Raw genomic sequence first — 144,179 nt, 5'->3', positions numbered from 1 at the left:
ATTGTTCCATCAAAACTAAAAAAACCAAAATATCCTGGAGAACCTTGAAACGAAGTTGGACCATTTACAAGTTTCACAAAAACAACAGATGAGAGAATTAATTTTAAAATTTAAAAATCTGTTCCCAGATGTTCCAAACAGAACATCGATAATTACCCATGATGTTGATGTTGGGGATGCAAAACCAATCAGACAACACCCATATCGAATGAATGTAGAAAAAAGTAAACTTGTTGATCAGGAGATAAAATACATGTTGGAAAATGATATTATTAGACATTCTACTTCAAATTGGAGTTCGCCCTGTGTTATTGTACCTAAACCTGATGGAACTGTTAGATTTTGCACAGATTACAGGAAAGTGAATGCTGTAACAAAGTCAGATGCTTACCCTATTCCTAGGGTGGATGATTGCATAGATAGAGTGGGAAAGGCAAAATTTCTTACAAAGATTGACCTATTAAAAGGGTACTGGTGTGTTCCATTAACAGATAGAGGAAGGGAAATTTCAGCCTTTGTAACCCCTTCTAGATTGTATGAATACAATGTTTTGCCATTTGGAATGAAAAATGCTCCGGCAACATTTCAAAGAATGATTAATTCAGTGATTCATGGGTTAAAACATACAGATGCCTACATTGACGACTTAGTGACTGGGAATGATACTTGGGAAGATCACATCTCTGCGTTAGAAAGGTTGTTTGAAAGACTTCCAAGGCTAACCTTACAGTTAACTTGGCTAAAAGTGAATTTGGCCATGCCACTGTGACGTATCTTGGTTATGTTGTAGGTCAAGGCAAGCAAGCTCCTGTTCAGGCAAAAGTTCAAGCGATATCTGAGTTCCCTATTCCCACAGGTACGAGGACTGTTAGAAGATTTTTGGGAATGGTTGGATATTATCGAAAATTTTGTAAAAATTTTGCTGATATTGCTCTTCCCCTAACTAATCTTCTGAAGAAGGGAGTAAAGTTTGTTTGGACAGATTCTTGTCAAGAAGCATTTGAGAAGCTGAAAGCCATTTTATGCTACCATCCTGTGCTCAAAACACCTGACTTTGAAAAGCCATTTTCATTAGCAGTAGATGCCAGTGATGAAGCTGCAGGAGCTGTGTTGTTGCAGAAGGGTGACCTTGATGATATTGACCATCCTGTAGCTTACTTTTCAAAGAAATTTAATGAGCATCAAAAGAATTATTCCACCATAGAGAAAGAATTACTGTCGCTTGTTTTAGCCTTGCAACATTTCAGTGTATATGTTTGCACCGCTCAGAAACCATTGACTGTGTATACAGATCATAACCCATTGGTGTTTCTGAGCCGAGTCAAAAACAAGAACAGAAGGCTGTTAAACTGGAGTTTAATTTTGCAAGAGTTTGATCTCATGATAACTCACATTAAAGGCAAAGATAATGTGATTGCTGATTGTCTTTCCCGATGTTAAATGGGAAACATGTATCTGTACTAATCTGATAGTCTGTAGTTGTGTAGCATGATAATTATTAACATTACTAACTGTATGCGCGGTTAAATTTTTCTTGGGAAAAATTTTTTTTTAGGTGGGAGGTGTTACGGACTCAGTGAAAGTCCCTTTAAGATAGAGAGTGTGTGTGTATGTGTGTGTGGGGCGTGCTTACGTCAATAGAAGATAAAGGACGTAATGATGTTGTTGAAGAAGAAGAAGAAGGAGAGAGTGAAAGAGAAGGGAGAGAGACACCAGCCTGCTTGTTTTCTCTATCAATGGATGAGAAACAATAACTGTGTCTGCCACTGAAATCCATGTATGGAAGTTGGAAGTAATCCGGTGGAGTTCACTTTGTTGCTGACCTGTAGAGGGAAACAGGTATTTGTGTGTGGACGACCACGGTTCGGATGCTTTTCGGGGTGAGGAAGTCACTACCGAGTAAACACTGGAGTGTCGTTTGGGTTCCATCGTGGAACATTTGGATTTCGTATGTACTCTCTCTATGTTTTTCTACATCTACATCTTATCTTCAGACAACGGTGGTTGTTGAAGAAGCCCTTGCTCATGTTTCACCTTATGGCTGGCGGAACTGAACTTTAAGAACCATTCCGGAACTGGGAGTTTTGGACTTTGTCACACACACACACGAAGAGTTTAGTTTTGGGGTTAACGTTCGAGGTTTAACATTTTTGAATTCTAACATACTAACATTTTTACTTTTATTTTACGTATTATCATAAGTAGTGATTAATAAAATAGTTTTTAAGACTAAATCATGCTCAGTGTGTTTCTTTTGTTGCTGGTTTGTGACAGGTTATTTAAATCAGCTGAGTACAGCAAATAAAAGGAGATAAGGAGAATTGTCAACGTTGTTGATATCCCTCAAGGCACCAAACCTGCTCTTCTTTCTGATACGTAATTTATTTTATTATAGGAACTTTGTAAAGACTGTTGACTGACCTGAAGCATGTCGATGGTTGCTCTGACTGATACATAACCTATGCCAAGATTTTCCTGTCTCAGTGCCCCATAGAACAATCAGCTTTGTGCACTGATTATCAGAAGATGCAATAAATTCACTTACAATTATCTTATCTGGCCAATCTAATTTTCTAATATTTGTTGCATTTTGGCAATGCAGTTCACCTGAGTAAAAACCCAGGATAATCTCTCGATAGGATAAAGCAATTGCTAACCTTCTCATGTTCTTTGGATTGGGGTGCGGGTGGCTTCCAGCAGGGAAATAGTCAAAACAAATTAAAACAAGTTTCCAAGCTTTCCAGTTATCCATAGTAATTTATTCACTAACAGGGTGTGGCTGTCACTATTCAGGCCAACATTTGTTGTCTCTCCTGAACTGCCTTGCTTAGGTCACCATCTTGTGGTTCTAGACTCCCTTATTGTCCAGAGTGGAAAGGACAGTAGATTTACTTCCCTGAAGGACATTTGGGTTCTATTATCCAGAGGTTTCATGACCAACATTACCGACACTAGATTTTTAAAATATATTCCAAGTACAGATCCTCCCCACGTTACGGGAGGGTTCCATTCCTGTGAACTGTTTGTAACCTGGAACCTTCAGCCCACTGAGTTCCCAGGTGGCAGAAGATGCCTGTAGCCCCGCAGCAGTCAGCAAATCCATCCCGTCAGTCTCCCAGACACTCGTTCTAATGTATGGGCTGTACATAAGTCAGCTGTTCATTCTATGTTAATTTACATTTAACCAATGAAATGAGCCAAAAGCCAATGTTATACTTCAGTTATAAACATATTCTTCAATGCCATTGGTGAATCACATCCAAAAGGATAAGCTAAGACCTGAAACCTACAATGCCCTTTTTGAATGATTTGATATTCTTTGTGCCTGTCAGGCAAGACAAACTAATTTTGTTGTTCTGGATGGTGCCATGATTGAGTCCATCCAGCAATAAATATTACACAGAATTACAAAGCAAAATAATCAGCACAATTGGAAGTGTGTAAGGGTGATATGATGCTCCACATGTGCCAACGAAAGTTTCATATCTGTCTGATGAATGTTTTAGGATTTCGGTGGGGATACTATCTGTTTCAGAGTCCTTGTTATTTTAGAGTTGGGATCTGGCCTTGACTTCTTGCTGGTCAGGAAAGGCAACAAGGCTGGCTCAAACAGTTTGCTTTAGGACGGAGACAAAGGTGCTCTTGTTCAGGACTGAGCCGCAGTTGAGGAGGGCTTTGAATATTCAGCCATTGAGTGAATATTTTTGTTTATTCGTTGGTGATATGAATCCTAGTTTAATCTACAATGAGAAAAAGTGAGTCAACATAACTTTCTTGTCAATGATCTGGTTTGGAACATTTCTTCCTTCAAAACTTAAAACCAGAAAGAGCCAAAAATTCTCATGTCATTCAGAATCAGAGAATAGTCCCTGCTAACCAAAGAGGATTAGAGTGAATGGAGGCTAACAACAGTTTTAAGAAATTTAATTTCATATTTCAGTTTTTTCATTTGTCCTTTATTATTTGTGATCAAATTATTTGTGATAGGAAAAAGGCAGCATGCACATTTTTTCCCTATTGTTAGAACTTTGTACCTCCCCTATTGATTATTCATAAAAAATTCAGAAAACAGTGCATATTTTAGTTGAGAAACCTCTCTCTTGTATTGAATGCAAATATAAAGAAAGAATTTTTATCTCATGATAGTCTAAAACACTAATATTGAGATAACGGCACTTTTGGCTGTTTATTGTGTAATATTGCAGCTAAACTTCACATAGAACACTACAGCACAGTACAGGCCCTTCGGCCCACAATGTTGTGCCAACATTTTATCCTGCTCTAAGATCTATCTAACGAAGCTTTCACAAGCAGTTCTGTGGCAATGCCCTCTTTATAGCTATGTACCAGGATATCAAGAATACCCTTATTTGTTGCCGAAATAATGTCAAGGTATCTTTAGTCAACCTGCATAGGTGGATCAGCCCTTGGTAAAATATTTCATTTGAGAATAAGCATCTTTATCGAGATCATGAAGACGAAAGAGACGCAGATGCTGGAATCTGGTACAAAAAAACAGAACCCTGGAAGAACTCAATGGGTCAAGCAACATCTGTAGAGATAAAAGTCGATGATTCAGTTCGAGGTCCTGATGCAGGGTCTTGACCTGAAGTGTCGACTTATGGTTTTTGCCTTCACATTCTTTTTTTAAAATCGAGATCATTTTCTGTACTGGAAGAAAGCTTGCCCTGCGAATGACCTGACTCACGGATGAATGCTACCAAATGTCCTGCAAATGAGGCCCATAATTTGTGTTAGAAGTTAAATTAATTTAATTGGTTTAATGTTATTTCACTGCACTGTTGGAGGAAGAGTATGAATTAGTTATAAGAAACAGAGTAATGATTGAAACGACACACTACAAAGAAATTAAGGCAAAGTACAAAATAAACAGGCCAGCCAATGAACCAATCAAGGGCGGAAAAGATGCTAAAATGATAAATAAAACCACAACAGTTTGAAAATTTGGAATAATAATTAAAAGCACAAAAAAAGAAAGAGGTGACCAAGACGGGAGGAACAAATAACCTCCTGCTTGCTTTGCAATGAAATAACAACGTTGCTCTTTCTTTTGCAGACTGTGTTTCATTCACGTTCCCTGTGGTTTTGGAATTGGCGCCAGTGCTGGTGACGTAAGGGGGGGGCCGGTTCAGTGACGTAAGGCGGGGAGCGGGGAGCGGGGCACGGTTCTGCGACGCAGCCGCGCACGCGCGGACCGACGATCTCTGGGTCACCGCCATTGTTCGGGCGCTGCCGCCGCTTAAAGGGACGTCAACATGTCGCACGGGAGTCCGGCCTCGGCTGCTGAGGGCAGCGAACGCCTCAGGTATGGGCTGCAACCCGGCCACGGCGAGGGGAGCGGGGGAGGAAGGAACAAACGGGGAATGATAGAGCATTAAGGCCGAGGGTGGGGGGACAGTGAAGGTGGCGGGCGGAGGGCGGAGCTGGGCCGTTTCTTGGCGCTGGTTTGAATAGATGGCGCGGAGCCGGGGCGGGAAAGTGCTGGGGCCGGGACCGGGGCTGGGGCTGCCCACCGCCCCTCCACTGCGGCCCGGGTCCCCTCCAACCCAACCCAGCGCTGCGGCTGCGGGCCGAGGCACCTTATCAGAATTATCTGTCACCTTCAATGGCTTTGCATTTGGAGTCAGAATCAGCTTAATTATCGCTGACGGATGTCGTGAAACTTGTGTTGCGGCAGCAGCGCAGTGAAATGCAAAGAGATAAAAACTGCTATAAGTTTAAAAAAAAGGAAAAAATAGTACAGTAGAGGAATAACGAGGTAGTGTTCATGGACCTCAGAAATTTGATGGCGGAGGGGAAGAAGCTGTTCCTGAAACGTTGAGTCAACGTTGGAGTTCATATGCAACTGAATACACTCTGTGTTGTGTATATGTGTGTGTGTGCATATAATCTTATGTATTGCATCAGATCATAATTTTGAGTAAATATATATGTAGAGAAATGTCTGCACCAGAGGTATTTGTTTCTTTTGCTAAATAAGGCTTTGGTTAAGAAATACAGTGCTTCAAATATTTTGTCAGGAGAACTTGTTTGGAGTTAGCTTTCCCTACTCCCTTATCTTGTTACAAGATCACAAGACAAAGGAGCAGAAGTTGGCCATTTGGCCCATCGAGTCTGCTCTGCCACTTTATCATGAGCTAAACTATTCTCCCATTAGCCCCAATTCCCAGCCTTTTCCCCATATCCCTTGATACCCTGACTAATTAGATACCTATCAATCTCTGCATTAAACACTCCCAATGATCGGGCCTCCACAGCTGTACGTGGCAACAAATTCCATAAATCCACGACCCTCTGGCTAAAGAAATTTCTCTGCATCTCTGTTCTAAATGGGTACCCTCTAATTCTAAGACACTGCCCTCTTGTCCTGGGCTCACCCACCATGGGAAACAACTTAGCTGCGTCTACTCTGTCCAGTCCTTTCAACATTCAAAATGTTTCTGAGGTCCCCTCTCATTCTTCTCTACTGCAATGAATACAGTCCAAGAGCCGATAAATGCTCCTCACATGTCAGCCCTTTCATTCTGGGAATCATCTTCGTAAATCTTTGAACCCTCTCCAACATCAGTACATCCTTTCTAAGATAAGAGGCCCAGAACCTCTCTCAGTACTCCAAATGCGGTCTCACCAGTGCCCCATAGAGCCTCATCAACATATCCTTACTTTTATACACTATTCCTCTTGAAATGAATGCCAACAATGCATTTGCTTTCTTTTAGCCATAGAACAATACAGCACAATACAGGCCCTTTGGCCCACCATGTTGTGCTGCCCTTCAAACCACACCTAAGACTATCTAACCCCTTCCTCCCATGTATCCCTCTATCTTAAATTCCTCCATATGCTTATCTAATAATCTTTTGAACTTGTCCAATGTATCAGCCTCCACCACCAGCCCAGGCAGCGCATTCCATGCACCAACCACTCTCTGGGTGAAAAATCTCCCTTGAACTTCCCACCCATTACCTTAAAGCCATGTCCTCTTATTTTGAGCATTGGTGTCCTGGGAAAGAGGCGCTGGCTGTCCACTCTATCTATTCCTCTCAATATTTTGTATACCTCTATCATGTCTCCCCTCATCCTCCTCCTCTCCAATGAGAACAGCCTTAGCTCCTTTAGTCTCTCCTCATAATCCATACTCTCTAATCCAGGCAGCATCCTGGTAAAGCGATCCATCCTGGAGGTTAACCTTTAGGGTATCCTGCACGAGGACCCCCAAGTCACTTTGCACTTCCGAATTTTGAATTCTCTCCCCATCTAGATAATAATCTGCCCATTTATTCTTACAAAGTGTATAACTGCACATTTTTCAACATTGTATTTCATCTGCCATTTTCTTGCCCATTCTCCTAAACTGTCCAAGTTTCTCTGCAACCTTTCTGTTTCTTCAACACTTCCTGCTCCTCCACCTGTCTTGGTGTCATCTACAAACTTAGCCACAAAACCATTTATTCCATAATCTAAATCATCGATATACAGTGTAAAAAGAAGCAGCCCCAACACCGACCCCTGCAGAACACCACTAGTAACCGGCAGCCAACTAGAACAGGATCCCTTTATTCCCACCCTTTGCTTTCTGCCTATCAGGCAATGCTCTACCCATTCTAATATCTTTCCTGTAATTCCATGGGCACTCATCTTATTAAGCAGCCTCTTGTGCGGCACCTTATCAAAGGCCTTTTGAAAATCCAGATACACAACATCCACTGCTTCTTCCTTGTCCATCCTACAAAAAATTCCAATAGGTTGGTCAGGCAGGATCTTCCCTTAAGGAAACCATGCTGACTTGGACCTATCTTGTCATGCACCTCTAGGTATTCCATAACCTAGTCCTTGAGGATCGACTCCATTAACTTTCTGACCACCGATGTCAGACTAATAGGCCTGTAATTTTCCTTTTGCTGCCTCCCTCCTTTCTTAAACAGCGGAACTACATTTGTGATCTTCCAGTCCTCCGGAACCACGCCAGAGTCTATTGATTCCTGGAAAATCATCTCCAATGCCTCCACAATCTCTAAAGCCATCTCCTTCAGAACCCGAGGGTGCACTTCATCTGGTCCGGGAGACTTGTCTGTCCTTAGTCCATGCAGCTTCCCGAGCACCTTCTCTCTAGTAATTGTCACGAACCAGCAACAAAAGAAACACACTGAGCATGATTTAGTGTTAAAAACTATTTTATTAATCACTACTTATGATAATACGTAAAATAAAAGTAAAAATGTTAGTATGTTAGAATTCAAAAATGTTAAACCTCGAACGTTAACCCCAAAACTAAACTCTTCGTGTGTGTGTGTGACAAAGTCCAAAACTCCCAGTTCCGGAATGGTTCTTAAAGTTCAGTTCCGCAAGCCATAAGGTGAAACATGAGCAAGGGCTTCTTCAACAACCACCGTTGTCTGAAGATAAGATGTAGATGTAGAAAAACATAGAGAGAGTACATACGAAATCCAAATGTTCCACGATGGAACCCAAACGACACTCCAGTGTTTACTCGGTAGTGACTTCCTCACCCCGAAAAGCATCCGAACCGTGGTCGGCCACACACAAATACCTGTTTCCTTCTACAGGTCAGCAACAAAGTGAACTCCACCGGATTACTTCCAACTTCCATACATGGATTTCAGTGGCAAACACAGTTATTGTTTCTCATCCATCGATAGAGAAAACAAGCAGGCTGGTGTCTCTCTCCCTTCTCTCTCTCTCTCTCCTTCTTCTTCAACAACGTCATTACGTCCTTTATCTTCTATTGACGTAAGCACGCCCCACACACACATACATACACACACTCTCTATCTTAAAGGGACTTTCACTGAGTCCGTAACACCTCCCACCTAAAAAAAATTTTCCCCAAGAAAAATTTAACCGTGCATACAGTTAGTAATGTTAATGATTATCATGCTACACAACTACAGATTAGTACAGATACATGTTTCCCATTTAACATCGGGAAAGACAATCAGCAATCACATTATCTTTGCCTTTAATGTGAGTTATCATGAGATCAAACTCTTGCAAAATTAAACTCCAGTTTAACAGCCTTCTGTTCTTGTTTTTGACTCGGCTCAGAAACACCAATGGGTTATGATCTGTATACACAGTCAATGGTTTCTGAGCGGTGCAAACATATACACTGAAATGTTGCAAGGCTAAAACAAGCGACAGTAATTCTTTCTCTATGGTGGAATAATTCTTTTGATGCTCATTAAATTTCTTTGAAAAGTAAGCTACAGGATGGTCAATATCATCAAGGTCACCCTTCTGCAACAACACAGCTCCTGCAGCTTCATCACTGGCATCTACTGCTAATGAAAATGGCTTTTCAAAGTCAGGTGTTTTGAGCACAGGATGGTAGCATAAAATGGCTTTCAGCTTCTCAAATGCGTCTTGACAAGAATCTGTCCAAACAAACTTTACTCCCTTCTTCAGAAGATTAGTTAGGGGAAGAGCAATATCAGCAAAGTTTTTACAAAATTTTCGGTAATATCCAACCATTCCCAAAAATCTTCTAACAGTCCTCGTACCTGTGGGAATAGGGAACTCAGATATTGCTTGAACTTTTGCCTGAACAGGAGCTTGCTTGCCTTGACCTACAACATAACCAAAATACGTCACAGTGGCATGGCCAAATTCACTTTTAGCCAAGTTAACTGTAAGGTTAGCCTTGGAAAGTCTTTCAAACAACCTTTCTCATGCAGATATGTGATCTTCCCAAGTATCATTCCCAGTCACTAAGTCGTCAATGTAGGCATCTGTATGTTTTAACCCATGAATCACTGAATTAATCATTCTTTGAAATGTTGCCGGAGCATTTTTCATTCCAAATGGCAAAACATTGTATTCATACAATCCAGAAGGGGTTACAAAGGCTGAAATCTCCCTTCCTCTATCTGTTAATGGAACACACCAGCACCCTTTTAATAGGTCAATCTTTGTAAGAAATTTTGCCTTTCCCACTCTGTCTATGCAATCATCCACCCTAGGAATAGGGTAAGCATCTGACTTTGTTACAGCATTCACTTTCCTGTAATCTGTGCAAAATCTAACAGTTCCATCAGGTTTAGGTACAATAACACAGGGCGAACTCCAATTTGAAGTAGAATGTCTAATAATATCATTTTCCAACATGTATTTTATCTCCTGATCAACAAGTTTACTTTTTTCTACATTCATTCGATATGGGTGTTGTCTGATTGGTTTTGCATCCCCAACATCAACATCATGGGTAATTATCGATGTTCTGTTTGGAACATCTGGGAACAGATTTTTAAATTTTAAAATTAGTTCTCTCATCTGATGTTTTTGTGAAACTTGTAAATGGTCCAACTTCGTTTCAAGGTTCTCCAGGATATTTTGGTTTTTTAGTTTCGATGGAACAATATTTGGTCTAAATTGGCCTTCCTCAACATCAACATCAGGCATTCTAGAAACAACCTTTACACCATCCACCAAGGCCACAACTGAATCCCTCTCATAATAAGGCTTTAGCATATTTACATGACAGAGTTGAGTTTTCTGGCGTCTATCTGGTGTTTTGATTATATATGTTAAATCAGTCACTCGAGATTCAATAACATAGGGTCCAGAAAAACGAGATTGCAAGGGATTATTTTGGCTAGGGAAAAATACCAACACCTTTTGCCCCACTGCGAATGTCCTAGGCCGAGCACGTCTATCAAAATATGTCTTCATTCTTATCTGGCTTGTTTGCAAATTCTCTCTCGCTAGCTGGCAGACTCTCTCCAACCGAGTTTTAAATTTTTGGACATAGTCCAACAGACTCAAGTGAACTTCCTCATTAACCCATTGCTCTCTTAACAACTCCAAAGGTCCTCTCACCCTATGTCCAAATACAAGCTCAAACGGACTAAATCCTATTGACTCCTGGATTGATTCTCTAACGGCAAACAAAAGTAATTGGATACCTTCGTCCCAATCCTTGGTGTTTTCAAAGCAATAAGTCTTCAGCATATTTTTGAGAGTAGAATGAAATCTCTCCAGAGCTCCTTGAGATTCTGGGTGATATGCAGATGATACAATCTGCTTTGCTCCCAGCTCATAGACTATTTGTTGAAAAATTTTTGACATAAAATTACTACCTTGATCAGATTGGATTTCTTTTGGCAAACCAAACAAGGTAAAAAATTTTACAAGAGCCTTTGACACCGTCTTGGCCTTAATATTTCTAAGGGGTATTGTCTCTGGAAATCTAGAAGTGGCACACATGATGGTTAACAAATACTGATTTCCAGTCTTAGACTTTGGTAATGGACCAACACAGTCCACAATCACCTTCGAAAAGGGCTCCCCAAAAGCAGGAATTGGCTTCAAAGGAGCCACAGGGGGTTTTTGATTTGGTTTACCTACCATCTGACATGTGTGACAGGTTCGATAAAGCATCACCACATCTTTTCTCAAACCAGGCCAATAGAATTGTTTCAAGATCTTCCCTACAGTTTTATTCACACCAAAATGACCACCCAAAGGCATACTATGGGCCAGGTTTAAAATCTCATCCCTATAAACTTTTGGAACAACAACCTGATGAATAACTTCCCATTCCTCAGTAACAGGAACATGAGGAGGTCTCCATTTCCTCATTAACACTCCATTTTTGACATAGTATCCAATTGGCACTTTTTCAATCTCCTCACATGAGAGTGCTTTTTCTTTCAATTTTGTCAACTCAGGGTCCTTTGTCTGTTCCACCATAAAATCCTTCCTCGACAAAGACAAATCTTTAAATTCAGGCTCCCTACAAGGATGTTGATCCTCCAGTGAAGACAGAAAAGTCCCAGATAAGGCATCATAATTTTCTTCCTGTTTAGGACTGTCACAAGGAACCACATCAGACTGCATCGGACTGTCTGTCTTGGCTAATTCTCTAGCTCGAGTCACCGCACATGATGGGTAAACATCTGGATCATTCTCAGACTCATCAATCCTTGGTTTGGTCGTTAACCGTACCACAGGAACAATTTCTCCATCCGCAAGGTCATTTCCCAATAACAAAGAAACTCCTTCCACTGGCAAACTAGGTCTTATCCCTATCTCGACTGGTCCTTCTACGAACTTTGACTTTAAAATCACCCTGTGAAAAGGGACAGACATGGTCTCACCTGTAACGCCTCGTACTAGATTTACTTCACCAGTATCACTTTCTTCACCAAAATTTAAAACACTGTCCAGCAAGAGAGATTGACTAGCCCCAGTATCTCTAAGAATTTTCACTGGCACCTGGGGTGACTCATCATTCAGAGAAACAAAACCCTCTGATACATACGAACAGAATTTTTTTCTCACCTCCTCCAACTTTTCTGCTTTTCCCTCTTGCAAGGACTGGTCTTTAACAGCATCTCCTAAACCTTTTTGATTTTTAATTGCCTGAAAGCAAGCCTTGGGCACAGCTTCCTTCTTTTTCTTCAAAAGGGCACAATTAGATATCACATGGCCAGGTTTCCTACAGTAATAACAAGTACGCTCAACAGGTTTCTCCAGCCCTGGCTTCTTTTCATCTTTTCCTTTTTGATTACCTCCCAATTTAATCTCCGGTTTACCTGGATTGTCCTTGTAACTCTTTTGAAAGGTTTTAGGTTGTCCCCATTTGGATTTATGGGTTAAAGCATAATCATCTGCCAACCTAGCAGTTTCTTGTAAAGTTTCCACTGCCTTTTCATTTAAATATGTTGTTAATTCAGCTGGAACACATCTTTTAAAGTCTTCCACTAGTATCAATTCTTTCAATTTATCATAATCCCCATCTACATTTTTAGCCATGTACCATCGTTCAAAACATATTCTCTTTCCATTGGCAAATTCCATATAAGTCTGATCTGCAGATTTCCTCAAATCTCTGAATTTTTGTCTATAAGCCTCAGGAACCAATTCATAGGCCTTCAAAATAGCTTGTTTTACCTTGGTATAATCAGCTGCATCCTCAGCAGACAAAGCAGAATAAGCTTTCTGAGCTTTACCTTTAATCACACTCTGTACCATAAGAGCCCATCCTTACCTTGGCCAGTTTGAACTCTCAGCAACCTTTTCAAAATGTTGGAAATACTGATCAACCTGATCTTCCTCAAAAGGAGGGACTAATCGAACCTCCCTGCTGGCTGAAAAACCATCTTCAGAATCAGATTCCAAACTCCTACGCTTCATTTGTAACTCATGCTGCCTCTGTTTCTCCTTCTCCTCTGCCTCAAACTTTAACCGAATTAGTTCCTGTTCCCGTTCAGCCTCTAACTTCATCCGAGTTATCTCTTGTTCAGTCTCTAATTTCTTTTGTTCGGCCTCTAATCTCTTTTCCTCTCGTTCGGCCTCTAATCTCTCTTGTTCTCGTTCAGCCTCTATCTTTAACTGCGAGAGGTCCCGGGTTCAAATCCCGGACGAGCCCCCAATTTTGTCACGAACCAGCAACAAAAGAAACACACTGAGCATGATTTAGTGTTTAAAAACTATTTTATTAATCACTACTTATGATAATACGTAAAATAAAAGTAAAAATGTTAGTATGTTAGAATTCAAAAATGTTAAACCTCGAACGTTAACCCCAAAACTAAACTCTTCGTGTGTGTGTGTGACAAAGTCCCAAACTCCCAGTTCCGGAATGGTTCTTAAAGTTCAGTTCCGCAAGCCATAAGGTGAAACATGAGCAAGGGCTTCTTCAACAACCACAGTTGTCTGAAGATAAGATGTAGATGTAGAAAAACATAGAGAGAGTACATACGAAATCCAAATGTTCCACGATGGAACCCAAACGACACTCCAGTGTTTACTCGGTAGTGACTTCCTCACCCCGAAAAGCATCCGAACCGTGGTCGTCCACACACAAATACCTGTTTCCTTCTACAGGTCAGCAACAAAGTGAACTCCACCGGATTACTTCCAACTTCCATACATGGATTTCAGTGGCAAACACAGTTATTGTTTCTCATCCATCGATAGAGAAAACAAGCAGGCTGGTGTCTCTCTCCCTTCTCTCTCTCTCTCCTTCTTCTTCAACAACGTCATTACGTCCTTTATCTTCTATTGACGTAAGCACGCCCCACACACACATACACACACTCTCTCTATCTTAAAGGGACTTTCACTGAGTCCGTAACATAATCTTGACTGTACTCAGTTCTATTCCCTGAGACCCCTGACTATACAATATATTGCTGATGTCTTCCACAGTGAAGACTGATGCAAAATACTCATTTAGTTCCTCTGCCATCTCTTTGTTACCCATTATAATTTCTCCAGCATCATTTTCAATCGGTCCTATATCTACCCGTGTCTCTCTTTTACTCTTCATATATTTAAAAAAAACTTAGTATCCTTTTGTACGTTATTTGCCAACTTCCTTTCATAATTCATCTTTTCCTTCCTAATGACTTTCTTAGTTTCTTCCTGTAAGTTTTTAAAAGCTTCCCAGTCTTCTCTTTTCCCACTAATTTTTGCTTCCTTGTATGCCCTCCCTTTTGCTTTTATTTTAGCCTTAACCTCTCTCGTTAGCCACATTTGTGCCATTTTGCCATTCATAATTTTCTTCTTTCTTGAAATATACCTATCCTGCACTTTCCTCATTTCTTGTAGAAATTTCATCCATTTCTGCTCTGCCGTCCCTCCATCTAGCTTACTTTTCCAGTCAATTTGGGCCAGTTCCTCTCTCTTGCCACTGTAATTTCCTTTGTCCCACTGAAATATTGACACCTGATATCAGCTTCTCCTTTTAAAATTTGAAACTGAACTCAATCATATTATGATCACTACTTCCTTTACCTTTAGTTTCCTAATCACCTCAGGTTCATTACACAGCACTCAATCCAAAACAGCTAATCCCCTGGTGGGCTCATCAACAAGCTGCTCCAAAAAGCCATCCTGTAGGCATTCCACAAACTCTCCTTCCTGAGATCCAGTATCTTCCTGACTTTCCCAATCCACTTTCGTGTTAAAATACCCCGTAATTACCTTGACATTGTCTCTCTGACACGCTTTTTCTATTTCCAGCTGTAATTTGTAGTCCACATCCCGGCTGCGGTTTGGGGGCCTGTATATAACTGCTATTAAGGTCCTTTTACCCTTGCCATTTCTTAACTCAACCCATAAGGATTTCCAGAGAACATGAGAAGTAAAAGCAGGTGTAAGTTACTTGGCTCCTCATGCTGGCTGTTCAACAAAATTGACTTTTTTTTTACCTCTATGCCACTTTCCTCCATGAACTCTCCAAAAATGCCTTGATTTGTCTTGAAACTAGTAACTGAGGCTACACAGTTCCTTGGGTAGGAATTCCAAAGGTTTGCTATCCTCTGGGTGAAGAATTTTTTTTTCTCATCTGTCCTAGCTGGTTTTATCTTGAAATTCTTGCCCCCATTTCTAGACGTCCCTGTCAAGTGGTGTATGAATTTTGTAGGTATCAATGGGATATATTCTCATAACCCAGTCTGTTTAAATCCTTCCTTGAAGGACCAACCACCATCCCAAGAATCATCTGGCAAATCTTCAGTGCAGTCCCTCTATTCTGAAAATGTAATTCCAAGGAATATTCTGTAGAGGATTGGACCTCCTAGGTAGGGAGACCAGTCCTCCACTGATTAAGCCAGAGACGGAAGAGATTGCAGATGCTGGAATCTGGAGCAAAAACACAAGCTGCTGGAAGAGCTCGGTGGGTTAAGCAGCCTGCAAAAGGATGGCTGACATTTCAGGTTTCGCTGAAATCCTTCAGTTTGTTTTTTGTTCCTGAAAATTCCAGATGTGGTCTCACCAAGGCTGTATATAATTGGATGTCTCAACCCTCATACTGAAATCCTATTGCATACTGTTTGTCTTCCCTATGGTATGTTGGGCTTCATTGCAATGGGAATGGGAACAAGGATGTCTTGCTGTGGCTCTGGAGGGAGGAAGGATTGGGTCAATAATCAATGAAAATTCATAGAAACCTTTAACATCCTAACACGACTAGACAGACTAGGAGATATGTTCCTAATGGCAGGGAAGTCCAGATCCAGAAGACAGGTTCAGGATTTGAGGTGTGCCATTTAGAAACGATATTGTGAGAAAGTTCACCACTGATGGTGATGCACCTGTAAAACTCTCCCCACAAAAGACAGTGGAGGCCAAATGTTTAAATATGTTTTGGTAAGGAGGTAGATATATTTCTTAATGTTAAAAGAATATGGGGGAGAAAGCAGAAACGGGGTACTGAAATGGATGATCAAGCATGAACGTATTGAATGGTGGAATAGACCTGAAAGACTGAATAGACTACTGCTATTTTTGATGTTAATTGCTTACAAAATGTACATGCCATCAAGAATTTGGATATCAGGTCCCAGTGAACACAAATATCTTTTAATCTTTCACTAATTAAATGGGTATACTATCTGTTAACTAATCTTCAATTTACCCCAGATTATTATCCCCAATACCATGTGCTCTAATCTTAATCTTGTGTTGCATTTTATCAAGGGCCTTGTTCTGCTAATTACAGTGGTACAAAACAACAGATCCGTCCAGTGTCATTTCTTTCATTAATTTACATTGATTCATCTTCTAAAACTCAATAAATTTTCTTGAGTATTGTTGGTGCTATACCCATCCAGCAGTTGGAGAGTATTTTCTGTCACACTGCTGAATTCTGCCATGTAAAGGCAAAAAAGCTTTGAAAATCAGAAGGTGAGTTACTTGCTGCATGCACCTAGTCTTTAACCTGCTCTTGTAGCCACAGTATGTATGTGGCTCATCCAGCTGAGTTTTGACAGTTAGTGACATGTGGCCCCTCGGATATTGATAGTGAGCGATTTGTTGATGGTTGTACTATTGCACATCAAAGCTTGAATCCTCCCTGGATTTTCTCCCTCCGGTCTGCATAAAACTTGTTGTAAAGCTGAGAGTTTGTGAAGACTTGACAGGTCCATTTTTCCAATTGTAGAAATGTGTAATGAGTATTTTCTGTGGCAGATGGCCTTTGTTCTCCACTCTTGCTTCCTGCCTGATTTCTTTCCCCTCCACTAACCTATCATCCCTTCCCTAGGAAAAAGCTGCCACCATGCCGCTGGTCCGTTGGGAGAAAGCGCAGTGCAGATGGCAAACTACGCAGGGTGGATGATTTGGATTCCACTCTGTTTGATGATGAGCTCAAGGAATGCACTGCAAACGCTCCTGGTTGGCTGGACGGTCGGATCTCCAGGTTAGCTTCCCAATTCTTTTAAGCTCTTGGAAGAGGGCTGCGATGTAAGACTTTCACTTGTATAGCACCCTTTACAACCCTAGGAAATTCCATTGTATTTTGCAGCCAACAAACTACTTTTGAAGTGTAGTCTGCTGTGGTGCAGATAAAGTAAAAACCAGTTTGTACGCAGCAAGTCCTTGTAATAACAAGATAATCTGGGTTTAGCTGTTGATTGACTAATGAATTTTGTCCATGTTACCAGAGGCAGCTCCTTGCCTATTAAAGGATTCAGTGGGACTATAATAAAGTCTGTGTTGGAGGACAGTTTGGGTCGTTTAGCTGCTTGAGCCTGTTCTGACATCCTTGATTGGCTTATCTGTCTTTATGCACTCATTTCCCACAATGTTTTTATTTTTAAAAAAATGCTTAGAGGAACTTGACAGTTGATCTAATGTTAATTACTGCTTGAATGTTTGAAACTTCCATCACTGCATTCAGGAGTGGAGCTGGAAGGCCTTGCTTAATTTAGACTACCTGACTCTTGTTCTGACAAACAGAAATGGGGTAGATGTCTCTGCCAACTTCAGAATGCCTAAATAACCTTGTCAAGACCATGTGTTTTTCCTCAGGTGCATAAATACTGATACAAAGTAATTATATGACATGTTCACTACATTAGTCTTTTGGTTTAATGTTTTTTTTTCCTTAAGAGGCTCTCATTGATTCTGAAGTTTTGTAAAAATGACCTTACTGGCTTTCATCTACACTGCAGGCTTTTTATAAATTCCATTGTAAGACTTGTTGGATGTTTGTCATCTGCTGTGCTGTGAATATTTGCTGGTCACCATAATTTACATTTAGTTTTAGCCATTTGCATATTTATTTTTCTGTCCATTGGTATATGTTGTTTCTGGCTGTATTTACAATTGCAACTCTTGTCCTTGGAGGGAAAAACTTTCTACTACATTAATTTTTATTTGAACACTTCCCTCTGCTCCATTGTGACTACCCAGATTACAATGGATAGTTTTGCTTGTTGCAATGAAATAATCCTTAATCTTGGTGGAGGTTTCATACTTTAAAGAAAGAAATATTAAATTGAATCTGATCCTTTGTTACATAAATGTTCATACACTAAGTTCTGAACTAAATTTGGATGAACACTAAATCCAATATAGTCTGTTCTCTTGGTTCTGGGTCAAATTGTTGATCTAGAAATTTTCAGAGCTTACTAAACTGTTTAAGTAAATAAATGTGCAAGATAAAATTCTTCATTTAAAACATTAAATCATAGAGTAGTACTGCATTATAAATGGGCCCTTTGGCCCACCATGTCTATGCTGACTATTGAGTAACCATCTATACTAATCCCATTTTCCAGCACTTGGCCTGGGCCTTCTGTGCCTTTAGCAATTCAGACAGCTTTGTCTGGATATTTAAATGTGAGCTTCTACCTCCACCGCCTGCTTGGGCATAATCATACAGCACAGAAATGGGCCTTTGACCCACTGTGTCCATGCCGATCTTTTTGCCCATCTACATTAATCCCATTTGCCTGTATTCTTGGTTTTATTCAACTCTTGCACAGGATGCTGCCCATTAAGACATGAGGCCTTCATTCTTGGTCAGATTTGTGGCTTCCTTTGTCCTCCAAGTCCCAGAGTCAGAGACTCTCCTTGGAGTATTGGTCGTAGCAGCTGTCTGTGATGCCAGTTTCCTGTGCCGTTAAAATCCTGTTTCCAAGACCCGTCACCATCTTCCTTCTCCTCTAGTGAGATAGTGCCATATTGATGGTCCAGTCCAATCTGACCCATTTTGTCTATTTTTGTCCTGTTGCAGCCAGACAATTGGATACTGAGTGAATCAAGTACAGAGGAACATGGAATTGATTGCTCATGACAGTTCATGCAAGACCTCTTTTTCCACACATGAGTCTCTTGACCAAGTCTCATCACTTGAGTAATTTGCTGTCTTAACCTAAGCCTCTGGTTATCTCAATTCCATAGTAACAGCCAGCTCTTCTGCTTGCTGTTGAGAACTTGGATGCCATTTTGTCCTAGAGTGGAGCCATTTGTTCTTTACTCACAACAACCAGGTGGCCAGATGATAATTTGGCCTTGGAGATCTTAAGCCTCAGTAAAGCAAGCTAACTTACTAATTTATTGAAGCTGAGAGAATGTTGCATCGGGGTATTGTCACTCGTCTCACACCAGACTAGTTCATTCTGAGAGCAATCAATCCTGGAGGGTTATTCACAGACAATATTTAAGAGAACTTCAGACTATTAACCATTCTTCCAAATGTTGATTCAAACACATCAGTTTTTCAATCCTGGGATGGCTGTCATTAATCGCTCTCAATAACACCAATTTTTGTTATCTGTGAACTTGCTAATCATGCCTGCTACATTTGCATGTAAATTGTTAATATACTGTACATAACAGGAAGGGTCCAACACAGATCACATGGTACACTATCCAGATGGAATCACAAAAAACAATCCTGCACTGCCACCTTCTGCCTGAATGAAAATAAGAATATGATATTCTAATACTAAATAAGTTTCACAGGTGATGGTTTTGTTTTTGTAGGTACAGATCACATCTCTGCATAGCAATTCAGGTTAATAAGGCTAATTTAAAAAGCAAAATGAACATTGAGATTCATTTTTATTTAGAATGGAGGAACAGGAAGGTTAAATTAAACTTGTACTGATCTTTGGTTTAAGCATTTTTTTCATAGTATGTGGGTGTTGCTGGTGAGGATTGCATTTATAACCCATCCTTGAAGATCATATTGAGCTCATAAACACTACAGATGCCTGGTTGAAGGTATTTGGGGTAAGGAAGGTTATTGACGAAGCAACTGAAGACTTGGGCTTGGGACTCTGCCCTGTTGAACAACTTTGTGGGGAGCTGTCCTGGTCTGAGGTGTTTGGCCTCAAAACCAAATGATCTTTCTTTTCTGCTGATTATGATTCCAGCAGTGGAGTTTATCCACTGGTTCTCGATATCTTCATTTTTATTAGGGCTGCTTGATGCCGCATTTATATATCATGTCACCTCAACTTGTTCTGTTGTTTAGTAAAAAAAAGACATTTAGTTTACTTCTCCAAATTCTAAAATATTCTGCAGCAAATAAATTACTTTTTGAAATATTATAATGTTAGAAATGAGGTAGCTAAAATGCAATAGGCAGGCCCTCATTAAAAAGCAGTATGATAATGACCAAATTATTTGGTTTTTTTTTGAGGTACAAGTATTAACTGGAGCACCATAGTGCTATTGGAACCATCATACTCAGCTGGGATCAGAGTGGCACCTCCAACTGGAATGTTGTTATGGATGTGTGTTTTTATATCCCTGGAATGGGCCTGAACTTGCAACTTTCTGATCTGGAGTTGAGTGCTCTTGGAGTCACCCAAGATGAATGTGGGGTATATAGGTTTTTCGTTTGATGGCTGCTGCTAGTCCCAGCATTGGCCTATTCACACCGTGCTGACCAGGGTGTATATGGAGTCTTGCACCTCTACTTTGCTCATTCCCAGCCTCATGGTTGGCCTCTGTGCTTGTTGTAGTAGTTGATTCCACACCGGGCTGTGCAGCAGTCAGATCACATATTTCTAGCAAGAGTCCAGTGGTTCCTGGCCTAGCAGCAAGCAGCCCAGGTACTTTTTATAAATTGGGGTAATGTCAGTCTTTGAAAGATTATTTCAGCAAGGGTGAATATCGTTAAAGAAAACTACCACCAACTTTAACAGCAGGAGGAGGAGCGCTAGCAGCAGTGATCCCTGTGCTCTGTAATGTGTATTAAGAGATGTTGACAACTTTCAGTAGACATCTCAAAGCAATAAGTAGTACCACAAATGTTGCCACCAGTTGGATAGGCAAATCACTTCATTGGGGATGCTGGTCTGAGGGAAAAGCAATGTAGAAGCTGAAATCGCAATAAGCCAGCCCCATTCAGAGGGCCATGTTGTCCAGGTGCCTGAAGTAAACTTGATCAAGGCAAGAGGTTTCCAGAATGGAGAACACCTCAAGAATGCTCGTGAAACCCAAATGAAATGTGACATCCTCGCTGATACATAGGAATCCCATGGGTCCAAGACATTCAAACTGGTGAAGTACCTGGGCGGGTCCTTTCACTCAATCTCGCCGATTAGCATGTGGACATCAAGCCCAGACGTTGGGAGGAGTGTACAATAATCCAAACAACCCAGCCATCCGTGTTGGATAGGGAGTTCTAGAATTTTAGATCCAGCAACTGAAGGACAGGTGATATATTTTCAAATTGGGATGGTGAGTAACTTGGACAGGAACAGGCAGGTGGTTGTTTTCCCCATGTACTTGCTGCCCTTGGCTTTTCATAGGTTTATAAAGTGCTGTTGGGGTAGCTTGGGTGAGTGACTGCAGTGTCAGTGGTGGAAGGAATAAATGTTAAGCGTGGTGGAAGGGGAGGTAATTGATTTGAGCTTGTTGCTACAGCTGCACTCATTCAGGCAACTTGAAGCTATTCCATCACATGCCCAGTAAATGGTGGAAAGGAAGTTAGAGACTTGGTGCAAAATACCAAACCTCCTCTTATAGCAGTTGTATTTGTGGCTGGTTGAGTTAATGGTCAGTGGTGACCTCTGGGATATTAAATGTGGGGAATTTGTTGATGCCATTTAAATATTTTGCTGAAAATAAAAGTATAAACAAAGTACAGTATTTCAGTATCGTTCTGTAATGATATTAAGCTAACTGCTTGTAGTCTTGAATTGGGGCACATGGGACAACTTAAACAACAGTGGTGCCAGCTGATGCTTCAGTTTGCAATAGAATCAAGCTGAGAATTGGGTAAAATACATTACAAAATGTGCAGGATGGTGTATGATAACAGGGTTTGTAAATTCTTTTGGAATGCAAGAAGGCAACATACAGAGATCTGGAAAAAGGGATGGTCTCCAATAATTAGCATTATGATTAATGCAAACTGCTCTTGCAGTCAATATTTACAAATCTGTGTAATGTTAGTCTGTTGGTATGGACAGCTACAGTGAAGCACCTTGGTATTTGTCATTACTTCCAATTTAGGAAAATAGCCAAGCAGTAATGATAGAAATGTAAGATTATGGGTAAGAATAAAGGCTAAGTTCTGAAAGAAAACCTTTCTTCTAGATTACTGAAACAAAACTTGTCTATGGAAAATATAGTAAATCAAAACAAAATGATGCTTTACATGTACAAACACTGGAATTTAGCTATTTTGAACTAATTGTCCACTCTTTGAGCAATTCTGCTGTGAGTGACTTGACTCCACTCCAGTTCAATGACCGAGTTAGCTAATTAGGGTAAAGTGGAATTTGTAGGCTCTGCAACAGGTTGGGTGGGGGGTTCTTGCTGTTAGATATGTGAATAATTTAGTCTCCTTGTGGTAACCAACTGTGTAATTAGATCTTGGTTTTAACCTGAGGGGAGACTGAGACATTCTGTCTGTGGATTTGAATGATTCTGCTTTGAGGTGCCTCCTGTAGCAAGTGCATGTATCAAATATACAGGAGAGTGGGATTCATTGCTGCATGATAGACCTTGAACTTTGTCCAGCCTTGCTGCCATGCCAGCAGAATGACAAGTCAGAGGCAATTTGCCAACTAGAAAAACAAGATCTTAGGAGCAGATAATATCCCTGCTGAAGTTCTAAAGCTTGATAAAGGGCTTCAGTTAAAGTATAACCTGTTGCTTCAAGCAGTAGTTCAGAGTATGGATCAACGGGACATTTTCGAATTGGCAAATGAGTGAGGTGCCACAGGGAACTTGGATATTTGAAATTTGTTTTAATGACTTAAATGTATGGATTGGTATTGCATCAAAGTTTGAAGTAGTGATGCAGGAACCTTTGTGTAAAATGATATAAATGGTATTGGTTTATTATTGTCAATTGTACAGAGGTACAGTGGAAAAATTTGTCTTGCATACCGTTTCTGCAGGTCAATTCATTACACAGTGCACTGAGGTAGTACAGAGTAAAAACAATAACAGAGTACAGGGTAAAGTGCCACAGCTACAGAGGAAGTGCAGTGCAGATTAGCAAGGTCATAACAAGGTGGTCAAGAGTCCATCTCATCGTAAAAGGGAACCATTCAATAATCTTATAACAGTGGGAAAGAAGCTGTCCTTGACCCTAGTGGTATGTGCCCTCGGGCTGCTATATCTTCTGCCTGATGGGAGAGGGGAGGAGAGAGAATGATCCGGGTGGGTGGGGTCTTTGATTATGCTGGCTGCTTCACCAAGACAGAGTCCAAGGAGGGGAGGCTGGTTTCCATGACGCGCTGGGCTGTGTCCACAACTCTCTGCAGTTTCTTGCGGTCCTGGGCAGAGCAGTTGCCATACCAAGCTGTATGCATCCAGATCAGATGCTTTCTATGGTGCATCGGTAAAAGTTGGTGAGTGTCAAAGGGGACATGCCAAATTTCTTTAGCTTCCTGGGGAATAGAGATGCTAGTGAGCTTTCTTTGCTGTGGCATTTGTGGTTGGACCAGGACAGGCTATTGGTGATGTCCACTCCCAGGAACTTGAAGCTCTCAACCTTCTTGACCTCGGCACCATTGATGTAGACAGGTGCATGTACACAGCCCCCTTTCTTGAAGTCAATGACCAGCCCTTTTGTTTTGCTGACATTGCGGAAAGGTTGTAGTCCTGTCATGACACCATGTCACTAAACTCTCTATTTCCTTCCTGTACTCCGACTCATCATTATTTGAGATACGGCCCACTGTGTAGATGGAGTTAGAGCAGAATCTGGCCACACCGTCGTGAGTATATAAATGGGCAAGATGAGGGGGACAGAAGAACAGCAGATGGAATATAATGTGGAGGTAATCCACTTGGTAGGAAGAACAAAAAACAGATGGTTTGCGTGGAGAGATAGAAGGCAAATAGGATGTTGGTCTTTGATGTAAGGGTGATGAAGCATAGAGGTAGGGAGGTTTTGCTGCACCTTTATTTACATAAAATGTCTTGGGAAGAAAGATACAAGTAGATTTTGAAACAAACAAGTCCTGTGATGCATCGACTGGTCAGACGTGAAAGGGATGTTTCCATTAGTGGGGGAAATCTAAAACTAGAAAGCATAGTCACAGGACCAAGTGTTGACAATTGAAGACCTGGGACAAAGGGTATTTTTTCATGAGGGTTGTGAATCTAGGGATACTGAGTCATTGGTTTTGTCGGAGGCTGGGAGAATCTTGGACTCTGGGGAATCCAGCATTATGGGGTAGGGAAATGGACCTGAGGCCAAAGTAAAGTCAGCCATCATCTTATTAAATGGCAAAGTGGGATTGAAGGGTCAGATGATTGGCTCTTATTTTTTTGTGTTATGATGGCTGCCCCTTATATTCCTGTAACTGATTTATTAGGCACCTGTCATCTTTTTTTTAAAAAGTGCTGCCTTCAGTCCCAGTTGACTTGGTACAAGGATTGCTATGGTACTGCAACCAATGAAAGAATACAAGTGTCTGAATCACTTCACACTGCTTTCAAACATGGCTGATTTAGTTGGAATCTGAGCTGGAATAGACACCTACTAATAGGAAATGGATGAGTTGCCGTAAAGATTCACAGTGCAAAAGTTATTGTCTGTGCAGGTGTAGTCAGTGATGAAACTAACAGCATTGTCGCTACCACCACCTAATACCATGTCTTTCACTGCTTCAGATCTTCATCCACTTTTCTTATACAAGTTTAAATCACTTATAGTAAAATCAAGAAAAGTTGCTTACCCAAGCTTAAAAAATAATTAATTATCTGATGGGACTCCTGAAAGAAGATGTAGGAGCTTAAAATCCTGGATGTCCAGACTTAAAAACAGCTTCTTCCCCACTGCTATCAGACTTCTGAACCAATCACCTCTTCCACACCCCTTTCCCAGTGGTGCTGCCACATTCCTGGACTCTTAAACCTACCTCTCTTGGTTATTCTGTTATTGTCACCTTTGCATTTCTTTATGCACTATTTCAGATTGCACTACTCTTGGTACATTTCTGCTGTTTTGCACTCATTGTTGCACTTGTTATATTTTATTATTATACTAGTGAGCAAGGAATTTCATTGCATCTTTGTGTATGTGACAAACTAATTTGTAATCTGTGGAGAAGACAATGAACAGCAAAACTTAATTCAAAACTTAAATTTCATTTCAGTCTTCCTGATACTATACCAGAAATTGATCTCCAGTATTTGCATAATCCTGTTCCTAGGCTGGGATGAAATTCTCTACATGGTTAACTTAAAATGTGTATTTCTACTGTTTCTGCAAAAGTAAGATCCTGTAGAAGCAAGGAATCTACTACAGATGTGGCATAATACTGATTTCTTTTTTTCCTCCTCAATTTGGAAATTTCCCATGTACTTCTTGGGCCAGTTTTGAAGCTGAGCTGATTTTTTTTTCCAGTGGAATTTTGCCTGATTGCCCAAATGCTCTACTGGATAAGCTGGATAATTAATGAATTTGAAGGCAGGATCATGTTACAAAAACACTATTATTAAAATAGACCATAATAATATTTACCTTTTGCAGTTTCACAACACCAGACAGTGATGGACCAGTCCCCCGATGTGCTTCTGCAGATTGGGGCACAGCAGTAGAAGATGAGGAGACAAGGCAAACTGTTTATCGGGATTTGAAGAGGTTTGTGTGCTAACTTGACTTTCCATTCTGGAGGGAGTGTCACACATGCGCCATTCAAAATTTATTTTCATTGTATTTTTTTAGAAGGAAGCTGTTAATCATTGCTTTTGGAGCCTTCCTGGGCATTTTGCAATAATGTCCTTGTAACACATTTCTATACAACAGGCAAAATTGTAGATGATGCATTTCTCAATGTATAGTAGGAACTCAAATGCAGAAATGAATCTCATTTGCATTCCAGGACTGCTTGAAGATGTTTCATGATATCTGGTTCCCTTGCTTAATTTGCTCTTGTATGATTGGACAATAATTATTTTATTTTTGAATTTGTTGGCCTACTGCAAAATGGCTGGTTTTCTTACTGGTGCTGTTTTTATTGGTCTACTTTTATATTTAAAAAAAATGCTTTGTAGCCAGACTACTTTCTTCCCAGTATTAAAAACAAAACGCTGGAACTTTTCCATTGTGCTACCTGACTTGCTGAGTGTTTGGTACTTCGTTTTCAGACTTCCAGCATCTGTAGTTTTAAAGTTTTCTTGTGCTTTATCACTTCAAACTTTTCATACCGTGTTCACTTCAAATTTATTCAAAATGTTTCCTAGCCCCAAAGTCCATAACAAAATCTTGATCAGGTGTTGAAAAATTTTGGGGGGTGGGGGGGGTTGGTGGAGAGAGGGGTGTGGAGGTGTCATGACTTTCGGTCTGCCTGTAAACTTGCGCTGTTGATCACTTTAAAGATTCCTTTGTCATTCTAATGCTGCCATTTATTAGTTAAACACTTTCTTTTCTCCAATTCCTGACAGCAAAAAAAATACCCAGCAGTTAAAAGATATGAGACCTACAAATGTTGAGCTCTTTCCTGTTTTATGGGTTAGCTGTAATGTTTAGAATCATCCAAGTTTTCATTATCAATGTATATTTTCCCTTCCAGATATAAAAGACGACTCTTGCTAAATGACTTTAACGACCATGAGAGAGATTATTCATCTGAAAGGTATAGCTAATGTTTCCAAGGATTCTGAAATAAATGGATGCTAGTAAAATGCTGCGCTATTGACCTGTCCCACTATGCAACTTCCCTGTGTTACATTACCAGACTAGATATTTCTTTGCATGAAAATGTGTTGGATGGGTGGTATTTGTAGAGACAGATTGGATGGCCATCAATACTATGGTTCCTTTTTAATTTGGGGATATGAATGCCTCCACTTTACTGCAGCCCTGCAATATAGTGTAGATGTATACATTGTTCCCATGTGTGGGTGGTGCGAGTATCTGGTTGGCTTGATTACTCTCTAGTACTTTCATCTCCATCTATGATGGTTGTCAAAGAGCAGTTGATTTTTATTCAAATAAGTCAATTTAAACATGACAGTTTTTAGTCAATTAACAGGTGGTTTATATTGGCAAATTAAGTGAGTAGTTTATCCGTAAGATTTTTTTCAACCATAAGCCAAAGGTTTCTGAGCAGAGAGGAAAATAATTGTCTAATTCTTAAAGTGATTTAATTTCAGTTCCAGTGGCTCCAGAGAATCATTAGCACCATCTGAACTTGAAACAGATGAAGTGGTATTGATGAGAAGACAAAAGCAAATCAACTATGGAAAAAACACCATTGCATATGATCGATTCATTCGAGAAGTTCCTAAGTAAGTGCACAAGAAATATCTTTTGTCTGGTCTTGCTGTTGGCAGTCATCTCTTGTACTTGCTCCCAGAGTTAAGTCTGAATCAATACAAGTGAGTTAGAACTATTTGGGGCTCAGCCGTATAGCTCAGACCTCCACAAGAAACTACTTCAGATTACATGATGTAAAGTATTACCAAATAATATGCACTAATTTAAACTCTGTACATCTGTGTCATTTTGGCTTTAACCCTTAACTATAACTTCAACTTGAGTGTACTTTTCTCTATCTCTCGAATGTGAATGCGACTTGCTCCAGCAATCACTCAGAGGAGCTAGTTCCCATATGTACCATCAGCAGGTCCCTTGCAAGCTAATGTTATCACATTATAGTTAGATAACTTTGAGCATGACTTGTCCCAGCTATCAGTTGAAGGATTCTTTTCCATTATGCACATTCTTGGAGTTTGCCAGTTTGTTTTGAACCTTTCTAATTTTATAGAATAAATCATATCTGTGAAAATTTGAATAACACAACCGTTTCCCCCCCCCCCCCCACCTTTCTCCCCTGCCATCTTGTATGCACCATCTTTGTCTTAATGATATCCATTTCCTTTTAAGTCTATGAAAACTGTTTGTTCTGTGATGTTTTGACCATTGTCACAAGTAGGTGTTTGGATGAGAAGTTTGGGGATTTGCTGGCATCTTAAAGCTAACAAATGGGTTCGACAGCCATGATATGAGCATAAAAATTTCCAAAGGAGAGATGAGACAGTCTATCATTCCTTGTTCCTCCTTGGTCCACCTATGACCTACTGGCCCCAGTCTTGTTCCTCTTCATCTTTATACCAGCTATCTTCCCTCTCCACTCTCAGTCCTGATGCAGGATTTTGACCTGAAATAGCAATTTCTTCCCGCACAAATGCTGCTTTACCTGCTGAGTTCTTCCAACAGTTTTTTTGTTTCAAAATTTCCAGAGGCTTCAGATGTGAATCCATTCCTGTCGGAACCATGGTTCCTACATTGTGAATTTGTAGGTCTTGTGGACAGCTACACCATGAGTTTAGAGAAGGAAACAGAGCAAAATAAATGTGTAATCAATTTGTATAAGATATCTAAGAGAAGGTACAGCATGGTTCACTATGGTGAAATGTTTGATTTTTAGCTGGATTGGATTTTGATTAGATGCATGCAGAACTAGTCATTGAATCAAATGAACACTGTAAATTCTTTGTTTCAGACATCTTCGAAAGCCAGGTGTTCACCCCCGGACTCCAAACAAATTTAAGAAGTTCAGTCGTAGATCCTGGGATCAGCAAATTAGGTTATGGAGAATTGCACTTCATGCCTGGGATCCACCTGCAGAAGAAGGCAGTGATTTACAAGCAGTGTATGTACAAATTAACTGGATTATCAGCAGACTTGAGTTGAAAGCATTTTTGTTATTTTCCAATTTGGAAATGGATTGTGCATTTCTAATGGAAGTAAAATAAATTCATGTAAAATAAGGAGGAATTAAAATTGGGTTTTAATTTTTAAATAGTGGTATGTAGTAATATTTTTGAAACACGTACTATTTAAATTACGTCTTGCAGGACAGAATTTGATTTTGACATGGAAACAGAATCTGTTAACAGCTCAAATGGAAGTCGGACAAGTTTTCATGACGAGAGAGGATGTACACCCAGCAACACACGAGCACCATCTCCTCAGGTGTGTATCTTCTAACCAAAGAATGAATTGCAAAGTGATGAGCTGTATATTTTTTTTTAACCAATGGACAACATTAAAGTTTGGACTGATGGGACAAACTAACACATTTATGATAACTTTAATTAATGTGGTACCCTTTTAATTTTGAAATAAATCCTGGCTCTTCATGGGGTAATTGGACAAGGTGGCATTGGAACAGGTGGCCAATAGCATGGTCAGAGAGATGGGTAACGGTGATCCGCAGTTTGCTTTTCACTGTACAGGCACTATGGAATAGACCAACAAGTTTAAATAAAGTTATTGTAGTATCGATTTGAATAATTTGTATCTCACACTCCTTAACTTGACTTGGGGTTTTGTGACTTAAGCTGATCAAACCACTAGAAAAGAGTAACTGCATAAGTTTTTGGGGTGTCTTTTTTTGTATCTTTTCAACATTGTGGCCTTGTCATTATTCCTTCTGGAATGGTTAGTGTTGGCTCAAAATAGTGTACTCTTGCTGGAATTTGGCAGCTGGGGGGAGGAAGTTGAGGCCAGCTGTTGCCTAATTCGTATCCCCCTTGGATTGTTGACTTGACCTACCAGTCACCTGTTTCCAGGGTGCAAAATTTCCTGCCTTTCCACAAAGGGTGAGTTGCACCGGAGCACCTTAAGCCTAAATACCCATTGATTTTTTTTGGTACAAAATGGCTGACATTTACTCTGCAGATTTTTGCATCCACTTTGGATGGGTTACTTTCTTGGTCAGTTTTTCAATTATGATATGCTTTTGTGAACCTATCGTGTTCTTTGGATATCCTTGTATTTAAAAACAAAACCTGGAAGCCGGTGTAGGTAATACTGTTTCTGTGGCTGTTAGGCTGCAATTTGGTCCACTGTTCAGTGAAGGTCTGTTTTGACTTAAAGATGCTATACCTGAATATTTTTAATTTCACTTAATGTTTCAATTTTAATTTAGGTATCTGGCTCTACTTCAATGACCAGAGAATTTGTGTCTCATACGGGCAAAGAATTTGATTTGCAAGCTTGTTTGGCTGAAACCGATGAAGCTAATTCTTGGTTAAACTAATGGCTACTCTACTGAGAAACTTCGAACAATTCTACAGATAGTGTGGTGATCTCATGAACATAACGTTTTTTTCCATAATAAATACCACATTATGTAGACTTGTTGATAATGTCTAGTCCAGCAAATTCATTCCATGTTGCTGCTTTTCAGCTACCAACAAAACAGTACCTGCTGTGAACAAAGCAGTTGGTATCATTTGCTCATACTACAGTTCATTCTTAAATTTTGTGTTACTTGAGTTGATTTGACTGTCTCACCTAAGTGCAGATTTATGGTGAGGGAATTGCAGCACCGGATAGTCAGTTGAACATTCTGAAAGGCTTAATAAACAACAATGCTTTGCAACAAAGCTTGGTTGTTTCTGAATCGCTCTCCTGTATAGGGAAGAAGTGGTTGTGAAGGTTCAGCTGCATGGGATTATGGACTCTTATGCCTTAACTTAAGAATGACAGTGGATTTCTTAAGTGTTGAAGTTACTTTGTCTCTTGTTGTTAGATTCCTCAATTTAATGTTTTCAGTGTTTAATCTTAGAGCTATCAATCAGCTTGCTCAATCAAACTTGATTGCTGATTACTTTTTACCATTTTGAGATTGTATAGTTAATACTTGGCAATGTTTTGACTGATGTCAATTTATACTGTTAAATAGTGTTTCCACAGACCTGATTTTGCCGTTTGGAACACTATCAAAAACTCAATCTTGTCTTTTTATTTTGTGTTTTTAGCTATTTGCTGTGCATGTGGTAAAACTCCAATTAAATATTCTTTTGATTATAAATTGTTGAATTCAGCATTATTTTTGTCCAGATTTTTTAAATCTGCAATAAAACTTGGCTTATTTGAAATAGCAAGAGTCTCATTCTATGTTTATTGCATGACTTCATTTGGTGGTCTTAAATATATCACATCAGTTTGAAATCGATAACAATTAATAGGCTAAAAATGCATTTTGCATTTGTGGTGTAATAGAGAAAGCACTGGTGTCATCTATGTGTAATGGACAGCTACCTTATTTAAATGTCTTATTTCTGGTATTTGGGGATTGAACTGCAAATGTGACTTTTTGATGGAATTATTAGACAACTGCACGTTAGTAGACTGCAATCATGTTTTGTCTTTAAACAATACAGCCACGAAGTGCTTGGCCACGTGGAACTGAGACAAACTACAGTCCCGAAGTGAAGCTAAGAAATTTCATTATGACACATGCAATGAAATAGTTATAATGGCAACTGTAGTTACTAGTTCGAACACTAAGTGCATATTGTGTCTATTTTCATCTCTCATAATGTGATGAGCAGAATTTCAGAAATGCATGCACACTCCAGGTAGCTGTTAGCTTAATGAACAAAGTGCAGTTCCCTCTTTTTTGATCTCAGGAAAGTTGTAATATTTTCCCCGCAGATGTGAAATTATCATGCCTGCATCAACTGAGCAGCAAAATGTTTTGCGCAGTAATGGGGTTGGAGTTTATTTAGGATGGACTGGAGGGGGAATGGATTATGGAAACTGACTTTTGATAGCTGTTAATGTTTGTTCAGCAAGACTGCTTGTGTTTTCAGAACTTGGAGCTATTTTTTTAAATGAAGTTAATCTTTTGGCAGTTGAAGGAAAATCTCTGCCAGTAACAGGAGAAAATTTAAGGCATCTTGGAGCAGATCAAGGCTTTGTATGAAGGTGACATGCTTAGCAGCAACAGTAACATGAGACATCCCAAAGTGTTTTATGGAAGTGCTGTCAAATTGAATTTGACACTGAGCCAAGTAAGAAAATGCTGTTGAAGGCGCAGGATTTGGGCTCCAGTCTCTGAGAGGACATGGGTTTGGATCCCTCCACTGCCAAGCTTCGCATACTCTCACCTGTGCTTTTATTTTGGAGGGCAGGCATGGTAGTGTAGCGGTTAGCGTTATGCTATTACAGCGCCAGCGACCCGGGTTCAATTCTGGCCACTGTCTGTAAGGAGTTTGTAGGTTCTCCCTGTGTCTGCATGGGTTTCCTCTGGGTGCTCCGGTTTCATCCCACATTCCAAAGACGTACAGCTTAGGAAGTCGTGGGCGTGCTATGTTGGTGCTGGAAGTGTGGCAACACTTGCGGGCCGCCCCCAGAACACTCTACGCAAAAGGTGCATTTCGCTGTGTTTTGATGTATGTGTGACTAATAAAGATATCTTATTGTTGAAGTAATAATGGAGAACTTAAAGCATTACATGATTAGGCTGTGTCAACATGATTGTATGTAAAAGAAATTGGGTTCAATATCTATTTTTCCATTCTTTGAATGATGTAATTGATACTCGTGTGTCTTCAAACAGATAACATGCAACTATAGCAAGTAATTGGGGGAAAATAGAATGTTGGCCTTTAATGTAAAGGGGATAAAGTCTTCCTACATCTAAACAGGGTCATGGTGAAACCACATCCTGTACCATAGTTTTAAGGAAAAAGTGTATTTGCCTTGGAGGAAATGTGGAGAAGATCCCCTGGATTGTTTGCTGAAATGGTTGTTTGAAGAATTATTGCACAGAATGGGCCTGTACTTGAATTGAAAAGAATAACAGCCTGTTGTCTCTTCAGTTACAAAGTAAATGATATATAAGAGGCAGAGATCTGAATGTTCTGGGATTGAAGAAGGTTAATCTTATCCAAGGGCTTGGGCTTTGGGGATTGGGATTGGGGAATGTGGATGAAATTTATAAAACTGTCATTGTAAGTCAGTAAGCCTGCTGTGATAAATAAATGTCATCTGGTATAAATTAGAATATGAGAAAAAATTTTTTGCTTGAACTAGAGTTTACAAATGGTGTAATGCAGGAGGCTGGCAAGCAGGACACTAGATTGTCAGAGGTGACCAACATGGATGAAGTGGAACAGAGATGCATGAGTTTCAATAATAGATTTGCATAGTCTTGTGAAGAAAGGGTGGAGGATTGTACATTTAGATCATATTTCAATAACATTGGTTCAGTTTCAGAACGTGTATAATGGCTTTCCAATGTTTAGCTCTGTTCCATTGTGGAAAACTGGGGGAATAAAGAAGATGAGGGAAAAGAGAAAATTGCTTTGTGCTTTGCTTTACTCCACCTTCTCTGCTACCTAGCCTACCTTATTTCCCTCAGTTCCGATGAAGGGATTCATAGCTGAAATGTTAATTGTTTCTCTTTTCACAGTTGCTGCCTGTTCTGCTGAGATTTTCCAGCATTTTCTACTTTTATTTTTAACTTTTCAGTTTTGTGGACAAATTCCCAGGTGTTACTGCATCTTTAAAATTGGATCATTTGGTTTGTATTGCCATTTCTTCATTCCTTTTTGCTTCTGAAGTCTTGCTATTCCCCATTGTTTATAACATTTCCAAGTTTGTGTCATCTAGACTTTTAAATCATCCCCTTATCAAAAACAGTAATGGTCTGAACATTGATCTTGGCTAAGGTAAACTTCCCTTCCTGTTAAACTTGCCTTTCATTCTCCTCCTCTGTGCCCCCCCCCACCCCACCAAAAAAAGACTTTTGATTCTGAAAACATCAACCTGAAGCATTCTCAGTTTCTATGTTGGAGCAAAAAAACCAGCTGGAGGAACTTGTATGAGGTTCCTTCATCTGGAGTCTCGACCTGTAATGTTGACTGTTCATTTCCCTCTACAGAGCAGGTCCTGCCTGACCCGGTCAGTTCCGCCAGCAGCTCTGTTTTTGCTCCAGATTGCAGCATCTGCATTCTCTTGTCTTCTCTCTACGTTGACTCTGCTTCCCTGGGGTGGCAACATTTCACTGCTAGTAGAGCTGCTACGTCACAGCTCCAGTGATCTCCAGTACTATTTTTGTGGAGACTGCATGTGCTGCCTGTGACCATGTAGGTTTCCTCCAGGAGTTCCAGTTTGCTTCCCACGTCCCAAAGGCTAATAGGTGAATTAAACACTATATTACCCCCACTGTGTAGGTTAGTGATAGGATATAGGAGGAAATGATGGGAAAGGAATTAGTGTATGATTAGTATATCTGGTTGCTTGATGGCTGGCATGGAATCTATGGGCTATAAGTATCTATGCTCTATGATGATTCTATTCTCTTCTGTTCATATGACTCCTGGTCTACTCTTCCATCTCCATTCGTCACTCCACTCTCCCACACAACCACAGGAGATGTACCATCTGTCCTTTTACCTGTTCCCTTCACCATCCATAGACCCAAACAGTCCTTCCAGGTGAAGCAGCAACTCCCTTCCACTTCCCATCCAGTGTATTGCATTCAGTGCTCACGATGTGATCACTTGGAGAAATGAAGTTTAGACCAGATAACTGCTGTGCAGAACACCTCTATTGAGGTCACCCTGAGCTTCCAGTCAACTGCCCTGTTTCCAGTCTCGCCTGTCTTTAGACTCTTGCATTGCTCCAACAATGTCCAACATAAGATAGAGGGATAGAACCTCATCTTCCAGTCTAGGCACAATGCAACCCTAGCGACTTAATATTGCCTTTAACATTTTCAAGTTACCACTCCTGTTTTCCAGCATTTTCTGTTTTTATTTCCGTGATTTAACATGTCTGTTTTCTCACTTTTCAAGTCAAAGTCGAGTTTATGTACAAGTACGTGTATGCACAGGTGCAATGAAAATCTTGCAGCAGCATCACAGGCAGATAGCATCAGATACACAATACTTAAAGAAAAACACAAATTAATAACATAAATTACACAAGAAAGAATACAATTAGAACAAAAAAAACAAAGTCCACCGGAGTGGTTAGAGAAGGGGTCTTTGGCACAGAGCTTCGACTTCCCCCTTTAATGCTCCCCGACCCACCGAGTGCTTTCTGCATTCTCTGTAGTTGTTGCGGATTTCCAGCATCTGGAAGGTGTTGAATCTGACCTGATCCACCGCACCTCCCCGGCCGCAGGCGCGCCATCGCCCCCCGCACCGCCGCCTCCTCCTCCAATCGCAGCCTTACTTGGTAACTGCGGCCGAGTGCGGTTGCTAAGGCGAGGCCGCCCAATAGGATTGCTCGTTGCTGCGCCGTGCCTAGGGTCCTGGTCTCCGCACCTCGCCTTCTGTCAGCGGTTGCCCGGGGTGGGCGATGGCGGCGCGTACCTGAGCCGCTCTTGACGGGCACAGGTCAGCCATGTGTGCTTTAGTTCTTCGTGAGTATGTAAAAAAAGCAACGCTGTGAGGGGTGGGGATGCGCTGCGGGCCCTCGGGCAGGTAGCAGCATAGACTGGTTTTGGGAAGAGAGCCTCCCGGCCCATCGCGTCCTCGCCGGCTTCTGTCGGGGGCTCCTGCCACCCCCCCCCCCCCCCGCTCTCTCTCCAGAGCCTGCAGGTTATTACCCCTCGTACAGACTACTATCGTTGCTCATCCCTTAATTTGTTTGATTCTGTTTGCACCACCCTGACGGGCAACAATTTGCAAATCATAGACCTCTTTCTGCTTAAAAGTAGAACATTTCCTCACAGTGCCCTCCTCTGTTTTGGGAAGCAGACTTTAAATCTTTGTCTTTGAACCATCTGCTGATGGAAATCGCTTTTCACTGATCGTTCCATCAGTATAGAAACCTATTACGGTCTTCTATACTTCAATAAAATTTCCTCTCGCCTTATTTGCTCCAAACTGGAGTGTTTGCATTGTGAGATCTGGGCTGGTGGATGAAAGTAAATAATAATTTGTTAAATATATATTGTTTTTGATGAACTTGACTTTTTTGACTTTATGGTTGTATGGGCCTTGCTGGCAAAGTCTGTATTTATCGCCTTGGAAAAGGTGATAGCAGCTACTTTCAACTACTGCAATCCTTCTGATTGCGTTACTCCAATGATGATGTATGAACAAAGTACCAGGACTTTGACCAATGACTATGAAGGGATGCTTACTGATAGCACAGGCAATGAGATTTTCTACGACTTTGTTGATGGGGCTGAATTGAAAATATTCTTTCTTGTGGACAGGAAATATCGGGACAGTCTTCCACTTTGTTTAGTGGATCAAGTGTTCTTGCTGAAGTGGGACTGCTTGGCTAGAGATACAGCTAGTTCTGGAACATATTTTCAGCATGAAAGTTGTGATTATAGTTAGGGTTTAAAGGCTTTGTTGATTCACTTGTTTCTTGATCCCAGATGGACTGAATTTTGTACGTTTGTTATCAGAATCAGATTTATTATCACTGACTTATAAGATATGAAATTTGTTGTTTTGCAGCAGCAGTACAGTGCAAAGGCATAAAATCACTATAAATAGTGCAAAAGACAGGAATAATGAGGTAGTGTTCATGGGTTTCATGGACCATTCAGAAATCTGACAGTGGAGTGGAAGAAGCTATTCCTGAATCATTGAGTGTGAGTAGTCAGGCTCCTGTGCCTCCACCCCATTGGTAGTAATGAGAAGAGGACAATTCCAGATGGTGAGGGTCCTTAGGGATGGATGCCACCTTCTTGAGGCACTGCCTCTTGAAGATGTCCTCGATGGCGGGGAGGGTTGTGCCCGTGATGGAGCCGGCTGATTCCATAACCCTCTGCGATTCTGTGCATTGGAACCTCTATACCAGGTTGTGATGCAACCAGTCAGAATGCTCTCCACTATACATCTATAGAAATCGGTAAGAGTCTTTCATGACATTTCAAATCTCCTTAAACTCCTAACAAAGTAGAGCCACTGGCATGCCTTCTTCATGATTGCATCAATGTGTTGGGTCCAGGATAGATCCTCTGAGATGTTGACACCTAGGAACTTGAAGCTGGTCACCCTTCCCACCGCTGATCCCTCAATGAGGACCAGTGTGTGTTCTCCAGATTTCCTCTTCCTGAAGTCCACAATCAACTCCTTGGTCTTGCTGATGTTGAGTGCGAGGTTGTTGTTGCCACACACTCAACCAGCCGGTCTATCTCACTTCTGTACTCCTCTGTTGCTATCTGAGATTCTACCAACAACAGTGGTTTCATTGGCGAATTTAAAGATGGCATTTGAGCTGTGCTTAGCCACACAGTCATGAGTGTACAGAGAGTAGAGCAGTGGGTCATGAGACCATGATGGGTTGCAAATAGTTGCAGATCCTTTAGCCTTTTTGACTCATCCTTGGCTTTGTTATTGTTCAATTGGCTGCCCTCATTCCTGACTGAATGTGGTAGAAACAGATAACCTTGATTTGATTTGTAGGTTGTGAGATTGCTTAGCTCTTAGCAATATATAACTTCCACTGTTTAGAGTCATTAAAAAAAAATGATAACACACACTACAACATTTTGCTTTTGCCATTGTTCATGCACACTAGCTTCAGGTTGGCATCTCATTTTTAATGCCCCTGATGCTGCCTCATGGCATGTTTTTATTACACTGCTTGAATGAGGGGTTAAACTTGGCTTGATGATGATACTAGAATGAGGAATATGGCCAGCCACAGGCTTACAGATTATGGTGCAATACAACTGTACTTCTGGTACACAATGCCTCATGGATTCCCACTTTTGAGCTGCCTGAACTTATTGCATTTAGCACAGTGAGTGTCCTCATTTGTGAAGCTCAGATATTGCCTCTGTAAGGATTAACCAATAATGTCATCATCGGATGCATCTGCAGCAAGTGAAATGGTAAGGACGAGGTCAAGTAGGCTCTTCTCTTAGAGAAACAAAGGACTGAAGATGCTGGAATCTAGGTGAAAAACACTATGATGCTGGAGGAACTCAGCAGGTCAGGCAGCATTCATGGAGAAAAGCAGGTGGTCAACGTTTCGGGTCAGGACCCTTCTTCAAGACTGAAGATAGGAAAAGGGAAAGCCCAATATATGGGAGGGAAAAGCAGAGCAGTGATAGGTGGACAAAAGAGGGGAAGTGGGATGGGCAGAAGGTGGTGAGAGGTTGATGCAGGTAAGAGATAGTGATAGGTGTGGGGGAGGAGGTGAGAGCAGATCCATCGGGGCATGGGTCAAAGGGAAGGAGAAGGAGGAAAAAAGGGGTTAAAAAGAGAGAGAGAGGCTAGGAAAGGGAAGAAAAGAGATACCCCTCCGCCCCCAACAATGCCTCTTCTTTTCTTCCCTTTCCTAGCCTCTCTTTCTCTTTTTACTAACCCCCTTCTTTTTCCTCTCTCTCCTTACCTTTGACCCATCCTCTGGTGGATCTGTTCTCCCCTCCTCCCCTTCATCTGCCTATCACTAGCTCTTACCCGCAACTACCTATCACCATGTTCTGCCCATCCCACCTCCCCTCTTCTGTCCACCTATCACTGCTCTGTTTTTCCCTCCTATATATTGGGCTTCCCCTTTTCCTATCTTCAGTCCTAAAGAAGGGTCCTGACCCGAAATGTTGACCACCTGCTTTTCTCCACGGATACTGCCTGGCCTGCTGAGTTCCTTCAGCATCATTGTGTTTTTCAGGCTCTCTTATGTTCATTCTTTGCAACTCTGGTCTGCAAGCCATGACATTCAGGACTTGCCTAGTTTCATCAGTGGTGGTACTATCTAGCTTTTTGGGGATGGACATTTAAATCTCCCATCCAGCCTGTATTATGTGTCCTAGTGGTTCTCCAAATAATATTCAACTTGGAGGCGTACTGAGTTAGCTGAAAGAGGGTGATGGACAGTCATCAGCAGTAGCTTTCCTTGCCTGTGGTTCACCTGACGCCATGAGATTTAATGGGGTTTGGAGTCAATCTTAAGGACTCCCAGTAACACTCCCTTCTGACTCTGTACTGCTCTACTGTAATCTCTGGTGGATTAGGATATAGTTAGAGAAGATGATGATGCAGGTTGAAATGTATGTCTCATATAATTGTCAGAATGTTAGTTGACTTATTTGTGGCACAGATTATTAGGTGAACAATGTCAAGCAAATTCTATCCATAGAGATGATTGATCCTATTAAGTCTATTTTTAAGCACTCTAAATAATTCTGTTGGCTTACTGATAGCATTTGTTCAATGCAGACAAATATTCTGTCCTATGCAAATATTTATTTCTTCCATTATAATTTATTCCTTATAATGGAAGGAATAATTATCCTGTATAGGACTGGGAAGATAATAGTAAGATGACAAAAAAGTTTTAACTGTGTAGGTATTTATAATGAAGTAGATGTATAAATAATTAAAATCAATTTGTTTCTTTTTCAAAACCTCACCTTAGTTTGAACAATACTTGAGGAAATGACTAATGTTGTAGTTATGAACAGATAACAGTTTAATATGCTAGTGTGACTTTTCATGGCCCAAAATCAGATAATACTTGCATTCTAATATCAGACAAAGGAATACCATGTGAATATATAAGTGTCTGTCATCTAAAATAAGCAGCACTAAATTCCAGGCTCGTAGATCTCCATTTGGAATGGTTAGTATTGTAAGATGTTAAGTTACCATTTGAAAACTTCATTGTTAGCAAATTAAAGAGAGGATTATTCCAGTTTCTGGATCTGTTTATAATCAGTATAGCACCAAGGGTTTTGTTACTGCTAATCAACTGAAGTTATAAGGTGACATTCAGGTGAGGCATGGAGTTGCCGTGTAAATGGAGGAGGGAAAATACGGGTTAAATACTTGATCCATGCCAATTTAACTGGCCAGAGTAAAGGTGCTGAAATTTGAATTCTTGGGACAAATTAATAAAAGTTTCAGGTGTTTGAAGATCTACACACCTTTCCATGGCTGCCCCTTGCAGCATTACTAATTATCCTAAATTACATTGGTTGACAAGGGCAAGATATTTTTTGAAACCCATTGCAGCTCACTTCAGTGTAAAATTTACATTAGCGTCAGGTAACATTCTGAGGTTGGAAAAAGACCTTCAGTATATCTTTAGTATATCAGTCGTACCTAGATATGTTTCTGATAACCCTGAATCTCAGTTGTTGATAAGAACCTGCTGAATTCTGTCAAGAAAACTTCTAAGATTTCTTCTTCCATTACCCAAGGTTATATATCCAAAGAAGTGTTCAGAGGGAAATGGGCCAAACAGGCAAACGGGACTAGCTCAGGCAGGCAACTTGGTTGGCATGGACAAGTTGGGCTGAGGGTCGGTTGCTGTTCTTTGTAACTCTATGACCTGCCCTACAATCTTAATGCATATTTAGTAAACAAGTTTGGCCTACATTTCCACTTTACATTTGTTGCCTTTAATTTTTACCCATGAGTGTTTGTGCTTAAGTTCTGTATGCATTGGAAAAGCCTGGATCTAATTTGGCCAAACTTTTCATAATAATTTAATCATTTATAATGTTTTGCCCCTGTGGTTTTTTTTAAAGAGTGAAAGGATTCAATCTTTTCTCAAATTTTATTCCCTTTAGTTCTAGGATGAATCATGCATCCTTTGTGTGCATGCTCTTTTTGATATGGGGAGTTCAAAAAATTAGGTCTATGGTGCTCTCGTGGCTCAATGGAATTTAAATATAACTTCTCTGGATTATACTCTGTTTCTTGTATAAGCTTATAATTTAGAGATCTATCCATGAAACCACTATATATTTCTCTAATTCTAAAACTATATTCACATGAACCATGATTCCTCTGAATGTCTGTCTTAATTTCATCCTGTACTAAGTTACTAGATATATAAACACCTGAACATCTAATGTCAAGAAATTTCTTCCACACTGCCCAAGCCAGAATGTTGTTTTGATTTTGCTGAGGAGTTGCAAATGGAATTGGACATTGTGCGATCATTATTGAGCAGCCACACTTCTGACAGAGTGATGGAAGGATATATGATGAAGCAGCTGAAGATGGTTAGGTACAGGACACTTATCGGAGGAACTCCTGTCCAGCAGCACAGACATTTTTCTATGTACAAGGAGTGCTTAAACTAATTTGGTGTGCCTGCAGGGTCAGCTAGTTTCAGTTGCATTTGAACCCAGGTTCCTGGATAAAAGTATAATGTGACAACCTACTGCAGTATCCAAAAAAGAGAGATTTGTATTTGTACAGCAACTTTTACAACACTTTCAAAAGTGCTTTGCATTGTACTGAAGTCATTTTTAAAGTATCTGTTCTAATGTTGGAACCAATAGCCAATTTGTATGTAATGAGATCCCATAAACAGCAATGTGGTCAATGACCATACCTTCTCTTTTAGTGATATTGGTTGAGAAGTGAATGTTGACATGAGAAAAAATATCCCAGTCTTCAAATAGTGTTATAGAACTTTTATATGCACCTGAGAAATCAAACAGAACCATGGCTTAATATCTCATCCAAGAGATGATATAACCAACAGTGCATTATTCCCTCAGTGCTGTATTTTCCCCCATATAATCAAACAGGTTTTTGTTGGTATAGTTTACAGAAGAGCAATAGATTTATGTTTGTTGTACTTCCTTGATATGTGATATTGAGCTAGTATGATACTATGGAGGATCTGCAGCATAATCTCAAGTTTGTGTGATATATAAAGCACAGCAGTAAAATTATGAAATGAAAAAACAAATTCTGGAAATATTCAGAATATTGGAGTTTTTCTCTCCAATGATGCTGCTTGAGCTGCTCAGTGTGTCTAGCATTTTCTGTTTTACTGCAGATGCTGGAAATCTGAAATTCTTTAATTTTAGATTACTAGGATTCTGATGTCATTTAATATATAACTTGGTACTTGTATAAGGAACCAATGAGCCTTCTGATCATATCTCGTATGGTCCTGCTGCAAACAATGGATTGTCTTAATTTTAGTTTAGGTTTTACTTTGTATTTTAACTTACCAGAAAAATAATTTTATGTCTAGTGTTGAAATGTGCTCTATTTTTACATCAAGTCATTGCTTATGCTTGCATTTCAGGAGCTGATAAATAACGTTCAAAGTTGAATTATAGCATCATCATTGGAGAATGTCACAAACATCTGGCGGTTTCCTGCTTCCTTTGGGTCCCTTGCTGGGACAGAAAAGAGTTTCTCCAGCTGAAGCAGAGTGCAAGGAAACTGAAGGCACCTTGGAATCAAGTAAGGAACCACAGTGCAATTTTTCTTTATTGACTCCACACCTGAATCAAAATTTTGACTAAAATAGATGACAGTTAACTATGTTCCAAAAAGAAATGTGTGAGCGTGCATCATTTAATTTTGCTCATTCCTCGCACACCAGAAGAACATTTTGTGTTATTTATGCTAAGTCCTCAATATAGCAAGTATGGCAAGCCATTTACTTCATTGGGGCTGCTCTGAGGTTCTGAAAGATGCTAAATAAGTGCTTTTTTTTTTGTTTTTAGTCATTGTTTTTTATTTCCAAACTTGCAAACCAGTGTTATTGGGGGGGTGGGGAGGGGAAGAATTTGTTGCATTGTTAGAATATGATCTGTCTCATTATTTTCTGGAATGTGAACCCCCATCATCTGCAGATATGTCAGGAAAGGTGAGTGGAATAAAAAACTGTGTTTATATATTTACTTTTTTCACACACGTTTTTGGGAAGTGATTTGTGAATTCTGTTAGGGCAAATTTCCATTACCCACATGGTTGTAACATGGGTCACCTGTACTCTAATCTGCTCTGGGTAGACCCCAATTTGAGTGCAGTTTTGACTTCTGATTACTAAGACATTAAAAAAAAATCAGTCTCAAGACTTTGCAGACAATAGCCATAAAGCAGATTCATAGTAGATAAATCAGGAAGGAACTCACTAGAAGTATACTAAGCAAGTGTTCTAATCCTTCTTAATTTATCCCTTACCTTGTAGAAATCCATATTGATTGACTTGAATTAACTTGCTTACCACCTGGTACTTGGTAATTTCTTGCAATACTATGGGCTGACGTAGTTTATTAGCAACAGTTGTTGGTTTAACATGTATCTTTTTGAACAGAGTGTTACCTTTACTATTCTCCAGTTCTCGACAATTTTCCTTTACAAATAATTCAAGAAAACCATTGTAATCTTTCTCTGTGGCTAGTCTCGTGGTTACAGATACATAAGCTTCAATATAATTTCTCTTGATTAGTCAGTGCCACTTCCTGTTTTACACCCTTTTATAATATGTAGTTGCATTGTAAGAATTGAGACACAGTATACCATTAGTACATATAGGATTACATAAGATATATGGTGCAGAACAGGTCATTTGGCAGACCCAGTCAATGCTGGTATTTATGTTCCACTTATGCCTCCTCCTGTCTTTCCTCATCTAATTCTGTGTGTGTAAACCTCTGTTCACTTCTCCCTTAAATGTGTCTATATTATTGTGAGTTTTTTGAAAGTTTCCTCTGACTTTCCCATTGGATTTCCTGGTGACTATCATTAATGCTAGCCTCTTGTGCTCTTGCAAGTTGAAACATTCTCTCTTTCAAAAACTTTTAATAGATTTATGAAGACCTCTCTCTCACCCATCACCCACCATTTCTTAAGGGAAAAGGCACCCAGTCTGTTCATCCTTTCCTGATCTGTATACCTTTGCATTTCTGGTAACATCCTTGTTACTAACAAACATTCTGCTGAATAAATTCCAGAGAGGGACCTGATGAAGGTTTTCAGCCAGAAACATCGACTATTCATTTCTCTCCATAGATGCTGCCTGATTTGCTAAGTTCCTTCAGCATTTTTTGTGTGTTGCTGAAGGAACTCAGTGGGTTGAACAGCATCTGTGGAGGGAAAAAGGAACTGTCAATGTTAAGGGTTGAAACCTTATGTCCCCTTTATGCAGAGTTTCGACCCAACATGTCAGCAATTCCTTTTCCCCCTGATGCAAGGTTTTGCCCCAAAACGTAGAAAATTCCTTTCTCTCCTGATGTAGGGTTTTGACCAGAAATGTTGACAATTCCTATCCCCTCCATAGATACTGCTTAACCTGTTGAGTTCCTTCAGCGGATTGTTTGTTGCTCCAGATTCTAGTATCTGTGGTCTCTTGTGTCTCGATGATCCTTGTTAATCGCTCACCCCCTCCATTGTCTCTATGTCCTTTTTATAACTGAAAACGAAAACTGTCTGCAGTAATCTAAGTTTGTGGTCTAATTAAGGTTCAATACAAGTTTAGCATAGCTTCCTTATCTATCCACCTTCCATCAAATAACTGAAATTTTTATTCCAACCATAATCAGATATACAGTCCAGCAGTTCTTAAAGGGACATTTGCAGGTCATGATCACAAATGAAAGTTTGTAGAAAAGATGTACCTGAACAGAGGAGGAGGAGCCAGATTCCCCTAACATCTCCATCTGATTTCTGACACAACTGTCCTTTCTCTTGGATCAATTGCATTTACATCTCGTCTCCCCCATACGTCAGTGCTTTCAGACCTCATCTTTGCTCTCTGATTGAGCCTCTTCTAGTTTGCCACCCTTAAACTTTTTCCCTCCCTTTATCTTGACTTTCCACATAACTAAGGGCCGATATTCATTTGCCCTTGATATATTTGATTTATTTAATATTCTCATGCTTTATAATCTCTTTTTATTTGGATCTTTCATTTCCATTTTGTTAGTATCTTTAAAGATTTTTAAACAATCTAATCTGCCAATTAAAAGATGAATTCATTTCCTTCTATACTGATCAGCAAACGTCCTTAGGACTTTTTGTTTAATTTTTTTTATTGCAGATCTATGTTTTTGTTTATTTTACTTGCATTTAATTTTGGTACTTTTTAATCGAACTAGTTTGTTTTAATTTTCTTTTTGGATTTTTAATCTTGTACTGAATTATTTGTTTTGATTTCACTGCTTCACAAATGTTCCGCTTTTGTTCGGTTGCTAGTTGACCTTCTTGGTCAGTGGTGGAATTGGAATATCTGAATCAGAAGGTTATGGATTCAAGTCCCACTTTTTTGACTGGAGTTCTGTGACAAATAGTTTTCTGCAAGGATCAGTGCTGGGACCTCTGTTGTTTGTAGTATATATTAATGATTTTGATGAAAATATAGGTGGTCTGATTAGTAAGTTTGCAGATGACAAAAATTGGATAGCAAGGAAGATTTTCAAAAGATTCAGCAGGATATAGATCAATTGAACATTTGGGTGAAGAAAAGGCAGATCGAGTTTAATCCAGACAAGTGTGAGGTCATGCATTTTGAGAGGTCAAATGCAAGTAGAAAGTATACAGCAAGTAACAGGACCCTTCAGAGCATTGATGTACAGAGGGATCTTGGGGTTAAAGTCCATTGCTCCTTGAAAGTGGCAACACAAGCGGATAGGGTGATAAGGAAGGCACTTGGCATGCTTGCCTTCATCGGTCGGGGCATTGAGTATAAAAGTTGGGAAGTCATTGTTGCAACTGTATAAAACTTTGGTTGGGCCACATTTGGAGTTTTGTGTGCAGTTCTGGTTGCCACACTATTGGAAGTGTGCGATGGATTTGAAGAAGGCACAGATGAGGTTCACTAGGATATTGCCTGGATTGAATAAAGAACACAATGATGCTGGAGGAACTCAGCAGGCCAGGCAGCACCCGTGGAGAAAAGCAGGTGGTCAACATTTTGGGTCAGAACCCTTCTTCAGGACTGAAGATAGGGAAAGGGGAAGCCCAATATATTGGACAGAAAAGCAGAGCAGTGATAGGTGGACAAAAGCACATGCTCCCTCCTTTATCCTTGAGTGGTCCTACCCTCTCCCTAGTTATCCTCTTGATGTATGTATAGAATGCCTTGGGATTCTCTTTAATCCTACTTGCCAAGGACTTCTCATGGCCCCTTCTGGCTTTCCTAATTCCCTTCTTGAGTTCCTTTCTGGCTTCTCTATAATCCTCAAGTGCTCTGTTTGATCCTAGCTTCCTAAGCTTTTTTTCTTGACTAAATTCACCACCTCACTCGACAGCCAAGGTTCTCTTACTTGTCCTTCTTACTGGAACATACCTGTCCTGTACTCTGTGCAGTTGGTCTTTAAACACCCTCCACATATCAGATGTGAACTTGCCCAAAAACAGCTCTTCCCAATTAATTCTCCCTAGCTCCTGCCTAATGCTCTCGTAATCTGCCCTGCTCCAATTTAATACTCTCCTGCAAGGTCCATACTTATCCTTATCTATAGCTGTCTTAAAACTTAGGGAGTTGCACTCACTGTTCCCTAACTGTTCTCCCACTGAAAGGTTGGTCACCTGGCCAGGCTCATTACCCAACACCAGGTCCAGTACAGCCCCTCCTCTTGTTGGACTATCTACATATTGACTTAAGAAACCCTTCTGGATGCACCTAATAAATTCTACCCTGTCTAAATATCTTACACCAAGGAGGTCCCAGTTTATACCAGGGAAGTTGAAGTCCCCCACGACAACAACCCTATTAGTTTTACATCTTTCCCAAATCTGCCTGCATATCTGTCCCTGAATGTCCCGGTGGCTATTAGGGGTCTGTAGTATATTCCCATCAGAGTAAATGCACCTTTCTTATTTTTGAGCTCTACCCATGTAGACAAATCGTCCGTTATGTCCCCTCTGACTGCAGCTGTGATATTGTCCCTGATTAGTAGTGCAACTCCCCCCCACCCCCCCCCAAACACCTCCCACCCTTTTACCTCCCTCTCTATATTTTCTAAAACATCGAAACACTGGAACATTAAGCACCTATTCCTGTCCCTGTCTCAACCAAGTCTCTGTTATGGCCACAACATCATAGTTCCATGTACTGATCCATGCTCTAAATACACACGCTTCAAACTGTCCGTCCCATTGTGTCCATTACTTTGCTCCTGCCTGTTTTTTTTTACTGGCCCTGACATCTACCTTCCTCTCAATCCCTGCATTTTCAGACCTGGTGCTCTGCTTCCCATCCCCCCTGTCAAACTAGTTTAAACCCTTCCAAGTAGAAGTAGTGAACCTCCCAGCCAGGATATTGGTTCCTCTCCAGTTCCTTTTTGTACAGGTCACCCCTGCCCCAGAAGAGGTTTCAATGATCCAAGACCTGAAACCTTGCCCCCTGCACCAGTTCCTCAGCCATTCATTCATCTGAACTATCATCCTATTCCTTCCCTGACTAGCATATGGCATCAGGAGTAATCCAGAGATTACTACCTTAGAGGTCCTGCTCTTCAGCTTCTTTCCTAACTGCCTATACTCACTGTGCAGGACCTCTTTCTCCCTTTCTACCTATGTCATTGGTGCCAATGTGCACCACAACCTCTGGCTGCTCACTCTTCTCCTTGAGAATATTTTGCAGCCGCTCTGAGACATCCTCGACCCTAGCACCTGGGAGGCAACACACCATCCTGGTGTCTCTTTTGTAGCCACATAATCACTATTGAGTCTCCTATCATTATTGCTCTGCCTGACTTTACCCTTCCTTGCTGAGCCGCAGAGCTGGCCACAGTGCCACTGACCTGGCTGCTGCTGCTGTGCCCTGATAGGTCATCCCCCCCCAACAGTATCCGGAGGGGTATACTTGTTGCTGAGGGGTATGGCCACAGGGGAACCCTGCACTGACTGCTTACTCCCCTTACTTCTCCTGGTGGTCACCCATCTATCTGAAGCCTATACCCTGGGTGTGACCACCTCAGTAAAACTCTCATCTATGAAAAGAAAAACATGATGATGCTGGAGGAACTCAGTAGGCCAGGCAGCATCCGTGGAGAAATCTGTGGAAGAAATTCCCAGCTGTGCATTTCACAACTCCCACATTTTTTTGCTGTGTTCTCAATCTTGCTTACACCTTATTCCCATGGTCACCCTTGTTTTACCCTGTCAGAGCTGTCCTTCTCCCCTGCACTTCCTGCCGCTTCACAAGCTTCTTTTTTCTCCTTCCCAGTTCTGACAAAGTGTCTTTGACCTGAGACATTAACTCTGTTTCTCTTCCCACAGATGCAGCCTGACCTGCAGAGTATTTCCAGCATTTCTATTTTTATTTTAGATTTCCAGCATCTGTGTTTTTTTTTGATTTTCACAGACGAGTAATGTTCAATTATGACAGAAATGTGTCCCAAGTTGATAAAGCTATGATTTGGACCAATGGACTTCTAAGTATTTCCAGTTGGTCTTCTCTTGTGCCTCTTGGATCTCCAGGTTCACATGGAACTCTAGGAAAGAACTTGAGAAATAGCAGCTGGAGTTGGTCCCCAATGCCTGCTCCGCCATTCATTAACACCATGGCTGACCTTCTCCCTTTGCTCCATTTTTCAGCACTATTCCCATATCCCTTTAATCACTCAGTGTGTAGTAATCTAGGGATCTGTATTTTGAATGAACGCAAAGATTGAGCCTCCACAGCCTTCCAGGGTAGAGAATTCCATCGGTTCACTGTCTGTCTTAATTGAGGAAATTTCTCATCTAAGTGATCAGTCCCTTTTTCTGAAACTGTGTCCCTGGTCCTAGACTACTCAGCTTGGGGAAACAACTTCCTTGAATCTACTCTTCATGAAATTTTGTATGTTTCAAAGCAATCTTCTCTTATTCTTCTATGTTCCAGAGAATACGGTCCCAGTCTAAAATAAAAACTGGAAATGCTCAGCAAGTCAGGCTGTATCTGTGGGAAGTTAATGTTTTTGGTCTGCTTTTATTTTAGATTTTCAGCATCTGCAGGTTTTTTGATTTACAGATCCAGTCTACTTAATTTCTCCTCATGTGTCAAGCCCGGCATCCTTGCAAGCAGTGTAGAAAATCTCTGCACTCACTGGCAAGTACATCCAGGAGACCAAAAGTAATGCAATACACCAGGTGCAGTCCTACCTACACCCTATATAAATAACTAGCATTGAACACTCTTCAACAGATTTTTGGCTGCAAAAGTACGTATTATATTCATTAATCAGTCCTGCCAGTTTGAATTCCATGAGGGTACAGAATAAAATGATATATTTAACATTGCAGCATAGTGTCTGTCAAACAATTTATTGCTTATAAACAGACCACCTCATTTGATTAAGTTTGGCAAAATTTACCTCGTATAGCTGACTGTAGATCCTTTGACCTATTGTTCTTTGTTGCTTATACAGGCTGTCATATTTGCCCATGCATGTCTACTCGTTAACCTAAACCCCCACATTATCTGGTTCCCAAAGTTAGCATATGTTGTTAAAACTGTAGCTCTTTCAATTAACCAGGCCAGATGGTCATTATGCACAATAGCTAGTTCATAGAGTACAATAGTCTGCTTCTACACTAGAATTCACGTTAACCTTTAGCTGGGGGTTACTGTGATTTATTTTCTCCTTATGAGTACACTCTGTCCACCAAAATTCTTCACAAACAACAGCTGCACATCTTCTGCTGAGAACAGAGTTTGTTTGAAAGCCTGTGGGTCTCTGCTTTCATTTTCCTTATTTTTCGGAAGTTAATTGTCTTAGAATTACCAAACCATATACAGTAAAAGCTTTACTATCTGGCATCTATGGGGAATACAAGGTGCTGCTTGGTCACATAATTAATAATATAAAAGGTTGTTTAAAAAAAAATGGAAACGAGATGCAGTATTCTGCCGTACTCACTAGTGAGTTGGCAATCAGCAATACCCAGCAGGCAAGATATAAGAAGGGGATGCCTGGACATAGCACTGAGCGGAAGTCAGTCTGCATGTTGACTCAGTGTTACCCCAGTGTCAGCCCAGGCACTCCCCTGAAGTGCTGGTTAGTGAAATGCTGGATAACTGAGCTTTTTTTTAAAAGGAATTCTGAATAATGTTTCTCATGTAATTGTGCTAATTACCATTTAAATGCTTTAGATTAAAATATAGTCCCAACGTGTTGAATAATTTACAACTTAAATTTTAACGGGGTATGTGGCTGCCATTTTAGCAAGGTTAAGTTAAGCCCAGAATTCTAATAGACTTTTGATAAATTGTGAAATGAGGGCTTATCTTGGCATGAAAAATTCTACAGCACCTTTCAAAGAAGACAACATGAATTTTCCATGTGACCTAGTGAATATTTGTCTGTTAATGAACTAAGCTAAAACAGATGAAATGGCCATTTATCCTGTAGATCTTTTGTGTCTTTGCTGCATGCAGTTTGATGGCCATGTTCCCTTTAATACAATAATGATTCCACTTAAAACGTGTGGCTGTCAAGTGCTTTGCAGTGGCCAATAGTTGTGAAAGGTACTGCAAGAATGCAAGTCTCTTTTGTTCTTATTCAACAGGGATGGGATTAAAATCAAGTACGGTATTTACTGAAGTAACATAATAAGTTTCCTTTTCCATAGGTGATGAATCATCATTTCCAACGACACTTGAAATGTCAGCGGCTTCCTCAGTTGAAAATAAAGTAAGCTTGATGAAAAGAATTCTTACTAAACAACTTAATGAAAGGGGCCCTCAAACTTGACAAGCATATCATGTGACAATTGATCAAATAAATTGTGGTAGTCCATGTATAGCACATCAACGGCACTTCTCTCATTGACTGTCTCTGTTACCTCATCAAAGAACTCCATAAATTTAGTTGGATATGACTTTCCTTCAACGTGTCCATGCTGTATTTTTTTAAAATTATTCCATGCTTGTCCAAGTGATTGCTAATTTTGTCCTGGATTATTGTTTCTAGAACTTTCCCACATTGCAATTTTCTAGTCTTCAGGCATAATTCATCTGTAGATATTCCGAAGATTATGGCTGGGATGTCTGCAGTTCTTAAAGACTGATGTAAAGTACTTACTTAGTACATCAGCCATGCCTTTTGCTTTCATGACTACATCTCCTTCGTGGTCTCTCACTGGCCTCAGCTCTCTTTTTATTCACATGCCTGCAGAATATTTTTGGATTCCCCTTTATATTGGCTGCCTGTCTTTTCTCATAGTTAAGTTTTCTCTGATATTGTGGAATCAGTGGGGCGAATTATTGCAAAATATACCTCATAAAGCAATACTGCACTCAGTTACTTAAGCATTTTTGGTCTTCCTTTTGTTTTATCAGTATTGTGTAGGTAAAAGTCCAGGTGGTTTTGACTATGTTCCAATGCTGTAGTTTTAACGTTTTCATTTCACAACATTTTGTTATATTCAAAACCAAACAGCTGGAGGAACTCAACAGGTCAGGCAGCATCTGTAGAGGGAAATGGACAGTCGATGTTTTGGGTCGAAGCCTTCTCATGGCAGCAACAGTTTTATTGCCCAACTCTACAGCTAAATGTAGATAATCAGTTTGATGCATTATTTTTTGGAGGAATGCTTAGATTTTTTTTGTCGCCTGCTTGTTACAATGATGAAAACCTGGTTGTATAACTCACATTGCACCACTTTTCATCTTTATGATTGACAGTTACATTTCTGACATTTTTAACTGTCCTGATCGGCTCTACTTGAGGAGATTTACTGTTAAAACTTTAAAGGTCAACTTGACAGGGCTAGGCAACCCTAGACTCAAGGTGAGCAATGGTAAGGGGATTATAATATATGTAGATTTTGTTTTTCCAATCTTTTATCTTGTGATTGTTTTCTGTATTAAATGCTTTAAAATTGCTGCACTTTAATGAACTGACTTCTGAATACACAGGTTTATCAATGTTTTTTTTTCCCTTGCATGCAGAATTCATGATCACAATGGTTTCAAAGGGAATCGTTGAATAAAAGGAGATGGAAAAATTAGTAGATAGATTCGAGAAGATGTTGAGTAGATTGGCAGTGTATATTTAAATATGTGAAAGAGAAAAAAATGTATGAATGTATGGAAAGTCCCAGAGATTTGAGAAAAATATTTTAAAAGCATAACTCAATGAATCAAATGGCCTCTTTCTACGCTGAGCTATTCCAGGCTTCTTTCAGTCTTCTAACATCTGATCATCACATTTACAGGAAATTGATATTTGGATTATTTCTCCCTCCCTAATCCAGTGATATAGGACATAGGTACAGCACAGGAACACGCCCTTCAGCCTCCCATTGGAAATTTTAAGGTATATCTGTTACCAAGATCTTTGTCATCAAAATACTGGAAAGGCTCTCAGTAGCTAAATGGGTTTTGCAAGAGGAAAGTATTTTCACTGTACTCATGTTTCTCTTTCTTGTCTCAGCAGTATTTTTTTCTCTGTAATTAGAATTCTTTATTTTAACTTAACGATTTAACCTATTTCTTCCAGAATGCTATAGTCACAGAGGACAATAAGCGAACATACACATCATTTAAATCCTTGACATCCAGACCACCAAAGGACTCTCCACGACCAGATGAATCTCTGCAAAAGGACAAACTCAATCATTTAAATGGATCAGGTAAATTTGCGCTATCTAATCTATTATTCCATATCGTTTTTTTCCATCGTCTCTTGATAACATTGATATATTTCCAAGCCTCTGGTATGGAGCTTAATCAAATTCCTTTTCAAATATTTATATAATTCCATTTTGCATATTATTATTGTCAGCTTCCACTATCCCTTCAAGCAGTTCATTCCAGATGACTCACTACATGTCTTTTTCCATTACAACAATATTGTGGGAACTCTTTTCTGGCAAGAACATCTTTGTAACATCAATAAACAGGACAATTTATTTCAGATGTGTGAGGATTTTTTGGTGCTGAAATTGCATTCAGTCTGTTATTTGAAAAACACAATCGCTCACTAAGAAAGGATAACACCAAAATAGTAACATTAAAACTGAAGATACATTTACCATGAAAGGATATAAAAAACAGATGTAGGAGTAGGTCATTTGAAATGGGAACATTGTGGGGGCTGTGGGGAAAGAAAATGCTCGTGGAACTAATTCGTATCATAGAAATTTACAATATAGTAACAGTCTCTTTTTGTACCGTCAATTTCTAGGACTCTATGAATGCCTTATTTTCTGCAACAACCATTTGTGCAATATCTTATCAAGTGCTATCCACTGCAGCAACTTGTTCAGGCTTCCTTGACAACAGCTGCCAAACTCAAATCCTCTAGCACGTATAATTTAACCCAAGCATTTCCAAATGAAAGTTTGCTTTCTTTTCCAGTAAGCTTAGGGTGGCTGCCCTGTAATTTCTTGGTTTATCACCTTGCCTTTCTTGAAAAAAACCCTAGCAACTCCTCAGTCCTTCATCACTACTAATTTGATAACTGTTTCAAAGAGTCAGCAAATTAATTTGAGTAGGTTTCTTGTTCGGTATAATTTTACATTGCTGTCTTTCAGGCTTTTATTTAAAATAATAAAGATTAATCTTTAGATTGCTAATAAATTTAAGAAGTGCCAGATATTTCTTTTAGCTTGTGGCTCATATATGAAAGGATTATATTTTCTACCTGTTGCCTTTTAGAGGTGAAAAATATAACTGAATTTTGAATTCATTAAGTCCTCATATTAGAGTGTTAAAATACTCAGTTATTTGATTAACTTGTACCAAGCAAAAATAAATAAAGTACTTTTGCTTGCCTCTGTTTTTCCTTTTAAATGCAGAGTCTTCTATGTTCAATATTTTATCTTAACAAACTTTATTTTTGGCGGCACGGTAGTGTGGTGGTTAGCATAACACTATTACAGTGCCAGCAACCTGGGTTCAGTTCCGGCCGCTGTCTGTAAGGAGTTTGTATGGTCTCCCCGTGACTGCGTGGGTTTCCTCCAGGTGCTCTGGTTTCCTCCCACATTCCAAAGATGCACAGGTTAGGAGTTGTGGGCATGCTATGTTGGTGCCGGAAGTGTGGTGACACTTGCAGGCTGTCCCCAGAACATTCTACGCAAGGATGCATTTCACTGTGTGTTTCGATGTACATGTGACTAATAAAGAAATCTTGTTTTTCTTAATGTTCCTTGATATATATTTAGAAAAATTAGAAGATGAATTACGTATTTGGCCATTCAAATGTATTCTATCATTTAGTTAGATCGTGGTTTATCTGTATTTTAAGCACATTCCCAACATTGCTCAATATTCTTGCTAAGGATTTTTAAGAAAAAAGTTGTCAATTGATACCAAAATAATCAATTGAACCAGCCTTTTGGAAGGCAGTATTTTAGGTTCCTATAAGCACTTCCTGATTTCACCACTAAGTGACTAAGCTCTAATTTTATAATGCTCTCTTGCTCTCAGACGAAACCATTTCATTAGCTCTTTATTTCATTTTCAATATGTTCTATCATTTAAGAAATGTGATACCCCAACCATCTGAGTACAAATAAAGATTAACAAAATGGTGCAACTTTTTTTACGATTAAACTTCTTAAATCTTGATAATATTCTGGTGATTTGCTGCTTGATTTTACTTCACTTGCATTTTGTTTCCTATTGCCTTACACCTAATTTTTTCCTATTGCCTTTCACCCTGTATTCTTTCCTTTTCTTTATGACGCTAGTGTTCTCTTGAACCTGCACTCTTCCTTGCAGTAGCCTTTTCTTCTTCTGGGAAAGGGCAGTTTTACATTTGAGAAGACTATGGATTGACTAGCAAATGGGACTAACTTAATAGGCATTTTGGTCAGCTTGGACGAGTTGGGACGAAGTGCCTTTTTCTGTGCTGTGTAACTCAATTACTGTATGACTTGGATGCCTTGTAAATGTAACAAAGTTCACTTTTGTATGATTTATCAATACAAGTCAAAGTTTATCACCAACCTTCCTCTATCTTAGAAGGTAGCTGGTGTGATGATTAATTTTATCTAAAAAGGCATGTTCTAACATAATTTTATTAAAAGATTACTGTCACCCTTTCTATATTAGCTAAATTATTCTTTACTTCCATATTTAGGACCACAAAACATTTTTGCCAAATCTCTGCTACAAGCTGAAACTCTGCTCTGGAACCGTCTTCAACCTGGGTGGAGATGGCTAATGGCTAAGCACCAAGCAGAAGATATTTGTTCTGAAGCAGATAGTGATGATCGATTGCTTGCTTCGGACCTTGATAGCAGATGTTCTTCAGGGAGAATGTTCGAGGCGGAGCAGATTGTTTTTGAATTGGGTAAATGTTGCCATCTGCAACAAAGTTTAAAAGGTACTTTATTTCATGGTCATATGAAATCGTTACCCATGGATATTTTGGGCACTACTGACTTTCAGTATCATCAAGTCATATCAAGCTTAGGAAACAATTATGCAAAACTTAGGAAACTATTGGAACATAGATCTTGTATTCTTCTTAATGAAGCATATGTCAAAAATCTAAGGGGAGCATCTAACTTTATAAGGAAACTGGAGCAATTGCTGATGCAAGAGCAAGAAAAGTCCAAAAATGTGAATGTGGACATAAGTCATTCAAATGCCACATCTCTGAAGGAACTTAGACAACTGTGTGAAGAACTGAGATGCCATACAAGCCACTGGAAATGCTTAGAAGAAAAAATTAAGAATGACCCATGGTTAAATTGCAAGTTGTTGCATTTGAAAAAATTCTTTATTCGCATGAAGAAAACTTTGACATTGTTGAGCATAAATGCTGCTTTTCTCATGGAGCAATATATTTCCAAAGTACTTTGTACGTTAGCATATGCTGACCCTTACAGCATACCCTCAGAATCGCTTTGGGAATTTTTTCGAGGTTTGGAAATATACAATATTATTGTATCGGAATCTAAAATACCGCAGCCATATTTTGAACTTAATAATTCTATTGAAGAAACTAATATAAATGAATCTGATTTACTGTGTCAAAGACTGAAAGGAACATTGTGTAAACAGAGCGGGAACTGGGAAATTGAACCATTTCTGATAGAGAGAGTATTGAAGGTTTTAGCTAATGAAAGAGGGAGAATTGCAGCCGGTTGTTTTTATGATACCATAATGATGAATAAAACATTTCTTTTAGCTGTGAGCCATCATAATCTCACAGCATTAGACTGGGAAAACATAAAACTCTCATTTCTTAGGTTTGCAAGTAGTCGTGATATTTTTTGTGGTGAAGAAGATACCCTGTGTCAACCAAAATTAGGAAGCAGCCAACAAGAATTGAAACCTTGTAGTTGTAAGAAGTCCATTCAAAATTTCTGCATGGAAGATGAAATGTTTTTGAACAAAATTGTTGATGGCCTTGTTGCAACCAACATATTGTGGCAACATATTCTGAATAGACCCAAGAAGGATAAGCGACAGGAAACTAAAGCAGAAGACCTGCAGTTGCAACACACCATCTTTTCAACAGAAAATAACCCTCATCAAAGTTTAAAAACCAAACAGAATGATGAAATAACTGGAAATCCTTTAGTTTCCCCTCTCATGAGCAAATCTGTACATCGGCAAGACTACACACACTGTGAAGAAAAGGTTCTGCTGTTTTCCAAATACAAAGCTATATTGTGGAAAACCTTTGCAACTCACTTGAGCAATCATTTCTACTTCCAGCCACTGTTTGCTTCTGGTGGCTCTAAACACAACATCGGAAAGCTGGACCAGTGCAAGGCAGAAATCTCAGCACTACTTATTCAAGTACTGCATGAAGCATGTTACAAAGGTAAGCATGGTCAGTGAATATTGTCTTCAGTATGTGCATTTCTGGCTGATGCAGTATTGTACACATTCTCTGCCATTCTGTGTTTTATTGCATTACATGATGTTTACAGGAAGTCTATAGTCTTCAAACTTTAAAGTTCACAAGATCACAAGATCACAAGATAAGGGAGCAGAAGCAGGCCATTCGGCCCATCGAGTCTGCTCCAAGGAAAAGGGAAAAAGAAATGGGGTGGGAAAAAAAGAGAGAGAAAAAAAACTATTCTAATCCCATTTGCCAGCCTTATCCCCATATCCCTTGATACCCTGACTATTTAGATATCTGTCTATCTCCTCCTTGAACACCCCCACTGATCTGGCCTCCACTGCTGTGCGTGGCAAGGAGTTCCACAATTTCACCACCCTCTGGGTAAAGAAACTTCTCCTCATCTCTGTCTTGAAACTGTACCCTCTAATTCTAAGATTGTGCCCTCTGGTCCTGGACACGCCCACCAAGGGAAACAGCCTAGCCACATCTACTCTATCCTTACCTGTCAACATTTTAAATGTCGCTACGAGGTCCCCTCTCATCCTTCTGTACTCCAGCGAGTACAGTCCAAGAGCCGACAAACGCTCATCATACTTAAGCCCTTTCATTCCTGGAATCATTCTCGTAAATCTCCTCTGAACCCTCTCCAACGTCAGCACATCCTTCCTAAGATGCGGGGCCCAAAACTGCGCACAGTATTCCAAATGAGGCCTCACTAGCGCCCCGTAGAGCCTCATCAACACTTCCTTACTTTTATACACTATACCTCTCGAGATGAATGCCAACATAGCATTCGCTTTCTTAACCACCGATCCAACCTGGTGGTTAACTTTTAAGGTATCTTGTATAAGTACCCCCAAGTCCCTTTGTACTACCGCACTATCAATCTTCTCTCCTTCTAGATAATAATCTACCCGCTTATTTCTACTTCCAAAGTGTACAACTGCACATTTCTCAACATTGAATCTCATCTGCCATTTTCTTGCCCATTCTCCTAAACTGTCTAGGTCCCTCTGCATTCTTTCTATTTCCTCTATGCTCCCTACTCCTCCACTTATCTTGGTGTCATCCGCAAACTTAGCCACACAACCATTTATTCCATCATCCAAATCATTGATGTACAAGGTAAAAAGGAGAGGCCCCAACACCGACCCTTGCGGCACACCACTAGTAACCGGTAACCAACCAGAACGAGATCCTTTTATTTCCACCCTTTGCTTCCTGCCAACCAGCCAATTCTCCACCCATTTTGCTACCCTGCCCATAATTCCATGACCTCTCATCTTATTAATCAGTCTCTTGTGAGGCACCTTATCAAAGGCCTTTTGAAAGTCTAAATACACAACATCTACCGCCTCTCCCTTATCCACCCTACCTGTGATTTCTTCAAAAAACTCCAATAGGTTGGTCAGACAGGACCTCCCCTTCACAAAACCATGTTGACTAGGTCCTATCTTGCCTTGCGCCTCTAGGTATTCGGTAACCTCCTCCTTGAGGATAGACTCCAATAATTTTCCCACCACTGACGTCAGACTAATAGGTCTGTAATTGCCTTTGTGCTGCCTCCCACCTTTCTTATATAACGGAACTACATTCGCTACCCTCCAGTCCTCCGGAACCATGCCAGAATCTATCGATTCCTGAAAAATAATCGCCAACGCCTCCGCTATCTCCACAGCCACCTCCTTCAGAACCCGGGGATGCACCTCATCCGGTCCGGGAGACTTATCAGCCTTAAGCCCCTTTAGTTTTCCAAGCACCTTCTCCCTATTAATCTCAATTGAACTCAGCTCCAATTCGTGAGACTCCTGACTAATGGGCACATTGCTTATGTCCTCCACGGTGAAGACCGATGCAAAATATTCATTCAATTCCCTTGCCATCTCACTATCATCCATTATAATACCTCCTGCACCGTTATCAATTGGTCCTATGTCAACCCGTGTCTCTCTTTTATTCCTTATGTATTTAAAAAAACTCTTAGAATCCTTCCGAATGTTGTCCGCCAGCTTCCTTTCGTAACTCATCTTTGCTTTCCTAATGACCTTCTTAGTTTCTCTCTGCAGATTTTTAAAATCGTTCCAATCTTCTGTTTTCCCACTAATTTTTGCTACTTTGTACGCCGCCCCTTTTGCTTTTATTTTATCCTTCACCTCCCTCGTTATCCACATCTGTGCCTTTTTTCCATTCAAAACCTTCTTTTTTCTTGGAATATATCTGTCCTGCATTGTCCTTATTTCCTGTAGAAATTTCTTCCATTTTTCCTCTGCCGTCCCTCCAGCTAACTTACTCCTCCAATCAATTTGGGCCAACTCATCTCTCATACCTTTGTAATTTCCCTTATTCCACTGAAATATCGATACACCAGTTATCAGCTTCTCCTTCTCAAACTTGAAACTAAACTCAATCATATTGTGATCACTTGTTCCCAGTGGTTCCTTTACCTTTAGTTCCCTAATCACCTCGGGTTCACTACACAGCACCCAATCCAAAACAGCCGATCCCCTGGTGGGCTCCTCAATAAGTTGCTCCAGAAAAACATCCCTTAGACATTCCACAAACTCACTCTCCTGAGTACTACCGCCTTGCTGCATTTCCCAGTCCACCTTCATGTTAAAATCCCCCATAATTATCTTCACATTGTCACTCTGACATGCTTTTTCTATCTCAATCTGCAACTTATGGTCCACTTCCTGACTGCTGTTCGGGGGCCTATATATGACTGCTATTATTGTTCTTTTACCCTTGCTATTTCTCAGCTCCACCCATAAGGATTCCACCTCCTCTGACCCAATGTCCTTCCTTTCTATTGATTTTATATCGCTACTAACCATCATGGCCACACCTCCCCCTCTGCCTACCCTCCTATCCTTCCTATATACTGTATACCCCTTGACATTCAGTTCCCAATCACATCCATCATGAAGCCACGACTCAGTGATTGCAACGATGTCATATTTATTAACCTGTAGTTGTGCCACTAGGTCATCTGCTTTATTCCTGATGCTACGTGCATTTAAATATAGTATGTTTAGACTGGTATCTGCTATTGATTTTATTGTACCTCTATTGATCAGCAGATTATCCTGACTTTCTACCTGTCCATCCTTCTTACTATCTTCGCTACCTACTATCTTAGACATGTTCGTGTAGACCTCATCCCCTATCCTAACATTCGGTATCCGAACATCCTCATCCCCGATCCTAACATTCTGTATCCTAACATCCGGATTTGTTGTACTTCTATTATTCAGTAAATTATCCTGACTTATCACCTGCCTGTCATTCTTGCCATCCTCAATGGATTCGTTTCTATACACTTTCTCCCTCACCTTAGCATCTTGTAACCTAGCATCCTGGTTACCATCCCCCTGCCAGATCAGTTTAAACCCTCCCCTACAACTAAATTAAACATTCCCGCCAGGATATTGGACCCTTTGGAGTTTAGATGCAACCCATCCTTAGCAAATAGGTCTTGCCTCCCCCAAAAAAGGTCCCAGGTATCCAAGAATCTGAAGCCCTGCCCCTTGCACCAGTCACTCAGCCACGCATTTAACTGCCAGAGCTTTCTATTCTTCCTGTCATTGATACGCGACACGGGTAGTAGTCCTGAGATTACTACCCTTGAGGTCCTACTTTTCAACCTTCTCCCTAATGCCTTGTATTCCTCCTTCAGGACCTCTTCTCTTTTCCTACCTACATCATTGGTACCTACATGTAAAATATTTTCAATAAGTTTTATAATATTGAAATGCATACTTCCTTTGAAATTACATTGCTAGCAAACTGGCACAGCCACCTTAATGGACCAAATAACCTACAATTTCTACAGAATTCTACATACATACGGCATAGAACGAGACTATCCATCATAATGTACTTGTACCAAGCCTTTAAAGGTAATTTCAAAGTCATCCCATTGCTGTGCTCTTTCTCCATGGTTCTTCAATCCTTTCCTTTTCAGTGGATAATATTTCTCCTTTTCAATGAACAATGCATTTTTTGAAAGAGTTTTGAATCTCCTTCCATCAAATGAATAGAAACTAACTGCTCATGTTGTAAAAACCTCAGTTGTATCTTCTCTAACTCTGCTTTTTAATCTGAACAAGGTGGTCCCTTCTCATTAAACCCATCCTGATTAGAATTGGCTTAAGACTTTGCATTATTTCAGTCACCCTCCTTTATATCTTCATCGTCCACTGTTAGGATGACCAAAATTGGACAAAGTATGCTGTTGACAGCCAGAGTTTGCCAAATGCCCTGCAACATACTCACTCTTCAGCAGGAAAGCTAAAACAGATTAAATGCACACGTATGTCACTATTGGCTGGGTATATTACAGATTGGCTGCCACATTTCCTTACATTATGTAAGTGGCTACAACATAAGCAAATACAAAATTGGATGTAAACTGCTTACGATGACCTGAACTCAAGAGAGGTGCTTCATAAATGCAAGTTTTTACATTTTGTAATGAATTATCTCTGTTGAGAGACGCCTTCCTCAAGTATATCTCAATCTACATTGTTGTGCACTCTGTTGATTTGATCTGAATTCCAAATCCTGTTCAGACTTTTCTGTAAACCTGTGAAAGGTTATACTGACATGATATGAAAATCACTCATTAAGGTGAATAACAGCAATGAATTCTTGCAATGTTTCTCCTCTTGTCACATTTAAAATCTATTCCTTTTGGATGAATGCTAGTGAGATGTGATGGTGTGTAACACAAAGCACAGTTTCAGGGTAATGTAAAGGGTGGGGGGGGTGGGGATTTGGTGAGTAAGGAAATTCAATGAAATGGTAGGGGTGGTGGGAGAGAGGTTCTGCTTAGTATTTTTTTAAAAAGTACAGAGTTAAATTAATAGCAAAATAACAATTATTTTATCAATGCAGCCAGTAAAATAACATGGACTTGAAATGCTGACCTTGGAGAGTGGTTGGATATCAATTCTTCTGATAAACAGAGACAAGTCAGGGTACTTAATTCTGTCGAAAGCACATTTTTGGCTATCTGGGAAATCCAGGATACTACTTGCATCCTGGATAATCTTTAGAAGGCATTTGGACAGGTACTTGGATGGGAAAGGAGGAGAGGGATATCGAACAAATACAGGTAAATGGGTCTCGCTCATGTAGGCAACTTGGTCGGCATGGACAAGTTGGGCTGAAGGGTCTGTTTCCGTGCTGTATAATTCTGTGATGCTGTGCCCAGAGAGTTTTGAATAGGAAGAGATCAAGATCAGGGATACTGAACTTTGAGCAAGAGCCCACGACACTATATTGTATGTGCAAGGCTAAGACTGCACATTCCAGCAGGTTGTTAACCCATAGCGTAAGAGTTTGCAGGCAGAGAGGAAATGGTTGACCATTGGACAAGCCAGGACCAGGTACGCAGTGCAGCAGTCCTATGAGAAGAACAGTCAATATCAGGTTTGTGGAATCGAGGTTGACTCAGCCCTGTGAAGTGGTGGTAGAAGTCAGTACAGCGTAGAGATAGTGGATTTGATAGTTCAGGGGTATATCTGTGTAAGTGTATCTGTGGCCACAAATTTGATTCCAGGATGGTACATTACCGTACAGATGCCAGGGTGAAGGACGTCATGGAGCAGAAGTGTCTGACGTGGGAGGTTGACCAGTTGAAGGATGCAGTCAATATTGGAATTGATATTATAAATAAAAAGGAGGAGGCCCTGAAGACTGATTACAGTGAGCTAGGGAAGAGGTTAATGACCAGAACCTCAAGCTTAGTAATTTCTGGATTACTACCAGTATCTGTAAGACATACAGGTTGCATCTCTACATGGTAGGACTAATATCCTGATAAAGAAATTTGCTAGTGCTGTTTGTTATGGTTTAATCTAGCTTGTCAAGGTTAAGGGACCCTTAAACGAGTTTGAGAAGGAAGAAGGGTAAAAGTACATGTGGACTGAAATGGTTTAATAAATTAACCTGGCAGGCAGTGGAATGGGTTTGGAAGGCAGAGGAAATTAAGACTTGGAAACTAAAACTTGGCAGTACTGAGTAATATTTTAAGGAATAAAGATGATGAAATGAGGGTACAGGTAGGCATATGGAAGTATAATGCATTGTCCATTATTAAAACGTGACTTAAGGTGGGCAGGAATGGCAGATGCATATCTCTGGTTACAGGGTTTTCAGACAAGATAAACAGAGCAATAAAATAGGATGAGTCATAGCAATATTTTAAAGAAACAATTACAATTGGTGTGGAGGCTTGGTGATATGCCAGAGAGGTCAATAGATGAGGCCAAATGGGTTGACTTGAACGAAAGAGGGACAATTATATTGGGAATGCTCTATAGAACAGCTAACAATTGGAAAGAAAGAGAGAGAGAGATAGAAAAGCAAATATTTTGGCAAGATTCTGAGAAATACAAAAATAACAAGGAAATGATAGTTGGGAATTTCAACTATCCTAACGTAATTGAGGACAGTACGAGAGTATAGGGTGTGGAAGGAACAAAATTTTTGAAAAGCATTGAAGACAAATTTTAATCAGTAGGTAACAAGTCTAACAAGAGGGAGGAGTACCAGATTTAGTTTTATGGTGTCACAGGTAGACGCGGTGGTGAGGAAGGTTTTCGGCACAACTGGCATTCGTCAATCGGTATTGAGTATAGAAGTTGGGACGTTATGTTGCAGTTGTAGAAGATGTTGGTGAGGTTGCAATTGCAGTATTGTGTACAGTTTTGGTCATCCTGCTATAGGAAAGATGCCATTAAGCTGGAAAGAGTGCAGAAAAGATTTACGAGGATTTTGTCAGGACTCATTGGACTGGTTATAGGGAGAGGTTGGGCAAGTTAGGACTCTAGTCCTTGGAACGTAGGAGACTGAGAGCTGATCTTATAGAGGTGTATAAAATCATGAGGGGCATAGATACGGTGAATGCACTCAGTCTTTTTTCCAGGGTTGGGGAATCAAGAACTGGAAAGCATAGGTTTAAGGTGAGAAAGGGAAGATTTAATTGGAACTTTTAAAAAAAATTTTATTTACAGCGTGTTAACAGCCCCTTCCAGCCCAACGAGTCCACGCTGCCCATTTTAAACCCAAATTAACCTACCCGTACGTCTTTGCAATGTGGGAGGAAACTGGAGCTCCCGGAGGAAACCCATGCAGACACGGGAGAACGTACAAACTCCTTACAGGCAGCGACGGGAATTGAACCCCAATCGCTGGCGCTGTAATAGCATCGCGCTAACCACTACGCTACCATGCCGCAACATTTTTACACAGAGCATGATGTATGTGGAATGAGGTGCTAGTGGAAGTTGTTGAGGCAGGTACAATTACAACTTTTAAAAGACAGTTGGACAGGTATGTGGATAGGAACAGTTTAGAGGGATATGGGCCAAAAATGGGCAAATGGGCTAGCTTGGTTGGGCATCTTGGTTGACATAGACCAATTGGGCCAATGTGCCTGTTTCCGTGCTATGTGACTCTGTGAATTAAGCTGAGCATATGGAAAAGTTAGCAGTGGGGGCAGAAACCATAAATCAATTAGAGCACAATCTACTTTGTTATGATCTTGCACCTTATTATTTACCTGCACTGCACTTTCTCTGTAACTGTAACACTTTAATATGCATTCTGTTATTGTTTTACCTTGTACTACCGCAATGCACTGTGTAATGAATTGATCTGTATGAATGGTATGCAAGGTAAGTTTTCACTGTACCTCAGTATATGTGGCAATAATCAACCAATTTACCAATTTATTGAAAAGTTGAAAGACTAGGAGTGAAAATTCTAAATTGGAACATGACTGGTTTTACTTGGCTGAGATATGATTTACCAAATACGGACTGAAAACAGTTGTATGAAAATAAATCAGTTTTAGATCACTGAAAGGCATTCAAGGGGGAAGTTGTATCCATTTAAAGAAAGTGGAGGACTCTCAATTTTAACCCCTGGGGATGTGAAGGAATGTATAAGGGAAGGATAAAGCAAAAAAAAAAGGAAGTTTATGATTGATGTTGAAAGCACAACACTTGGAGATATAATAAAGGTGTAATAATGATGGAATCAGCAGCTTAGACAGCATAGATGCTGCCTAACCTGCTGTATGTTTCCAACATTTTCAGTTTTTATTTCATATTGTCTTGATTTTCAAATATTGAAGATATCTGAGCGAAATTAAAAGAGAACTTAGGAAGTCAAAGAGGGTGCATAAAAAAAACATGGTATATAAAGTCAAGAAAAAGCCTAGTATGTTCTTATAAATACTTGGAAGGTCAAGAGATTTAAAAAGGAAAGAGTAGGTCCCTTTGGAGACCAGAACACCAGCTTGAGCGTGGAGGTGAAGTTCCAAATGAATGTTTTGAAAATCATTAATATTAGCAAATGTTTTGAGAAGCTGTGTTTCCTAGATTTAAGAAAAATCTCAATCATAAAGCATTTTCCGCTTCAGGATATCCAAGCAATTGCTGTTGACTTTGGTCTTGTTAAATTTTATTTTGTTTTTGCAAAATCAAGATCAAGTGCTCTTTTAAAACATTTATAGCCTATAACAACTATACCAGTGCAATTAAGTTCAATTGTTCTTTTTACAGCCCTTGACAATTACACAAACATATTTAAGGCCTTCCCCTTCCCATAAATCGCATCCTTGTGGTTCAGTTGTAGTTCTGTGCAATGACAAGTCTCTGACATCCTTCTTCTTTATTGCAAGTAATCTAATAAGCAATAAAGGACTATTTATCAAATTTGCCAACGTTACCAAATCTCAATCCAGCAGGATTCATTGGTTAGCAATCAGTTTGCCTTCCACAGCTCAAGGACCTAGTGGGACGCAAAAGACAATTCTAGCATTCCAGCAGAGAACAGTTAATTTCACAAGTGCAATATTGTAGTGGTAAGTTGAATTTCTCTGCCAAGGAATTTGTGCAGGTCCCATAGATAAAGCTATATAGCAAGATGAAGCCCAAATAGATAAAAAGAAAAGAATTGTCAAAGCAAAATAGTTCAGTATGTTTAAAATGAATAAACATGGAAAGAATAGACATGAGGATAAATATAACTACTAAGTGAGTATAACTAGACCTGGGACTCAACACCTCCTTTTGCAAACTGGATCCCACATCCCTGCCATGACTATTGTTAACACTGGTGCCCCACAAGGCTGTGTCCTCAGCCCCCTACTCTACTCCCTATACACTCATGACTGCGTGGCCAGATTCTGCTCTAGTTCCATCTACAGGTTTGCAGATGATATCACTGTCAAGCTGGTCATTGACATCAGGAAGGGGGGCTGTGCACAAGCTGCTGTTTGCATCAAGAGGGTTACAAATTCCTAGGAGTGAATATCACCAATAGCCTGTCCTGGTCCAACCACGTAGACACCACGGCTCTTCTTCCTCAGGAGGCTAAAGAAATTTGGCATGTCCCCTTTAACTCTCACCAATTTTTATTGATGCATCATAGAAAGCATCCTGTCTGGATGCATCACCGCTTGGTATGGCAATTGCTCTGCCTGTGACTGCAGGAGACCGCAGAGAGTTGTGGACACAGCTCAGCACATCACATAAATCAGCTTCCTCTCAATGGACTCTGTCTATACTTCTTACTGTCTCAGTAAAGCAGCCAGCATAATCAAACACCCCACCCACCCCGGATATTCTCTCTTCTCCCCTCTCTAATCAGACAAAAGATACAAAAGCTTGAAAGCACGTACCATCAGGATCAAGGACAGCTTCTATCCTGCTGTTAGAAGACTATTGAACAGTCCCCTAGTATGATAAGATGGACTCTTGATATCACAATCTACCTTGTTATGACCTTGCACCTTATTGTCTGTCTGCACTGCACTTTCTCTGTAACTGTAACACTTTAATATGCATTCTGTTATTTTAACTTGTACTACCTTATGCACTGTTATAATGAATTGATCTGTATGGACGGTATGCAAGACAAGCTTTTCACTGTATCTTGGTACATGTGACAATAATAAACAAATTGACAACTTACTTTTAGAAATACAAAAATGCAATTGAGAAAGGATTAATGGCAAGGATTTTTAAATTTAAAAAATCTTAAAAGACGCAAGTTGGAAAGTATTTAAAGATCAGACTGCCTTCTGAAATAATTACTGAGGTAAATTGGGTATAAATATCAGAATCTGGTTACTATGGGTTTATATATTCAATGTTGATTTTGAGTAAGGTTATTCCTAAAATTGATTCTGTAGAAGTGAGTCACTTGAACTGCTTCCACCATCCCAAATTTGGTGCCTGAAAGGTTGCTGGAAGCAGATTTAATTTTAGTTTTTAATAAGGAATTAAGGCTACGGAGAACAAGCAGGGAAATTTAACGAACTTGATTGCTCTTATGAAATTCCACACAGACACCTGAGGCCAAATTGTTTGGCTCCAAGCCATTCTAGAGCTAATCAATTGCAAGACTTGACAATACATACTTCTAATTCTGAAAGAAATCTGAGATGCATTATGTGAGTAACTAGCTCACATATTTATTAGCTCTGAAGTTTTGGCAACTTCCAGTACACTGAAAGAAAGCTCAAATGATCCCATTATTTAAGGAGGGAAGTAATTCAGATGCTGGGAGCTTGCTGGTTTGAAGTCATTTGTTGGAAAGATGTAAAAAGTTATTTAAGCTAAATGTCAATGATATTCATCTGAACAAATGGTCTATTTACAGAGAATCCAAGGATCATTTTCATAGGAGGAGTTCTGCCTCATGAACTACACTGAGTTTCTTTTTGATGAAATGTCACAACATTGGATAATGGCAGTTTGAGCCACATTTTGAATATTGAAACCTTTTTCAAATCATAGAAATCCAATGTAATTGGCTATTAGGAAAGTGATTATCATGTATGATTGGTGATCATAGAGATTTATGGCACTGAATATGGTCTTCCGTGGAGCCAGCTAATGGTTAATCCCATGTTTCAGCTCTTGATCCATTGCCTTACAAGATATGATTCTTCAAGTGCTCATCCATACATCTTTAAGTTTTGGTGAGGGTTTCTGCTTCTATCACCTTTTCAAGTAGTGAGTTCACTCATTGAGTGAAATTACCTTTTCTCAAATTCGCTCGAGCACTCAGTTCTAAACCCCTATTTACTGACCTCTCTGTGAAAGTAAATAAATTTGCCTTCTGTTTTAGTCTGTCATCATTTAATATACTTCAATTAAATCTCCCCACTCCTTTGTTTCAAAGAAATCAAACCCAGCCTAACCAGTCTGTCCTCATAACAGGAATAAAAACAGAAAATGCTAGAGCTATTCAGCAGGTTAGGCAGTATCCGTGGAGACAGAAACAGAGTTAATGTTTCATCAGAATTGGAAACAAGCATCTTCTAAGTTGTAGAAAAGGGGAAAAGCTGGAGAAAACAAAGGTGATGAGGTGAAGTCCACGATTGTCCAGGTTCCACAATTGCATTCACTGCCTTCTAAGAAAGAGAAATGGATGCTTTTTAATCACAGCTGATCTATCTGGAGGAGTGTAAACAAAAGGAAATGAATGAGAGCACTGGAAGAAAACAAAACATGCTAGGACTTTGAGATGCAGAACACAGTGGTTGCTGAAAATACTCATTTTCTGAAAAAGAATGCAGGAAATACTCAGCAGATCAGATAACATCAGGTAAAAGGGTGGGTACTGTGTGTTTTGCATCTGCCTTCACAGAAGAGGCGAGATGAAAACAAGCTTTGACATTAAGGAAGAAGAATGTGAAGTACTGGAAATGATAAATATAATGAGGAAATCTTAAGGGCGTTGGCATCTTTAAAAATAAATATGTTGCCAGGCCTGGGTAAAGTGTATCCTGAGGTCTCCAAAGAGGCAAAGGAGGAAATAGTGCAGCTACAGAATCAATTTTAGGAGTATCCTTAGAAAAAGGATATCAGAGGCCTGTCATAGCACAAAGAACTGAGCCACAAAGGTGCAGGTTGTGGGAAGGGGAAGGCTTTGAATATGCTGATATAATTGTCATGGGTTGCAAATGATTTAAAAGAACAGTTGAAGTTAATTACACTTGTATAGTTATTATAGGCTATATATGTTTTAAAAGAGCATTTGAACTTGATGTTGCAAAGCCAAAATAAAATCTAAATATACTATAGTCAACAGCAATTGCTTGGATAACCTGAAACAGAAATTGCTTTATGATTGAGATTTTTCTTAAATCTAGGAAAGCACAGCTTCTCAAGAAGTTTGATGATATAATTTTAAAATAATTTTTTATTTGGTGTGAGCAAGAACAGAAATTGATTTATGTAGTGGCACCATTCTGTTGCTATTGTGCCATGACTACCGAGAAATCCATTGCATAAAGTAATGCTCAGAAAATGCTTATTCTCGGTTGGTGTGAAAATCAACAGTATTTTTGAGGGGATGGGGTGGGGTAAGAACATCTGCATGAAATGAAATTTGTTGCTTTGTGTCTGAAAAGTTCAGAATCTAATGGTAAAAAATAAAGGAAATTTGCCCTTCAGTGAAATGTCATTTGTGTGGACTGATAGCCATAATTATTCATCTGATTTTTGCAGTAAATTTTAGTGGTGATATAATGAATAGCTTTTCACTGCAGCCTTAAATCGGTTTCAATAATCCTCAAGGTTTTAGTGGTGTGAATTGTTCTTCTTTGTCCACCTTATTGTATTGCATTGAACATGCTGGAGAAATGTATACTTTTTTCTCTCAGAGATATGTTAAATAGTTAATAAATGTTTAAATATTCAGGAAAATAATTACACAACGTTAGAACATGCTCTCGACAGCAAAGGAAAATTGCATAGATTGTATGGTACAGAAACAGGCCATTTTACCCAGGCTTGACCCAGTCCATCTTTCTACATGAGCATAACCTCATGTTCCCTTCACCTTTAAATGCACTGTACCCCTCAGCTGCTCGTACTTGCAAGTTTCACATTCTCACTACTAGATAAAGGAGTGTGTTCTGAATCCCACATTTGATTTCATGGTGACTTACTTATTACTGTCCTCTAGGTTTGCTCTTTCCCACAAATGGAAGTACATTCTGTGTCTGCAGTGCAAAACAATTAATAGTTTTAAAGATCTCCATTTGGTGGCTCGCATGGTGACTCTTCTCAAAAAATAGAAACTTGATCTATTCTAGTCTTCTTCCTTTGCTGATGGATATAACCTTGCATTTCAGGTTTCCTTGCAAGTCTTTTTGGACCAGTGTCTCTATATACAATGATAACTAAAATTGTACATTGTACACCCAACAGTGGTCAAGGCTATCACTCTTCAAGAAATGTGGGTAAATGTGGGCTAATGGGATTAGCTTAGATGAGTATTTTGGTCGGCATAAACGAATTGGGCTGAAGGGTCCATTTCCATGCTGAGTGACTAAATAAACCCTAGCTTTTGGAAGAATTTTTATTCGATGTGACAGAGCAGAAATGCATGTTGTGGCAGCACTCTGGGGATGCACGGTTGAAAATGCATCGCACAAAGTAGTGCTCAAGTAATGTTTATTTTGGTGTGAAGTTCAGGGGTATTCTTTTGGGGAAGCATATGTACAGGAAGCAACCTTCCTGTGTGATGTGGAAACTTCAGAATATAACGAAAAGACAAAGAAATTTGCCCTTTGATAGCAAGAAAATGTCGTTTGTGTGAACTGATAGCTGTAATCATTCATCTGATTCTGTGCTAAATTTCAATCATAGTTTAATGAATAGCTTTTCTTTGCAACCTTAGATTTGTAGCTTATTGAAACCCAATTTATGTGGTATGAATTATTCTTCTTTGTCTCTTTCAATCTGTTGACTGAACTTCATTAAGAAATGTGGACAAAAACAGGAATAAAAAGCCATTTTGTAATCTGAATATTCATTTCCCCTTTTCGGACTCTTCCATCATCTGTGGCTACAACTGAGGTTTGTTCTTGGGGAAGACTAGGGATTAAGTTTGAACTCAAACTGGAACAGTGAAAAGTATATAGAGAGCTTTTTTTTTTATTCCCCTTTCTGTTACAATGTTTTTCCATTTCTGTATCAACTAGTCATAGAGTAATATAGCACGGAACAAGTCCTTCGGCCCAGCTCATCCATGCTGACCAAGATGCCCATCTAAGCGAGTCCCATTTACCTGTGTTGCTTCATCAGTGACCTGCCTTCCATCATAAGTTCAGTAGTGAAGATGTTTGCTGGTGATTGCATTATGTTCAATTCCATTTGCAACTCATCAGCAAATGGAACAGACTCGGACAGTCATGGGCTGTTAAGTGGCAGGTAACTTTTGTGCTTTAAAAGTTCCAGGCAATGATCATTTCCAGTGAAAGGGAATCTAACCAGCGACCCCTCACATTCAATGATGTTAGCATCATTGAATCCCCCACCATCAACATTTTAGGGACGGCCATTAACCATTGACCAGAAACTCAGCTGGACCAGCCACACACATACAATTGGTTACAAGGACGTCAGGTGCAGAATATCTAGTGGCGAGTGCCTCATCTCCTCACACCACAAAGCCTACCATCTACGAGGCATAACTCAGGACTCTCCACTTGCCTGGGCAAGTACAGCTCCAACAACTTTTAAGAAGTTTAACACCATCCAGTACAAAGCAGCCTACTTTATTGGCACTCTATTCACCAACCTAAACTACCAGTGCACAGTGGGCTGCTGTGTGTACTACAGCCACAAGCCCAGGCTATTCTGACAGGATTTTCCAAACCTGTGATCTTTATCACCAAAAAAGACAAGGACAGCAGTTGTAATGGAACACCACCACCTGCATGTTCCCATCCAAGTCACACACCATCCTAGTTTGGAAATATATCACTGGTCCTTCATCATTACTGGGTCTACATCCTGAATCACCCAACTCAATTGAACTGTGAGAGCCCATCTCTCTGAAGCACTGCAGTGGTTCAATTAGGCAGTTATCACCATCTTTCCAAGGGCAATTTGGGATAGTCAATAAATGATGCCTAGATCTTGGAAAACGTATAAATAAATAGATTAAATTTAGGGACAGCTAATACAGAAAGGCAATATAGTATTGTTACGGACTCAGTGAAAGTCCCTTTAAGATAGAGAGTGTGTGTGTATGTGTGTGTGGGGCGTGCTTACGTCAATAGAAGATAAAGGACGTAATGACGTTGTTGAAGAAGAAGAAGAAGAGAGAGAGAGAAGGGAGAGAGACACCAGCCTGCTTGTTTTTCTCTATCGATGGATGAGAAACAATAACTGTGTTTACCACTGAAATCCATGTATGGAAGTTGGAAGTAATCCGGTGGAGTTCACTTTGTTGCTGACCTGTAGAAGGAAACAGGTATTTGTATGTGGACGACCACGGTTCGGATGCTTTTCGGGGTGAGGAAGTCACTACCGAGTAAACACTGAAGTGTCGTTTGGGTTCCATCGTGGAACATTTGGATTTCGTATGTACTCTCTCTATGTTTTTCTACATCTACATCTTATCTTCAGACAACGGTGGTTGTTGAAGAAGCCCTTGCTCATGTTTCACCTTATGGCTTGCAGAACTGAACTTTAAGAACCATTCAGGAACTGGGAGTTTTGGACTTTGTCACACACACACACGAAGAGTTTAGTTTTGGGGTTAACGTTCGAGGTTTAACATTTTTGAATTCTAACATACTAACATTTTTACTTTTATTTTACGTATTATCAATAGTAGTGATTAATAAAATAGTTTTTAACACTAAATCATGCTCAGTGTGTTTCTTTTGTTGCTGGTTCGTGACAGTATGAATGATGTGATTTAAAAGTACAGGTGAGCAGAGAGATTTCTGTCCATTTGTACAAATTCTTAAAAGTACTAGGACAAGTTGTTAATATAGCTATAAAAAGTATGCAAGTTACTTCGGTTTATAAGTAGAATATATTAAAAAAAATCAGATCATATTAGGACTTTATAAGTCATTGATTAGGCTTCAGTTTGAATATTGTGGACAGTTCTAGGAATTACAGTTCATTAAAGGTGTGAAGGTCATGGAACTAGCATAGAAGACATTTACTTCATGTTGTCATAAATGAGAACTTTAGTTGTGAGCACTTTGGTGGTGAGGAGAGGTTGAAAAAAGTAGAATGTTCTCCTTGCAACAAGGACAGATAATAAGTGCTAGTCCTGCCTACTATGCATATATCCCATAATATTTAATTTAAAAAGAGTAGATTATAGGTAAGTGGCAGAGGTTTTAACAATAGGTTTCAGAAGGGTAGATAAAGAAAAAACAAACTATATTTGAAATAATTGGCAAAAGATATAGAGGGAGGAAGACTTTTTTTCCACTGAAAGTTGTGCCCAGAACTCAAGCTGAAAAGTGACTTTTAAAATAATTTTAAAAAGGGAATTGGAGAGGACCGGGACAATGAGTAAGATTTGAAGGTTCTGGACAAAACTGGAAAGCATAACTATGCAAGGCTGCTAATTCAGTGGGCCAGCACAATCATATTTCTGTTAATTATTCCTACAGTTCAGCTCTTGCCTCAAAATCCAGCTGCATCTATCCATTTCCTTTTGGAAGTTATTATTTAATCTGTTATTGAACCTGCCTTTACCATTTTTTTCATGTGCTGTTTGCCATTTATAACAACTTGCTGTGTCATCTGTGGTTCTATTGCCAATTACTTTATTCATATGCTCTCTGGTTACAGACTCTTCTATCACTGATACAGTTGCTATTTTGTTTTAACTGTCAAAACATGATTTTGAACATATCTGTGAAATCTGATGTTAATAATCTCTTCTGTAGGGAGAATAATCTAGTTTCTCTACTCTGCATAATTGAATTCATTCAACACTGATACATTGCAGTGTATCTTCTCTGCATCCTTTGTAAGACCTTGATATCCCTCTGAAAGTGTGGTGCTCAGAGTTGGCCAGACTACAATGGTCTGGCCTTAGCCAGCCCATTGTGAGGTTTTGCATAACCTCCTTTTGAACCCCTATAAAGGCAAACCATGCTGGAGAAACTCAACAGATCAGGCAGCAACTGTGGAGGAAGAAGTAACATTAATGTGCCATCTTTCATCGGAACAATGAGAAAGTAAACGTGTTTGAAGTTGCAGAGTAGGTTGGAGACGTGCAGATATGCAGGTGTATGTGCACAGACCACTCATTTTATGAAAGGAGGAGGCATTAGATACATGACTGTCATATTGTTTATACCTGTTATATCCTCAATGTTAGCAAGGACAACTCATGCAGTTCCAATATCAGAATTTCAGCATCCACTGGTTTTTGCTTTTAGATTCCTTTTGTACTTTTTGGTCAGAAATTCAATTGTACCCAAAGCATTTTGGTAATTGGTTTATTGTTGTCACATGTACCAAGATACAGTGAAAAAATTTTGTTTTGCATGCCATCCATACAGATCATTCCAAAACATAAGTACATTGAGGTAGTATAAATTCATGAATGAATCACAGGAATTCTACTGTCACTTGGGGGTGACGTGCCCATCACATCTCCATTGAAAAGTATGTTCATCTGCCCAGTAGGATCTGCAAGACATTAGAGAAGGACTCTTCCATGCTGTTTGAGAACACTTGCAAGCTGTCAGACAGATAAGCCAAGGTATCACTGAATACCAGACAGACTTGAAGACCTGAATGTTATACACATGCTTTTATTTCTATCCCGTCAGGCACCTCCTGCCCCATCTGTGGAAGCAAAAATCATTGGGTGCTGAAATTCCGATATAGGAACTGCCTGAGTTGTTGTCCTTGCTAACACTGTAGATATGACAGGTGTAACCAGTACGACAGTTACGTATCTAATACCTCCTCCTTTCATAAAATGAGTGATCTGTGCACATATACATGCATGTCTGCATTTCTTCATTCTACGTTGCAATTTAAAACACATTTGTTTTCTCATTGTCACGTTCCGATGAAAGATGATCCACCTGGCATATTAACGCTATTTCTTCCTCCACAGTTGCTGCCTGACCTGCAGAGTTTCTCCAGCACTTTTTATCACTGACACGTGTAAAATTTGTTGTTTTTTTGCGACAGCAGTACAGTGCAAGACATAGAAATTAGAACATAGAAACATAGAAAAACTACAGCACAATTCAGGCCCTTCAGCCCACAAAGCTGTGCCGAACATGTCCCTACCCTAGAAATTACTAGGCTTACCCATAGCCCTCTATTTTTCTCAGCTCCATGTACCTATCCAACAGTCTGTTAAAAGACCCTATCGTATCTGCCTCCACCACCGTTGCCGGCAGCCCATTCCATGCACTCACCACTCTCTGAGTAAAAAAACTTACCCCGACATCTCCTCTATATCTACTCCCCAGCACCTTAAAACTATGTAGTCTTGTGGCCACCATTTCAGCCCTGAGGAAAAGCCTCTGACTATCTACCCAATCAATACCTCTCATCATCTTATATACCTCTATCAGGTCCCCTCTCATCCTCCGTCGCTTCAAGGAGAAAAGGCCGAGTTCCTTCAACCTGTTTTCATAAGGCACGCTCTGCAGTCCAGGCAGCATCCTTGTAAATCTCCTCTGCACCCTTTCTATGGCTTCTACATCCTTCCTGTAGTGAGGTGACCAGAACTGAGCACAGTACTCCAAGTGGGGTCTGACCAGGAACCCATATAGCTGCAACAATACCTCTCTGCTCCTAAATTCAATACTATATTCAATTCCTAAATTCAATTACTATAAATTACTATAAGTTACAAAAATTAGTGCAAAAGGATAACAACGAAGTAATGTTCATGGGTTCATGAACTGTTCAGAAGTCTGATGGTGGAGGGGAAGAAGTTGTTCCTAAAACATTGAATGTGTGTCTTCAGATTCCTGTCCCTCCTCTCCGATGGTAGTAACACAAAGAAGGCATGTCTTGGATGATGAGGGTCCTTAATGATGGATGCCGCCATCTTGAGGCACTGCCTCTTGAAGATGTCCTTGATGGCAGGGAGGGTTGTGCCTGTGATGGAGCTGGCTGAGTCTATGACCCTCTGCAGCCTCCTTCAATCCTGCATACTGGAGCCTCCATACCAGGCGGTAACGCAACTAGTCATCTGTAGAAATTTGCAAGAGTCTTTGGACAACAAACCCAATCTATCCAGTCTGTTATCTTAAGTGAAACAATCCATCTCAGGCAACGTCCCAGTGAATCTCCTCTGCATCATGTTCTTCCATTAGTGTGGCAACTAGGACACAAAATGTATCCCTTCACATTTATCAGGGTTAAATTCTACCTGCTCTTAACTTGTCAATCCTACAAACTCACTGATATTGTCCTGTAGCCCAGAACAACATTACCAATTTTCATGCCATCTGCAAACTAACTAATCCTACCTCCTCCATTCATATCTAAATTGTTAACATACTTAACAAACAGTAAGAGTCCCAGCATCAATACACAAAAAGTGCTGGAGGAAATCAGCAAGTCAGGCAGAATTCATAGAGGAAAATAAATAGTTGATGTTTCGGGCCAAGCATCAAAGCATCAGTCTCAGCATCAATTCCTATAGTACATCAGAGGCTTTCAGTCATAAAAACAACTTTCCACAGTCACCCTCTGCTTCCTACTACGACATCAGTTTTAGGGTCCAATTTGCCAACTTGCCTTGGATTGTATGGGCTCCAAAATTTTGGATCAGTCTCCCATGTGGGATCTTGTCAAAATCCTTACCGAAGTCCATATAGACTACATCATTCGTACTGCCCTCTTAGTGTGTTTTGCTCGCTCTTTGAAAAATTTGTTCAAGTTGGTCAGACAGGATCTCCCACTTAAAAAGCCATGCTGACTATCTTCGACTAATTCCCTGTCTTTCCAAGTGTAAATTAATCCTGTCCCTCTGAACTTTTTCCAATAACTTTCCCACCACTGATGATAGACTCTCAGGCCTGTAATTATCAAGTGCCATTTTTGAATATAGGTATGATATGCAGTAAATAGATAATTAGAAAATAGATAAATGATAATTAGAATCATATAGCATGGAAGCAGGCACTTTGGCCTACCATATATGTGCCAACCATCAAGCACCCATTTACACTACTCCGACACCAATCTCATTTTACTCTCCCCACATTCTCATCAACTCCCCCCAGATTCTAACCCCAAACTACGTGCTAGGGACAATTTATAGTGACCAAATAATCTACCAACCTCTATGTCTTTGGGATATGGAAGGAAACAAGAGCATGTGGAAGAAACCCATGCAGTCACAGAGAGAATGTGCAAATTCCATTCAGACGGCACCAGAGGTCTAGATAAATCCCGGGGTAGCTGAAGCTGTGAGGCAACAGCTTTGCTAGCTGTGCCACTGCGTCACAAAATTTTATGTAATTTTTAATTTTCATGAATTGAATCAATGTATACTGTCTTTCAAAATTCTTAAAATTTGATTTCTGATAAAAATGGGATTTTTTTTGCTTCTGTGTATAACCAGATCTGTTAATCCTTTGTTCTACTGGAAAGCCAGGTTACTAGGTCTCTGCAGGCAGGATTTGGTGTTTAGTGTTCAGGATTTAATTGACAAAGGTGGAGACAAACCTATTTTGTTACTTCAGAAAAATTGCCAGAATTTTCCATTTGGCGGAGATTATACTTTAGTGATCTACATTAAAAAACCACTACACCATCTTGCATCTAATCCAAGAGTGCTACTGGAGGAAACTTGTTGGCATTCTGAACTCAATGTTGTGGTGCATGACATAGAGGGAAAATAAGATTTAAACAGTGGGAAGAAATGCATTAATGAAATTGAAATTTGCAGAGTTTACTAAATCTGTTTGTATGATTTCAGTACTGGAATTTGATGAAGTATGTCAAGGAGTTGTTCTCCTGTACAAGTGGCCTTCAAATACTTGATTTTCTTTCTCCTTAGGATTACTCCCAAGTGACAGTGAACCATTTGTAAAGGATCTTTGTCTCTCTATGTGGTCGCGGATTGCTCTTATTCATTGGGATCAAGGTACTAAAACTGGTGTGGAGGAGGGGAGATAAAGTTAAAAGGTGTCGCAATTATAAGATTATTCAATATTTATTAGTAGAATGAAGAATTGCAGAGGTGGGATGCAGAAAAAAAACCCTGAAGTGGCAGGCAGCAAATCAAATCTTTGGGAGCCCCTGATCTAAGATAAAATAGATATTTTTATTAATCACATGTACATGGAAACACATAGTGAAATACACCTTTTGCGTAGAGTGTTCTGGGGGCAGCCCGCAAGTGTTGCCATGCTTCCGGCACCAACATAGCATGCCCATAACTTCCTAATCCGTACGTCTTTGGGATGTGGGAGAAAACCGGAGCACCCGGAGGAAACCCACGTAGTCACGGGGAGAACGTACAAACTCCTTACAGACAGTGGCCGGAATTGAACCTGGGTCGCTGGCGCTGTAATAGCATTATGCTAACCGCTACACTACCGTAAATAATGAGAAATCATTTATTAATATTTGGCTTCATGGCTAAGTTTCTGGACTAGTATCCAGAGACCTGGATTATTGAATTTGAATCCTAGCACAACAGCTGGGGAATTTATATTCAGTTAAATAAACTTGGAATAAAAATCTAGCATTAGTAATTTTACCTAGTTGTGTTACAATTTATTGCCAACACCCATCTGATCCAGACCAGTGAATAGCACAGGAAGACACTCAATTTAGGGGCAATATATGGCAATAAATACCACATCCCATGAATGAATAAATTTAAAGAAACCCTTATCAGCAGAAGGCAGCAGGTGAACATCAGATTACTTGGATGTCTAATATGTTGGCAGCTCGTAAAATTATTTTTAAATTGGGGTTTTAAATAGTATTTTATAGATTTATTTCAAGCCCAGTTAGAAACTAAATATGAAACCAAGCTTGAATGGTTGGATAGAACAGGAAGACCAACCATATCGTCTTCCATAACAGTTAATCATAGATTCATAGAATTATACAGTACAGAGATGGGCCCTTGCAGCCTACCTTGTCCATGCTGACTGTGATGCCTATCACATTTGCCTGTATTAGGTCTGTATCCCACTATCAAAGTACCTGTCCAAATGCCTTTTAAATGTTGTAGGAATAATGATTTGGAGAACTGCAATATAATTGAATTACGGTGTAAAAGTAAATTTTAGAATCCACGTTTGCTTTTGGGATTTTCATGAATAGTTTGCAGGCCTAAATATGTTTTGACTACAGAGATCTGTTTAGATGAACCTGAAATGTTTATTAATAATATATCAAGTAAATTTTGATATTTTTAATCTTCTACAGTTAAATTGTCAGTGTCTGTTGTTTCTAGTAATTGCTGAAATAAAATTATGGTCCTTGGTTTAACAGACTGTTTTAAGCAAATAGTGTATGGTTCCACAGATGTTCAAAGCCCTTTTTATTTTATCTAACCAGCTATTTTACATATTTGAGCAAGTTAGTAAATGTTAGATGGTCTTTTAACAGTTGGCCTTTTCCTGTTCCACGTGGCTCATGCAAGATAATGAGTGAGATGACAACTAAAAATTGATAACTTCCTTTTCCCTTTCCTTATTTGAAGAGACTGAGGCAAATTGTAGCATTACTACTGCTGACTTGGCTATGCTTAGGCAGCTTTAATAGGTACCAAAAATTAAACATGGGACCTTGTTATATTTATGGGTCAATACAGTGCAGCACACCTGTTCTTGAGCCATTGGTAATATAGCACTAATAGCAGATTGAAAAAGAATGGAGGATATTAATAATTATATGAGTAGGTTTCACCCATAATTTAAGAATGTATATATTTCTATTTTTCAAGTGATATGTCATGAAATAGAAAATTATACTCATTAAAGTGCACACAGTTTTCCTTATAAGCAATAAACATACTATAGAAGAGAGATGTGAACTCTGTAAGAGAGGTCAGAGAGCAATATTAATAGAAACCAAAGACCCAGGTTGCTGCACATTCTGTCTGCAATTTGTCAAGGGGAAGAAGAAATCAAAAGTCATAGGAAGCAAAAGAAATTGAAAAATGATAAAGGGAGGAAGCATTTTCTTACCGCTAAAATAAATCAAATAATTCTTACTTGTTACCTATGAAAACATAAAGTTGTTTTCAAATCTGTGGTTGCATTCAATTTGTGATATTTTGAATGATATCCACTATTTTATCCAAGTTGATTGGGATGGGGAATATAGCCTGCAAATGTTTCCAGATTTTGGTACTTAGTCACACTATTAAAAATAAATGTTGTGTCCATTATTTCCATTTCCATGCAGTAGTTTTGACAAATGTACTTTTTTGAACAAAATACTTCTGAATCACTGCAAGATTGATTTTAAAGATCACATTAACCCTTCTTAAGCATTGTTTTTTGGACCAGCATCCATAATTGCCTGATTGTGGTTCTGTAAAGCTGCTCTGATTGTTTTCAGAATTAAAAAAAAATGACACAAATGCAAGGTTTTTGTTCTCGTTTTGCTTCAGAATGTCTTTTTCCCCATCAAAGAGCCAGTTTATAAATCTTGCTGGTCACTTTGTATAATCTGTAAGAATCTTTATAGGCATGTAATTTGCAGATAATTAGAACAAAAATGTAGAAATAAATTACAAAATTGGTATAATTCATATTTTTTATATTTGCTCCAGTATTCTGCAGTACCTTGGGATCAACATTGAAGGATAAATGTTTTCCTGACCCTGAATCAAAGGGAGATACACAGAGAAGCAGGACAGCTGGGCTTTTTCTGGCACTCTTTCACCCTCTCTGTATAACACTAACCTGGTTGAATCTGGAGCAAGCTCAAAATCAAGGTCAGCAAATAAATATCGGATTGTTGAATCCTTACTCTGTTTGTATAAAATGTTTTCAAAGATGTTTAAATGTTGTTGTCTGAAAAACACTTTCTGATGGGTATATTTTATAGTATTGGAGCCTACGGCTTTTGATTCAGGTCATTGCTTGCTACAATTGTTTTAATGTCTCATCATTGTGAACCCTGCCTGATTTTTTTTAAATCAATGGAATAAAAATCAGCTGAGCAAATTCACACTGCTGTGTCACGTACCAGGCAAAGATCAAAATTTACTATTCTGTTTGTCTCGATGAATCAACACCAAGAAAGTGGATGTTGAAAGTTAACAGTGTTATATTGAATGTTTCTCCTTGTGTATAAGTAATTCCTGTTAACTGTTCCATTTATTAATAGTGCTAATTGAGTAAGCTACCCCCAACCCTCCAACGTTTGTGTCACACTTAGCTGAACAATAGATTCTTGTTTCAAATCAAAAAGTTTTGTTTCCAAGCAAAATTTAGACTGAAATCTCAGTGCAGTATTGAGGGAGTGGGGGGAGGGAACCCTATCATAACCCTTCCCCTGACTGCCATTGGAAGTTGTATCTTTCAGATGAGATTTTAACCCAGGGACCCATTCACAGGGCAGAAGGATGCAAGTAATTCTTTGGATATACTCCAGGATGGTGAAGGAGCTTCCCCTGGTGTGCTGGTAAACTTTGTTCCTCAGTCATTTAGTTATTTTGCTCATTATTGGTATTTGGAGTTTCATGTGCAGAAATTGGTTGCTGCTTTGGATAACAAACAAAAGAACTCATACTGCTAGGTGATTCCAAGAAATTTGGAATATTATGAGGGTGTGAAAAGTGCATTATAAAAGCATTTGTCTCTTCTTCCAAAGTGAATAAGTTAGCACTGTTGTGTTTGGAAGATCCAGCATCTGAAGTAGGAACCTATTAGGTCACTGGGGAGGTAGAGGGCTTCCTTCTTCTGGAAAATGTTATAGAAAAAAGCTCAGTTGCTCAAACTGAGCAGGGAAAGTGGTTGGCACAGCTGACCATACAATTACATAGCTCTTTTTATGATCTTGTGATTCCACAACCTGCTCCACAGCTGTTGAAGCATTTCTAAATACAGTCATTTTAATTCGGGAAAAGTGCCAGTCTGTTGTACTGTGTGTTGGCTGTTAAAAAGAGATTTCCAGGAATCTGATGCAGCAATGATAAAGGAAAGAAGATTTTTCAACTCAGGATGGTATGTGACTTCAAGTGGACTTGCAGCGATGTTGATCGTGAGTATTGGAAATAATTTAGAGTTTCTTCTGTACATCTTATAGATGGTGTACACAACTGCCAAAGAATGCAAGCAATGGAAGGACAGAACATTTAGGGTGGTGAATGGAGTGCCAGTCAACCAGCTGCCTTATCCTGGATGATAGTTTCTAGAGTGTTGCTGGAGCTACACTCATCTAGGCATGTTGAAGGTAGTCCATCAAGCTCCTGACATGTGCCTAGTAGGAGTGGAGAGGCCCTTCAAGCTGGCCTTGCCATTTAAAGTGATCATGGCTGACCAATACTGGCCTCAACTCCTCTTCTGTGCCATTTCTTCATTCCCCTCTATTCCTCAATCTATCAAATACTTATCCAGCTTCCACTAGCTGTTGGGATAGAGAATTCCAAAGATTCACTATCTACTGGGGCAAAATTTCGATGTACCTCAGGTTTTAAGTCACCAGCTCCTTGTAGCTAAGTCCTCTTGTTTGAGACTCTTCCACTAGTGAAAACATCCCAACATCTACCCTATAAAGCCCCTGTTGGATCTTAAATGTTTGAATGTCACCCCTCATTCTTCTAAACTCAGAGGTATACAGGCCCAAACTATTTAGTCTGTCTTGGTAGGATATCCTTTAAGTCCTGGGATGAAAGGGTATCCTACCAGGTATCCTACCTGGTGAATATCCTTTGTACTGCCTCCATTGTTACTGTATGTTTTTTTTAGGTAAGAGACCAAAATGGTATGCTGTATTCCAGGTGAGGCCTCACCCACACTCTGTACAATTGCAATCTCCCTATTTTTAAACTCCAACCCTTTTGTAATGAAGGCCAAAATGCTGTTTGACTTCTTGACTACTTGTTCAACTTGCCTGCTAGCTTTTTGTGATTCTTGCTGTCACAATATTTATGTTGCTAGTTCAGTTAAGTTTCTTGCTGCAAATCTAATTAAGATTTTTTGATATGCAAAAACCTGTTATAGTCATATTAAAATAATGCATTTTACTGGTGGACTTGTTTTATGAATATGTTTTTCTTATTATAATCACTTGCCACAAGTAAAAGCAAAAGGTAATATCTATATTTTAAGATGTGTGGTTCCAAAAATAAGATACAATAAAATCAAAGTCTACTATTCACAAAGTGATACTATGGCTGGCTTGTTCCTAAGTGCTCTGATTAACGCAGTGTTTATTTGTTCACTACACATCAAGATAGACTTTAAGAATTCAGATGTTTGGAGGAATAAGAATTCACATGTTTGGAGGACCCTCATTTGGGGAAAAGGAACATAGATAACATAAATTTCAGATTCAGTTTAAATTACGTTAATAAACTAGTTTAACTTACTGAACATTAATAGAATAAGAATTAATGAAAGCTAGTAATCGGGACTGAAACAATAATTCAAACTGCTTTACTAAGCTTTATCCCTTTTTTGACAGAAGGAAAATCATGTTTTGATAACATTATGATTCAATACAAACTGAAAAAAGTGGTTAAAATAAACTCCAAAATTCTGAAATGTGAGCTCGGGGGGACCAATTTGATCGTTCAGTTTTAAACTGCAACTTCTGTAGCTTACCAAATGAAATCATCTTTTCAAAAAATCATAATTAACCTGGACAGTTGTTCAATGAACCATGCTTAGTTAATTGAGTCCAGTAAATGAACATACTGATGCACACAGAATGGTAATTTAAGACAATGAATAATCAATAAAAAATTAAAAATAATACATGACCATTTGGAGGTTATTTACTTGCTGCCCATCAACATCATCTGAAAAAAGAAATAAAACAAAATGTTTGAAATACTCAGCACATCAGGCATCATCTATGAAGGGAATAACAGAGTTACGTTTCAGGCTGGTGACAGCAATGACATCTTTTGTCTGAGAACAGCACTGGTTCCCTGATGCATCTAGTTCTTTTTCACCACCATTTGTAGTTAAACATGCAGCATGAATGCATTTTCACAACTGTCAAAATCTGAAACTTCTCTCTGAAATCAACTGCGACACAGCTTGATATGTAATTAGTGACAAGGTTGAGATTCTGAATGCATTAGAATATTGGATAAATACTTTATTTGATAAGTTGATCAAATTCCCAGAATGCTTTATGAAACCAACTGAGTTTTAAATCGAACTCTTAAGCACTCTTGAAGGCAGTTTTGCCAAAGCCGTTTTTCTACAGATAAATAAGGATTCACAGCTGGCTGGGTTTGGGATATTCTTGCAGGAACAAAGGATAGGGCAACTTTACACAGCCATTAGACTTCACAAGGATATGAGAGTACACCTCAAGTACTTCAGGCATCAGAAGAAGTTATAAACCATTGATGATGACACATTAAGCAGCCATTTGGCAGCTGAACAGTTGTGAACACCATCATTTTATTAATAGGGTATCCTAAGAACCTGGGAAGTTATAGCCCACAATCATATATGGAGGTGCTAAAGCAATGTGTAATGAATTGATATGCATGAATGTACAGCATGTGATTAAATGAAGAAATAAAGAGACGGGCTAGTTTTAGGGAAATTTAGCTTGTGACTCTCAAGGGAACCACAGACAGGGCTCATCGCCTGTGTGGATGAAAGTCTAGTCACTTGCCTATCACTGAGGTGATCAAAGCTTAAGTTTAGCTAGACACGTGTTGTACTGTTTCCTCTTGATAACATGTATTATTGAGAATAAAATGCAGAGTTTGATTTAACTGAGAATGTAATTGTGTAGTTATCCATCATTCGGCTCCACCTTAAGGTAATAAGGTCAGAACTTTGTTTGACTAGGTAAGGTTTGACTACGAGGCACTACCTGCACATTCAGCTCTCTTGGTCCCTTAGCTACCTCTATATTGTCAGACTGCTCCTTCAATATCTAAGATTTTAAAGAGACTTTCTTTAGAACAGAACAGAAATCAACTTTTTAAAGAAACTTTCTTTAGAACAGATATTTTCTCCAACTAAATATTGGAAATGCGTGACCATTTCGCAGAAACCAAACACAGACTAGGTGACCATTTGGCAGAACACCTGCGCTGTGTCCGTAACCGCGACCTGCATCCTTCCGTTGCCAGTCACTTCAACTCCCTCTCCCACACTATCACTGATGTGACAGTCCTCGGCCTCCTCCACTGCCAGGAGAATTCCAAGCGCAAACTGGAGGAACAGCACCTCATTTTCCGTCTTGGAACCTTGCAGCCTAACGGCATGAATGTTGAATTCTCCCATTTTAGGTAATCCCCACCCCCCCCCCCCCCCTTCCTCACAACTCCCCTCCCCACCATGCTGCTTCTCTTCTTCCCTTTCCTATCCTTTTTTCCCTCTCTCTTCTTACCTTTGACCCATCCCCTGGTGGATCTGTTCTCCCCTCCTCCCCCACACCTGCCTATTAGTACCTCTTACCTGCATCTACCTATCACTCCTGTGCCCACCCCGCCTCCCCTCTTTTGTCCACCTATCACTGCTCTGCTTTGCCCTCCTATATATTGAGTTTCCCCTTTTCCTATCTTCAGTCCTGAAGAAGGGTCCTGACCTGAAATGTTGACCGCCTGCTTTTCTCCACAGATGCAGCCTGGCCTGCTGAGTTCCTCCAGCATCATTGTGTTTTTCTTATGAGAAGCATAGATAGGATAGTTAAGAGTCTTTTATCCAGGGTGGAAAGGTCAAATACAAGAGGGCCTAGGTTTAAGCTGGGAGGGGGAAAGTTTAAAGGAGATGTGTGAGGCAACTTTTTTACAGAAAGAGTGATAGGTGCCTGGAACAAGCTGCCAGGGGAGGTTGTAGAAGCAGATATGATAGCAACATTTAGGAGGCATTTAGACAGACTCATGAATAGGCAGGAAATGGTGGGATACAGACCATGTGCAGGGATACAGACCGTGTGCAGGCACACAAACAACAGAACGTGTAAAAGCCAGCAGCCTTATGCCTTACTAGTGGAGAGAGAAAAATGAGTCAATATTACAAATGTATGACCTACAGCAGATCAGGGCAGTACTGACACAAACAGAGAAGGTAAATTACCTGAAGTGGTTGAATTTGATGTTGAGTCCAGAAAGCCACAGTGAGTCCAGCCAGTTGTAGGGCTGTTCCTCAAGCCTTGTCATAATGGTGGCTAGGTCAGAGGGGAAGGGGATAGAGAATTAAAGTGACAGGCAAGTGGAGGCTCAGGGTGGCCCTTGCTGTGTGATTGCAGGTGCCCTGCAAAATGAGCACCCATTCTGTACTTCGTTTCTCCAAAGCTTAGGAGATCACATTGTGAAGATTGCAAGGAAATCTTATTACCTTAAAGTATTTTGTCTCTTGGAGATTTCTTTCAACTTTGGGCATTAGAGATTTTTAGTGTCTCATAGTACTTCTGTGGTCATTGCTCAGAAATTGGTCCATCTAAGGTGCTGCAACAGGATTCTGTGAATTTTTTTTTTCCTTTGCTGTATGAAATTGAGACTCTTCACATTATTACTGTTTGTTTAATGATTAATTTACAAGACTTTGATAACACTTTGTTGCCTCTCTTTTCTTACTTTTATGATTTTAAGGCTTTGTATTTTTAATTATTGCTTTAGCTATCTTTTTAGTTCCTTTGTATTGACCATACAGTGACCTTAGACTTACAACCTGGATTCTCAATAAAAGTTTATGTAGTTTAAAATGAAATGCTATCATCTATTCAGTAATTGCATTTCTCTAATATTTTTATTGGATTAATCTGGACTACTGAATAATTGTACATGCAGTGTGATATATGACAAGTAATGAAATCCAGCAGAACCACTGCAGTAAAATTGTGCTTCATAATCCATTTGGTATTGCTATGTAATAAGCTTTTGTAAGTGACATTGTTCATTAAGGATGTAGAGTAGAAAAACAGCTGGTGGTTGCAAAAGAAACAATGCAACAAATATTCCAGAGGATGATTTGTGTGTTTATATTCAAACTAAGTAACTGGGAATGTAATGGTTTAAAGGAAAATTCTTCTGTTCCTCCAATGAATTGTATATGATCTTGAGCCTAACATCTCTAATTTTCCTAAATATAATCTAATACTGTATAATTTAAAGATGCAAGAAAAAGCTTGGTTACTATAGTATCATGTTAATGGAGAACTTGTTCTCCCAACAGATGAAGCAAATAAAGGACTTGCCTAAAGGAGTAGTAATCTGGAGGGATTGATTAATAACCCAGAGAAAATTAGTTCAAATTCCACTGTGGCAATTTAAGTATTTGAATTCATTAAAAAGAAATTTTGTAAATATATATAAGAAAAATAAGTAGTTATGGCAAAATGGTGACTTTAGTCTGTTATTACATAGAACATAGAACAATACAGCACAGGAACAGGCCCTTCTACCCACCGTGTCTGCGCCGATCATGGTGCCTGCACATGGTCCGTATCCCTCTATTCCTTGCCTGTTCATATGTGTGAAAGCCACAGCCTGAGGCTAGTTGATTCTGCATTTGAGCATACAATCTAGATTGGAATTTAGTGCACCAGTGACTGAATGCTCATCAGCAGGTCAGTCAGCAAGGAGAGAACAAGTGAATTTATCCCATCTATAAGGAATAAAACAAAGGGGAACAAACAGCATATTTTCACAAACATTAAGGTTGGCAGTGGAGTAGATGGGTGTCACCACCAAAATAGCTACTAGCCTGAGATGTGAATGGACTTGCAGGTGAGTAGTGTCTAGCATCAGACTAGAAGAACCATTCTTTTTGGCTTCACATTTAGGAAAGCATTTAACTTTTAAAAGTAATCGCCAGTAGTCCCTTTAAAATGTCCTTACATATGCTGCATCCATGTGCTGCACAGTGGTTGCTATACTCAGGTGCCAACTAATTTCACAAAAGGGCATTAATGGGTGTTAAGTTTCAAACTTGTATTGACAATTGTTGAGGAAGTCATGCACGGAGCATCGCATTTAGTCACCATAGGATGAATCTGCACCTGCAGCATATCACTTTGGACAATTCGTTGCCCATTTTACACCTGAATTCTCAGACTTCATGCTCGAGTTACTTGGTACGTGTGTTCACAATATTCACAAACAGTTTTGTTTGCTGGACCAGATGTTTAAAACTTCTTGTAATAATGTGAGCAATAGTTGGCCTGAGGGCGATTAGTCTTCCCCAAACCCTATCCATGCTGTAGGACTCTCTCTTCTGATTTCTGTCACCACTTAATTTTCTGTTGAGGAAATGGAGGAATAAAACACATAAAATGCAGCACCACAGGTGTTGTACTGAGGGTATTTATACTGGCTTGTAGTAGCTCAGGGGATTCTCCTTCTTTTGGAACTTTTAGTATTGTGAATTTCTCAGAAATAGCAATAAAAACAGAAAATGCTAGAAACACCTAGCAGGTCAGGCAGCATCTGTGGAGTGAAATGGAGTTAATATTTCAAGTTTAAAACCTTTTGTCAGAACTGGGAAAGAGGAAAACAGCAAGTTAGTTTTCTTTTTCCACAGATGCTGCCTGACCTGCTGAGTGTTTCCAGCATTTGCTATTTTTATTTCAGATTTCCAGTGCCTTTCTTTTTGATTTCTACATGTGTATAGATTTAGTTTCAAAAGATTTAATCCTATAACTAATTCATTGTTTCATATTCATATATTCAATATTCTGTGAAAGTGAGATTTTTGGGAACAGCAAGTAGTTGCAATATATTGTATTTATTTTATATGTTGCACTGGATACAGGCATTAGTATGAAGCCTGCATGTTACCCGTCCTTAATTGCTTTTGAACTGCGTGGCTTGTAGGATCATTTCAGACAATTGCTAAGTATCAGCCATATTACTTTTGGTCTTGAGTCATATATTTGCCAGTGAACAGCAGAGTTCCTTCCTTGCAGGGCACTAAATGTATCAATTTTTACAACCAATACAGTCAGCAGCTGCCACGGTAGTATTTGAACACACATTTCTGGATCATTAGCCCAGTCCTCTGGCTTACTAGTTCAGGAATTTAACCTCTATGCTACCATTTCGATGATATGGTCATTGTACTTTCTGATCGTAACATTTGGGAGGTTTTTACATGTGGTCTTCATTCACATCTTTTTCAGTGAGTTACTGATGAGAATCCTATGTGAGTTTGCAGGTTTGGTCAGGGAGAAAATCAGCTGACTGCTGTGCTGTGGTGTCATTTAGATAAACCATGGTGAGGACAGGGTTGAGAACTGGTTAGTATCAGGCCAAAAAAATTTTGTAGAGTTCAGGGACTCATTCCTGCTTTTAACCAGAAACATATTAAAACTTATGTTTAAGATCTTTGGTTGGTTATCTTAATAAGTCTCACTTACATCCATTTCTTCTTTGAAAATAGATTTTACAGCATTACATCAGGTAAAGGCATTGAAGATATGTATTCAAGCACTACCTGCCTTTTTGGCAGTAATATGGAACATTTAAAGCCCTGCTAAGCTGTTGATTCACATAAATGAGTATGCAAGGTCCCCACCAGACAGGTTATCCTTTTTACAGGGAGAAACAGCTTGCTAATAATTGACGTTCAATTCCAAAATAAAATGAAAGAAAAAGTATGGACCTTTCGGTTTGATCATGCAGCAGATTTTTTATGGAATTCCAACTCTGTTGTAAGATTCAACAATGTGTTAAAACTTTTGAATTAGAAGTACAAGATTTCTAAGAGCCTGAGTGGGTTGCAGATTCAGGTAACCTCTCAACGTTTGGGCAGTGTGGTGGCACAGCTAGGAGAGCTGCTGCCTCACAGCACCAGAAACCTGGGTTCAATCCTGACCTCAGGTGGTGTCTGTGTGGAGTTTGCACATTATCTCTATGAGTTTCTTCCAGATGCTCCCAGTTTCCTCCCACATCCCATAGACGTGCAGGGTGGTAGGTTAATTGGCTGGCTATTGGCTGTCGTAAATTGCCCCTAGTGTGTGGGTGAATGGTAGAATTTGGGGGGTGGGGGGGGAGGGTAGGCGAGTTGATAAGAATGTGGGGAAAATAAAAACTGGGATTAAAGGGCCTACTTTCATGCTGTTGTTCTCTATGACTCTCTGTCAATGTCTCTAAATATCTAGATGAGCACTTGAATTGCCAAAAAGCTGTGGACCAAGTGCTGCTAAATGGGATTTGTGTAGATGGGTAATTGATGGTTGTCATGGATATGTGGGCCGAAGAGTCTGTTTATGTGCTTGTGATGCTATGACTAATATATGAAGTGTGTTTCCCCTTGGTGCTCCGTTTTGGTTTGGTTTGGTTTATCATTATTACCACATATACCAAAGTACATTGAAAAACTTGTCTTGCAAACTGTTCATACAAATCAATTTGTTACAACAGTGCATTGAGGTAGTTCAAGGTAAGACAGTAACAGAATGCAGAATAAAGTCCAGTGCAGGTAGGCAATCAGGTAGAAGGTCATCATGAAGTAGATTGTGAGGTCATGAGTCCATTCTTATCATACTAGGGAACTGTTCAATAGTCTTATAATGGGATAGAAGCCATCCCTGAGCCTGGTGGTACATGCTTTCAGGCTTTTGTACATTCTGCCTGATGGGAGAGGGGAGAAGAGAGGATGTCCGGGGTAGGTGGGGTCTTTGATTATGCTGGTTGCTTTACCAAGGCAGCAAGAAATGTAGACAGAGTCTGTGGAGGGGAAGCTGGTTTCCGTGTTGTGCTGAGATGTGTGCACAACTCTCTGCAGTTTCTTGCGGTCACGGGCAGAATAGTTACCACACGAAGCATGATGCATCCGGATAGGATGCTTTCTATGATGCATCGATAAAAATTGGTGAGGGTCAAAGGGGACATGGCAAATTTCTTTAGCCTCCTGAGCAAGTAGAGGCACTGGTGAGCTTTCTTGTCTGTGGTGTCTATGTGGTTGGACCAGGACAGAATAAAGTGATATTCCCAGTGTGTTCACTCCTCAGAACTTGAAGCTCTCAACCATCTCGACCTCAGCACTGTTGATGTAAACGGGAACATGTGCACTAGCCCCCCCTTCCTGAAGTCAATGACCAGCTCTTTTGTTTTGGTGACATTGAGGGAAAAGTTGTTGTCATGACACCATGACACTAGGCTCTCTATCTCCTTCCTGTTTCCTTTCACATGTCAGAGATGTGCAGGCTGGTAGGTAAATTGGCCACTGTAAATTACCCCCAGTGTATAGGTGAGTGGTAGAATCTCAGGGGTGTTGATTGGAATATAGGAAGAATAGGTTAAAGGGAAAATGTGCAAGAATTATGATTGTTCATTGAGCTAGCATAGACTCAATGGCCTGAAGTGGTCTTCTTCTATGTCAGATGGAAATATAGAAGCTAATTGATTGGTTGCTGTCTGCAGTAATGTAGATTTTCTTGTGAATGGAAAGGTAGGGTTTGAAAGATTTGTGACTTTTACTCATGCTTATATTTTTAAAGATATACAGTACATTGTATCCTTTGTTGCAGGTTCCAGTAATGGAGCGGTTTGTAAACTAGTAGTGCCGTCTATCTTGGTGCGAACATTGAGCCATTGCATCACGACACTGCAGGCCTCTTCCCATTGGTTAATGACCAAAGGATTCCAGTTTCTTTCTTCTTGGTCCATGAATCAGTTTCTACTACTAATTCAAGGAGATCTAAAAGTGAGTGCTGTTTTGATTCCATTTTAACTAGTTATTTCTGAGGAATGGTACTGTTGAAACCATTTTGTCTAATAACTAATCAAGGACAAGAAAATATTTGACCATATTCTCATTTTTTGAGGTGTATATAAGGTATTTCTTTTCACTTTTGCATTGACATCTTTTAATGGGTCATATCTGAAGTAAGCTAGCTGTTGCATCCAATACTCTGAAACTTGTATAGGTGTAAAGTCTTCTTTTAAAAAAATACATTGTGCATAACTGAAGAGTGCAGCTAAGTATTGATCACAGTTGATTGTATGTCAGAGTGTCATTACCATGCAGAATGAACTCATTCAATCGATTGAGCTCACACTAGTCCACTTATGCCATGCCAGAAAGCAATGACTCATTATAGTGTTCTTGGTCCTCCAATCTGAACACTCACAGACTCCCATAGTATGTTTAAAAAAGGTATCTGTTCAGCATGCACACTGCTGTGCTGGGAACCTGGCACAGATCTGTGGTATGCAGAGGCTGCCTCTGAGGACTAGTGTTGGGTGGGCTGGTACGAGATGCAGGGCTCAGGGCTACTCCCTGGCTGCTCATTTAAACACTTTAAACGCTTCAACCACTCTCTCAGGCAATTCATTCCAGGTTCTTACCACTCTCTGGGTGAAGAAGATCCTCCTCATATCCCCTTTAAATCTACATCCTCTAGTTTTATCTACCTCTGATATGGGGAACAGTTTCCTGCAGTCTACCCTATCTGGACCCCCCATAATATTTCGTACCTTTTAACCTCCTCCACTCCAGGGAGAACAGACCTGGTTTCTTCAGTCTTTCCTATAACTGTACTGCTACGTCCTGGGCAAAGTCCTGGTGAACCTCCTCTGCTGAGGTTGACCAAGGTTTTATAAAGTTGGAGCATAAGCTCCTACTTATGTATTAAATGGCCTGATTAATGAAAGCCAGTCTCCCATATGAGATGTACAGTCTAACAAGCAGAGGAGGAGGCAGCAGCTTCCATCACATTGAACATGAGTGACGAGAGAGACTGTCAGATCCAGGTGGACTGTGAATACATGGAGCAGCCACTGCCAGTCCCCAGTAACAGCTGCATTCACCATGCTGTCCAGGATGCAGCCCTGACCATTCACCTCAGGCCACCCAATATCAGTCCTCACTCTTGGTCAACCTCAGCAAAGGAGATTCACCAGGAAGTTGCCTAGGATGGAGCAGTACATATATAAGGTTGAAAGGCAATTTAATAGAAGTGTTCGAAATCGTGAAGGAAAAAGACAAAATAAATAAAGATAAACTATTTCCATTGATGAAGGGTTCAAGAAATGTGGTTCACAAATTTAGGGCAATTGACAAAAGAAACAAAGGTAACATAAGGAATTATATTTTCATGCAAATATTTAGTTTTGATCTTAAATCGATTGCCTTGAAGGGCGATAGAAGCAAATTAAACAACACCTTTTAGCTATGATCATATTGAATGTCGGAGCAGACGAGGGGCTCTTTGGCTTACACTTGCTCCTGTTTTTTTGTGCAGTTATACAAGTACTTCCTTTTTGAAAAATATGGTTTTTAATCTGTAGATACCCTATGAATAGGCTGATTTGATAGATGGTTTACCTCTGATGAGTTACTAAGTTGCACTAGTGCAGAAGTCATAAGCCACTAATGGTGTCATGTATTGCTCATTAGCGTTATTTGTCTTTACAATACATTCTGGTTGTAGTGCCACGACCCAAACATTTCCAAATAACACCTTTTTTTGATCCTTTATTCTTATCTGAAAAATATTTGTGAAAATTTAATATCTAGCTCTTCAATAATTTGAATCTGGCAAGCAAGGATTCAATTTTTGGTCAGGTGATAAAACTAATTTCATTTCTGAGTATTTGGTGCCCTCAGGATGCTGAATACATGTTGGAATGGTCAGAAAAATGATTTGGCTGGCAGTGCCATATTAAGGTTAAATAAAAACAGCAAATGGCAGAAAAACTTAATAGTTTAGCAGCATATGTGGGGAGAGAAATGGAGTTCATATTTTGGGTTGATGACCCAAAATGAAACAAAATGATTAGAATAATGAGAAAAATAATGAGTTTGGATGTAAAAATTTGCTATTTGTCAGAATCATAGAGAGATAGTTTGGACAATGCTGAACTTGTATACTGGGATCATGTAATGTGATTAATTCTCACCCATTTGATGAAGGACAACAGTATTTGAGCTTCTTCCTCATTATAGACAAAAGCTAATTGGCTTGTACAATACAGTCTTTGGTCCATCGTCAGGTCTGCCTGAAAACATGCGTGAAATGTCAAGGAGTAGGATGAGAGGATGGGGAAAGTGGTAGGGCAGAAGTCCGAACTTTTATATGGCTTTGTGTGGATCCTGGAGCGCATTCTGATCAGATCTTGAGGACTTAACCATCACACAGTGAATATTGGATTCTTTTGAGGCACAAGTAACAAGCAGTCAAAGTACGGATGCTGCAGTGCCAGTTCAGATGTTTGTCATCATCCTTTTTGTATTATTGTTGAAAAGAATTTTAAGGTATCATACCATTCCAGCAATTTCCCTTCCAATAGATTACTAGGAATGCTAAGGTACTGCCCCTGGAGAGGTGCAATGGCTACACAAAATCAGAAAATGCTGGAAACACTCAGCAGCTCAGGCAACATCTATGGAAAGAGAAACAGAGTTTAGGTTCGAGGACAGAGACACCTAAAATATTGACTCTGTTTCTCTTTCTACAGATGCTGCCTGACCTGCTGAGTGTTTCCAGCATTTTCTGTTTTATTTTAGATTTCCAGCATCTGCAGTTTATGTTTTGGCGAGCACAAAAATCAGTTCTCTCTCAGAATGATAGCAATTATGATTTCACCACTTCTGTTCTGCCCGCGGATTTGCTGTTGCATGCCATATAATTGTTTATTTTAATTTACTTACTGAATGTAATTGGCTAGGCCAGCATTTAGTATTATCCCTAATTATCTATAAGGTGGATAAGGTGACTTAATACATTTGGAATAGAAAGTAGTGGTGTTCATGAACCTACCAGATTGTAGTTAAAAACTCTCTTGGTTCACTAACATCCTTCTGTCATGGTTCCGAGTGCTGGCCCTCGATTCGGCTCCATTGATGGTGCCTTGTTGTGCAGCACGTGGATTCCATGCACTACTAATCGCATAATGACACACACCTGAGCCCCATCAGGAGACTAGAACCCTGGTTTCACTAGCACTAGTTGCCAGAGTATTTGTCAACCTTTGGGTATACTTCATCTCCTGGCTGCTTAGAGCTGTCAACTCTAGAGCAGTCCCGGTTTCACTGTTCCTCTTAGGATATCCAGTTTCTGTGTCAGGACTCTGCCTCAGAGCCCCGAGGCAAGATTCCTTCCGGTCGCTGCCTGTGTTTGGTTCCGAGGAAGCATCCCAACTCCAGTCTCGTACCAGTGCGCCGCATTTGGGTTGTCTGTGAGCTTGCTTTTCGCTCGACATTGTGACAGAATACTCTGGCCTCCATGAACCCAGCGGATGTGAATTCCCTGCCAGAGGCCCTCCCCAGCCAGGGTTTACTTCTGGGCCAGCACAACCAGCAGTTCTGGGAGGTTATGGCAGACTTCCATACCCTAACAGTGACTGTTGGGCAGTTCAGTGAACAGGTCAGCTGAGTCTCCGCTCTTGTCTCCTCTTCCACTCCGTCTGACCAGCCCGGACTATCCGTAAGAGCATCACCCAAGGAACTGCACATACTTGACCCAGAACCCTACACTGGGGATCTAGGAAAGTGCCCATCCTTCCTACTACAATGCTCGTTAGTATTTGAGCACTGGCCCTCCAAGTACACCACCGAGAGATCCAAGATCGCATTTATCGTGGGGTTGTTGCGAGGAAGTGCGCTGGATGGGCCACCGCCGTCTGGGACAATCAGCCAGAGACCTGCTCTTCATTTCACACCTTCATTGAGGAAATGAGAAAGGTCTTTGACCATTCCATCAGGGGTAAAGAGGCAGCCAAACGACTACTCACCCTCAGTCAGGACTCCGTGGAATACTCTGTGGAGTTCCGGACGTTAGCGGCCGACTCAGGATGGAATGAGGAGGCTCTCCAGGGGGTTTTTCGGCAAGGCCTCGGCGACAGAATAAAGGACGAGTTGGTGGCACGAGATGAGACAACCAGCCTGGATGCGTTGATCTCCCTAGCCACCAGGCTGGACAACCGACTCCGGGAACGGCAGAGAGAGAGGACGGTTTGTCCAACACCTCCATTCACCCCACAGGTCACCTTCCCAGCCTCTCCTGGCCCGAGCCTCTCTGCTCCTTCCACTCCTAGGGGTGCTCCTGACCCGGCCAATTGCACCACCCCGGGGGAGCAACCAATGAAACTGGGATGGAACCGCCTTTCTCCCTCCAAACGACGTCAGAGGTTAAGAGCTGGGAGTTGCCTCTATTGCAACCAGCCTGGCCATTTTCTTGTCACTTGTACCCTTCGGTTAAGAGGAGAGGGCTCACCAGTAGAGAGGGGGGTCCCGGTGAGCCAGGCACCTTTCCCTATTGTCCCCCAGAACCGGATGCTGATCCCAGATACCATAAGGCACCTCCAACAGTCCCTGTCCCTTTCCACCTTGGTGGACTCCGGCGCTGAAGGAAATCTGTTGGATAAAGACGTAGCCTCCCGGGCCGGGATTCCTTGGGAGCCACTGAGTACCCCTCTAGAAGTTCGGGCACTAGATGGCAGACTGTTGACCCGAGTCACGCACCGTACACCTCCACTGTCGTTGCTGACCTCTGGAAACCATCGGAAACAGGTCCAATTTCACCTGATAACCTCCCTGCAGACGCTGATGGTCCTTGGGTACCCCTGATTGAGCCGCCACAATCCCCACCTCGATTGGGCCACGAGCAGGGTAGTCTGTTGGAGTCCGTTCTACCACTCCACTTGACTCCAGTCGGCCCTTTCTCCGGTACAGGCTACCGCTAGTTCGTCAGCCGCTGAAACCCCAGACTTGTCCAGGGTCCCAGTGGAGTATCACGACCTGGGGCAAGTATTTAGCAAACAATGGGCTCTTTCCCTGCCCCCACACCGGCCATACGATTGTGCAATCGACATTCTCCCCAGAGCCCCGCTACCTACCAGTTGGCTATTATAATTTGTCCCGACCAGAGAAGGAAGCAATGGAGGAGTATACAGGAAGTCCCTGGGTTACAAACGAGTTCCGTTTTTGAGACTGTTCGTAACCCGATTTTGTATGCAACTTGGAACAGTGTCCGCACATGCTCACTTGGGCCGGGGATCGCGGCCGCGCATGGCCCCAGCTGCACATACGCACTTGGCCCGGGGTTCCCCAGCTGCACATGCGCACTTGGCCCAGGGTTGGGCCAAAGAGGGTGTACCGCCGCCGTGGTAGGATCGGGGGCCGGGCCCGCTTATGAACCAACCACAAAGGTCAGTTTGTAAGTCGGGCGTTCGTAAGTCGGGGACTTCCTGTATCAATGAATCTCTCTTGGTAGGCATTATTCGTCCCTCATCCTCCCCAGTAGGCGCAGGGTTCTTCTTTGTGGGGAAGAAGGACGGCTCACTGCGTCCGTGCATCGACTACCGGGGTCTAAATAACATAACCGTCAAAAACAAGTACCCACTGCCTCTCATCAATTCCGCTTTTGAACTACCTCACAGGGCCACCATATTCTCTAACCTTGATCTACGAAGCGCTTACCATCTGGTCAGGATAAGGGAGGAAGACTAGTGGAAAACAGCATTTAATACCCCTCTCGGCCACTTCGAATACCTAGTAATGCCATTCAGCGTCACCAATGCTCCTGCCGTCTTCCAAGCTCTGATCAATGATGTGCTATGAGACTTCATAAATCGATTTGTGTTTGTCTATCTGGATGACATCCTGATCTTCTCCAGTAGTCTCCAGGAACACACCCAGCAAGTCCGTCAGGTCCTCCAGAGGCTTTGGGAAAACAAGCTCTTCGTCAAGGCTGAGAAATGTGAATTCCATGTCCCCTCCGTCAGCTTCTTAGGGTACATCATTGAGCGTGGACGAGTAAGGGTGGATCCCGAGAAGATCTGGGCGGTGGCGGAGTGGCCTCGACCCACGACACGCAAACAACTCCAACAGTTTCTGGGGTTTGCAAATTTCTATCGCCGTTTCATTAGGGATTATAGTTGGGTGGCGGCACCCCTTACTCAACTCACTTCACCTAAGACCCCTTTTCTGTGGAACCCTGAAGCTGACTCAGCGTTCTCGGACCTGAAGAAACGCTTCATGTCCTCCCCCTTCCTGGTCCAACCAGACCCCTCCAGCCAATTCGTTGTGGAGGTCGACGCCCCTGACTCCGGGGTGGGAGCGGTCCTCTCACAATGCTCAGGTTTGAATCAGAAACTGCACCCCTGTGCTTTTTTTCTCGCCGGTTGTCCCCTGCCGAAAGTAATTACGACGTGGGGAACCTGGAGTTACTGGCAGTCAAGCTTGCGTTAGAGGAGTGGAGGCACTGGCTAGAGGGAGCGGAACATCTGTTTATCGTTTGGACAAACCACAAGAACTTGGAATATATACGAAGTGCGAAACGCCTGAATTCCCGTCAAGCCCGGTGGGCATTTTTCTTTGGCAGGTTCCGGTCTACGTTAACATATCGTCCTGGGTCCAAGAATGGGAAGCACGATGCTCTCTCCTGGCCATACACTACCGCGGAGGACCATCCTAGCCCCGAGACTATCCTTCCCCAGTCCTGTGTGGTGGTGGCCCTCACCTGGGAGATCGAGGCCATAGTGAAGGAAGCCCAACAGACCCAACCTGACCCAGTTAATGGACCATCCAACTGCCTTTTTGTACCGGAGTCCGTGCAGTCTCAGGTTCTGCAGTGGGGACATTCTTCTCGTTTCACCTGCCATCCGGGGATTGATAGGACGCTTTTCCTCCTGAAGAAACACTTCTGGTGGCCCTTCATGGACGCTGATACCCGTTCCTTTGTTTCTGCCTGTTCTGTCTGCGCCCGTGGAAAAGCTTCCCACCGACCACCTGCTGGACTGCTTCGTCCCTTACCCATACCTAGCCGTCCGTGGTCCCAGATCGCCCTGGATTTTGTCATGGGACTGTCCCCTTCTCACAGGAACATTGTTGTCCTCACCATAGTGGACCGATTCTCCAAAGCAGTGCATTTTGTGGCCCTTCCCAAACTCCCTACAGCTCGGGAGACAGACGACCTGGTCGTCCAACATGTCTTCCGCCTCCATGGAATCCCTGCAGACATTGTCACCGACCAGGGCCCCCAGTTCGTCTCTGCAGTATGGAGGTCCTTTTGTCAGGCCCTCGGAACATCCATAAGCCTATCGTCCAGTTTCCATCCACAGATGAACGGCCAAACGGAATGGGCAAATCAAGATTTGGAAATAGCACTACGCTGCATAACAGCAAATGACCCATTGACATGGAGCACCCACCTTGCTTGGGTTGAGTATGCCCACAGCTCTCTGGTCTGCACTGCCACTGGAAGATCCCCCTTCAAATGCTCACTTGGTTACCAACCTCTTCTGTTCTCCATCCATGAAGGGGACATTGCCGTGCCCTCAGTTCAGGACCATCTCTGCCGTTGCCGCAAGGTCTGGGAGGACACGTGTGGCCCTGCTCCGTACCGCCGACCGCAACTGGAGAATCGCTGATCGTCAGCGGGTTCCTGCACCGGTGTACCAGCCTGGGCAGAAGGTTTGGCTCTCGGCTAAGGACATCCCCCTCAAAGACGAGCCCAAGAAACTTGCTCCTCACTTCTTGGGACCTTTTGAAATTGAGCGGATTGTCAATCCCACAATGGTCCGGCTCAAATTGCCTATGACTCTAAGGATACATCCCACTTTCCACGTGTTTCAGGTGAAGCCAGTGGCTAGCAGTCCGTTGTGCCCTCCAGCCAAGCTCCCTCCGCCCCCTTGGATCATTGACGACCACCCAGCATACACCGTCCGGCATTTTGGTATTGGTTGGTTTATTATTGTCACTTGTACCAAGGTACAGTGAAAAGCTTGTCTTACAAACCGATCGTACAGGTCAATTCATTACACAGTGCAGTTACATTGAGTTAGTACAAAGTGCATTGATGTAGTACAGGTAAAAACAATAACAGTACAGAGTAAAGTGTCACAGCTACAGAGAAAGTGCAGTGCAATAAGATGCAAGGTCACAACAACATAGATCGTGAGGTCATAGTCCATCTCATTGTATAAGGGAACCATTCAATAGTCTTATCACAGTGGGGTAGAAGCTGTCCTTAAGTCTGGTGGTATGTGTCCTCAAGCTCCTGTATCTTCTACCTGATGGAAGAGGAGAAAAGAGAGAATGACCCGGTTGGGTGGGGTCTTTGATTATGCTGGCTGCTTCACCAAGGCAGCGAGAGGTAAAGACAGAGTCCAAGGAGGGAGGCTGGTGTCCGTGATGCGCTGGGCTGTGTCCACAACTCTCTGCAGCTTCTTGCAGTCTTGGGCAGAGCAGTTGCCGTACCAAGCCGTGATACATCCAGATAGGATGCTTTCTATGGTGCATCGGTAAAAGTTGGTGAGATTCAAAGGGAACAAACCAAATTTCTTTAGGCTCCTGAGGAAGTAGAGGTGCTGGTGAGCTTTCTTGGCTGTGGCATCTACGTGATTTGACCAGGACAGGCTGTTGGTGATGTTCACACCCAGGAACTTGAAGCTCTCAACCCTCTCGACCTCAGCACCATTGATGTAGACAGGTGCATGTACACTGCCCCCTTTCCTGAAGTCAATGACCAGCTCTTTTGTTGACATTGAGGGAAAGGTTGTTGTCATGACACCATTCCACTAAGCTCTCTATCTCCTTCCTGTACTTCGACTCATCGCTGTTTGAGATACGGCCTACAACGGTGGTATCATCTGCAAACTTGTAGATGGAGTTAGAGCAGAATCTAGCCACACAGTCATGAGTGTATAGGGAGTAGAGTAGAGGGGCTGAGGACACAGCCTTGTGGGGCACCAGTGTTGAGAATAATCATGCTGGAGGTATTGCTGCCTATCCTCACTGATTGCAGTCTGTTTGCTAGAAAGTCAAGGATCCAGTTACAGAGGGAGGTGTTGAGTCCTAGGTCTTGGAGTTTGGTGACAAGCTTGCTTGGGATTATTGTATTGAAGGCAGAGCTGTAGTCAATAAACAATAGTCTAGCGTAGGTGTCTTTACTGTGCAGATGCTCCAGAGCTGAGTGTAGGGCCAGGGAGATGGCATCCGCTGTAGACCTGTTTTGGCGATAGGTGAATTGCAATGGGTCCAGGTTGTCTGGTAGGCTGGAGTTGATGCGTGCCATGACCAACCTCTCAAAGCACTTCATGATGGTGGATGTCAGAGCCACTGGTCGGTAGTCATTGAGGCATGTTACCTTGCTTTTCTTTGGTACCGGGATGATAGTGGCCTTCTTAAAACAGGAGGGAACCTGAGATTGAAGCAGGGAGAGGTTGAATATGTCTGCAAATACTTTTGCCAGCTGATCAGCACAAGATTGGAGCACGCGGCCCGGGACTTTCCTCGTGTTCACTCTCCACTGATCTTGCATCCTCCACTGTGATCACAGGTTCAGCTGCGTTGGCGGCTGTCAGGGTGGATGGTGACAATCCACTTCCCTTTTGTTCAAAATGCGCATAGAATGCATTAAGTTCATCAGGAAGGGATGCGCTGTTGTTAGCTATGCAGCCTGACTTCGTCTTGTAGCCTGGATGTTTACTGGATGTACGCCGCCGGAGTAGGGGCCTGAAGTACTTGGTTGATTGGGAGGGATACAGTCCGGAGGAATGTTCCTGGGTTCCTCGCTCCTTCATTTTGGACCCCTCCCTCATTCAGGAGTTCTGTCAGAACCATCCGGACAAGCCTGGTGGGTCACCTGGAGGCTCCCGTTGAGGTGGGGGGGGGGGGGGGGGTCGGTACTGTCATGGTTCCAAGTGCTGGCCCTTGATTTGGCTCCATTGATGGTGCCTTGTTGTGCAGCATGTGGATTCCATGCACTACTAATCGCGTAACGACACACACCTGAGCCCCATCAGGAGACTAGCATAAGAACCCTGGTTTCACTAGCACCAGTTGCCAGAGTATTGGTCAACCTTTGGCTATACTTCGTCTCCTGGCTGCTTAGAGCTGTCAACTCTAGAGCAGTCCCGGTTTCACTGTTCCTCTTAGGATATCCAGTTTCCGTGTCAGGACTCCGCCTCAGAGCCCCGAGGCAAGATTCCTTCCAGTCACTGCCTGCGTTTGGTTCCAAGGAAGCATCCTGACTCCAGTCTCGTACCAGTGCACCGCATTTGGGTTCTCTGTGAGCTTGCTCTTCGCTCGACATTGTGACACCTTCAGGAAAAGAAATCTAATATCGTTGGCCTGTGTGTGACTGCAGAACCACCTTCTCATATTTCCTGACAAGATAGAAGGAGACCATTCAGCCATCAAGTGCATACCAGCTCCCAGGAGAATCCCATCAATGCAACTCCTTAACTTGTTTCACTCTAATCTGCTGTTTCACCAATTTACAGTAGCTAAGTAACCTAACAACTAGCACATCCTTGGGATGTGAGAGGAAACAGGAGCAGTGGGGTAACCCATATGGTTACAGAGAGAATGTGCATAATCCACACAGACAGTACCATTGGTCAGGATCGAATCCGAATTGCTTGAGCTGTGAGAGCGCGTACTACCTGCAGTGCCACTCCGGCAACCCTTCTTGGGCAGTTCCTTGGGATCAAAGATGACTTGCTTCCATTCTGGTCTTGTGGGTTCTGAGGTAGCTAATGAGGTCAGTGTGGGAACCGCAGACTGACATACATGGGGCAGGAGATGGCTGGCGGGATTGGTGAGAGGATAGATGTGCTCCTTTCACCGCTCACTCAGGACTGTGTGCTTCCAATTCATACCCTTGTGAATGCTCCCTCTCCAATTTGAGCAATCATGGTCCCGAGGTTCCCAGGAGTCTCTGGGGATGTTATACTTCTTTAGGGAAGCTTTGAACACGTCCTTGAACTTTGTCTGTGTTCTCTGGGTAATTTGATTTGGTAGTGTACTATCGGACATGCAAGCAGTATGACTGCCCAATATTGCTGACTGAAAGCAACAAGGGCTTCAATGCAGGGGATGTTGGCCTGGGAGAGGGCACTAACATTGAATTTGGAGGATTTTGCAGAGACATTGTTGAGCATCGAGCTGCTTGCTGGAGGTAGATCAGGTCTCAAAAGCATATAGGAGGGCAAGATTACTGATGCCTGGTAAACCATGAGTTTTGTGCAATGTCTGAGGTCTTAATTTTCAAATACCCTTTTCCTCAATCAATCAAAGGCTGTGCTGGTGCATTGAAAGCAGCGATGAATTTCAGTCTACCTTCGCTGAAAGGTGGTTGTGGAGATATGGGAAATTCTCTGTTTTCCCAGATCTCATCATGAGCCTTTACTGTTGGAAAACATTGTGATACAGAGGGTTCAGGTAGAGGACTTTGATCCTGAAGCTGTTGAGTGGAAAGCCCATCCTCTCTTATGCTTCAGTGAATGAGTCAATGATGCCTTGGAGCTCAGCCTCTGAAGATGCACAAATGCAAGTGCCATCTGTCTACTGCAGCTCCAGTATTGAGGTTCGCAGGTGACCTCAGTTATGTAGTGTAGCTGCCATAGTCTGACACTCCCTTAGGAATTTTGTTGGAGGTGAGGTGCAACATAGTAGTGAGAATGATTGATAAAAATATTGGGGCTATGACACAGCATTGTTTGACACCAGTCTTCACTGAGATTAGTCCACAGCAGTGTGATTGATTCTTAATTATCCTCTAAAATGGCCCTGCAAGCCGTTTAGGTCAATGGAAGCTCAGGGTGAACAATAAATGCTGGTCTTGTATGCACATGTACATCTTGTGAATTTTGTTCAAATTTATTAGGATGCCTTGTTCCAGTTTTTAGTTGTCCCTTGCTTTTAGTCCAAATTCCTTCTGCATTTCCTACTTTCTTTTATTGCGCTAAGTCTGTAAATGTGAATGTTGTTCTTCTGTTCTGTGGCAGAATCACAGCAAGTGAAGAGCTAAATGTTTGGCAGTTGGGAATATGTAAGGAAAATTGGAAATTACCTTGGGAGTTGCCAAAGAAAAAATTGGGTTTCAAAGGGAAATTCGGCTGCTAATGGCAAACTTCAGGAGTCGTTGATGAATAAAGGCAGCAATTAATATTTCTGCAGCTTGGAGCAATAAAATTACAAGCAGCTCTTCATGACCCATCAAGATGAGAGTCCTATTTTTCGAAGCATGAAAAATAAAATGTTTGATTGCCATGCAGGAAATGTTGAGAGTAAGTACTTGACTGACTTCAGTCATACTAACATGATTATTTTATATTTAAATAACTTAATTTATCCATGCCTGCTTTTAATTATTGGTTGTGATAACTCTCTGGGCAGCAGTGAAAAGATGAGGTTACATCTCAGATATAAAGAACTACTGATTTAAATTTAGTTTATGAATGATATTAACTGAATAATTATTTCCTCAAAACAACTTCAGATATCGCTCCTTTTGAGGCATCAGATAAGGAAGATTTTAATCCATATTGACATGTCATTACATAAAATTATGCTACAGCATCAGGGAATATATTCTTGTGCATCATTCATTTGGCACAGTCTTTATGTGTTTTAGGATAAAATGTAGCTGCTCACGTTGGCTCCACTCTGGAGGATAATGCTTCTGCTAGTACTCATCTTCATCATTTGGCATTCTCATTTGATACTGACTTCCTTCAGATTAAGACAATTATTTTGCATAGCTGCAATTTATTTCCTTTGAGCAAAAAAATTAACACCCTGAACAGAAGTTTGTACTTGTTTGAGTAAACTTGTATTATTAACACATGCAAGTTCACAATATAGAAAATACTGTAGGAGTGACTCAGTTCTTGAGATCCAACTTCATGGAATGTATTTTTGCCCAAAATCCCATAGATATTACCTTGTTGATCTTCAGCAATATTTTGTTGATGAGATCATTGAATCTTCCACTAATTACAATTCCATGAAAGCTTATGGACTTGAATGCTTTAGCTTCTGTGTAGATCAATATAACAAGTGTGGTTGTGACCAAGACTTAATTTCAGCACTACCAGAATCTAATTTTGTGAAGTAAAGAAATGCATGATGAACTTTGGAATTCAAAAAGAGGGTGCATGGAACAGCAGTACAGTTTCCAAGAATGAAATTGAAGTATAAAATGCAGAACCAAATTAAGACCATTAGGAATGCGAAAGAGCAGTTCATTCAGCAAGAATAAAATGGTACACTGTTTTCTTCCCCTTATATTTATATCACCCTTTTGATGAGCCAAAGAAAATCATACTTGGTTCTCTGCACAAGATTTTAATGGAGCAATTAGTGCGTGTTCAAAAGTCAGTTTCTATAATGGGTGGGAAGGTAATTGGTTATTTTAAAAACGTACCAGTTGATTGATTATTTTATACATGGTTTCTCACATACTCATGGAAAATCTATATATTCTAAGCACGTTACACTTTTTGTTGATGATTACAGTCACACTAATGTTATGGGTTGTATTTTGTCACCATTTTAACACCTTGCATAACTCTTTGAAATTATAATTCTGCCTGTAGAGAGATGCCATAAAATGTTAGTGGTATTTTTGATCTTATAAGCAGGAATAAACAAGTATTGATAAATGGGTACAAAATATAGATTATATTACCAAGCACAATTAATGGTGCTAAAGTTATAGAATTTGCTCAGTGTATATTTAATAAAATGATTCCAAGAAAGGAAAATGTCAAACCAAGAAGATGTTTATTGGCAGACATAGTCATTAACAAATACTGGAAATGTGAAGTGTTGAGACAGCTACATCTACAAGCTATGTTAGAAGATTTACGTTATGAAGTAAAAGCAGAATGTTCAAGTTATTACTCAATGCTCTGTTTAGAACTTTAACTGTTGCAGGTTTTGGCAGGGCTAGGAAATAGGAGCATAATTCTTCTAAATCTTCTCCAACTTTTCCGCAATGTAATTTCTTGGAACTATAAACAATTTAACAGATTAATAATTAAATGTTCTGCAGCTCTGGGTGCGAAGTTATGCACTCTGGAAGGAATAGGAAAAACAAAAGATTATTTGAATGCTGTAGGACTATTGGACGTTGGTGTTAAGAGAGATCTAGGGGTCCTCATAAAAGTAACACAAAGTTAGCATGCAGGTAAGTAGGAATGCAAATAGTGTTATCCATTAATTCAAAAGTAGTGGTGTCTTGAGACCAACAAGCACTTCAGTGAAACCACACTAATGTACTCTATATAGTTTTGGTTTCCTTATTAAAAGAAGAATACTTGTCTTGCGGTCACTGAAAGAAGATTCACTAGATTGATGCTTGGATGAAGTGTTTGCTTTAAGTGAGTAGATGCTTTAAGTGTACTTTCTGGAATTTAATAGAATTAGAGATGATATAGAACTATACGGTTATGATGGGGCTTGACAGGACAGATCTTGGGAAACAGAACTAGAGTCATGGTCTCAAAATAAATTCTCATAATTTTTCTCTTATTGTGATATAGAAATATGCCATTCCTATTTGGTCCATTGAGTCTCTTAATGGCTCTGAGAGCATTCCCATCTTATTTCCCTTTAACATATTCTCTTTGACATGGACACAACACCTTCCTGATTCTCCTTCCACCCACCTACACTAAGGTCAATATACAGTACCTGGAAGAAATCTACATGGTTGCAGGCAGAATGTACAAAGTCAACACAGACAGCACCCAAGGTCAGGATTTGAACCCAGCTTGCTGGAATTGTACCACTGTTGCCATCTGAATGGTGGTCCATCCAAGAGGTTGAATTTCACCTTGCTGTATGTTGTAACTCTTTGGGATTCCATACCTCAGAGAGCTGTGGATACTGAGCCATTTAGTATAAAACTTTAAACCTTATAAACTTTATTTATACAGCATAGTAACAGGCCGTTATGGTCCACTGAGTCCATGCCACTCATTGAAACCTATGTTAAACTACCCCTACGTCTTTGGAATGTGGGAGGAAACTGGAGCACCCGAAGGAAACCCACGCAGACACGGGGAGAACATACAAACTCCTAGCAGATAGCTATGGGAATTGAACCCCAATCGCTGCCGCTGTAATAGCATCATGCTAACCGCTACGCTACTATACTGTATATTCAAGGTTGACATGGATGGTTTTTTGAATTGTAGAGGAATGGGGATCAGGCAGGAAATTGGAGTTGAGACCAACAAGCAGATCAGCAATGATCTTATTAAAGACAGAGTAGGCTTGAGGAACCACATGACTTGTCCTTTCTCCTAGTTCTTATCTTCAGACACCTATGGTAAGTAATTGGCTGCAATATATTGTTACGGACTCAGTGAAAGTCCCTTTAAGATAGAGAGTGTGTGTGTATGTGTGTGTGGGGCGTGCTTACGTCAATAGAAGATAAAGGACGTAATGACGTTGTTGAAGAAGTCAGAAGAAGAAGGAGAGAGAGAGAGAAGGGAGAGAGACACCAGCCTGCTTGTTTTCTCTATCGATGGATGAGAAACAATAACTGTGTTTGCCACTGAAATCCATGTATGGAAGTTGGAAGTAATCCGGTGGAGTTCACTTTGTTGCTGACCTGTAGAAGGAAACAGGTATTTGTGTGTGGACGACCACGGTTCGGATGCTTTTCGGGGTGAGGAAGTCACTACCGAGTAAACACTGAAGTGTCGTTTGGGTTCCATCGTGGAACATTTGGATTTCGTATGTACTCTCTCTATGTTTTTTCTACATCTACATCTTATCTTCAGACAATGGTGGTTGTTGAAGAAGCCCTTGCTCATGTTTCACCTTATGGCTTGCGGAACTGAACTTTAAGAACCATTCAGGAACTGGGAGTTTTGGACTTTGTCACACACACACACACGAAGAGTTTAGTTTTGGGGTTAACGTTCGAGGTTTAACATTTTTGAATTCTAACATACTAACATTTTTTTTAACTTTTATTTTACGTATTATCATAAGTAGTGATTAATAAAATAGTTTTTAACACTGAATCATGCTCAGTGTGTTTCTTTTGTTGCTGGTTCATGACAATATGTCTTTTCTACCCAATTATTCAGACCATCCATATCTTTTTTCAGTCTATAGCTTCACTTCTCATTGTCAACCACCAAATTAATTTGTGAAGTATCTGCAAATTTCTTTATCATGGCTCCAACGTTAAAGTATGAATCATTAACATCTACTGTGAAAAGCAAGGGACCAAGTACTGAGCCCTGTGGAAGCCCATTTTTAACACTCGCAATTGCAAAAACACACATGAGTCAGCAGCCTTTGCTTCTGCCACTGAACCAATTTTGGATCCAATTCGTCACTTGTCTTTGGAGAGTGAAAAATGATGGTCAGATGCTCTACTGTTTCCTTCTTGCTCTTTATAAGATCCTGGAATATATTTTACCTGCGCCTGATGATGTTATCCACTTTCAAAAATACCTTTATTTCCTTTTGTTCTATGTTTATTCCATTAAAAAGTTTACACTCTCCTTTCTGAAGTACATTGTCAGCATGATCCTGCTCTTTTCATCCATCATCATACTTTCGTTGCTTTTATTGCTGCTTAACAGTGCGACTTTTTCCTTAGTTATCCTCTGCTCCTTGTGTAGTTCTGGGGAAAAAAAATCATTGGATATTCTTTGCTTTTACTTGCCAGTCTTTTTCTCATGCACTATCTTTGCTTTCCTAATTTCCCTTTTAATTCCACTGTACACCTTTTATACTTTTCTAGCCTATTTGTAGTATGGAGCTTACAGTGTTTGTTATGTGCTTGCTTTATTTGTCTAGAACCTTGTCATCCAGCATTTGGTAGTTCCAGCACTTTTCATTGTAGGAACATATTTACCCTGAACCCATGAATCTCCTTAATGAGTTAGATTACAGAGATTGGGAGAGACAGGGCCATAGATGAATTTGAAAACAATTATGAGGATTTTAAACTTGAGGAATTTCTTAACTATGTGTCAACAAACATTGGAGCGATTGGTGAAGAAGAGAATTGTTAAGCATCTGACTATAATATTAATATGCTCACTAACAATCTTACTTAAGAAGTCATTTATTTGAACATTGCAGTTGATTACCATACTGAATCTATAGTTGTACTTTTTTTGATTTTTATAATCTTTGTAAATTAACTAGTTTTGCAGCTCGTTGGAAATCTTTGATCTTTTTAAATGGCTTTTCTCCTTTTGGTTGATTGAAGGTCATCTCAGGATCTACAGTTAATAATTGTAACTAAAATAAAGTGTAGGGTAAAAGGGTCACGGAATTCTTAATTATTATTGACTGCTTTTAATAGTAAGCAGGATACCACAGTTACAAGCAGATCAAAGTAGGTTTTAGAATTTATGCCATGCATGCCAATAATAATTGATTTTTAAGCAGGGAGCTTCAGTTGAGTTCATAAATGTAAATTGAGCGATAGTTTAATCTGGTTGTTCACATTGTGCCACGATCCCTGATGGCCTTATTAATGCATCAGTTTGACAGGAAATCAATCCTGCTGGATTTAATTGTGCCACCTTCCAAGAGATTTTGAGTAGAGGCTTAAGAATGTAACTAAACATCATATAACTATCTAAACCAACCATGAAAGCATGTAGGATTCGAAATGGTACTCCAGATGGAGATTAATACCAGAGTCTTTTATTAACCTAGTAATAGGGATTTCACTCATAAATCCTTATGAACTTCAAATTATAAATGCAATACATTAATATATTTCCCATTTATTTATCAAATAAAATTGAATTGAAAATAAGTATGTGGAATTTTCAATTTCAGTTATGAAGTTTTTGAATATGTATAACTTTTTGAAAAATCTTCAATGAATTTTTTTGTTACAGCTAGAATTCTTACTTATTTAAGTTAGTCTGTTTCTTTCTCAATTGAGGTAGCCTTACTTACTGAGTTCTTCTAGCATTTTCCACTTCTGCACAATTACAATTCACTCATTGCCTGTTTGGACATAGTTTCACTTGTGGGTTCCAGTTTTGCACCAGCCTTAAGCTCAAAATCTTTGCTTGTTTCTGTTTTACAAAATGTAATGTTTTATTTCTTTAAAAAATGTAGATATATATGTAAAGAGATAAACTGGAGACACCATCGTACCATTTAATGTTTCTGGTCATGGTCAGCAAAAACCTTTCTTGGAAAAAATGAAAACACTGACCAAAACATATCTTAAATTGCAAAAGGATTATGGGTGGTCTAATATAATAACCTCACCCATATGTTTTCACGTTTCAGACCTGAATATTGCCAATCTGCATGCTCCAAATTCAGGAGTGTGTGCTGCGATATACTCTTATGCAAGATGTGTTCTATGCGAAATGGCCATCTTCACTCCTCCCCCCCCCATTTAGGTCGTGTCCGGAGGTCTGTTGGTTAGTTTTGTCTAATAACGATTCCCTCCCCAGATTCCATTTTGGAGAGCACATCCAACTTGTGCACATGGGATATTCTATCAAGACCTCTGTGATAGAGGGCAGAATTCCACAGAAGCTGTGGTGAAACTAAGTCGGCAAGAATATTCTGGAGGAAGATTTCCTGTGGTGTGTACGTGCTAGTATTTCAGACCAATACAGTGAGGAACGATCTACAGAACAGGCTAACCTAGTCATGAGAAAAGAATAAGTATAACATGATAGAATTTTTCATTAAATTGGAAGTAAGGTAGTAGAATCAGAAACTAGGGTCCTGAATTAGAACAAAGGAAACAATGAAGGTAAGAGATGCAAATTGGCTGTGATGTGTTGGGGTGCTTTACTAAATGAGTTGACAGTGGAAAGGCAATGGATAATATGTAAAGAATATATATTACAGTAAATATTTATTTATTCCTGTTTGACAAAAAATAATACATCAGGAAAGTGGGCTCAGTTGTGCATTAATAAGGAAATTAGGAATAATAATACAACCAAAGGGGATACAAAAAAATGTTAGAGAATTGGGAGCAGTTTAGAATTCAGCAAAGGAGACAAAAAGATTGATGAAGATGGGGAAGATATGAGAGTATATGACAGTAAACTGCAGGGAACATAAAAACTAACTGTAAGGTCTTCTGTGAATAAATAGACGAATGTAAGTGTAGAAAACCTGATAAACGTTATTTTGAAATGGATCAGGGAAGTTATCCTTGGTGTCCTGACCAATATACATTCGTCATTCAACGTCACCAAATCCAAATCTTCTGGTCATTGTCACATTGCTGTTGTGGGAGCCTGACATGCACAAACTGGCTACCACATTTCCTACAATAAAATGTTTCTAAGGTCAAAATAATGTTTGGCCTTGGTACTTTGAGGTTGTGAAAGCACAACAGAAATGCTAGAATTAGAGTCTTACTGTTTTTATCTTATTTTTCCTATATATTTGAAGGGTAAATTTTGTCAATCATAGTTCTTTTACTGGTCATGTTATTCATAAGTTAGTTGATAGGCTTATCAGACATTAAATCAGACATCAAAATTGATGACCTGGAATCTGAGCTTCAAACACTGCGATGCATCAGGGAGGGGGAGAATTACCTGGATGCTGTGTTTCAGGAGGCAGTCACACCCATTAGATTAACTGCTTCAAATTCGGCCTGTGGTCAGGGACAACAGGGTGTGACAAGAGGGAGGAACCTCAGCCCTTGAGCTTGTCCAGCAGGTCTGAGATTCTTGCTCCCTGTGCGGATGAGAATGGGGGCTGTAGGAAGGATGAGCAACCAAACCATGGTTCAGGGAGCCATTCAAGAAGAGGCAGAGAAGAAAAATGTAGTTGTGATTGGGGATAGTATAGTCAGGGGAATAGACACAACTCTCTGTCGCAAGGATCAAGAGACCCTAAGGCTATGTTGCCTGCCTGTTTGGGACATCTCATCTGACCTGCAGAGGAATTCCCCTCCAAGATCCAGTTGTCGTGGTCCATGTGAGTACCAACAACGCAGGTAGAACAAGGAAAGAGGTTCTGCTGAGGGAATTTGAGCAGCTATGGACTAAATTAAAAAGCAGAACCAAAAAGGTAATAATCTGTGGATTGCTACCTGAGCCACGTGCAAATTGGCAGAGGGTCAATGAGATCAGAGAGTTAAATGCATGGCTCAAAGATTGGTGTAGGAGAATTGGGTTTGAATTCGTGGGACATTGGCACCAGTATCGGGGAAGGATGGAGCTGTTCCAATGGGATGGGCTCCACCTGAACCATGCTGGGACTTGGGTCATGGCAAATTGCATAACTAGGGCTGTAGAGAGGGCTTCAAACTAAATAGTAGGGGGGTGGGTTCACCAGATCAGAAAAGTATGGATAAAGTAAAAGGGAAGGACAGTACAAGAGAGATTACTGAAGTCTCCAGAATAAAGAATGAGACAGAAAAGGATAAGAATTTAACTTCAGGCAACATGGAGACAAATTTGAGAAGAACGGTGGTGAATACAGGACTGAAGATGTTATATTTGAATGCACGCAGTGTACGAAATAAGGTAGATGAGCTTTAAGCACAGTTAGAAATTGGTAGATATGACGTTGTGGGCATCACAGAGTCGTGGTTGAAAGAAGATCACAGCTGAGAGCCAAACATCCAAGGATACACATCCTATCGAAAAGACAGGCAGGTGGGCAGAGGGCAACATGAAAAATCAAATCCTTAGCAAGAAGTGACATAGGAACAGAAGATGTAGAATCCTTTTGGGTAGAGTTAAAAAACTGCAAGGGTAAAAAGACCCTGATGCGGATTATATGCAAGCCTCCGAATAGTAGCCAGGGTGTGGGGTACAATTTACAACAGGAGATAGAAAAGGCATGTTAAAAAGGGCAATGTTCCGGTGGTCATGGGGGATTTCAAAATGTAGGTAAATTGGGAAAATCAGGTTGGTACTGGATCCCAAGAGAAGGAATTTGTAGAATGCCTACGAGATGGCTTTTTAGAGTAGCTAGTGGTCGAGCCCACTAGGGAAAAGGCAATTCTGGATTTGGGGTTGTGTAATGAACCAGATTTGATTAGGGAGCTTAAGATAAAAGAACCCTTAGGATACAGTGATCATAATATGATAGAATTCACCCTGCAGTTTGAGAGGGAGAAGCTAAAATCGAATGTATCAGTATTACACTTGAGTAAAGGTAACTACAGAGACATGAGAGAGGAGCTGGCCAAAGTTGATTGGAAGGGACCCAAGCAGGGATGGCGGTAGAGCAGCAATGGCAAGAGCTTCTGGGAGTAATTTGGAAGATGCAGGATCAGTTCATCACAAAGAAGCAGCATTCTAAAGGGAGGATGAGGCAATTGTGGCTGACGAGGGAAGTCAAAGACAGCATAAAAGCAAAAGAGAGGGCATTCAATATTGCAAAAATTAGTGGGAAGCTAGAGGATTGGGAAGCTTTTTAAAACCAACGGAAGGCAACTGAAAAAACAATAAGGGGAGAAAAGATGAAACATGAAGGTAAGCTAGCCAATAAAATAAAAGAGGATACCAAAAGTTCTTTCAGATTTATAAAGAGTAAAAGAGAGTCAAGAGTGGACATCAGACCGCTGGAAAATGACGTTGAGTAGATAGTAATGGGGAACAAAGAAATGGCGGACGAACTGAATAAGTATTTTGTGTCAGTCTTCACAGTGGAAGGTACCAGCAACATGCCAGAAATTCAAGAGAGTCAGGGGGCAGAAGTGAGTGTAGTCATTATTACTAAGGAGAAGGCGTTTGGGAAACTGAAAGATCTGAAGGTAGATAAGTCACCTGGACTAGATGGACTACACCCCAGGATTCTGCAAGAGGTTGCTGAAGAGATTTTGGAGGCATTAGTAGTGATCTTTCAAGAATCACTAGAGTCAGGAATGGTTCTGGAGGTCTGGAAATTGCAAATGTCACTCCACTCTTTAAGAAGGGAGGGAAGCAAAAGACAGGAGATTATAGGCCAGTTAGCTTGACTTCAGTGGTTGGTAAGATGTTAGAGTCCATTATTAAGGATGAGGTATTGGTTTATTATTGTCACTTGTGCCGAGGTACAGTGAAAAACTTTTCTTGCATATTGATCGTACAAGTCTTATTTCATTACACAGTGCAGTTACATTGAGGTAGTACAGGTAAAAACAATAGTACAGAGTAAAGTGTCACAGCTACAGTGAAAGTGCAGTGCAGGTAGACAATAAGGTGCAAGGTCATAAGGTAGATTGTGAGGTCAGAGTGCATCTCATTGTATAAGGGAACTGTTCAATAGGCTTATCGCAGTGGGATGGAAGCTGTCCTTAAGCCTAGTGGTATGTGCTCTCAGGCTCTTGATGGAAGAGGAGAGAAGGGAGAATGACCCGGGTGAGTGGAGTCTTTGATTACGCTGGCTGCTTCGCCAAGGCAGCAAGATGTAAAGACAGAGTCCAAGGAGGGGATGCTGATTTCTGTGACATGCTGGGCTGTGTCCACAACTCTCTGCAGTTTCTTGCAGTCCTGAGCAGAGCAGTTACTGTACCAAGTGTGATACATCCAGATAGGATGCTTTCTGTGGTGCATCGATAACATTTGGTGAATGTCAAAGGGGACAAACTGAATTTCTTTAGTCTCCTGAGGAAGTAGAGGTGCTGGTGGGCTTGAGGGAAAGGTTGTGGTCATGACACCATGCCACTAAGCTCTCTATCTCCTTCCTATACCCCGACTCATCGTTGTTTGAGATACGGCCTACTATGGTGGTATCATCGACAAACTTGTTGATGGAGTTAGAGCAGAATCTGGCCCTCGGGGTACTTGGATAGCCACATGAATGATAGAGAAATGGAAGGCTATGTGGGAGGGAAGGGTTAGGTAGATATTAGAGCAGGATAAAATGTCTGCACGACATTGTGGGCTGAAGCGCCTGTACTCTGCTGTAGTGTTCTATGTAACCTTTATGGAATCCTGCACTAGGACTCCCAAGTCCCTTTGCACCTCTGATTTCTGAATTCGCTCCCCGTTTAGAAAATAGTCTGTGCCTTTATTCCTTCTACCAAAGTGCATGACCGTACACTTCCCTACGCTGTATTCCATCTGCCACTTCTTTGCCCATTCTCCCAACCTGTCCAAGTCCTTCTGCAGACTCCCTGCTTCCTCAACACTACCTGCTCCTCCACCTATCTTTGTATCATCCGCAAACTTGGCCACAAAGCCATCAATTCTGTCAGCCAGATCATTAACATATAATGTGAAAAGTAGTGGACCCAGCACCGCCCCCTGTGGAACCCCACTAGTCACCGGCAGCCAACCAGAAATGGCCCCCTTTATTCCCACTCTTTGCCTTCTGCCAGTCAGCCAGTCTTCTATCCATGCTAGTACCTTTCCTGTAATACCTGCTCTATCTAACCCTTCCCTCCTACATTGCCCTCCATTTCTCTGTCATTCATGTGGCTATCTAAGTCTCTTAAATATCCCTAATGTATCTGCCCCACAACCTCTGCCGGCAGTGCGTTCCATGCACCCACCGCTCTCTGTGTAAAAAAAACTTATCTCTGACATCCCCTTTATACCTCCCTCCAATCACCTTAAAATTAGGCCCCGTCGTGTTAGCCAGTTTCACCCTGGGAAAAGTCTCTGACTGTCCACTCGATCTATGCCTCTTATCATCTTGTACACCTCTATCAAGTCAACTCACAAGTTGAGTCAGTAGTAAGGAAGGCAAATGCAGTGTTAGCATTCATTTCAAGAGGACTAGAATATAAAAGCAAGGATGTAATGCTGAGGCTCTATAAGGCGTTGTTCAGACCACATTTGGAGTATTGTGAGCAGTTTTGGGATCCATATCTAAGGAAGGATATGCTGGTGTTGGAGAGGGTCCAGAGGAGGTTTACGAGAATGATCCAGAGAATGAAAGGGTTAACGTATGAAGAGCGTTTGATGGTTCTGGGCCTGTACTCGCTGGAATTTAGGAGGATGAGGGGGGAGCTCATAGAAACCTACCGAATATGGAAGGGTTTGGATAGAGTGGATGTGGAGAGAATGTTTCCACTAGTGGGAGAGTCTAGGACCAGAGGGCACAGCCTCAGAATAGAAGGACTTTCCTTTAGAACAGAGATGAGGTGGAATTTCTTTAACCAGAGGGTGGTGAATCTGTGGAATTCATTGCCACAGATGACTGTGGAGGCCAAGTCATTGGGTATATTTAAAGCAGAGGTTAATAGGTTCTTGATTAGTAAGGGTGTCAAAGGTTATGGGGAGAAGGCAGGAGAATGGGGTTGAGAGGGAAAAATAAATCTGCCATGATCGAATGGCGGAGCAGACTCGAAGGGCCATATGGCCTAATTCTGCTCTAATATCTTATGGTCTAAATCAGTAGGTCTATATCTAAAAGTAAGAATTTGTATAATTAAAGATGTACATAAGAAATAAAGCTGCTACTCCAGATGTAATCAAAACTTCAAAGTATGAATTTATCGTTAACCTAAGAATGCTATTAGAACAAGAAATACAAGTGGGTTATGTATATTTTCTAATAAGAAACATAGAGTACTGCAAAATTATATAATATCAAAACAAAGCATTTGTGATTTATTTTTAAAAAAGACCATTAATTGAAAAAAGTTTTTAGTTTTATACAAGTAATGGCATGGACATACAATATGTTTGCTTGCTAAAGCACTAGCCATGATTTCCCTCATGACTATTTTGGTTGGGCTGTTGGCAGGGAGACACACAGTAGATGCTCCCAGAGTGTCAATTTCTACTTCCACCCAATTTCAGCAAACCTGCTCCTCAACTTCCTAAATTCTGATAAATAAATAAGTAGTGAAATACAAGTTGTTTTTGTTTTCCAGATCTGGTAGGTAGAATAATTATGCATATGATGCTATAAACTACAAGTAAAGCTTGAATACTTCACTGTCTTTCAACTATTCTTGTAAAAATACAGCCTAATACATCATATCAACCATCTGTATTTCTCTTATCATCAGACCTTTGCTCAACAGTATAAGCAAGTATGGTTATATTGCAGAACAATTGTGTGACACATTTGCAGGATAAAATTATAAACAGTTATTTTGCAGTTGTGAAAATTCAGAGAAAAAAATAAAATTCAAATTATAATGCAGAGTTGAATTTGTGGTATTGCTAAGCAATATACTTGACCTGAATGTAAGACTTTGAAAGATTGTCCACCAATGGGCTATAGGCGTGAAGCAGGGTGAGCAGTCTACTAGGCTTTGAAATGCCACAAATACTGTTTTATTTATCGTATTTGGCAGTATGGAGTTCTGTTTTATGTTGCTGAATAAACACTAGAAATTTTATTTGCATCTGCTTATGGTGCCAATTTGCATATGGATGTTGGCATTGTGCTTTTAGAGCTAGGAAGGCAATTATTTTGGCTGAGCACTACAGATGATTAGATCATTTTACACCAGCAGTGAAAAGGGTAATGCTAAAACTCCTTTAAATGTTTTTAACTCATTCTTTCCTCTGTTTCTACTGCTTCAAGGATAATTGTAGCACAATGAATCATAAATTGTCTGTCAGCTTTAAAATAACTGGATGATTATTGTACAATTGTGGCAGGTCATGTCTAATCAATCTTAGAGTTTTTCGAGGAGGTTACCAGGAAGGTTGATCAACGGAAGGCGGTGGATGTGGTCTACATGGCCTTTAGCAAGGCCTTTGACAAAGTCCCACGTGGGATGCCGGCCCAGAAGGTTAAGTCGCATGGCATTCAGGATGAAGTAGTCAATTGGATTCAACGTTGGCTTAGTGGGAGAAGCCAGAGAGTGGTAGTAGATGGTTGTCTCTCTGATTGGAGGCCTGTGACTAGTGGTGTGCCACAGGGATTGGTGCTGGGCCAGTTATTGCCTGCCACTTTAATTCTCCATCCCACTTCCACTCTGATCTATCTGTCTGTTGCGTTCTGCACTGTTACCATGAGGCCGAAGGCAAGATTGAGGAACAACACCTCATTTTCTGTGTAGGCACAGTGTAGCCTTTTGAATTCAATATCGAGTTCACCAGTTTTAAGTTACTCATTCTTTTTCTTTCTGTCTGTATCGGAATTGGCCATTTCTGCCAGTCATCAATATGAGGTTTTAGCTCAATTTTTCCCCCTCCATTAATTAGTATGGACCTGCTGAGCATGATGCTAGTCTTGCAATGGATAACTCAGACAAAGAAGCGTAATATGTGTCTTACTGCCATTTGGTTTCACCCTATCAGAGATATTCCCTCTCTCCTACTGATAGGTAGACACCTACCTCTGTGCCTACCTATCACTCTGCCACCTTCTCTGCGCCCTAAAATTAAATTGTTTTCTGTCTTTTCCTGTTCTAATGAAGGGTAACTTGAACTGAAACATTAACAGTTTCTCTTTCCACAGATGCTATCTGACCTGCTGAGTGTTTCCAGCCTTTTCTGTTGTGACGTATATTTAAGTGCCAATTGCTAATTATACTTTTACTTTTTATACGTAGAATGTATAAAACCACCAATTTCGCACCAATTAATGAAATCATGTCCGTTTATATATATACTTTGTTCTAAAAGAAGCTCAAAATCTTTTCAGATTATGTAAAAAAAAAAATTTTGTTTGTAACTAGGTTCTTAAGGTGATGGCATCGAAGATGTTGCAGCTTGCAGAAACCTTTTGTGTTGAAGAAAATCATAGCCAAGGAATCCAGGAGTCTTTGCTGCAGGCTGAAGTAACTACACTGGTAAAAGAGCTTGGCTATGTTGCTGCCATCTTCAGTGTAAGATATCTGGATTAAACTTTTCAAAGGCTAAACTTTTTGTAAAATGAATCTTTTGATTTAATAAGATGTTTGCATAATTGCTTGATCTGTATCCAATGCTCTAGTTAATGACAACATTCATTTTAAGTATTCTTACATAACAAATGGTTTTACTTAAGACTAAGGTTGTAAAATGCCACAAGAAAACATGGTGTTAATACGTACGGTGATGCTAATTTTCTGAACGCCTATTAGCCTAGTTAAGATGACTGGCTCCCTGATGCTAAACTGGGACTTCAGGCACAGAAGGTTTTTGCATTGGGAAGTGGAATTTCCATAACATAGCAAAGAAATATTTCTTGTCAATTTCCCAGGTATATAAGTGTTCCTATTCTGAATTGAGGAAAAACAACAATAGAATACCTAGCAGAGGAGTGAATTCAATACAGTAGCTACATACCTTCTTGCTCTTCCCTTCACTATACATCTGCAGATCAGCTGGGCCACACACAAAGTGTAAACTGCCTGGCATAAATGAACCTGCCTGTATTGTTTGATGTGCTTCTGTAACATTGAACCATTGTTCCCCAAGAGTAGGCACCAAAGTCAGGACTGAAATACAGCCAGGGGTCCACAAACAGCAATGATATCCATTGGCTCAGGGGTCTAAAAAGAAAAGTGGCACTTAATTAGTTAAGCGCCCTAACTGCCTGCTTCTTTCGATACCTTCAAATGGCACCTCCCAGTTGATTGCGAGGCCTGCAACCATTGATAAGAATCAAGATGAAGTCTGGGTCTGTCTAAAATACATAGCTACCCCTTGCTTGTGGATACTTTCAAGTAGCTGACTTCTTGAAATATCCCAAGAAGGTGAAGACACATTACAGATTTCTGCCTTTTTCTACTAACTGATGTATGTGCGATCTGCAGGATTTGCAAGTATGCAAGAAAAAAAGTTTGTATGTATTTCTATTTCTTTTTTCCTTTCTGCTCCCCAAATATCCCATGCAAACAGTATAGGTCTCTGCAAGTTCTGCTTCTGTCACTGTTCCTGCTCTCAACAAAGATGAAGGGCTATGTTAGATACAAGCAACTACAGATACAATAATCTGGAGCAAAAAAACAAACTACTGGAGGAACTCAGCAGGTCAAGCAGCATCTGTGGAGGGAAAGGAATTGTCGACATTGCTGGAGAACAATGTTAGGCTGCTTAGCATTATTTCTGTAGCATAAGTAACAAGCACAAGTTTGGATAACCCAGATCCTAATAAGATTGATGCAACATTTTCAATTTGAACACTTATCACTGCTAAGATATTAATATGGGAAGAGGTGATACAATATGGATGCATTAGCCAATCATTGAGTACATTTTTCATAATGAAGATGAGAATTTAGGAGAGTTATAGTTTTCTATACATTTTAGTGCATTTTGATATTTCACAATAGACAATAAATAGGAAATGAAATAAAAACTTAAATTGTTGCAAGCCATTAAGCAGCATCTGTGGAAAGAGAAACAATGGTAACATTTCAGGTTGATGACCCTTCATCAGACTCTTTCCCTGATGAAAGTTCTTTGACATGAAACGTTTACCCTGTTTCTCTTTCCACAGGTGTTACCTCACCTGCTGAGTATTTCAGCATTTTCTGTTTTTATTTCAGATTTCCAGCATCTGCAGTTTTTTTTTCATTTTCAATGAATAGGAAATTGTTTGATACGACAAAAGTAACCACAGGAACTTTTTCGGTAAATACCTGTATACGGGTACCTCATTAATTGTGCCTCTTGGCCAGCAACATAAAAGTTCTGTGGGGGTTTTCCATTAGGCCTTTCTAGCCTGCTGAATGCAAAGGAAAATTTTGCTGTGGAAGATTTAATTACATGAGGAAAATATCAGCTCAGATTAAAAAAAAAATGACTAAGGTAGTACAGTTCTGGAAAAGGCAGTAAATGAAGCTGTTTTTTATTGCTACCATGATGTCTGATTCTAAAATAATATCTCTTTTTAAAATCTTTTTTAATCTCATTTGGAATTTACAAACTATAACGACTTAAGTTGCCTGACAATAACAGTATTTTTTCATAAGGAAGAATTTATCCAGGAGTTTTTAGATTATGGAATGAATTTGATACTGATTGAATTAAATACATTTATTGCCATATCAAGTTATGAAAATTGCAGTGCATATCAATAGTACACTTGGAATGTAAAGTCCAAAAGGTTAATTTTTTTTATCTAGGGTGAATTTAAACTAACATTTAACAGATTATTAACTTCTTGCTCTTCCTTTTGTTTTCTTCTGTTTATTTCCCTTGCTTGTATTCCCCCTTCCCCACTTGGTCCCTCCTTTCCATCATCTCCCCTCATCCGATTCCACCCATCACCTACCAGCCTCTGTCCCACCCCTCCCTCATACTGCTATATACTGACAATCTTTCTTCCCTCTAGGTCCTGATGCAGGGTCTTGACCCAAATTGTTGACATACACCTCTTGCCACCACAGATGCTGCTCGATCTGCTGAGTTAGAATGTAGAAAAACTACAGCACAATTCAGGCCCTTCAGCCCACAAAGCTATGCCGAACTTGTCCCTACCCTAGAAATTACTAGGCTTACCCATAGCCCTCTATTTTACTCAGCTCCATGTACCTATCTAACAGTCTCTTGAAAGACCCTATCGTATCTGCCTCCACCACCGTTTCCGGCAGCCCATTCCACGCACTCACCACTCTCTGAGTAAAAAACTTACCCCTGACAACTCCTCTATATCTACTCCCCAGCACCTTAAACCTATGTCCTCTTGTGGCCACCAATTCAGCCCTGGGGAAAAGCCTCTGACTATCTACCTGATCAATACCTCTCATCATTTTATATACCTCTATCAGGTCCCCCCCCATCCTCCATCTCTCCAAGGAGAAAAGGCCGAGTTCCCTCAACCTGCTTTCATAAGGCATGCTCCGCATTCCAGGCAGCATCCTTGTAAATCTCCTCTGCACCCTCTCTATGGCTTCCACATCTTTCCTGTAGTGAGGCGACCAGAGTTCTTCCAGTGTTCTGTTTTGTTCCTGCAAATATATATTTAAATATGTGAGATACCAAAAGGACAGGAAGCAGTGGTGATAAAGTTGAGAATAGGTATTCATTATGCTTAATGAGTGTTAGCATAGCTAGAAAAAGGTCTACAATAAAATTGGAGAAAGTAGTTGGAGGTCACAACCTGGTAGCTTAAGAGGAGCCCATTTGCTTGCTTCCTCATCTAAGTTTAGTTATTCATGTCCCATCTTCCTGATATTGCCAGGCTTCCTCCTCATGCCTCCATATCGAAATACTCCAAAGTACCTTTCCTGGTCCTACTAAATTCCAGGGTTCCTTTCAAAGTACATCACCATTTCTTCTTGCAGGGAAATTGCTGGCTAAATAATTGGGCTCTTTAGCCTATGCTGTTTGAATGCTATGAGTTCAGATAAAGCTCAAATTTTATGTGCACACTTTTAACATGTCCAAGGCCTACTACGATATCAGTAAGTCCAGTAGCACTTGAAAAACTCTTGAATATCTAATCTATGCAAAGTAGGTAGATTGTGGCTCAGTTATTTTTTTCCTTTTTTTTGTATAGTCAGGCCGGCTGGGCAAGTCCCACAGCCTTACCATTTGCAAAACATTACACAGACAAATCAACTTAATCTGAATTTAACTGTCCTTTAACTGCCACATTAGGTCATCCAATCACACGTTATCAGAGATATTCCCTGTGTTCCACCCATTCCCCTCCCCTTCTCTGCTATCTAAAAGTAACTTGTTTTCTCTCTTTCCGAGTTCTGATGAAGGGTGCTGGAACTGAAATGTAACTGTTTTTCCATAGTAGCAGCCAGACATACTGCCTGTTTCCAGTCTTTTCTGTTTTTAAGAATCTACTGAATCTAGAGAATTAGTTGCTGAGAAGTATGGTTTGCTCTTTCAAAAACACATCACTGTTTTTGAAGTTGATAAAGAATATTGTGCCAGAAATTCAGATTATGTCCTAAAATCTAAACCAAGAGGAGGAAGACAAAGGTTCTCTGTAGAAGAATTGGAATTGATTTCTTATTGTCACATGTACTAAGGTACAGTGAAAAACTTGTCTTACATACTGTTCATACAGATCAATTCATTACACAGTGCATTGAGGTAGTACAAGGTAAAACAATAACAGAATGCAGAATAAAGTGATACAGTTACAGAGAAAGTGCAGTGCAGGTAGGTGCAAGGTCATAACTAGGTAGATTGTGAAGTCAAGAGTCCATCTTATCGTACTAGGGAAGCATTCAATAGTCTTATAACAGCAGGATAGAAGTTATCCTTAAGCCTGGTGATACATGCTTTCAGGCTTTTGTATGGGAGGGGGGAGAAGAGAGAATGTCTGGGGTGGGTGGGGTCTTTGATTATGCTGGCTGCTTTACCGAGGCAGCGAGAGGTATAGACAGAGTCCACGGAGGGGAGGCTGGTTTCTGTGATGTGCTGAGCTGTGTTCACAGCTCTCTGCAGTTTCTTGCAGTCACAGGCAGAGCAGTTGCCATACCAAGCCATGATGCCTTTCTACTAAGTTTTCCCCAAGCAGTTTTTCAGCTTTCACTTTAGAAATCAGCATTACCTGAGAGACATTGTTTTCCAAAAGGCAAGGATGGAAATGTGCCACATGCTGTTGTTAATGTTCTGATTAAGAAAATTGTGTCTTTAAGAGATCACAGATATCCTACAGGAATACTAGAGAAACAGAGGAAGAAACAAAGAATACAATGTTCACGCCACAAAAGTGGGAATTCTCCCACTTTAAGTAATCCCCACCCCCTTTCCCCACAACACACCCCCCATCATGCTTCTCTTCTTTCCTAGCTTTTTTTTAACCCTTTTTTTCCTTTCTCTCCTTACTTTTGAGACATCCCCCAGTGGATCTGCTCTCCCCACCTCTCCCGCACCTGCCTATCACTATCTCTTACCTGCGTCTACCTATCACCACCTTGTGCCCAACCTGCCTCCCCTCTTTTGTCTAGCTATCACTGCTCTGCTTTTCCCTCCTATATATTGGGCTTCCCCTTTTCCTGTCTTCAGTCCTGAAGAAGGGTCCTGACCTGAAACGTTGACCGCCTGCTTTTCTCCACAGATATCCTACAGTTTTGTAGTGTTATACACTCCATAAAGCACAAAATATGCACAGCACCAGAGAAAATACATTCAAAATAAAAAAAAGTCAAAGAGCGTCACAGCGCACAGCTAGTAGAGCTGCTGCATCACAGCCCCAGCAACCTAGGTTCAATTGTGACTTCTGTTACTATCTGTGCGCAGTTTCCATTATCTCCCTGTGGCTGCATGGATTTTCTCTAGTGCTTTAGTTTCCTCCCACATCCAAAGACGTGGGTTATTAGATAAATTGGCCACTATAAATTTTTCCCAGTATATAGGTGTCTGGTAGAATCAGGGGAAAACTGCTGGCTGTATGGGGAAAATAAAATTGAATTAGCGCAGGATTAATGTGAATGGGTGTTTGAAAGTCGGCATGGAATCTGTGGGTCGATAAACCTGTTTCCGTACTTTATGGCTCTATGAAAATTATAGATATGTGCCTGCAGATGCCAAACTGCAAACATAACCTTAAGTATCTCCTTTTTCAGACATTCTCAGTGAAGGCACTGGCGATATTTTCAACTAAATGTAGAAAGATGACTCTTGAGATATTCCAACAAACCATGCCAGTGGGACGACAGTGGAGAGTAAATTATCGATCAGGTAATTCAATCTCTCAAAAATAATTAAAAACGTGTTATACTGTAATTATAATTTATTCAGTAGCATTGTTATAGTTACTTGCCACCTGACACAGACAAGTCATAAAATCATAGAAAAGTGCTGAACATTTGGTCCATTTAATAGAATGGCTCTTAATAAACCTGTTGAGTCCCATCTACCAGCATTTTTCATAGTCCTGTATATTTTTCTCCATCTCAGGCAGACCACTTCAAATTCCACTAACTAGTTAAGTAAAAACAAAATGTTCCTCACGTTGTCCTGATTAATTGCCTCAAATTTGCTCTCATTTTTGATTCTGCTACCACTAAAGCCAACTTCACCTTATTTTACTCTATCAAATAACTTTGGAAACCTCTATCAAATCTCTTAACCCCTGCTACTTACCGAGAACAACCTCAGCTTCTCCAGTCTTACCAAATGGCTTAAATTCCCTCTCCTTGGACCATTTTAGGAAGTCCCTTTACCACTCTATAAAACTCAAATAGTCGTCCTTGAGTGCACCGCCCAAAAGTGAACATAGTGCTCCAACAGATGCCTAAACAGTGTTTTAGAAAGTTTTAGCAAAGTTTCTTGCTTTGCTAAAACACTGCGGTAGTGTAGCGGTTAGCGTAATGTTATTACAGCGCCTGCGACCTGGGTTCAATTCCGCAGCTGTCTGTAAGGAGTTTGTATGTTCTTCCTGTGTTTGTGTGGGTTTCCAACGGGTGCTCCGGTTTCCTCCCACATTCCAAAGACGTACAGGTCAGGAGCTGTGGGCATGCTATGTTGGTGCCGGAAGAGTGGCGACACTTGCAGGCTGCCCCCAGCACATTCTCAGTAATGCAAAAAAATGCATTTCACTGTGTGTTTTGATGTACATGTGACTAATAAATAAATATCTTAACTTAATATCTTATATTGTACTCTGGATAGGGATAGGGTGAGGCTGGGAAGACCTGGATTTTGAACAGAAAACTCATACCTCTGGTTTACCCCTGTACAGGCAAAGATAGGATAGGTAGTCAGAATCTTTCTTCCTGAGGTAGGCATTTCAAAAACAAGAGGACGTAGGTTTAAGGTAAGAGGAAGGAGTTCTAAAGGGGACTTGAGGGGTAAATATTTTTATACAGAAAGTGCTTGATATCTGGAACTTGCTGATAGTAACTAATAAAGATATCTGATCTGATCTTATCTGACAGAGGACGTGGTGGATTCAGAAGCACTCTCTATGGTTAAGAGACAGTTAGACAGGCACTTAGATAAGCAAGGTATAGAAGGATAGGGGTCTAATGTGAGCAAATGGAATTAATGTGGAAGGGCAAAAAGGCCAGCACAGACCATTGCCCTGTTTCTATGCTCTACTGCTCAATGACTCTGTGACACCACAGTGTATGTGCTTGGTCATGACAGGCTCCCTTCTCAAGTCAACTCAACTGATATCTTTGTGTTTGAGACAGGCCCAGAATAGGCCAATATGCTTTATTGATAGTGTAGCGACTCACCGCACCGGCATTGAACTGGCTCCCGACATCGCGACGTCGTCGGAGGCCCCGATCCAAGATGGTGCGGGGCCCTCCTTCTTCCCCAGCAAGGACATTGTTTGGTCGGAAGAGGCTCACACCGCATTCGTCGAAACCAAGCAGGCCTTGGCGGACGCTGTCATGTTGTTGCATCCTCGCATGGCCGTCCTGACTGCCCTCACGGTCGATGCCTCCAACACAGCGGTCAGAGGCGTGCTAGAACAGCTTATCGAAGGGTGTTGGCAACCGCTGGCGTTCTTCAGCAGGCACCTTCGACCACCAGAGCTCAAATATAGCGCCTTCAACCTCGAGCTGTTGGCGTTGTACCTGGCCATCAGACACTTCCGTTACTTCTTGGAGGGCAGGCCGTTTACAGCTTTCACCGACCACAAGCCATTGACCTTCGCCTTCCACAAGGTCTCAGACCCCTGGTCAGCGCGGCAACAGTGGCACTTGTCGTACATCTCGGAGTTCACCACTGGCGTCCGCCATCTGTCGGGGAAAGAGAACGTGGTCGCGGATGCACTGTCACGGCCCACCATCCAAGTTTTATCCCGGGGGTGGATTTCGGCACCTTAGCAGAGGCACAGCGAACGGACATGGAGATGCCCAGCTATCGCACTGCAGTCTTGGGCCTGCAACTGCAAGACCTACTGGTAGGCCCCGGTGAGCACACCATACTCTGCGATATCTCCACAGGTAGACCCCGCCCCATCGTGCCAGCTGCCTGGCACAGACTGGTGTTTGATGCCATCCACGGCCTTGCACACCCATCCATCCGGACTACTGTCCAGATGGTGTCAGTCAAGTTCGTCTGGCATGGCCTGCGTAAACAGGTTTCCCAATGGGCCCGGTCCTGCACTCACTGCCAGACCTCAAAAGTACAGTAGCACGTCAAGGCCCCCTTGCAGGATTTTCAGCCTACCTGCCAGAGGTTCGACCATATCCATGTCGACCTGGTTGGCCCCCTCACAGTCTCCCGAGGAGTGCGGTACCTCCTCACGATTGTCGACCGTTTTACCCGCTGGCCTGAAGCCATTCCCCTCGCAGATACCTCCGCCCAGTCCTGCACACGGGCCCTTTTGTCAACTTGGGTGGCCCGTTTCGGTGTCCTGGCACATATCACTTCCGACAGGGGAGCTCAATTCACCTCCGGCCTGTGGTCTGCCGTCACCAACTTGTGAGGTTCCCAGATCCACCTCACCACCGCCTATCACCCGCAATCCAATGGGCTGGTGGAGAGGTTCCATCGCCACCTGAAGTCGCCACTCATGGCCCGCCTTAAGGGGCCCAACTGGATAGATGAACTCCCCTGGGTCCTGCTGGGGATACGCACCGCGCCAAAAGAGGACCTGCATGCCTCGTCCACGGAGATGGTCTACGGAACGCCCTTAGTCATCCCGGGCGAGTTCCTGCCAGCCCCTCGGGGGCCAGAGGAAGGACCTACCGCGGTGCTCGACCGGCTGCGCGAGTGGCTTGGAAGCCTGGTCCTGATTCCCACCTCGCGGCACAGACAGGTCCCGGCCCATATGCCAACTTCCCTCCAAGACTGTAAGTTTGTCTTCGTTAGGAGGGGTGCGCCCCGATCACCGCTGCAATGGCTGTACGAAGGACTGTTCCGGGTCGTCAGGAACAATGGATCTACGTTCGTGGTGGACATTGGGGGGCGTGAGGAGGTGTTTACGGTTGACCGGCTGAAGCCAGCTCATTTAGACTCGGACTAGCCTGTGGTGGTACAGCGAGCGTGGCGCAGGGTCAGGTCACCCAAGTCATAGTTTCTTTAATTCTGGTTTTCGCGACGGTATTGCCAGTTCTGGGGGGGGGGGTTATGTAGTGACCCATCGAACCGGCTCCTGACATCGCGACGTCATCGGAGGCCCTCCTTCTTCCCCAGCATTGGGCTGGGAAAGCCCGCGCGTGGGAAGGTCAGGTGACATGCGCGTGACGTCAGCGCGGGAACTGTAGCGCGGGAATTGCTCAGCTATTAAAGGCGCACCGCGCCCCGGTCGGCTTTAGACCTTCGATTTCAAAACCAGCGACTCTGTGTCTTGATTTGGTAGTGTGTAGCTAGCCGCTACAATAGAATAATTCCATTCATGAGCAGGAGCTCTGAAACCCAGAATTCAAGGGTGTTCTAATTTCTGACCAAAGGAGTTTTTATGTGGGGGAGAGAGCAGTGAGTGTCTTATGGCAGGAATAAAGTATTGTGATAGAGATTGTGGTGATGCATTCTCGGTTCTTCTGGCTTTCAAGCGGTGCTGTGCAGAGTTCGCCTTACTTCAGTGGCTAGCCTTTCCAAGGGCCTGGGAAATCCTGTTGCCCACAGTAAAAACCTGCAAAGTGGATAAAGGGTTGCAGTTTTGTTAATATATGCTAACTTGCCTCCTGCAAGTGGAATAGTTGTTCACTGCCTGTCTTGGCTCTGTGAAGCCCAGATATGGGTGAGTTAGAAGTAGCATCTCTCAGCTAGAAACATTCTCATGATTTAACCCCACTTCCAAGTGTTAATGCTTTTATTAAAAGAGCAAAGGATCTTTTTATAGCTTTCTTCACATATTTCACTACCTACAAACATTTGTGTACCAATCCCAGATCTCTCTGTTCCTGCATCCTCATTAAAATTGTGTCACTTAGTATTATTTCATCTCCTGATTCTTCTACCCAAAATAGTGTGTCACTTAAGACTTCTTTATTAAATTTCATTTAATTTGTGCTACCCCATTTTACAAGTTTCTCCACACTTCCTGATCTATTTTTACTACATTTATGAATGTTGTGTCATCTAAAAACATTGAAATTATGCCTAAGGTACGCAAATGCAAGTCATTACTAAATATCAAAAGAGCAGTGGTCCAGAAACCAGTATTTGGGGAAAACATCATTGTATACTTTCCTTCTGTCTGAGAAGCAATTTTTCACCAATACATTCTGCTTTCTGCTTTATAGTCAGTTTAGAATCCATGCTTCCTCTAATGCATTAATTACATGGACTTTAGTTTTGCTGCAAAGTCTGTAATTTTTTACTTTGACTGATCCTTAAATCCTCAATATCAACTAAACTACCCTTAAATCCTTTTTGTTACTTTATCAAAGTAATTGGGTCCTTTGGCCCATCATGTCCATGCTGACATCTTGGACCATCTACACTAACCCCATTTGCCTGCATTAGGACCGTATCCTTCTATTCCTTGCCTATTTGTGTCTGCCTAAATGTCTCTCAAACATAGTAATTGTATCTGATTCCACTACCTCCTCTGGCAGTTCCAGATAGCATGCATGTAAAAACATTATCTCAGATCCCCTTTAAAACTCTTCCTCTCACCTTAAACCTATGCCCTCTTGTTTTTGATACTGCTACCATGGGAATAAGATTTTGACTATCTGTGTCCCTCTATCTGGTCACCGCTCAGCCTCTTTCACTCTACTTTAATTCATTCGTCCATGTAATAATTTCTGCTTTCTCAGATTGTCCCTGAACTTTAATAGCAATGTTAGGTTGACTGACTTGTAATTCTTCATTTCCCTATGCTTGTGTGGAACATTTTGAATTCACCAATTCTCTAGCATGAACCTCATATCTAAAGATGATTGGAGTATTTTGAGCAGAATCAGTTCAACCTACACGTTTGCTGGAATTGGAATTGGTTTGATGCAAGCCATGCGCCAAGCCATGATGCATTCAGATAGGATGCTTTCTATGGTGCATTGATTAAAAAATGGTGAGTGTCAAAGGCTTTGTTCCACTAACCTGGGATGCATCCTATCTGGATCATATTTTTTTCAGTTGAGGACTGGTACGTTTAAGTTATCTTATCCAAGCTGCCACTTCCTCTCCTTGCTATTTTGGCAGCAGACCACTGCCTTGGTGAAAAAGGACGAAAATGTTGTACTTCAGTCATGGTCTCTGCCTCCATGAAATGATCCTAGTTGATCCCAACCTTTCCTTTGACCACCTTTTATTAGTTATAAGTTTATAAAAGACTAGTCTACTTTCCTACATCATATTTACCTCTCATTCATTTATTTTAGATTTCTTCTGTACTTTCTGGATTACTTGATTGTGCTTGAATAATTTAAGGATGATATTAGCCCTGTAATATCAAGTGAAAACTGAAGTTAAAAGCTCACATGTATTGGTTTATTATTGTCACTTGTACCAAGGTACAGTGAAAAGCTTGTCTTACAAACCGATCGTACAGGTCAATTCATTACACAGTTCAGTTACATTGAGTTAGTACAGAGTCTATTGATGTAGTACAGGTAAAAACAATAGCAGTACAGAGTAAAGTGTCACAGCTACAGAGAAAGTGCAGTGCAATAAGGTGCAAGGTCTCAACAAAGTAGATCGTGAGGTCATAGTCCATCTCATTGTATAAGGGAACCGTTCAATAGTCTTATCACAGTGGGGTAGAAGCTGTCCTTAAGTCTGGTGGTACGTGCCTTCAGGCTCCTGTATCTTCTACCTGATGGAAGAGTAGAGTAGAGAGAATGTCCCGGTTGGGTGGGGTCTTTGATTATGCTGGCTGCTTCACCAAGGCAGCAAGAGGTAAAGACAGAGTCCAAGGAGGGGAGGCTGGTGTCTGTAATGCGCTGGGCTGTGTCCACAACTCTCTGCAGCTTCTTGCGGTTCTGAGCAGAGCAGTTGCCGTACCAAGCTATGATACATCCAGATATGATGCTTTCTATGGTGCATCGGTAAAAGTTGGTGAGAGTAAAAGGGGACAAACCAAATTTCTTTAGCCTCCTGAGGAAGTAGAGGTGTTGGTGAGCTTTCTTGGCCGTAGCTTCTACGTGATTTGACCAGGACAGGCTGTTGGTGATGTTCACTCCCAGGAACTTGAAGCTCTCAACCCTCTCGACCTCAGCACCATTGATGTAGACAGGTGCATGTACACTGCTCCCTTTCCTGAAGTCAATGACCAGCTCTTTTGTTGACATTGAGGGAAAGGTTGTTGTCATGACACCATTCCACTAAGCTCTCTATCTCCATCCTGTACTCCGACTCATTGCTGTTTGAGATACGGCCTACAATGGTGGTATCATCTGCAAACTTGTAGATGGAGTTAGAGCAGAATGTGGCCACACAGTCATGAATGTATAGGGAGTAGAGTAGAGGGCTGAGGGTGCAGCCTTGTGGGGCACCAGTGTTGAGAATAATCGTGCTGGAGGTACTGCTGCCTATCCTCACTGATTGCGGTCTGTTTGTTAGAAAGTCAAGGATCCAGTTACAGAGGGAGGTGTTGAGTCCTAGGTCTTGGAGTTTGGTGACAAGCTTGCTTGGGATTATTGTATTGAAGGCAGAGCTGTAGTCAATAAACAATAGTCTAACGTAGGTGTCTTTACTGTGAAGATGCTCCAGAGCTGAGTGTAGGGCCAGGGAGATGGCATCTGCTGTAGACCTGTTTTGGCAATAGGCGAATTGCAATGGGTCCAGGTTGTCTGGTAGGCTGGAGTTGATGCGTGCCATGACCAACCTCTCAAAGCACTTCATGATGGTGGATGTCAGAGCCACTGGTCTGTGGGCTCTTCTCTCTATACCCACGTTCTGATCTTGACTTGTTCAGCTGAGCAGGGTAAGAGGGACTCCCACTGCTAGAGTCATGTTTAAGTATGGCAGTCGTACTCCAGGAGCTTAATTGAGGCTGACTGACAATTTTAACTGGAGACGTGCAAAGGGACTATTGTGGCAATATGCCAGGTTAACCTGAGGGAATGAGGAGTTGGCACAAAAGCCATGCAAATGGTAGATGTTTGCATTTTTTGTTTGGCTTTCCATGTTAGAACCAGGATGAGCAGAAGTGTTCCCCCAGGACACTCAAGGAAAAGTAAGGATTTTTTAGTCTAGATGAAGGGCCTCGACCCAAAACGTCGACTGTTCATTTCCCTTTACAGATGCTGCCTGACCCACTGAGTTCCTCCAGCAGCTTGTTTTTTTGCTCCAGATTAAAGCACCTGCAGTCACTTGTCTCTCCAAAAGTAAAGAATCCCTCACCTTGAGCTTTCCAACCCTGCTTCTGACCAGAAACTCGTCTAGCTCCCAGCAACAACTATTTCTTTAATTTCCAGCAGCTTCTATTAGATGATTACAGTTTCTTGCTTGAAATTCTGGAATGACTGTTGATTTTTTGGTGAGAATGAAAGACAAGGCCTGAGATTTTAAAATCTTTGATTGCTGAATTCAGCTTGGAATGCTACTCATCTCCTCGTGACAGGAACATCTTGAGCTATTTGCTCAAGCCCAGTTACTATTAGATCATAATCTAACCTTAAAAACAATCTTTAAACACTGTTATGCCAACATTTAGAAAATAATTGATTCACAGCAAAATATTGCTTAGACCCTTGGCTATATTAAATGGCACTGTAAAATTTAGTTAGCCTGAATGTCTCCTCAGTATTATTTAAACTTTGACTTTATAAATCACTAGATGCGTTTCTCTTAGAATTTTCTTGGCCCAGGAAGGAAGAGATGGGCTGGAAAGTACGATTATTCTCAATGTCAATTTTTTTTAATCATCTCCTCTGGCATAATTTTTTGTGATTCTGTTTTTTTTTGTTACTATGATTTAATGGTTTGTGACATTTTATCTGAATTTATTCAAAATTTACATCCATAAAATTAGAATAAATTGATGCACATGCACCCTGGTGTGTACAGACACTAAAGTATCAGAATTTGATAAAGTATCATACTACGAATTCTTAAGTTTTCCAGCATTCATGGGTAACTATAAAATTTATGAGCAAAAATGACAACTGGTTAGAGTATTACTAAACACATTTGCATAGAAATTGAATGGTGTAACATCACATTTTTGAGTTTTATGCAATCCAATTTTCTGTGAACAATAAAGCTTCAATGGACACAGGGACTTTACTCTATGGATTGTGAAGTCTGTAATCTTTGTTCCAGGATAATCTGTCATCTGATACCTAATACACGGAGGACCCTAGTGATGTGCAGTGCCATCCAAAGACGTGCAATGGATGTGTTGCTGTCAGTTTTGTGATTTTCATTGGTGTACGTGTAGTCCATGTGATCTGCAGGCTTCTTGCACAGAAGCAGGCATTCAAGAGGCCTGTTGATGCCGACTTGTATGACACAGGGGGCCATCCTGAATAGGTCCCTGGCTGGCGCAAGGAACCCAATTCAGTAATCAGCCTCCTGGCTCTCCTTTACTACCACATAGTAAAGAGATGACTCTCAGCTTTCCCACTCTACAATCTGCTTCCTTAACCAACCTAGCCCCTCCCAACATTGACCATCAAACCCTATTTACTCCAGCACCTGATCGCAACACTTGACTAGATAACCACAACCCTTGACTGAATGGTGTGTCCTCCCTTCACTGATCCCTGGCAGTCAACCTTCAAGCCACACTAAACTCATTCCCAGGCCCCTTTCCCCCATGACATCTTCCCAGACCTGGGCTTATCTAATTTTTTATCATGCTTTTCCCCTTTGCAGGCACTAACCAAGTTATAACCATTTAGCTTTCATAAGATCTTTTTCAACTCATCATCTGGTTAAGTCAAACTTGACAATATTAAGGTTGGTTCAAAATATTTTCTGTTAAACATTAGAGATACTCTCCAAGTAACCAAACTTTATTTATCAAATGAAGTGCAAATACCTTTTTCTTTCCATTTTAGTTGTGCTCCCCAGTAAATCCAATGAATATGCAACTGCTGCTGTGCACGCTGTAATTGCTCGGGTGCTGGAGGGAATTCATCAACTTCCAGAAGATGCCCAAATCATTCCATTGACAGAAGCTTTGACCGCTTTCATGGAGGCCTGGATGGACCATATATTGAAGGAAAAGATAAAATTTAGGTCACCTATCTAAGATTTTTATTTGAGGTTGTGTGTTCTATGAAAATAGTGTTTTTTTTAGAGCTTGTCTCTGTCAATTTTATCTGGCAAACAATTGGCTCAACTGTCTAGAGAGTACTCCAATAATAAAACATCTTGAAACTGCCTTATACAGCTAAATAACAGTTTACATAAGTGTTAGTGAATGTATGTTGAACATGTCATAACAGTGGAACTTTATATCCATTTTCCTGCAGTATTGAATGTGCCCATTCAAGTTTTCCATTGATGTTATGTTACCACTGTTCTGTTGTAACTTTTGATTTTTGATCTGTGATTTAATGCTGTTCAACAAAAATCCAGAGTACTCCCCTGCCCCACTTATAATTTGAATCCAGAATTCTAAGAGCATCAGCAAACCCAAAATTAGCTTGTTATATATTGTATTACTATGTGAAGGATCTAGGTTGCAGTAATGAAAAAAAAAGAGATGTTTCTATAGTCAGACTGTAGAATTCAGCTTTCAAACAATAAATTAAATGCCTCCTCATCCTTGTCCACTTTTGAAGACCAAGGAGATGGCATACCATATGAATTATAAACTATTATTTAGGTTCCATTATGTGTAAGTGAATTCTAAATAGGCATTAAATATGGTACATGTAATAAGTGGAGTTGCAATTGATCTCAAAGAAGATTGAATTAACACAATCAAGTCAAAATAGACAGGCATATATTTGTAAAGTGCCTCTTGTCCCTTTCAGGATGTCCCAGAGTACTTTACAGCTAATGAAATATTTCTACACGTAATTACTGTTGTCATGTAGGAATACATAGCCAAAAAATATACAGAGCAAGCTCCCACAAACAACATTATGATAATCAAATAATCTTTTCATAGTATTCCACGATGAATCAATATTAGCCAGAAAACAAGGGATATTTCTCCTGTTCTCTTTCAGAATAATGCAATGAGATGTTTACATCCTCTTGAGAGATCGTAGGGAGCCTCATTTAATGCTACATATGAAAGACAGCACAATCAGCATGTGGCATTCCCTACGTTTTTGAGCTTGAGTCTCTGGAGTGGGGCTTGAACACAGAATATTCTGACTCAAAAAGTGCATCAATAATTAAGCTTTAGTTGATACTTCATTAAAAAAAAAGTTTTATAATATTTTCAAATGGAAAGATGAGATACTGACAGATTTTATTAGGATTCAGCTAAAAAGTGAAAAATGTAAAAATAATGTAAACTGCAACCCAATAGCAGAATGAAAAGTGTAGATAATTTAGCAAAAAAACACAACAATCTCATTGATAAGAGAGTGAAAGACAGAATTGGAAAAGCACAGAGATCTTGGATGATTGTAGGTTTTGGGTTATGTGGCTGTGGAGAACAGCAGAGAAGCAAGGGGAATAGAAAATGCAGGATAAGGATCAATCAGTATGTTGTTGTATCAGAGAATAAAACTGGTCATAACTAATCATTTTAGCAATTAGAACCTGTCTAGGCCTAACTGTTAAGAGATCTGAACCAAAAATTAATTTAATCTGAATTGCAATTGGAAATCAGCTGACTATAATGAACACTTGTTATATATCAGAAGTAATTGTTGTAGAGATTTTTTTTTGCTGTGCTATAATCAGTGACAGTAAATCCTCCCCACTCCTCTTGGATATGGATGTGCAGGGCAACATTTCCAAATTTTTCTAAGTGAAATTCAGAAGTGCGATAAACAGTAAGATAGTAATAGACTGCAAGAAGACGTTGTTGAGATGGCTGAATGAGCAGACTAAATAGCAATGAGAAGTTTGAATCAATACACTTTGGCAGAAAGAATAAGGAGAGACAATACTGACTAAAGGACACTGTTCTAAAAAGTGTGCAGGAATGAAGGTGCCTGGGTATATGTGTGCACAAATCCTTGAAATGAAAATAGGACGGTATATTGAGAGAGTGATTATTAAAGTGTGTAGCATCTTGGAATCATACATCAGAGGCACAGAGTACATCAACATAATGCTGAGCTTGTCACACACAGCCACACTGGAATATTGAATCCAATTCTGGATGTGAGGGTTCTGCAGGAGAGGCAGAAAACATTTACTAAAATGATTCCAAGGCTGAAGAATTTCAACTACAAGGTTAGATTGGAGAATCTGGCATTGTTGCCCTTGAAGCAAAGGTGTAGAGGATCATGACTGTTTAGATAGGGTAAATAGAGAGAAGCTGTTCCCTTCAGCGGATTGTTCAAGGACGAAGGAATACAGATTTCAAAATTTGATTGAGGAGATAAAAACGAACGTGAGAATTTTTTTTAGTCAGGCTGGGAAATTACTGCCAGAAGGGCCATTGCCTTAAAAATGGAATTGGAAAGGCATTTGAGAGAGAATAATTTGCAGGGCTATGGGGAAATGGTTAGGAGCAGGCATTAATTCACAGGGCTGAATGGCCTTCTCTTTTGCCATAATAGTTTGGTTACTAATCTTTCTGCAGCCGCTAATAAATCCATGTTATTCTCATTCATCGCCTTTCAATTAATCCGATCTATGTACTTCACTTGTTTAGCTTCAGTCTTCCCTATCAGATCTTGGACGGGTCATTTCTGGACATTTCTCCTCCCTTTCTGCAGCATAACATCCAGAGTTCCGTCCTTGTCCCTTTACTTTCTCATTCATGTACTGCCCCACAGCAAAGTCACCCAAATCCATGTGGTCAGTTTTAGCTTGTGTGCTAATGATAGCCAGCTTTACATCCTGTATGCAAGGCTGGCATTTATAGTGCATCATGAGTGTTGTAGGTGGTCAGGTAAGTTTTAATTATAAATATATGGAACCTGAATCATGTAAAGGGCCAAATGAGCAAAGACAGGAACATTCCTCCCTCCCTCAAATGATGGGTGTTTTACAAGAATGGTTGTAAATTGTTACAAGAATCATTGGTGTTTTACAAGAATGCACAGCTTTGTAATTACAAATATTAGCATTTTTATTTTCCATATTTTTTAAACTAAATTCAAGTTAACAAACTGCCATGGTGGAGTTTGATTTCTTTGTAACATAACCACAACAGTACTGTATCTTTAAATACACATTGTTATTCAGTTTGTGTATCCACTATTGCCTTTTATGGAATAATTATAAATGCTCGGTCTGACTCAAGTTCTGGTTATTTTCTTGCATCTTTCTTAAAATGATTTCATATTAAAACAGCAATGGTAAATTTATTCCAGGTCAATATATATTTTGTATTGATTATAACATACCAAATGTAGCCATTATTAAATTGCATATTTATGTTTGTGTCCTTCAGCCTCCAGGGTGCCTTACAGCTAAAGCAGGACTTTGACGCAATTAGAGAACTAATCTGTTCAGATGATCAGCGAATATCAATGGAAGTCAGACAGGCTGTCCTTTCTCTCCGTGTCTTCCATCAGGTGGACAATGCCATTATCTGCCTCCTTCAGCAACCTACCAGGAAGGTCTATGTTCCATCAAATACTTGGGACCAATTCAGGAGATGCTGTAGGTGTTGATTAATTTTCAATTACTTGTAAACTTTGAATGAATTATGTGCTGTCCAGTCTCCCATCTACCTTTTTAAACTTAAGAACATCCAAAAACCGTGCTCCCCATATCATAACTTGCACTATCTTATTCCACCTTCAATCCTGTGTTAGCTGGCCAACATTGATCCCCAGTATGGCTCCCTTCAGCCACCAAGATTGTAAACTTTAGAATTCCCTCCGTTTCTGCTTCTCTACCTCTCTTTTATGTCCAGAGCCTTCGGATTGGTAGTTAAACTACTGAGAATTAATGGATGAGAAACAAACGGGACAGTGCAAGTTACCCACTGGGTAAACGGGACAGTGCAAGTTACCCACTGGGTAAGTGGGACAGTGCAAGTTAGCATGTGAGCAGCAGTGTTACACAACCTCAAATTTACAGAGAATGACCATTTGGGAGAATGTTGCTACAGTTGGGTATGGAGATAACAAATGCATGCATAATGATTGAAGTAGCAGACACATACACATTCAATGTAGCTTAAAATAGAAGTATATAGTAGAAGCTTAGAATTTTTAAAAATGTTTGCAGTTAACTTACAGACTGGGTTGTGCTGGATCTGGCTTACTACCTGTACTATCTGCCACTCTTGTTTACTCACCCACACTTAACTTTTCCACATACAAAGAATGAGAGTCCCAAAGGGTGGAGCAGGCTCTGAGAGGCTAGCGGGCATCAGTTGGCATGTTGCTGAAGTTCTATTCTCAGTGGCTGTTGACAGCCTGCGATTGTCAAAGGTTGACTCCTCTCTTCAGCATCTTTGTGGCCCACCAATGGAATCAGTACCTAATGGAATGTTGTAGAGTTCAGTTTTTAAACAATATATTTATTCCTTTCCATTATTATTTCACCTTCATGGCCCCTGCAAAGTCTGTGATGAGAGGTTGATACTGTGATTTATAAATTTTTCATATTTTGTCCCAATCATTGGACCTTTATTTGTCTCAATGAATGAGTGAACTAGTCGGTGTACTTCCAGTAATGGTTCGTTGACTGTTTATCTGTATTAATATTGTCTTATGTTTTTTCCTGTGACAGGTGCTTGAATTACTTTCAATAACCTTTATCTTTTGAACATCTGTTATTCTCTATTTGTAAGCTAAATAATTACAGAAATTCTGAAAATACACTCAAATCTAGCAGTATCTGTGCAGAGAATAAAGTAGGGTTAACTTTTCTCACCTATGCTGGGTTCTTATGAAGGCCTGAAATGTTAACCCTAGTCTGCTGTCCACTGATGCTGTTTTTATTTGTCTTTCAGCATCTGAACTATTTTATTAAACTATGAATATTAAATTGTAAGAATACAAAGAGAGCATCTAAATTCAATTCCGTCATAAATGTTGAATAAGCAACAAGCAGATAGTTAGAGGACAGTAATTCATCCTGACCTCTGCGAAGTTTAATACATGTATAAGGTCAAAATAATTTTTAAAACTTGGTAAAAATTACAGAATAATGCATGCATGTACTAACAGTTACTGTGTCCTCACAAATGCTGAGAGAAAGTAACCATTGTAAAAGCCAAATGTTTCTCAGCATTCCTTCCTGTCATGAACATTAGGGAATTAGAAGGGGAAGGAGGTTTCTCCTGCAGAGATTTCACTTTCTACTGTTACTGTTGTCTGACAATTCATTTAGGTGAAGAATTAAATTGGTTTGGAGTAAAATAACCAGTCTTTAAATGAATGGAGCTGTTTTAATTCTACTTTGATTTCAAGCTTTGAGATCCTCTGTTTTATACTTCTGTTTAGCTTGCTACAGTTGTTGAAGACTCCAAATACTCTCTGATCTATTGAGAACATTTTGGAGCTCAATTATTGAATTGTATTTGTTTCAAAAAATTAACAGCTGCATATTTTCCAGTTGCACTGGAACAGGGTTTCGAAATGTTTCCATCAGCTGGAGATTTGTTATTTATGTCAACTGGGAAATACTTCTGTGGGTCAAACTTTTGAATCTGTTTTGATCCATTATTTGTTTTCTAGAGCTGTCTTTGCTTGGTTTTTGATTATGTGACCTTTCAATTCTGCTAATAAACATTTTCTTTACTCAAGGCTCCTCTTCCAGCAGGACAGTTGACTTCAGTCATCAGAACTTGAACAGTCTTGACAGTCTGGATCTGCGGTCTGAAAGGACAAGAGCAGTCTTTCGGCCTGAAGCTTCTGATCAACTGAGCAAGATTATAACTACTGGGCACCCAGAGTCATACTTGGTGGTAAATCAGCAGGAATGGCTTGCACTGCGAGTGAACAGCAATAGACGCAGAAAAGTTCTCCGCTTGCCTTGTATGAAAAACACCCCAGAACAGTGAACAACGATGCTGTCTCTGTTTATCAGTGGGAAAAGTTGACTTATAGACTTGCATTTATAACAAGGCACTTCAACACTTTTTTCAGTTAAATATATTACTGATTTTAATATTATAAGCTATCTGAACTCCTTTCCATTTCCTGTATGGTGAATAATTGACCAACATTGGGGGATAGTCTCAATGTATATTGTACCACTGAAATATTAGCATATCAAAAGCTGATGATCAAAAATCTCCTTTACTGAATAAATTTTAATATGATATTGCAAGATAAAACTGTAAATGTTCATTTTTCCACAATGTATGTCAGTGCTGATTTATGCTATCTTGAGTTTAAAGGGATTCAGTATGCTATCTTGAAAGGCAGTATTTTTTGACTTAGAAGTATTCTATATAATAATTTATCATATGTTTAAATACACTGATACTAATAGAACATCTTTGGAATTATACTGCCTCTACAAAATGTTTTTAATATTGCAATTTATATCTTTTTGGGAGGAGGTGTCAGGCAAAAGAAACTACAACCAATATTTATGGGTTGCCTGTTTTTAATTAAATGTTCTTTAAAAAAAGGATTTTGTATTTAAATCACATATATTAAAAAATATGATGTTTCTGTAAGTGCGAATTTTCTTTGATGTACCCAATTGCCCTTGTTCCACACCCTCAGATGTTTCTCCCCTTTCTTGAAAGCTTTTATGTTGGATACATATTCAGAGACTTCTTTGTTTTATAAATTCAGCAAACACCCATTCTTCCTGTATGAGCCTAGAGCATAAGCAGCCAGTGGGGGTGGAAGGAGAGGGGATGGCGGGCTGGTTTGCAGATTGGCTGTAGAATCAAATTGAGTCCCACCCTCTTGAAATTTGCACGTCTGGATTCAGACCCTTTCATTTAGGGGTGATTGGATGGTGATCAGAAGTAAGAATCCTATCTGCTTTGTTTTGCTCTCTACTAAGGATCACCAAGACTAGATGAAGTATACTTGTTGACTATTTCCTCATGATATGGGTTCCAGGTAGAATTTTGGTTCCTGACTTCTGCACCATTTCAAGTGCAATAATAACATTTCTATGACTGATGTAAGAAATGTGAGTCTACTGTGTAGGTAACATTTGATCAATATGCTACATGAATAACACAATGCAATAGAATATTATGGAACATAGTTGCTGCTTTTGATTCTATGACTTAATATTTCAATTGAAATATAGGGAAGTTCTACATTTATAGCTGAGACCTAAACAGAAGTCCACCTAATCAACTATATGTTATAGATTGCTATTTTATGGACAAAATAGATCAGGATTCTTGGAGTCTTCTTTTCTACATGCATTCTTTAATTACCACCTAAAGCTTTGTTCACAATCGTTCTACAATTGTACTTGAGGTCTCATTGTCCGCGTATGGCTGTCACATTCACTATGTACTTTGAAACAATTTTTGCATGACATGAAAACCATAAAAATTAAATTGGTTAAGAATGCCATCTTTGGGAGCATTAGGAACCTTTAAGCAAGCCCCATGTTTCAGTTGACATCCATCTGGGAGTGCCTTCAATTAGTATTTAAAATAAGAAGGGACAAAATTTCATAATATTGATACATTTGATTATATAGATTAGGGAGGACCAGGAGTCAGTGGTACAGATGACACAAGTGAAAATGAGAGTAAATGTCAAGTGGTTCTTTCCCTAGAGTCTTCAGGCTCCTGTACCTCCTCCCCAATGGTGGTAATGGGAAGAGGGCATATCCCAGATGGTGAGGGTCCTTAGTGATGGATGCCACCTTCTTGAAGCACAGCCTCTTGAAGATGTCCTTGATGGTCCCCACCACCTAATCTGCTTAATTATCTGGCTGTAAAACATCAGTGTTGACAGAAACATTGCCACAAGATTAGTGTCAGTTCTCAAGGACCCCACAAAGGCAGCCCTTCACACACCGAGCCTCACAGTCAAATTGTCAACTCTCATCCTACAAGAACTGCAAAGTGTCCACAACTTGCCTTGAGGTCTGCCAGAACTGGTAGCTGCAAAGAGTCTCTTGGCTTCTCTAACAAGAAAAACAGGATTGGTTTGATGAGAATGACCAGGAGATTGAGGTAATTAACCACAAACTTAAGGTATTCTGCACTTCAAGGGAAAAGAACAGTTTTACAGGTGGGTTGAAGTCCAGCGGAAAACACAGGACCTAAAAAACAGATGGTGGAAGGAGAGAGCACAGGAGACTCAGCAACATACAGCCATTGTATGTGCTGTCCTTCAGTGCTGTAGAAACTCCTCAACCGTGGCTCTGTCTTTGACAAGAACACTCTTGACTCCATCCCTTTTTGAGCCAGCCTTGCTGTTACTTTCAGCAACAAGTCGAGAGGGTCATATTGTAGTTAAAGAGAATGACACCTCAGGAGCAGCTGCCTGGTGAAATCCTAAAAGTTGGCAATGGAGAACTTAAGTCACAAATCCATAATCTCATCGTCCATACCTGGGGAGGGCTGGGAATACCATGGGACCTGAGAGATGTTGTAATCATGACCCTCCTTAAGAAAGGAGACGAGCAACTACTGAGGGGTCTCCCTGTTCTTTGCCACAGGGAAAGACATTGCCATCCTCCTTTCAATGGCTTAAGAGCTGCTCCCGGAATCAGTGTGGATTCTATCCATCTAGAAGCAGAGTGGACATGATCTTCAACTCTAGAAAAAATTAAGGAAGCAGCACTCCTACTATACATGCCCTTTTTCAACCTCACTAAAGCCTGTGACTACATCAATTGGGAGCACAATGGAGCACCCCCCTCAGACATGCGTGTCCACAAAACTTCATTCTGATCACCTCATTATATGAAGGATGTGATTGTATTATAGGGGTTCAAAGGAAATTTACAAAGAATCTCCAAGAAGTGGGTTATCGGGGAAGATTGACCAGGTTTGGTGTTTAGAACAGAGCAAGCCAAGAGGAGGTTTAACTGAACTGTATAAAAATATGAGAGGCCTCGATAAAGTGAATTGTCAAATAGCTTTTAATGGTAGCATGGGCTGGATGGCCACCTGCCCTAGAACTTTTATGAATGTTATGACAGGAAAATGCGAGAATTATTTTTGGTTCACCTCTTTGTAGCAGTAGTTTCTTGTAACTGACAAACCCCTGCCCCCTCCCCACACTATCATCACACAACAGGTACAAGTATGTACACGCACACACTCTCTTAATTGTGTCTGTTAGTTGTAGATAGAGACATAGAGCCCCACAGCACGCAAGCAGGCCCAGCTGCCCACCAGATTCATACCGACCATCAGCCACCAGTTTACACTAATCTTACATTAATTTCCACTTTATTTTCCCCATATCCTCATTGACCCCCAGATTCAAGCACCCACCTGCACATTAGGGGCAATTTACAGAGGCCAATAATCTGCACAACTGCGGATGTGAGAGGAAGCCAGAGCACCAGGAGGGAACCCACATGACCACAGGGAGAACATGCAAGGCAGACAGCACCTGAGGTCAGGATTGAACCCAGGTCTCTGGCACTGTGAGGCAGGTGCTGTACTGACTGTGCCACTGTGCTGCATGTGCTCCTGCCTCTTCACTCACAGGGTTCAAGCCCCACTCTATGATTCAAGCACATATTTAGACTGACATGAAGTGGAATAGTCCATTCCTAGAGATGGATGAAATCAAAACAATTTGGTCTTGTCTATCTATTCAGTTGAAAGTGAAAGTGTTATGAATGTATGAATTAGCAGCAGGAGTGAGCTGATTGCTCTCTTAGCCCAGACTGCCACTCAGTAAGAATTCAACTCGGCATTCATGCCTACGCCTGGTAATCTTTCGCCCCCTTACTCATCAAGAATCCACCTACCTCTGCCTTAAAAATATTCAAAAACTCTGCTTCCACCTTCCTTCAAGGAACAGATTTCCAAAGACTCGTGACCTTGAAAAAAAAATTGTGCCTCATCCCTTTTTAAATGCGAATTGGAATTGGTTTATTATTGTCACTTGTACCAAGATACAGTGAAAAACATTTGTCTGCGTGCCATTCAGACAGATCATGCCATACATAAGTACATCGAGGTAGTAAAAAAGATAACAGAATGCAGAATGTAGTACACAGCTACAGAGAAAGTGCAGTGCAGGTAAACAAATAAAGTGCAAGGGCCATGACAAGGTAGATAGAGAGATCAAGAGTTCATCTTCAGCATATGAGAGGCCTGTTGAAGAGTTGGGTAACAGCAGGATAAAAGCAGTCTTTGAGTCTGGTGGTGTGTGCTTTCAAGCTTTTGTATCTTTTTGTGACCCTTTATTTTGAAATAGTTTATTTTTAAAAGCTCTGGTGACACATGGCATCTGGTTACCATTTATTCCTCATCCTACTTTACTGGGACAGATTAACTGGTCATTTACCTCATTACATTTGTCAGACCTTGCTTTGTGCAAATTGGCAGCTGTTCAACTATATAATGACACTATAAAATTATTTTATTGACTATAATGCACTTCAGGCCATCCTGATGACTTGAAAGACACTATATTAATGCAACTTCTTTCTTTGCCTATTCTTTTGAAACACATTACTTTGGATGAACATCCAAGATCATCTTTCAGTTGCTCTGAACATTTATTCATGATGTTTCTTTTGTGTTATTCAGTGGTGCTAACCACTTCCCCACAGGGAGCGAGGTGGAGCAAGGTCATTGGAAGGCTACATTGCTAGAATTTTCAGTGGATAATTTCATTAGAGAAGTGTTATAAACATGTCTTCTCCCTGCTTTCTTAACTGGGTTTTGCTAAAAGGAATGAAGAGCAATGAAAAATGTTAAATTCCTGCCCTCCTACCATCAGTAGGCACACAAAAAAGATTGGTGTGGATTCTCTATAAAATTACTGTACCTTTTTTTTGCCAAGAGGAGTGTTATTTTTATGTAATTTTTTTAATTTGATTCAGGTATATGATAACTAAATTGCAATTTTTAAGTAGGCACAAGTTCACTCTACTATGAACAGAACAAAGGTAGAAATTCTCCCCAGGGAATCCAGTCAATAACTTGACCTTTCATTAATTCTAATATTATGTTTGTTAATTAGTTTTGAATTTACTTCAGTATGGACTTTGGCTCTACTGTTTTAACAAGTAGCCTATAACATCAGATTTTTTTCTGGTAAGAACATACACAGTACTTAATTGTAAGATTGCATTTCTTTGTCCTGGACTCCACCAGAGAAAGCAATCACCCTTCTAAGCCAAGGAAAAGTTTTATTTGAGTGTGAGGTTATGGAAGCTGGATTTGAGGACATATTTGGGAGGGTTGGCCTAAGTGGTGAAAATGTACAGGATACCTGAGAGAAAAGGAAGTTGTGAATGGGATAGTTGTTATGAAATGAAAGGGTTAAAGTATTCTGGGTGCAGATGTAAAACAAGAAATAGTCACAAAGCATGGAAAGAAGCCCTTCAGCTAACCGAGTCCACAGT

The 144,179-nt window shown here is 40.6% G+C and overlaps 2 protein-coding genes across 5 annotated transcripts; both read left to right on the top strand.

The window, feature by feature from the left end:
* The first annotated feature begins 5,188 nt into the window (after positions 1 to 5,188).
* On the top strand, positions 5,189 to 31,095 carry slbp (stem-loop binding protein). The gene is made up of 8 exons (XM_052033717.1): positions 5,189 to 5,326; positions 17,033 to 17,188; positions 25,727 to 25,837; positions 26,769 to 26,831; positions 27,352 to 27,486; positions 28,704 to 28,853; positions 29,059 to 29,176; positions 30,135 to 31,095. Exons 1-8 carry the CDS (start codon positions 5,277 to 5,279, stop codon positions 30,243 to 30,245), a joined length of 894 nt encoding a protein of 297 aa, XP_051889677.1. The 5' UTR covers positions 5,189 to 5,276; the 3' UTR covers positions 30,246 to 31,095.
* A 4,118-nt stretch (positions 31,096 to 35,213) lies between these two features.
* ccdc142 (coiled-coil domain containing 142) lies at positions 35,214 to 139,281 on the top strand. 4 transcript variants are annotated; one of them, XM_052033681.1, is made up of 13 exons: positions 35,214 to 35,343; positions 41,972 to 42,132; positions 50,236 to 50,297; positions 52,107 to 52,239; positions 54,693 to 56,390; positions 77,250 to 77,336; positions 79,989 to 80,153; positions 90,833 to 91,008; positions 117,596 to 117,709; positions 123,380 to 123,494; positions 132,668 to 132,848; positions 136,144 to 136,355; positions 138,455 to 139,281. In XM_052033681.1, the coding sequence occupies exons 2-13, from the start codon at positions 42,021 to 42,023 to the stop codon at positions 138,709 to 138,711; spliced, it is 3,312 nt and encodes a 1,103-aa protein (XP_051889641.1). In that variant the 5' UTR covers positions 35,214 to 35,343; positions 41,972 to 42,020; the 3' UTR covers positions 138,712 to 139,281. The 4 variants fall into 4 exon arrangements, with proteins under 4 accessions (XP_051889641.1, XP_051889623.1, XP_051889651.1 ...); XM_052033663.1 differs by having other exon boundaries at positions 117,596 to 117,745; XM_052033672.1 differs by having other exon boundaries at positions 35,240 to 35,369; positions 117,596 to 117,745.
* The last annotated feature ends 4,898 nt before the right edge of the window (positions 139,282 to 144,179 follow it).

The sequence above is a fragment of the Pristis pectinata genome, chromosome 2, assembly GCF_009764475.1.
Source record: "Pristis pectinata isolate sPriPec2 chromosome 2, sPriPec2.1.pri, whole genome shotgun sequence".
NCBI lineage: Eukaryota > Metazoa > Chordata > Chondrichthyes > Rhinopristiformes > Pristidae > Pristis > Pristis pectinata.
Note: the sequence above shows the minus strand (reverse complement) of the source record. Positions and strands in the feature narration are given on the sequence as shown.

Bases quoted from the DNA above. Each gene is read 5' to 3' on its own strand.
- slbp (XM_052033717.1), top strand. From the start codon at position 5,277: ATGTCGCACGGGAGTCCGGCCTCGGCTGCTGAGGGCAGCGAACGCCTC. The intron at 5,327-17,032 runs GTATGGGCTGCA...TCCCTTCCCTAG, and splicing joins GAGGGCAGCGAACGCCTCAG to GAAAAAGCTGCCACCATGCC. The intron at 28,854-29,058 runs GTATGTACAAAT...TACGTCTTGCAG, and splicing joins GGCAGTGATTTACAAGCAGT to GACAGAATTTGATTTTGACA.
- ccdc142 (XM_052033663.1), top strand. From the start codon at position 42,021: ATGTCACAAACATCTGGCGGTTTCCTGCTTCCTTTGGGTCCCTTGCTG. The intron at 77,337-79,988 runs GTACTAAAACTG...TATTTGCTCCAG, and splicing joins TCTTATTCATTGGGATCAAG to TATTCTGCAGTACCTTGGGA. The intron at 123,495-132,667 runs GTAATTCAATCT...TTTCCATTTTAG, and splicing joins GAGAGTAAATTATCGATCAG to TTGTGCTCCCCAGTAAATCC.